The sequence below is a fragment of the Chiloscyllium plagiosum genome, chromosome 11, assembly GCF_004010195.1.
Source record: "Chiloscyllium plagiosum isolate BGI_BamShark_2017 chromosome 11, ASM401019v2, whole genome shotgun sequence".
Taxonomy (NCBI): Eukaryota; Metazoa; Chordata; class Chondrichthyes; order Orectolobiformes; family Hemiscylliidae; genus Chiloscyllium; species Chiloscyllium plagiosum.
The window spans coordinates 75691365-75792954 of record NC_057720.1 but is presented as its reverse complement, the minus strand read 5'-3'; the positions used below and the strand labels follow the sequence as shown (position 1 = coordinate 75792954).

Sequence of the window (101590 nt, the reverse complement as noted above, 5' to 3'; positions counted from 1 at the left end):
CTGTAATGCTGTCCCTTATCAAAAATGCCACTCCCCCTCCTCTCTTGCCTCCCTTTCTATCCTTTCTGTAGCATTTGTATCCTGGAACATTAAGCTGCCAGTCCTGCCCATCCCTGAGCCATGTTTCTGTAATTGCTATGATATCCCAGTCCCATGTTCCTAACCATACCCTGAGTTCATCTGCCTTCCCTGTTAGGCCCCTTGCATTGAAGTAAATGCAGTTTAATTTACTAGTCCTACCTTGTCCCTACCTGCCGTGACTGTTTGACTCACTTCTGTTCTCGACTGTACCAGTCTCAGATTGATCTCTTTCCTCACTATCTCCCTGGGTCCCATAACCCCACCCTACTAGTTTAAATCCTCCCAAGCAGTTCTAGCAAATCTCCCTGCCAGTATATTAGTCCACTTCCAATTTAGGTGCAATCCTTCTTGTACAGGTCACTTCTACCCCAAAAGAGATTCCAATGATCCAAAAATGTGAATCCTTCTCCCATACACCAGCTCCTCAGCCATGCATTCATCTGCTCTATCCTCCTATTCCTGCCGTCACTAGTTCATAGCACTGGGAGTAATCCAGTTATTACTACTCTCAAAGACCTCTTTTTTAAATTCCTGCCTAACTCCCTGTAATCTCCCTTCAGAATCTCAACTTTTCCCCTTCCTATGTCGTTCGTTCCAATGTGGACAATGACCTCTTGCTGACCCCTCCCCCCTTGAGAACATTTGCACCCTCTCTGAGACATCCTTGATCCTGGCACCAGGGAAGCAACACATCATTCTGACTTTTCACTGCTGGCCACAGAAATGTCTGTCTGTACCTCAGACTAGAGAATCCCCTAACACAATCGATTTCTTGGAACCCGACGTACCCCTTGTTGCATTAGAGCTGGTCTCAATACCAGAGAGTTCCTCTACAAAACACTGTCCATGTTAAAATAATAGTTATGGCTTATATTTTAAGTTTAATCTTCAAAAACATAGAATCAAGAAAGAACCCACTCTAGTCACTACTGCAGACCTTCTGTAGGCCACACTTAAAACAACAATTCATTTATTTGATTCTGTGCTGTGAACTTCTCTCAACAGCTCCTGCAAGATCAGTTGTGAATATCACTGTTTGTTAATTTTCCCAGACGCACTCCAAAGCCCAGCGATACATGAATTCAAACAACAAAGGCAGTAACTGTGCAGGTACACTGTGGTGTCAGTTTCTTTTTCTTTTTCGTTCTCTCTCTCTCTCACTCCTGCACTGACCTCACCATGTGCTTCCTTTGTCTGTTCTTCTCCCTTTTAAAACTGCTGTTGTTTTGTCTTTTTTTTCCAAAGCTCCAAAACAATGCAACAGCATATAAAACAGTAATTACTGGTCCTGGAATTCGAGGAAATGACCTCCAGCACCTAAAATACTTCAGAAAAGGAGCAGCTGTTATAGCCAGAAATTTTTCTCGTCTTAGATTACCCAGAATCCCATCTTTGGTTATAACCTTAAAAAAAAACAGGGTATTTTACAAGTTCATTGTAATGGTAGACAACTATCTTTCTTAAACAGATTAAGCAATACTTTGATACTGAAATAATGATAACTTTTATGCAGCTTTTGTCATACAAAAGCACACTAAGCCATTCAATGGATCTCACATACCAGCTCCCTGTTTCCTTAGAGTGAGTGGAGTGGAATGGTTAGCTCAGGTTGCTAGATTGTGATTTAGAATGGCACGAACACATGAGTTCATTTCCCTTACTACCTGTGGTGTTTATGAGACCTGTTTCCTTGATTTTCCCCATGCTTTATGCAAATAGTGCCTCTCAAGCTAGATAACCACTTGTCTCTATGATCCCTTGTGGATATGGTTAATTACAAACAAATGAACTGAAACCATGCTATGCTGTGCAATTAACTAATTGGTTTAGAGGTTTTTGAACTTGTTAAAGTTCCAGATAAAGAAATTTTGCATACATTTTGCACAAGTGTACTTTTAATAATTTTGAATGATGTAATTTCAATCCTCAGACATGCCAATTTAGGAATAAATATAAACCCTGATTTTTCCTTCATGATGTTCAGCTTGTGTCATTCTCGATGGCTCCATAGAAAATCTATATAAGACTGAGGAGTTTATTTATATTCAAGATTGAACTGGCCCCTTTTCATAGGCACAGCTCAACCACAGATTCAGAGAGTGGATAGTACTAAATTTTATGTTAAAACTTGGTCTGCTACTGACACCTCAAAGGCTTGGTATAAAGGATATTTTTGTAAGAAAGTGTTAAATCTGGCCTCAAGAGAATAATACCAGGCATTTCCAATGTCCTATTCCAGCACTAGAGTTAATGGGACTTCCCTTTTGTCCTTGTTGGTGACAAATTTGTGTAGCATGGAACAGATATTCGGAGGCATGGCCAGACTACATTATAAAATGTCTCTCCGTGGGTTTTTTAATTATTCTGGTAGTTATATGGGCTTCACTGGATTTTTATTCATCTGGTGTTGGTAGCTGCCATCCTTGAAAACAAGCATCTCAGAAAGAAAATTGAGTAAAACTTGTGAATGACACATACTGCTCCAATTCATCTTTTACACATCAAAATGGAGAGCCAGTCCAACCTGTACAGTCATTTTCAACAGTTACCCTTTTTTCCTCTTACTGGTTTTTCTTTAATGTAAGTTGGCTTGTCTGCTGACAGAATTGAACATGTTATGGTATATGAATGCCATAAATTTCCATGCAAGTGTTCAGTTGGCCACATGAGAGCTATCAATAAATCTTAGGGTTTTGTGGTACAAACCAACAAAGTAAAAAATTTCAGTAGTTTCTAATTTGGCTACAGGGCTTCATGGGGAGACATGTAAAGATGTCTGTCCTGGTAATCATCACATCTGTGACCTGTTGTGAATTGCCGGATAATGCAGTTATTCTGATATTTTCAGTCAAAAGCCTGACTTAATCACTGCTGTCCTGGAGAGGAGGTGGTTCCAACCACATTTCTCCTATAACCTACCTGGGGCTGCTTGAATGTGAGTTACGAGTTATGTAATTATGAGTTCCCCTGGTGCAAACACATCTGCTTCATATTTGTCCTTTCATCCATTCTCCCAAAAAATTCAAACAAAAGGAGAGCATGTGTATATAGTAACAATTAAATGTACAGTTCACTTTCCAAAACTAAAACATTATTCACAGTTACTGCCAATTTTTATGGGTGAATTGTGCACAGTGCATTCTTGGGTAATCCCTTGAGAAACTATTTGCATTATATTAACACAAAATTCAGCACTGGTATATTCTGAGCATGAGTACATTAAAGCATCTTAAAAGTCAGCCAGGTTGTTGTCCTGCAGGATAATAATCATCAACATTAATACATTGCTTAACAATGTACATTGCCCACATACCTGTTTTGTGTCGATGAGTTCAAAGCTGCCAATCAGAAAATGATTCAATCGTACCTTTACATTTCATTATTGTCAAATATATTCATGCATAATCAAAAAAGCTGTAGCAAGTGCTCAGGCCAATTTCCAGAACGATTACTGCCTATATATGGAATGAGATTTGAACTTGAAATTAATTTGTGTACGTCAAACCATTTTCAGGATTTATATCACAACTGATTTGCAGATATTTCATATACATTTTAACTTTTCTTATACTTATGCCTTATGTAAATTTGTGATACTTGATAGCATTTGCGTAATTTTGAATAGGTGACGTGATAGAGAAGTTAATAATGTTCAAAAGATTTGAAAACGTAGAGAGAAGTCATTTCCTCTGTGTGCTAGAATTACGTATGGGGGGAGATTATCCTAAAACCGGAGCTAGACTATAAAGAAGGGAGATTAGGAAACCCTGTGCTGAATTTTATCTAAAAACTAGCAAACTCTCAGTTTTGGGGTGTTACATGGAAGATTTCTTTCCGTGAGTTCGAGCATAATTCACTGCTCAATTCATTTTGTACATACCACGCCTGTATGGTACCCCGCTCACACCATTGTGTGTTCACCAGCAGCGGAAGTACTGGCTTTTTTTTAAAGCCCAGTTTTGCACCAAGCTAAATGCTCTTCAAAGAAGACATACAGAGAGGGAAACAGAAAAGCTTCTGAAGGTAAATGGGCGACACATCATTGCAAATATATGCTCACATTTGTTAAATGCGTTGCTATTTTACATCACCACTACTTTGATCGGCTGTTATTGTAACTGCAGCTACAAGAATCAAATCATACGGGCGACCCATCCTAATGTCAAGCCGACTGTGTTTGAAACCTGTCTGGGGGAGTGCAACTCGTTCATTAACACCCAGTGTAGCTTAACATGTCATTTTTCAATGTGGGAGCATCACAGACTGGAAACAGCCGTTAATATTAATTTGTATTAAGCAGCAGCAACAGTGAAGAAATGAGAAGCAAAGAGAAGTTGCATTTGCTCCTTTGAACCGACATGAGCTGCTGGCCTTTTGAGCAACATCAAAGCTACAGTCCGTGAGTGATCACAGTATCCAACTCAATTCTATTGGAAGCAGATGTCAATTAAGTCTTGTCTGGCTTGTTGTGGCTGATGCTACACTGTTCTATCATGCTGAAGGGATGTCGCTCCAGTCAGTCCTCTGACGTTCCTCCTCAGAACACTGCTGCTGCTCTCCCACAATGTCCTCAGTAACCATCACAACCCTCTTTGTCCGTTCCGGTTGTGCAGAGCACAGCATGCTAGGATTATGGGTGACACTCTGTCTGCACTGTACAGAAAACCCCCTACACCCTCATATTGATCCAAGTATCAGAATCTCATTTTCTGAAGGCCTGCTGTCGACTTCACGGTGCAAGAATGGGCTGCATTGTATCTACGTTTGGCCTCATTCAGCGGGTTGATTAATGGAGTCACCAGCCCTGGTTGCAGCCTTGTCTCCCAGTAATCATTCTTATAAGGCATGAGGCCCTTGAAATACAGCAGGAGCAGGAGAGTTCTCAAGGATATGGTATCTTCTAGGGTATCTGGCAAAGTCCTCACAGATGAGGTACTGATTCTCAGAGACAACTTATTGATGGAATAAAACCTTTTCCTGTTGATGAACTTGGCTATGTTAAGATATGATACCCTCAATGCAAAACATGAACAGTCTATTGTATCCTGCACCTGGGGGAGGACGCCAAAATGCTGAAGCTGACTGCCAGGGCTGCAGTACTGACTCCATCATGGGGAAATGCAGAGGTGTGATCTGACCCAAATGGCGTTGATGACAGCTTTGATATACTTGTGTATTGAGGATTGTGGAACACCCAGTTGCATTAAAATTTACCGCAGCTGTCAGCATAATGATCACTGTGATAGGATAGCCACCCAATTCCTCAGGTCACAAATCTTGCTCTAGCAGTTGACACAGTTCTGTTGTAGTGTTCCAGGACATCCTCAGTTTGCGGCAGCAATACACCTCACTCATTTGGAGGGAATGGCTTTGAGGACAACAGACTCTGGGCCTCCTGTAGCTCCTCCTCACCCTAACAGGATCTTCTGTTGTGACCTCCCAACATGGAGACTGTTTGGCAGCTGCTGGGGCTTGCTGGGTTTGTTGATACATTTGTTCCTCCTCAATTTCACTACGTCTTGTTTGGATAGTGGCCATAGTGATGATAACCCCTTGCTGTGCTTGGATCCATTGGTCCCATTTCCAATGAACCAAGTAGGGAATGCCTGAAACAAAGCATGGAGGTTGAGGGGTGACCTTACAGACGTTTATGAAATCATGAGGGCAAAGATAGGATGAATAGCAAGAGTCTTTTGCTAGGGAGGGGAGTTCAAAATTAGGAGGCATGTTTTAAGGTGAGAGGAGAAAGTTTTAAAAAGGACATGAGGGATAACTTGTTTACACAGAGAGTGCCTCTTGTATGGAATGAACTGCCAGAGGAAGAGGTGAATGCAGGTAGAATGACAACATTTAAAAGACATTTGGCTAAGTATATGAATAGGAAAACCTTGGAATGATAGTAGCCAAACCCAGGCAAGTGGGTCTATTTTAGTTTGTGGACTAGTTGGGCCAAAGGTCTGTTTCCATGCTGTATAACTCTATGACTCTATGACATCACAAATCCTCCTCTGTTGTAGTGTCCTAGGACACCCTCAGTCTGTGAGATCAACGCACCTCACTCATTTGGACAAAATGGCATTGAGGACAATAGACTTTGGGCCTCCTGTAGCTCCTCCTTACCCTAACCCTAATGTGACTCACAATGAGAGTTTACCATCATCCTCCATACAGTGGGACATAGAGGACAATGGAATTTTTGTACATGGTAAACATTATAATGTATCCAACATGAGCAATGTTGTGCAAATATAGTAGGAGATTGTAAGTCCACAAATCCTCACAAAAATTGCAAACCACTAGGATTACCCCTCACTCCATTCTCTCACAGCTCCCAAGAAAGACAGCATTTTATATATGGACATGCTCTCAAACACTTACAGTTCAAACTGAATGGACATCAGCTGTGGGCTTTTCTGCAGCCTTTGGGCTTGGATTTGTGAATTGGGGCTAACGGATGAAACTTTAAGGTCACACCTGATTACTTCTGCTTCACAGAGATGCCTATCTTCAATCTACAATGGCCAATATCACTTATGACCAAGATTTGTACTTAACATAGTCAGTCACTGTATGCAGTTCACATGCAGATATCTGTGATTACATGCATCTTAAAGATGGACTATTTAAGTTCTTGATTAAAGCAGTTGCCCATGAAGGACTACATATTGCTCAGAAATAAAGTCTGCTCCTTCAGATACAAAAGAGTACTTACTCTGCACACTCAGGGTGTAGTGATAGCATTTTTCATTTCCATTGTGTATTTTCAATTCAGATCACAATGAAAATTAACTGTTTTGTGGAACACCCATGTATGTCTGCAAAAATGACTCTGAGCTTCCAATTTCCTGCCACTTCAGCACACCACTGAGTTCTTTTTTTTAGATTACATTACAGTGTGGAAACAGGCCCTTCGGCCCAACAAATCCACACTGACCCGCCGAAGCGCAACTCACCCATACCCCTACATTTACCCCTTACCTAACACTACGGGCAATTTAGCATGGTCAATTCACCTGACCTGCACATCTTTGGACTGTGAGAGGAAACCGGAGCACCCGGAGGAAACCCACGCGGACACAGGGAGAACGTGCAAACTCCACACAGTCAGTCGTCTGAGGCGGGAATTGAACCCGGGTCTCAGGCGCTGTGAGGCAGCAGTGCTAACCACTGTGCTACTGTGCCAACATTTCTATTTCATGCCTCCTGCAATGCTCCAGCAAAGCTCAGTGCAAGTTGGAAGAACAGTATCTCATTTTCCACTTGTGGACCCTGTAGCCTTCAAGATTCAACATCCAGGTCAATAATTTTAAGACTGAACACTTTCCTCTATGTTCCTTACCCACTTCACACTAAGGCCCTGTCCTGACATGGGCTACTTTCAGCACACCCAACATATTTTCACCTACCTGTGGTCCCCATTATCGGCTTTTCTCCATCCCTGACATGCCATTATCCATCTCTTTGTCTTTCCCTCTTTTTGGCCCCATCTCCACCTATCCTCTCACTCCATCACCCACGGTCTTCAGCAACTATACCATCCTTTCCTGGCTATTAACAGTTTTGATGGACCCAAACCACTGACTGTGCTTCCTCTCTTCGATACTACCAGACCTGCTGAGGTTCTCCAGTAATTTCTGTTTATGTTTCCTTCATTTATGTCTTTATCTCCCAACATTACTGCCCTGGCCCTACAGCTTAGTCATACCAAGCATCGTGCTACACCACATCCTACCCCCATTAAAGCCAAGGTAATTGTGACTTTCACTAACCCACTGCTGCCTCCCAACTCTTCAGTAACACAAGCATTCCAATGTTCTACTGTCTCAAACCCTTATATGTTAAAGTGCCCTCTTCACAATTATTGTCCCCTCTGCATCCTAGCATGCTGCCTCCAAACCTCATAATCAATTCCAACTTGACCCCAAAGCAATGGTCCCAAATAACCACTTCTAACTTTCAAAGAACTGACCTATGTGGCTTCTCTGGCTGATTTGGAAGGACAGTTGTGACTTATCAGTGACCAGAACCCTGACTGATGTCTGTGCAGCTCCCTGACTGACTTATCATTAATCACTGGACTAGTTGTACTGGCCCTACATCAATAACTGTGACCCACTCATTGGACTGATACAGAACTCCTGATCCTGAATGTCATAAGTGGCCATCTGACCGTGTTCAAACCTCTCACCTAAGAAGCCAATGCCCTTGACTGACTGAAATGTTGGGGAAGGTTGTCCAACATAGAGGCTCAGACAAGCAAATGGGAGCTGGACCACATTCCCCTCCTTCCCCATGTGGGGAGACTAGAAAACCGCACATAAATGAGGTGAGAATAGGGTAATTGGAGACATAATAATGAGATAATACATGCAAATAGGCCCTACTGTTGCACATTAGTGAGATTCTCAACTTATCTTTCAAACCTCAGTTGAAAAATTGGCCTTGTTTTCTCATAATGTCAAGAATCTTATTTTCCAATCTCACCATATTTTTCCAACCATTGCCTACATCGCTCGAGGTGGCTGTGACGATTCGACCCATTTTTCACACTACAAGTTGTAGAAATCAAAGGCTGCGGATCTGATATCACTTGGCGCTTGCAAGGTAAGCTGGATAGGTTTTTGTTAGACAATGATACCAGGGACAATTGATCTAAAGTGGAAATTGGAGATGAGATATATATCAACTATGATCAAACCGAATCACGGAGGCGGTTCCTCGTTGTGCTTTATACTGGGTACACTGTTAGCTCAGATGCGTTGTATTGATTGTCATATTTTGACAACTAACTGCCTCAGAGAAAATGCACAGCCATTTGTGTTTTTCACTGGCGTTTCTTATCAATATTATCTATTTCAGAAATGTATCTGGTTTACCAAAACCTCAATCAGCTCAATAAAGACAAACATCAGCATTTTGGCATTCATCTCAGCCAGCAGCTGTGGAGAGTAATAAAAATAAAACAAGCTTAATGTTGTGCTTGTGGAAACATCTTCAGTCAATGAAGCATTGTTATTACAAACTGCATTGTTGCTTTATCTGTGCTTCAAGGAATAGTTGACAAATACCTGCGTGATGTAATATCAAAAGGTATAAACAGGAACTGTAATACACAGAATGATTAACAATGTTGGCAGTTAAGTGACTTAATTTGATTCTATTCCTTCCAACTATCTGTACATGTTTTGTCTATCCGTTTTGCCTCCATGTCAAAATGAAACTGACCCACCCAGGTCTACATGATTAAAATTTGTGGATGACTGCAATGTCAGTTCCCACTCTGCATCAGATTTGCAAACTGCTCTCAATCTCTTCAATTCTGCACATAGCAGTCTTGACCGGTCCTTTAATATTGCCAAAATGAAACTCATATTTTAATTCACATCTGGTCAGCCAAGCATATCACCTCACCTCTATGTTGAAGGTGACACTCTGGAATATGTTGAGCATGGCTCCATATCGTAATAAGCTTATTTGTCAAAAAGCCAGTATTAGTGAGGATATCCAACATGGATCGGCTGCACAAGCAAAGTCTTCTAAAAACTCTGACACTAAGTGTTTGACAGTAAAACTCTGCAATTTAACAGAAGTCCTGGTATACAGAATGCCTATCATCATGACATTCTTGTACTGCAGACCTGGACTGTGTCCAGCAGCACAATAAAACACTACAGCAATTCCATCAGCAATACCTTGATGACATTCTTTGATTCCAAAGGAAGATCCATTGAACGAATGCTAGTGTCCTTATTGAAGACAGTTGCAGAAACATTTAGGTAAAACTCTCACAAAATAATTTTTTAGTTGATTGGAGACTTTGGATGGATGTCTGAAAACTATCCCCCACCAGGTCCTGTTTTCTCATCTCTCAAATAGGAAGGACAAAAAAAACTTCAAAGAAATTCTGACGCTTTCCTTGAACTATAGCACTATTGATATTAATGATTGTAAAGAGCTTGCTTCCAGTTGTTCCATTTATCCAACAAGCTGCATCACACTCTGAGTCACAGAATTATACAACATAGAAACAAGCCCACTATACCTATGTGAACCAACAAACAACAAACTATCCTCATTCCATTAGCCACACTTGGTTCATAGTCTCCTATGCCCTCGCATTTTAAATGCTTGTCCAGATGCTTCTTAAATGTTACAAAAGTACCTGTCTCCACTACCCTCTCAAGGACCACATTCCACATTTCTGTCATCGTCTGGGTGAAAAATATTTTCTTTGGATCCTCTGTAAACTACTTACTCCCACTTTAAATCTATGCTGTCTAGTCTTAGACATGTCTGCCATGGAGAAAAAATTCTCATGATCTATCCTATATATACTTTTCATAATTGTTTTTACCTCAATTAGATCATCCCTAAGCCTCTTTTGCTCCAAGGAAAACAAACACAGCCTATTCAGTCTTCCCTCACAACTGAGATTTTTCATCCCAGGCAATATCTTGGTGAATCTCCTCTGTACCCTCTCCAATCCAATCACGTCCTTCGGATAGTGCTCACAGAATTCCATCTGTGGCCTAACGAACGTTTAATAAAATTAGAATGAGACTTCCTTGTTCCTATGTTCTATGCCTTGGCTAGAGTCTTCTTCAACACTCTAGCTACCTGTGCTAACACCATCAGATATTCATGAACTTGTACACCAAGGTCTCTTTGTTCCTCAGAACTCCCAAGGGACTTACCATTCATTCTGTAACTCCTTCCTTTCTGAGATAGAGACATAGCAAAGAAGCGAAGGAATGGAAGCAAATCCTACCACCCCATGGGACATCTTGCTCCATGTGCTGAAAGATCTGTAGATTAGATGAAGATACACAGCAGAAACTCACGACTCTGAATAGATATCATCTTTGTACTGAGACACATTGAAGATGATGACAATAACTTATCTCAGGTCCCTCTCAGAATCCCAGGACTTGATCATCTTCAACATAATGATAGTCTCCACTGAAATATTGTGGTGAAATGTTAGTCAAATCTGAAAATAAAATATATGAACATTCAAATAGGGGCTTGAGATGAACATGTTTTATTTAAGTTGGAGGGGAGGCCTGATTCATTTATCCTCCTGGTGTATTACTTCTGAGTACAGTGTAATGTTATCAAAGGCAAGAGTAGCAAATGTTCTTGATTGTGATGTGCCTGAAGATGGAGATGAATCAAAGTTACAATTTAATGGTTTTCTGACACCAAGTATAACCTTATTACTGATGCATTTGATCCAGTAGTTGCATATCACCACCACAAGACAATAAGATGCAGAAGAAGCCTATCCAGTCCATCTCGTCTTCCATTCAATGAGCTCATGTCTCACTAATGTCTTTCAGGAAATAAAATCTGCCATCCTCACCTGGTCTGAACTACATGTGACTTCAGACCCACAGCAATGTGGTTAACTCTCAACTGGTCTCAGAAATGGCCTAGTAAGCCACTCAGTTGTATCAATTGCTACAAAGTCTCAACAAAGTGATGAATTCAGACACACCACCTGGCATTGATCTGGGCACAGGAAAACAACGGTAGAAATAGCCCTGTCGAACCTGCAAAGTCCTCCTTACTAGCATCTGGGGGCTAGTGCCAAAATTGGGAGAGCTGTTTCACAGACTAGGCAAGCAACAGCCTGACATTGTCTTTAAGTAATGATTCTGTGAGTATGACTACGTCCCAGATATCACCATCATCATCACCATCCCTGAATATGTCCTGTCCCATCGGCAGGACAGACCCAGCAGAGGTGGTGACACAGTGGTGTATATAGTCAGGAAGGAGTTACCCTGGAGTCATCAACATTGACTCCAGTCCCCATGAAGTCTCATGGCTTCAGATTAAACATGGGCAAGGAAACCTGCTGATTGGCACTTACTGTTCTCCCTTGGCCAATGAATCAGTACTCCTCTATATTGAACAACACTTAGAGGAAGCATTGAGGCTAATAAGGGAGGAAAATGTGCTTTGGGTGGAGGATTGCAATATCCATCACCAAGAGTGGCTTGGTGGCAGCATTAAAGGACAAAACTGCTAGACAGAGTCTGCGGCAGGTGGTGAGGGAACCAACAATGGGAAAAATATACTTGAGCTCATCCTTACCAATCTGCTAATTGCAGATGCATCTATCCATGACAGAATCATTAAGATTGACAACTGCATGGTTATTGTGGAGACTAAGTCCTGACTTCACAATTAGAATATCCTCCATCGTGTTGTTTGGCAGTACCACCATGCGAGACTTCAAACATATCTAACAACCCCAAACTGGGTATCCATGAGGCACTGTGGACCAGCAGCAGCAGCAGAATTGTACTCTAGCACAATCTGTAACCTCATGGCCCAATATATCCTCCATTCAACCATTACCATCAAGCCAGGTGATCAATCCTGGTTCAATAAAGAGTGCAGGAGGCCATGCCAGGAGCAGAACCAGGCATGCTTGTTGTCAATAATATGTCAACTTGGTGAAGCTACCAAACAACATAAGCAGTAAGTGATAGACCGAGTGAAGTGATGGATCAGATTTATTTATTTATAAAATCCCTACAGTGTGGAAGCAGAACTTTTGGCCCAACAAGTCCACATCAACCCCCTGAACAGCATCCCACCCAAACACATCCCCATACCCTATCCCTATAACCCTGCATTTCCCATGACCTTTGGACCTAATCTGGTCATCCCTGAACACTATGGGTAATTCAGCATGGACAATCCACCTAACTTGCACATCTTTGGACCGTGCGAGGAAACCAGAGACCCGGTGGAAACTCACATAGACACAGGGAGAATGTACAAGATCCACACAGACAGTCGCCCGAGGGTGGAATCGAACCCAGGTTCCTGGCATTGGGAGGCAGCAATGCTAATCGCTGAACCACTGTGCCACCTTATTATTTATACATTCACAAGAATTGGGTGTTGTTAACCCATTGCTGTATGGCATATATACGCCTGTCCAAGTCAGGATTGCAGTTTCCCTTCCCTAAAGGACATTAGTGAACCAAATGTTTTTTTTCAGTGAAACAGCTATGATTTCATGGTCATCGTTACACTTTTAATTGCAGATTTTTCTACTGAATTCAAATTTGACCATCAGATATGAAGGGATTTGAACCAGGGTTCCCAGAACGTTATCTGGGTCTCTGGATTAACAGTCAACTGATAATGCCACTAGGCCATTACCCTCCTATCTAAGCTCTGCCGATCTGCACATTCAGTCATGAATGGTGATGGACAGTTAAGCAACTCACTGGAGAAGGTGGTTCCTCAATAATGCAGAGCCCAGCACATCAGTACAAAAGATAAGGCTGAAGCATTCACTGCAATCTTCAATCAGAAGTGTCAAGTGTCTGATCCTTCTCAGCCTTCTCCAGCGATCCCCAGCATCACAGATACCAGTCTTTAGCCAATTAGACTCACTTCACATGATATCAAGGAATGGTTGAAGGCACCTGATACTGCAAAGCCTATGGGCCTGACAACATTCCAGCAGTAGTACTGAAGACCTGTGCTCCAGAATTTGCTGCTCCTTAGCCAAGTTGTTGTCGTGCAGTTACAACACTGGAATCTACCCGACAATGTGGAAGGTTGCCCAGATATATAGCAGGACAAATTCAACCCAGCTAATTACTGCCCCATCAGACTACTCTCAATCAACAGTAAAGTGATGGAAGGAGTCATCAACAGTGCTATTAAGCAGCACTTGCTCAGAAATAACTTGCTCAGTGACACCCAGTTTGGATTTCGCCAAGGCCATTCAGTTCCTGACCTCATTACAGCCTTGGTTCAAACATGGACAAAAGAGCTGAATTCCAGAGGTGAGGTAAGAGTGACAACCTGTGACACCTAGGCCACATTTGACTGAGTGTGGCATCAAGGAGCCCTAGAAAAACTGGAAACAATGGGTATCAAGGAGCAAACTCTCCATTGGTTAGAGCCATACCTGGCACAAAGGAAGATGGTTGTGAAGTTCCAACAACACTCAAAAAGCTTCACACCATCCAGGACAAAGCAGCCCACTTGATTGGTACCATATCTACAAACCTCCACTCTTTCAACATTGATGCTCAGTAGCAACAGTGTATTTGATCTAGAAGATAGACTGCAAAACTTCACCAAAGCTACTTAGATGGCACCTTCCAAACACAAGACCACATCCACCCAGAAGGACAGGGGTAACAGATACCTGGGAACACCACCACCTGCAAATTCCCCTCCAAGCCACTCACTATCCTGACTTGGAAATGTATTGCAGCTGTCACTAGGTCAAAATCCTGAAATTCTCCCCCTCAGGACATTGTGGGTCAACCCACAGCAGAAGGCCTGGCAATGGTTCAAGAAGGCAGTTTACCACCACCTTCTCAATTGCAACTAGGGACAGGCAATAAATACTGGCCAGATAGCAAGACCCATGAGTGAAATAAATGTTTAAAAATATGGTTGATCTGATAATCCTCAATTCTAATTCCAGCCATATTCCCGTAACCTTTGATTTCCTTACTGATTAAAAATCTGTCTCACTCAGCTTTGAAAATACTTAAATGACCCAACCTCACCAATAAAGGAAACCACAGATTGCCTACCATCTGACAGAAAAAAATCTTTCCCATTTCTGTCTTAAATGGGTGCTCCCTTACTCTGAGATTATGCCCCCTGGTTTTCGACTGCCCCACAAAGAAAAACATGTATAATCCATACACAAAGGACTGAGAAACCTAGTAGTGCACCAAGTGAACCAGCTCACCTATATTTCCTGTTTGCATACCACCTCTTTAGTTAGGTGATGGCATCATGGTCATATTACTGGGCATGCTCAACACATCCCAGAGTTTCACTTTCAACATATAAGGGTGGTGGAATGCTTGGCTGACAAGGGATGAATTGAAATATGAGGCAACATTTAAGGACAGGCCAAAACTGTTGTGTGCAGACTTGAAGAGATCAAGAGTGGCTTGCAAATCTTGTGCAAAATGTGAAACAACACTGCAGTTACCTACAAATTTTAATCATTTAAATCCAAATTGAATAATTTAATTTTGAAACAGAGCAACTGAGATTAAACAGTTTTCCATCCAGACCACATTTAATCACCATTAGTCAGATAATGAATTGTTTGAGGGGTATCACACAACATTTTTGACCCTGGTCTGCATTTCAAAGGCATCTGTTTCAAATCTCTCACTCAAAGCAGTTGCAGTCATTATCATCCTAAAGCAATTGCAAGATTGTACTGACATTTTTTGGGTCTACAATCACAATCCTCAGAGCTTCATGATTTGGTGAGTCAGATGTTTTTGTCAGGACAAGCCATTTACACAAATAGGGTACACTAAAAGTTAACGGCTAGCCCCAGTCAGACCATTGCTGAATGTGAATCACACAAATCCATGAATGGCAATGGCTTCTAATTTCAGTCTTGAAAAGCAATAAGTCCTGGAAGGGCATGGTGTCTCAAACAGATGAGACTGTTATGCAGAAGCAATGTGAGTGGCATTTTCCACTATCCGAATTCTGCCATCAAACCAAAAGGTGCTTTGCCCAATCAAAGTCCACTTCCCTGGTCTGACTTGAAACAAAGCTTCACAGTTAACTCTCCCCTCGAGGTTTCTCTATGGCAAATCTCTATGAAACAGAATTCACATGTCAACCAAAGAGCATCCTCTTCACATGCCATATAAATTGCTATTCCTTTCAGATTAGACATTCTTGCAATTCTGTTCTGATGAGTGTAACATGAAAAACTTCAACAGAATGTCTCATTTTTTCACCAATACTCTAAAATTCTTTATTAATTAACTATAAAAGTGAAATGTTCAAAGCATTTTATCTCGTTGATTATTGTCTGTGAGAATATTTCAATTCAATCAGCTGTTTACTCTGCTTAAGAACATTATTGTTGCTCCACACTTGGAGATCCTTTGGTTCAACACAGATTTGAACTGATGTTAGGAAGGGGTATATCTAAGCAACAGAGAATCCTAGATATTTTAGGCAGCTTTTCAAGGTCAGCAGCAAATATCATTAAGGTGGTAAAAACAATGACTGCAGATGCTGGAAACCAGATTCTGGATTAGTGGTGCTGGAAGAGCACAGCAGTTCAGGCAGCATCCAAGGAGCTTCGAAGCTCGTTGGATGCTGCCTGAACTGCTGTGCTCTTCCAGCACCACTAATCCAGAAGCAAATATCATTATGTTTACTACTAAGCAATCATGCAAGGTAAGTTGTCATTTCAAAAATGCTTGCAAAGGTGCCTGATATATGGTTCCTGAGTATTGTGCCTCAGAACAAAACAGAACACTGTTAACAATCACACAACACCAGTTTATATTCTAACAGGTTTTAGCGAGTTTTGAGAAAATTTGTAGCTTCTTAGGGTTCTTAGCAGAGCCAGTAATGCAAAGACTCGAACAAACAGCTCTCTCAACCATCCAACACAAACTTTGGGTCCGCTACTTTTGTCATCACTAAACAAAACAAATTAGAAGAAATCTTCAAGACCATGTACTGGCGTAAAATTCACTGAAAGAGGAGGAAAATAACAACAAACCACTATAGATGTCACAGTAGAGCAAGCAGTCAATGGGGAACTTCAAACCAGTGTCGAAAGGAAAACAACACATATGAACCAAATACTGAACTACAGAAGCAATCATCCCAACACCCACCAATGAAGCTGCATTAGAACATTATTTCAATGAACGACCACACACAGTAGCGCAGAGAAACTACGAACAGCAGAGGAAAATCACCTCTACAGCATATTCAAAACGAATGGATACCAATGAACACAGTCTGCCGATTTCTCAGCAACAAACCCAAACAAGCAGACAAAACACATCCAGAAACCCTAGCCACTCTCCCCTACATCAAAGACATCTAGGAAATGACTGCCAGACTACTCAGACCGCTTGGCATCATGGTAGCCCACAAACTAAAATAGCACTAAAACAGCAACTTGAAAGACCCTATACAGACAATGAGCAAAACTAATGTCATTTACAAAAACCTTGCAAGAAATGTAGCAAGCACTACATTGGACAAACAGGCAGAAAACTAGCTACCAGGATACATTAACATCAACTAGCCACAAAAAGACATGACCCACTCTGACTAGTATCCTCACATACAGATGAGGAAGGACATCACTTTGACTGGGACAACACATTCATCCTAGGATAGGCCAAACACAGACACGCATGAGAATTCTTATAAGCATGGAATTCCAACTAGGATTCTATCAACAAATTTGGAGTCGAGAGTGCTGGAAAAGCCCGCCCGATGAAGGGCTCCAGCCTGAAACGTCGATTCTCCTGCTCCTTGGATGCTGCCTGACCTGCTGTGCTTTTCCAGCAACATACTCTCGACTCTGATCTCCAGCATTTGTAGACCTCACTTTCTCCACATCGGTTTGGACCCTATTTACCACCTTCTGAGAAAAAGAACAGGAAATGACATCACCAAAGCAAATGACATCTCCACAGGAACTGACATCACCAAGGTAAATGACATCACCAGCCCAAGGAAACCTAAACACATAAATAGAAAGTGGGTCACTAACACCAGTGCTTCACCGGAGGCTCACTGATGATGTTACCAAGTATGATGACAAAACATCTGAAAATGAACCTTCCAGCTCAATGAGCAAACTTACATTCAACAGGTTTATTTGGAAGCACTAGCTTTTGGAATGTTGCGCCTTCATCAGGAGCAGCGCTCTAAAAGCTAGTACTTCCAAATAAACCTGTTGGATTATAACCTGATGTTGTGTGATTTTTTACTTTGCCCACTCCAGTCCAACACTGGCACCTCCACCTCATCAGTAGACATTATCTCTTGCCTTAGTCAATTAAAAGGCTGCCTGAGTTAATTTGCACTTTGTAAAAGCAGTCAAGAGATAGCTCAAATGCCTTTGGAAAATGTGCGCACAATGCACATTGTCAAGATGAGAGAAATATTCCATGGTCATAATTAGGTCATACATTCTTCTGAAACAGGAAACATCAAAGAATAGAACCATGCATGGCAATCAGTCAACCCAAGTTTCTAACTTGTGCTGATTGTAATAAAATATTGTTTTAATTGAAACACATTAATTTTGAAAAGAAAGCTCTACCGTTGCCCATTATTTTAAAATTTATATTCTAGGATGAATGGGGAAAGGAAACTTACGGGGAAGGATAGAAAAATGACAGGAGCCTATTCAGCTCCTACACTTGGACATCCTGATATTATCTTATATTCACCAGCCTAGAAAATCAGCATCAATTGACCAGCCTCAGAAATGCTGATCGTGGCAACAAGTTTGTGAACTGTTCAAATTCAGTTTTGAGTGTGAAAACAAAGAAAGATATTGAAAGCACAGTGGGAGATGGGTTGGCAATTAGGAACAGCCAGGAGTACCCTCTGCAAGTCTAGAAAAAAAATATAAACTGTGGAGATTGCAGAAAGCAAGAGAGAGTTGGCTGAGTTTAATGTTCCTCAGTGGCAGCAATTGTGGATTCTATAGAAAACGGCAGGTACAGGGATAGGAACCACTAAGACATTGGGTCTTGCTTTAGCAGCTTGATGCTGCTTCACTTCCCCAACATAAAGGACTAAAGATCATTAAGAGCCACTCCACAATACCTTCTAACCAATTCAAAGACACGAGCTACCACTGAAGCACAGAATGAAAGAAACTGCTTATGTTTTCAACTCATAATACATTTACATGCACCACCTTTTTGGCTCAGTTCAACACAGAAGAGCTGGACAAAGCACTTACACCAACCATGTCTGGGAAGGCCACAGAATTTACAGCGTTTGCCAGAATTCCACCACAGCAAGTGTCCAAATGGGCAGACATGATTTGTCAAATGTGGCTTCAACACCTTTAATAATCTCTCGATAATCCCAGAAGTCGTCCGTCACCCCAAAATTACTGCAACTCTGAGCAACCAAATCCAGCCCACAACCCAAATGCCATCCCCATTACCCTTCCAGCCATGGTCTACAAGATAGCCAAATGGTTCCTGCTGAATCTGATAAAATAAGTTGTAAAAGCAACCCATCCCAAACTGGAGATGGACTTCACAGAAGGTAACTGTTCTGACCAGATGCTGATCATTAACAAGTTGGACAAATTGAGTGAATGGGCAAATGCATGGCAGATGATTTGGAATGTGGATAAATGTAAGGCTATCGACTTAGGTAGCAAAAACAGGAAGGCAGATTATTATCTGAATGGTGCTAGAGTGGGAAAGGAGGAGGTGCAATGAGACCTGTGTGTCCTTGTACACCAGAACATGAGCATTCAGCTGCAGTGAGTGGTGAAGAAGGCAAATTGTACATTGGCCTTTGTAGCAAGATGAGTTGAGTACAGAAGTAAGGATGCCTTGCTGGAACTGTACAGAACCTTACTTCAAAGACCACACCTGGAGTACTCTGTGCAGTTTTTGTCTCCTTATCTGAGAAAGGATGCTCTGGCCTCTGGAGGGAATACAACAAAGATTTATCTGGCTGATTCCTGGTAGGGCAGGACTGAGGTATGAAGAGAAATGTAATTGGTTAGAATTGAATTCACTGGTGTTTAGAAGAATGAGGGAGTATCTCATAGTTACCTACAGAATTCTAAGAGGATTGGACAGGGTAAACACTGTAACAATGTTTCTGATAACCGCACAGGTCTAAACTTAGGGATCACAGTCTAAGGATACATTCCTAGATGAGGAGAAATTTCTTCACCCAGAGAGCGGTGAGCTTGTGGAATTCACTGCCATAGAAAGTGCTTGTGGCCAAAACATTTAATGGTTCCAAGAAAGGGTTGATATAGTTATAGAGTCATAAAGATGTATAGCATGGAAACAGATGCTTCGGTCCAACCCGTTCATGCCGACCAGATAGCCCAACCCAATCTAGTCCCACCTGCCAGCACCCGGCCCATATCCCTCCAAACCCTTCCTATTCATATACCCATCCAAATGCCTCTTAAATGTCGCTATTGTACCAGCCTCCATCACTTCCTCTGGCAGCACATTCCATACGCTCTCTGTGTGAAAACGTTGCCCCTTAGGTCTTTCAAGTTTCACAACATCTTTCCAATAGGAAGGAGACCAGAATTGCATGCAATATTCCAAAAGTGGCCTAACCAATGACCTGTACAGCCGCAACATGACCTCCCAATTGCTGTACTCAATACTCTGACCAATAAAGGAAAGCATACCACACGCCTGCTTCACTATCCTATCTACGTGTGATTTCACTTTCAAAGAGCTATGAACCTGCACTCCAAGGTCTCTTTGTTCAGGAACACTCCCTAGGACCTTACCATTGCATATGTAAGTCCTACTAAGATTTGCTTTCCCAAAATGCAGCACCTCGCATTTATCTGAATTAAACTCCATTTGCCACTTCTCAGCCCATTGGCCCATCTGGTCAAGATCCTGTTATAATCTGAGGCAACCCTCTTTGCTGTCTACTACACCTCCAATTTTGGTGTCATCTGCAAACTTACTAATTGTACTTCTTATGCTGGTATCCAAATCATTTATGTAAATGACAAAAAGTAGAGGACCCAGCACCGATCCTTGTGGCACTCCACTGGTCACAGGCCTCCAGTCTGAAAAACAACCCTCCACCACCACCCTCTGTCTTCTACCTTTGAGCCAGTTCTGTATCCAAATGCTAGTTTTCCCTGTATTCCATGAGATCTAACCTTGCTAATCAGTCTCCCATGAGTAACCTTGTCGAACATCTTACTGAAGTCCATATCGATCACATTTACCGTTCTGCCCTCATCAATCCTCTTTGTTACTTCTTCAAAAAACTCAATCAAGTTTGTGAAACATAGTTTCCCAAGCACAAAACCATGTTGACTATCCCTAATCAGTCCTTGCCTTTCCAAATACATGTACATCCTGTCCCTCAGGATTCCCTCCAACAACTTGGCCACCACTGATGTCAGGCTTACTGGTCTTGTCTTTACCACCCTTCTTAAACAGTGGCACTACGTTAGCCAATCTCCAGTCTTCCGGCATCTCACTTGTGACTATCGATAATACAAATATCTCCTGATGTCAGGCTTACTGGTCTATAGTTCCCTGGCTTGTCCTTACCACCGTTCTTAAACAGTGGCACCACGTTAGCCAATCTCCAGTCTTCTGGCATCTCACTTGTGACTATCGATAATACAAATATCTCAGCAAGAGGCCCAGCAATCACTTCTCTAGCTTCCCACAGAGTTGTTTGGTACACCTGATCAGGTCCTGGGGATTTATTCACCTTTTTACGTCTTAAGACATCCAGCATTTCCTCCTCTGTTTCTTAGAGCTAAGGGAATCAAAGGGCATGGGGAGAAAGTAGAAACAAAGTACTAAGTTGGATGATCAGCCATGATCATATTGAATGGCAGAGCAGGCCCAAAGGGGCTGAATGGCCTCCATCTGCTGCTATTTTCAATGTTTCTATACAACATCATAGAGGCAGGGTTCCATGACTGAGTGAAATCTGCAACTGCCTTCATCACTTGACATCACTTGACATTATTAATAACTGTAAATTCTATGCTTATCAATGACTAGGTAAAGCAAATACAAATGCTCAATAATTGTCTACCTTTTTCAAGATGTGAATGGATGGCCTTTCCTGCAACAGTTCCTGAAAGGTTGTCCATGCTGAAAACGCAGCACTGCTGATGAAGCACCAACTTTAGAGAAAACAAAAGGGACAATTCTTCAAATAATGAAACAGACATGCAGGAAGAGCAACCTGCATTAACTGAGAGGGCAAAGTTAGCGTATACACAGGAACACTAAGTTGCCAACTAGGTCACACATCATCTTGATTTGAAATAATATCACCATTCCTTCACTACTGATGTGTCAAAGTCCAGGATCTCCTTTCAGTACAGCATTCCGGGTGCGTTTAAGCCAAGTGGGTTTCAGCAGTTAGCGAAGCTTAAAATCACCTTCACAAAGGTGGTTATCGATGGGCAGCAACTGCTGCACTTGCCAGTGATACTGACATCTCAAGACTGAATCAAAAAAATAAAAACTCACCAGTGGCCTGAGTGTAATGGAATGTTACTTCCAGATCTAGTGCCTCTGCTCCTCGAGGGAAGACAGTTAGGTCTGAACCACAACATTGCAAGGGAAGAATTCAATGGGCTGGATTATACTAATTTTTTGTAGAGTGCGTTTTTTGTATGAGAATCCTGGTAAGCAGTCCACTCTGGTTCATATCAACTTTTCTCCCACTATTTTCTGCTCTTTATCTTTATTATTTCGGCAACTGGCCGGTTTGCCACCCATCGTGGAATTGCATCGCAGGAAAAGCAGAACTGCTCACAGAGGCAACATTGGATGCCGCTGGTGCCAGGTTTAAGGCCTGGCTGCACATCACCGCAATCCAGGAGCTAGCCTTCCCATTCTGGCACTGATTGTTGTTACTGAGGACATGGCTCAGAAAGGGGAGCAGGGTCCCTGCTTTACCAACAGGGACCTGGAGGTGCTGGTGCACGGTGTGGTGGACAGGAGTGTGGTTCTTCTTCCAACTGACCAGCAAAAGAGGACACTCCATCCAATTTCAGCCAGCCTGCATTGAGATAGCATCCTGGGAGATACACAGCACCCAGCAGTACTGCTGCTGAACTCTGCACAGCCAAGTGCCACAAATTTCTCTCTTTACCGGATACGCATAGGGCCGCATCCGCTGGAACTATACTCTGCCACTGCACATGCTTCTCAGCAAGGTTCTTGGACTACAACTCTCACTACTGCATGCAACATGTCCACTCAACGGCTCTCATCCTCTCAAACTAAACTTCCTCCCCAGCCACTGCACTTCCTACTCATTCACTCAGAGGACTTAGTTACATATCTAGCTCATGCATCACCGTGAACTGCACTCCCATTCACTGTAACCACATGTAGTCTCTTCCTTTCTCTCACTGCAAGCAAAATTGCACCCCCTTAAACCTGATCCCCTGGACTGATATTTCCATGGCTTCCTGGACTGATTGTACCTGACATGCAGGACAAACTGTGCCTAACCTTCTGGACTGGAATCAGACAAGACTGACTGTGGAGGCACCCCCCTGACTGACCATTGTAGCACTCGATCCCATGAGGGACTGGTTCCCTTTGACTTTCAGATGGGACTGTTTCATTGAAGCACATGCAGTGTGTTTGCCAGGTACAGTGCAAGCACATGCTGTGACATTGGCGTAATACCATGCTGTACAGTCTCATGTTCACCCCCTCGACTGTTCATTGTGCCAAATCACAACAAGTCACTGCCTCTTACTGTGTGGTAAAAAGCAAGCAAACCTCAAAGGCTGGCATCCTTCAAGTAAGCATTACATGACTGAGCGCCGAGAAAATTAACTAAGAACTGTAGATGCTTCCTGTATAAATACATGCGATGTCTGTGTGTGACCCTGCGTGCAAAAGACACTTGGCAGAAGCATGCAAATTCTGCATATCATGAACTTCAGCATGGTATGGTGTAGGAGTTGGCCTGAGAGCATTTCTAATTATTTGGTGAGGCTAGTGGTGTGCTGATGCCAGGTCAGTTCAGTACCAGGGCGCCAGGTTGGTAAGATGCCAGCTAAGGGATAGAGTGCTTCGAGCTGGTGGAGTGGGTTGGTGTTATGTCATGTCTGGCAAATGGGGTGGGTGCTGTTGGGTCCAGTGGCAAGGCTGGTGGTGAGTGGGGGGAGTCTGGTTGTGGGGATGGTGTATTCAGGTATAGTGATAGAGAATGGGGGACAGTTTGTCAGGAAGGGGCAGTGTCGTGTCAGGCAGCAGGGAGGCTGTTATTTTTGGAATTGTCACTTAGGGTGATCCCAGGCTAATGGGGCAGTGTGGATGGGTGGGTGGTAAATGCCACCTCTAATGGTGAGGGAGGGAGATGGTTGTCAGGATCAGGGAGGTAGGGAGGAGGCTTTGATGGGCAAGAGGGTTTGTTGAGGCTGATGAGGAAAGGGAGGGGTTACTGGATTTGGCAAGAAGTGGGGTGGAATTGAGGGCAGGGTGGGGAAGTGCTTTGGATCCAACGAGGATGAGGCATGTGGAATTGGGTCTGGTGGGGAGAGGGGGGAGACCAACCAGTGAGGGAAGGGGTGATTGTTATTTGTTGTTTGTGAGTGTAAAGGGCTGGAGGAGGTTTAGCTGGGGGTAGGAGCTAGGAATTGAGGATCAACTAAGTATTTGCCCTGGAGCTTGTCCATATTTTTAAATGTCAAACTTTTGCTTAGAAGCTATTAGTTGAACTGTTGTGGTGTCATCTGAATGTTCTGCTTTTTTGAAGGGTTCTAAATGCAGGGGAATTTCCATCGGAATCTTTAATTTCCCAGGCAATTCCCATGGAGTCCACTCATTTAGGACTTCACATGGTCCCATTGCACAACTCTAGTTTGTGCTGTTCCAGCTACTTAGTAAACTCTCCTAGAACTACTCAAGAATAGAGGACTGCCTACTTTGAGGAAACTGGTGTCACCCCATATCCTAAATGGAGAAATGTAGACATTCTATTCCCTTCTTGGTAACCAACACTGTTAAAAGTCAAAACTAATAGGGACTGATAGTTTAATTAGAGAAGAGCATTAAATCTTCATAGCTCTCACAGCAAGTCCCATTGGGATTGCAAATGTTGTGACACATAGCACAGTAAACACTGCCAAGAAATTACTACACTTAGAACAGGCAGACGTATATCACATACTGTATATAAACTTTCCTTAGCACTCTCCTTACATTGAGTCTTTCTGCAATCAAGTGAATTGGACACCATTTCCATTTTTGTTTCGTTAACCAGAAGTTGATTCAAATCAATGGAAATTTAATCGAGTTGAATTTTACCAAAAATCATTTCGAGGTTAATTTTGGGGAGTTTCATAAAGGGTTTCTCTTCATTGGCTCTAGTGAGTTATCTCGTGCCATTTTACACTGTGCACCATTTTATGTAGGAAGTCACCTTTATTGTGCCACACTTGAGCACACCAGCAGTGGGAGTACCCAGCACTGCTGGGATCTGCTTAGGTTTCCATTGGTGGTGCCATATTTAGCTGTATTTCAGCTGTACATTATGTCAATCCCTGGAAACCAGGAACTGTCATTCACAGTTGGAACATGAGAAAATTTGCCCTGGAGGTTGCTGACACAGGCAAGTTGGCATCCTGATTTCCTAATACCAGGAAGAGCGCCTCATCTTCTACCTGGGAACCCTCCAACCACAAGGGATGAACTCAGATTTCTCCACTTGACCTCTCTCCACCTATCGCATTTCCAACGCCCCTCTCCCAAGACCCTCCTCCCTACCTTTTATCAGCCTGCTGGACACACTTTCCTCATTCCTGAAGAAGGGCTTATGCCCGAAACGTCGATTCTCCTATTCCTTGGATGCTGCCTGACTTGCTGTGCTTTTCCAGCAACACATTTTCAGCTCATCCTGATTTGCTGGCTTGGTGATTTTAGTGAAGGGGATGTAGACTGGCAGAGTAGACCATGGCACCAGACTCTGCCAGCCTATACCATGGTTGGCACATGGGCCAGTGTGGTGTCCATTGTCTAAAGGAACAAGCAGCAGTACAGGAAGAAGGTTGATGACCTTATGCATTCTTCCAGGCTAAGTGACACCTTCTTCCCTCTGCTATTTCACACTCACTCCATTTCTGCTACTGCACTCACCTGCCACCAAAGCTCACGGTCTACCACCCCGGCTATTGTTTGCAAGATCTTCACTCAATTGTGGTGACCTCACTCCAGTTACCCAGTCCAGAGACAGGGTGGGGCCATTTGGCATCCAGCTGGAAAAGGGATTGCACACAAAACTCTATTAAGATTTAATATACCTTACTGGTAATAATAAACACTACTTTAAATAAAAAGTAGTATTGTTATTAATACATGAAATATTTATATTTTTCTTTTCGAAAAATCTGCTGATTATTCGTACTCAATCCTTAACCAGCCAAAAATCCTTAGGGATTGAGTCTAAATGCCAAATCACATTGAGAAACTCATTGTTTGTTTAGTAAATGCAGCACTAGCAAGGGAAGCGAAGCTATCCAGTGACAGTTTATGTAGACTTTACGAATAATGATATTCTTTCTACAGGCACAAGCTAGAAGGCAACACCTAAATTTGATTAATTGACTTTGAAATTGCAGAAACATACATGAGCTGTCATAGGAATCCCAATTTCGTAATTCCCATCAAAATAAAATGCTTTTCGTGGAGTTCGGCAGTAAAGAAGAAAACAAAAAAAAGCGACTTAATTATGGAATACTGTGTGTAATGCTGGTCTCCCTCCTAACGGAAGGATGTTGTGAAATTTGAAAGGGTTCAGGAAAGGTTTACCAGGGTGTTGCCAGGCTTAGAGGGTTTGATTTAGAGGGAGTGACTGAATAGGCTGGCGCTGTTTTCCCTGGAGTGTCAGAGGAAGCAGGGTGTCCTTATGGAGATTAATAAATCATGAGGGACATGGATAAGGTAAATAGACAAGATCTCTATCCTGGGATAGGGGAGTCCAAAACTAGAGGGCACAAATTTTGGATGAGGGGGAAAGATTTAAAAGGGACCGAAGGGGTAACTCTTGCATGTAGAGGGTAGTGCGTGTATGGAATGACCTGCCAGGGGAAGTGGTGGAGGCTGGTGCAATTGCAACATTTAAAAGGCATCTGGGTGGGGGATATGAACAGGAAGGATTTTGAGGGATAGGGGCCAAGTGCAGGCAAATGGGACTAGATTAATTCAGGATATTGGTTGGCATGGACGAGTTAGACCGAAGGGTCTGTACATCTCTATGACTCAATGACGGTAAGTATCTCTCAGGACAGTCCAGATGATCCCTCCACTCCCACCCTGCCTGCAAACCCAACCATGTGGGCGTTGAAGCTGAGGAGGGTGAAGTTGCACTGGGCAAGACAGATTTAAAGTGCCTAGGCCCTCTAGCCACAATTGATCCCCAGGGCTGTCCACACAATATGCCAATGCAAACACGCTCGATTGTAGGGCAGGCTTGCTCCATCTCATCTGGGATTGTATCTAGATGCAGTAGGAGGGTGAGGAGGAAGCTTGCCCTCTGAGGACACACAGATGACAATGCATTGTAAAGACATTCTTACATTTGGACATACATCTTCACTTTTCAATATCAGTTTTGTGAGCAACTATCATTGTAGCTACAGTACAAGAATAAAAGGAAAGAGCACAATTATCATTAGTGCAACACAATGTTCTCATCCTGTCTAAGAGGTAGCTACTCTTTCCATACAATGCACATTTGGGATTGAAAGAGGGAGCATCGGATGCTTGTGAAGGCATCCACCAGTTTTTAACCATAACTTTCATTCATTACAGGAAAAGCATAAAACAATCAAACAATGAAATTGCACTTGCAGGTGGGATTGCATACCGTAATAATGGCCTCAGCAATATCAAAATGCTAACCTTACAAACACTTGAAGATGACTTCCTGTGATTCAGTTCCATTGAACGAGGCTCACGAAGAAGTTCTGCCTCTGTTGCCTTCGCCAGCTAATGCTGAAAAGACTGTTCCTTCTGAAGAAAGTCCTCATGTTCTTACTTGGTATGATGCTGCAGCTCTCAAAGATCCTCATTAACTATCACGTAGCCTCAGTGCATCGTCCAGTTGTCTGGAGTGGAGATTCCAAAGCTCATTCAATGTCTTCTCTCTAAACGATACTATAATGGATATGACCTGCATGGGAAAGTGATGTGGAGGAAACATCTTATAGCACTTATTGGCCTGAGTGGAAGAAGATGTTGTGTTGCAGATCCTCTGCGAACATGGCATCGTGATCTGACTGCCCCTCTAAATATAGTATAAGCTCCATTGTCCCTCCCTCATCTGCACAGCACTGCATGGAAGACAAATGACTGGAGCTCTTCTGCACCTTCGCTGCATCATGAAGACTTTAATAGCTGGAAATTCCACAATTAGAAGGCTGCTTCACAACTGATGTGGGTCCTAGCTACCAGCTCATGTGTTTCTCATCCAGTAATGTGGAGCGTACCCTGAAACGTTGGGGTGCTCACAAGGTGGAGTCTTGGAGGAGCAGGAGGTGATTTTCAGCTACCCTCCCTGACTCTTTTGGCAATTGTCACCACCTATATCTCTCCACCATATTAAAGGACAACAAACTACTTATAAAGGAGGCCAGGTTCGGTCCTGATGTGATGTAAATCCCTGCAAGTAGGACCATTGCCTCTCACTAGCAAGATTCTCATCCCACTGTTCAAACGCTGAGTGTAAAATCAGATGATGTTTTCTCGACTCCAAGAATCTAATTTCCCAAATCTTGCCATGTTTTCCCAAGGGATGCATCAATATCCGTGTTGTTCAGGGGCTGGGAGAATTCCAGACCTCATCTTCCACTTTCTCCTTTCTGTACTATAGCTATGTTATGTGAGTCCGTTGTGCAGTATTGTAGAGAAGTTATTACTTTGAACAGGTAAGCATTATCCTAAAGATAGCACAAAGAGGATTTTTGTATGGTCACATTAATCTAAATATCACCAATACTGCAAAACAACTTTCATTGACATAGCATTGTTAACATTGTAATTGTACTGAGGTGCTTCACCGGAGCATTGTAAATCAAAATTTGGTACCTAACAACAGGAGGAAATATTAAGACAAGTAACCATATGTTTGGCCAAACAGGCAGTTTTAGGGAGAGTCTTATAGAAAGGAGAATCGACGTTTCGGGCATAAGCCCTTCGTCAGGAATGAGGAAGGTGTGCCAAGCAGGCTAAGATAAAAGGTAGGGAGGAGGGACTTGGTGGAGGGGAGTTGGGAATGCGATACGTGGAAGGAGGTTAAGGTGAGGGTGATAGGCCAGAGTGGGGGTGGGGGCGGAGAGGTCGGGAAGAAGATTGCAGGTCAAGAAGGCGGTGCCGAGTCCGAGGGTTGGGGCTGAGATAAGGTGGGGAGAGGGGAAATGAGGAAGCTGGAGAAATCTGCATCATCCCTTGAGGTTTGAGGGTTCCTGGGCGGAAGATGAGGCGCTCTTCCTCCAGGCATCATGTTTCCATGGTCTGGTGATGGAGGAGGCCAAGGAGCTGCATGCCCTTGGCAGAGTGGGAGGGGGAGTTAAAGTGTTCAGCCACAGGGTGGTTGGGTTGGTTGGTTGTGGGTGTCCCAGAGGTGTTCTCTGAAATATTCCGCAAGTAGGCGGCCTGTCTCCCCAATGTAGAGGAGCAACCCTATGCAGACACAGGGAAAATGTGCAAACACAACAAACACAATTATCCAAGGGTTGAATAGAACTCAAGTCCCTGGTGCTGTGAGACAGTAATGCTAATCACTGAGCCACCATGCCACCCTTGTGAGGTGATGTCAAAAGATTTATGGCAAAGAAGTTTCAGTGCTCAGGTCCAAGGTAGTTAAAGTCAATATTGCAGTGAGGAAAATCATATGTGGTACTATTAAACTCAAGATCCTTGCTACGGTTTTTGAGATTTTCCAAATGATCTTTCTTTGTCCCCCAACTGGTTTTACATTTTCCAAGTAGTATTGTTTATGATTAATCTAATGAGATGGGAAGGCATCAGAATAAACAGAATAAGACAATGCATTTGGTTCCATCAATGAACTGTTTTTAAAATAATAAGTCTCAATGGTGCTAGAATTTAATGCCTGCACTTTAGACAAGTTTGGTGGCAGGAAGGAATCAAGCTGGAGGGTGGTACGTGAGTACCTTACCACTTTCCAGCTTCTGCCAAAGTTCAGTCAGACCATTCCCATTCTTCCACTAACTGATGCCCTTAGGTAAGGAGCTAATGCTTGTTATATATTACAAAACCTCACCATTGTAAGCATGGGATATATTATGCCCGTGTCCAGCAGAAGTACCTGAAATTGGCATTAGTCTGAGTTCCTAATACCAAGGGAAGGATGTCCATACAAAGTCTTCGGCAGAAGGAAGGCTCGTTCTTGATGACAGTAATAACAATATTATGTACATCTTAATAGCTAGTGACATTTCATCTGAATTATGTGATTGTTTCTTATGAGACATCAGGCTGGACACATTACTGTTAATTGCATGGATTCAGCACATTAAGTAACCTGAACTGACTGCTAACAAACATTGGTTACCTGCTTGCAAAAATAGTCCTTTGTACCTTAAATAGCAGAGCTTACCTTATGATGCCAGCCAACCCCACTGGCACCATCTGCCCCATACAACAATGTTCACTTAAGGGCCTCACCCTAATGTTAATCCAGAAGTGGGCAGTCCTGTACCAGGCATGGGGCCTGTATAGAAAGCACTGGCAGTTTGCTTTCGGGCTTCTGGTGAGGGAGCTGGGTTCTTCAGTGTCAGGGACCCAAAGCCTGATTGAAGAATTGGAAAGGAGGCGATCTTACAGAGAGCCAACCTTGCTACCAACACCCTCATGCTCAGCTTCCATGACCCTTTCTTGGGGCCTTCTTTCTACTATCACTCAGTTGTTGACGTTGGTTCCAACGCTGATTTTAGGCCTCATCCATATAATGCCAATAAACCTCTTTGACACTGATGAACATTGAGATCTGCAAGCTTCTGATTGGCCAGCAACTGTAAGTGGATGGGACTTCCACTTCCAGGGACCTTGATCAGGCATGACTTGATAGGGCATCCCTGAAAAAGAAGATACGTCTCTTAATAGCTCTTCATCAAGTGGCTGAGATCCTGGTTACTTCCACTGTATGGCTGTGGATGTCGCTTAATATGTAATCAGTATTACTTCCATTGTCTCAGCCTAGTAAGAACTATATTTATCAAGCATCATATAGACTGATGTAGATGCTTAAGTGAGGCAACTGTTGGTTGGAAGATAGGATGGAATTTACATTGTAGATCACTAATATGATCATGTTGATGATGAACAGCCAACAGATTAACCACTTGCAAACCAAATATGCACAATATAGATTCATCATAGAAATCATAAGATCACAAGACCATGTGATACAGGAACAGAAGTAGACCATTAAGCCCATTGAGTCTGCTCCACCATTCAATGAGTTCATGGCTGATTTGACAATGCTAAAGGCTGCCTTTATGCCTTTACCCTACTAATTTTGAGTCCCTTATTAATAAAAAATATCTGTCTATCTCAACCTCGAAGATTCTCAATGTTCCAGTTTTGATAGCCCTGTGAAGTTAAGAATTTCACAGATTCACCACTCTATGAGCGAAAAAAAATCTTCCTAATCTCTGTTTTAAATTCCTTTCTCTGAGATTATGTCCTAGACTCTTCCATAAGTGGAAGCAATGTCTTTGCATTTGAGGCTGTCAATCCCCTGAAGAATTTTATATGTTTCAATAAAGATCATTCTCATTGTCCTAAACTCCAATGAGTACAAGCCCAATCTATTCAACCCTACCTCATTAAGATAATCCCTCCATACCCGAATCAACTTAATACACCTTGTCTGGACTGCCTCCAATGTCAATATATCTTTCCTTACATTAGGGAAGTAAAACAGTACACTGTGTTTCAGCTGTGGTCTCTTCAGTGCTTTTATAGCTTTCACAGGGTATCACTATTTTTATGCTCTTTTATATTTCCTTTTGAAATAAAAGCCAACGTTCCATTTGCCCTCTCTATTCTCTGATGGACTTGTGTGCTAGCCTTTTGTGACTTCTACAAAAGGACTCCTAAATCCCTCTATTCTGTAACAACTGATCAATTTCAAAAGACTTATCAGTCTTTAGCCCCAGCTGTTTACCTAGTAGTTTTTCTCTATCGGTTGTTATTATGCTTATTTTCTCCCCACCATTAGCTCTTGATAATTGTGTACTTTTGTAATGCTATTAACGTCCTCTACCTTCAACGTTGGTGCAAAGTATTTGCTCAAGTCCCGTGCCATCTATTTGCTCTGATGTGGAGGTGCCAGTGTTGGACTGGGGTGGACAAAGTTAAAAATCACACAACACTAGGTTATAGTCCAACAGGTTTATTTGGAAGCAGTAGCTTGCAGAGCACTGCTCCTTCATCAGGTAGCTATGGAAGAGGATCATATGATACAGAATTTAGAGTAAAACATCACAGTGTTCTGCAACTGAAATGATATATTGAACAAACCTAGATTGCTGTTAAGTCTTTCATCTTTTAAATGGGTTGCAGATTTTGGTTCATTAATATGTAAATCTCAGAACTTCTTGTAAGTTACGTTCTCGAGATAACTTAATGTTTTATAAAAAAAGGTGACATCTCAGCACAGACAATGCATTAAAGGTGCGAGCTTAGAATCTGTCTGTATACCGATCTTGAGTCAGACCGGTTCTATTTCCAAAGTAATAGTTTATAAAATGTTATATGGATTGATTGCCTGCATTGACTACCTGCAGGTTGTGTGCATTTTGAGCAAAAATAGAATGTATCTGCAAATACAATTCTGCAAATGCAAATTCACCCCGTAGACGTGTGTGTGTGTGCACGCGCGCATGTAAGGGAGAGAGAGTGTGAGTATATGCATGTGAGTGTAGGTGCTCATGAGAGAGCGCGTGTTTGTGTGTGCTTGGTAGAGTGTGTGCATGAGTGTGATGGAATATAAGCCTGTAAGAGGGTGTGTGTGTTGGTGTGAGTGTAGGGGGTGTATGCATGTGTGCCTGAGAGAGAATCTGTGTATGGGAGAGCGTCTGCATGAGTGTGTGAGTATGTAAGTGTGTGTGCTTGTATGTGTGTGTGAGAGTGTATAGCATAGTGGGTCACCTGTAGTGTGACATGAACCCAAGGTCCCGGTTGAGGCCATCCCCATGAGAACCGAACTTGGCTATCAGCCTCTGCTCGACCACTCAATACCTGTTGCATATCCCAAAGTCCACCTTGGAGGATGGTCACCTGAAGGTCTAAGGCCGAATGTCTCTGACCACTGAAGTGTTCCCCAACTGGGAGAGAACACTCCTGGCTGACAATTGTTGCACAAAGGTGTCCAATCATCCGTTGTAGTGTCTGCTTGGTCCCGCCAACGTACCATGCCTCGGCATTGTTGCCTGCAGCGTATGAGATAGACAATGTTTATGAGTCACATGAGTACCTGCCGTGTACATGGTGGGTGGTGTCCCCACCTGTAATGGTGGTATCCATGTCGCCACTCTGACATGTCTTGCAGTAGTTGATGTGACAGGATTGTACGGTGTTGTGGTTGTTGTCATCCTGAAGGCTGGACAATTTTCTGCAAACAATGGCCTGTTTAAGGCTTTGTAGTTGTTTAAAGGCAAGAAATGGAGGTGTAGGGAAGGTCTCGGCGAGATGCTCATCCTCATCGATAATGTGTTGCAGGCTGCGAAGAACACTGTGTAGTTTCTCTGCTCCTGAGAAGTATTGACAAAGAAGGGTACAATATGAGTTGCATCCCATGTCTGTCTCCTGAGGTGGTTATTGTAGTTGTTTAAAGGCAAGAAATGGAGGTGTAGGGAAGGTCTCGGCGAGATGCTCATCCTCATCGATAATGTGTTGCAGGCTGCGAAGAACGCTGTGTAGTTTCTCTGCTCCTGAGAAGTATTGACAAAGAAGGGTACCATCCCAGTTGCATCCCATGTCTGTCTCCTGAGGTGGTTATTACCATTTCTCGCTGTGGCACGTCGAAATTGGCGATCAATGAGTTGAGCATCGTACCCTGTCATTATGAAGGTGTCCTTCAACACCTTCAGGTGTCCGTCACGATTCTCCTCATCTGAACAGATCATGTGTATGCGTAGGGCTTCTCCACAGGGGATGGCTGTTTTAATACGTTAAGGGTGAAAGCTAGAGAAGTGAAGAAGTGCAATGTTATCCATGGGTTGGCGGTACAGTGAAGTACTGAGGTAACCGTCCTTGATGGACATGTTGTGTGTCCAAGAATGAGACAGATACTAAAGAGTAGCCCATGGTAAGTCTGATGGTTGGATGAAACTTGTTGATATCATTGTGCCATTGTTTCAGTGTCTCCTCACCATGGGTCCAGAGGAAGAAAATGTCATCCATATATCTGGTGTATAGTGCTGGTTGGAAGTCCTGTGCAGCAAAGAAGTCTTGTTCAAACTTGTGCATGAAACTGTTGGCATATTGGGGTGCAAGTCTGGTCCCCAAGGCTTTGCTTATCATTATTATTTCCCCAGTTTCCTTTTCTAAGGGACATATGCTCACTATTGCCCTTCTCTTCCTTTTTACATAGTTAAAGAAGCTCTTACTATCTATTTTTATGATAGTTGCTAGTTTGACCTGATAGGATGTTTTCTCCACCTTTGTTTTTTTGGGCATACCAAAGCATCTTGCTGCCCATAACTGCTATCCATCTCCTGGGATTTTCTAAGGTATTTAAGAAATCACTCACATCTCAAAGCTCATTTCAATTATAATATGAATCACTGGGGCTTTATATCCAGATAGATATGCTGATTAGCTTTCCTTGAGACCTCAACTCTCTATCTTAGGTATACATAGGCAGTTTAAAGCACAACTATTTACAACCTAGCACTCTTAACATTTTTCTGGGACTTTCAAAACTCACCACATATCTACTATTAGCAACAGCCTACTGTCATTGTCTCCAAGTGTAAACAATTTCTTCCCAGTGAAATAATTTGAAACCCCTTTAATCTTTAACAACCAAACCTCCTGATCTTGCTGCTGTGCAGACTTCAGAACAGGTCAATTGATCCCAATCACTTTACCTTAAATTCAACACACAGTCTCAAAACATTATAATCTTGTAAATCTCATAACTGTAACAATATACCACACATCAATTTCCAATCAATCAGCTTTTCTGGATATGGTGTATTTACTTCTCTGTCATGTCCTTGTCTGCTTCTATTTAGTAAGTATCTAAGGACATTTCCTTTGATAGTGAGTTCCATAAATTAACAACTCTTTGAATTTTAAAAAATCGCTTTGTTTTCAAATGTTCACTTTAAAAACAGATGAGGATAATGGCTAGGGAATCAATATCAGAATGACCACTAGGCTGAGAAGGAGAATCATAGACCTGATCGAGGGAAATTGGTGGATAACAGCAAATATTTATAAGAGGAACCTAAGAGAAACACTCCTGTATCTCCCGGCTTACGTGCAGTGCTATAGAAACTACTTACATGCTGAAATAGGAACAGAAAATGGTAGATCTGTTGCACAACTCAGGCAGCATCTTTAGAGAGGACAACAGAATTAACCTTTCAAGTTTTCATCTTTCATCAGAATTTTGATTATTTTAAGCCAAGAATTAAAACTCTAATAACAAAGTTACTGTTAAAGAAATGTCTTTGTAATAAATGTAGAATATACATTTCAAGAGTTACATATTCACCTTGGCGATGATACATATCTATTCTACATGCTTTGTCTAACAAAATCAACCACACCACGCAGTTAATATGGTGACTCATGAGAAACTACTTTAGCACTCATGAAGTTCGACCTCCCTGCATTTCCAATGAAAAATGAACAGCACAGTCTCCATCCAAAGAGATAAAACAAAATTAGGCTGTAGTCCGCATCTATATTAAATTGTAAGCTGTGCTCAGATGGTTAATTGATGCACTGTTACTTTAAAGAATGCACAGTCATCTTGGAAAGAACTTCTTGTTTCTAGGATTGTTTTCTACTTGGAAAAACAGGATGTTCTTGCAGGGCGTCACAGCATTTAAACTTTCGGAATCTCATCTCCAGTACAATTACATTTTTAATCCAGATGATAACTGTGGGGGGGAGGGGTCCAGCAATTTCTATGGTAGACAGATGGACGCCCAAGTAGGAGGTCATGAGGTTCAAGACCAAGTCCCGCCTTACATTGTCTGCTCTTAATCACTTGGAGAAGCAAAGCTCTTTTCAACTTCTATCATGAACTTTCTTGTTACATAAGAGAGTTACAGAAAAGAATTGTTTCATCTCCAGCCTGAAGCTAATTGTGACTTTTTTACAGTCCTTCACATCTAGTCAAATCTGTTCTGCCAGCCAACCAACCCAAATGGGAATTGAATTCATGACATAACTTTATTTAAAGTATTCAAATATGACCACTCCACATAATTGCAATGATATCCTTGTGGAATTAAAATAAGACTCTTTAAATAATTATGCCCCAGTTTTAGCACACACAGTTTAAACAGAAACATTGGGCTGATGTTTCCCAGCTGCTAAATGGGAAAAATGAGATTTCAACACTGAGCAAAAGGAAGTCAACTGTGTAAACAAGGTTTGAATTGCGAGACAAGGCACTTATTGACATACATTTATACCATTTTTTTCCTACTTCACTAATGTAGAGTTTCCTATTGTTCCACATAACACTGAGAAGTCCGATGTGGACAATTCTCTACATAAAACTCAGAGCAGGTAGCTGGTGGTTCCAGGTTGGCAATGACCTGCTCACTGATGCTCAGTTTGGGTTCCACCAGGGCCACTCAGCTCCTGGCATCATCTCAACCTTGTTTTAAACATGGACAGAAGAGTGAATTCCAGAATTGAGGTGAGGTGTGAGTGACTGTCCTTGACATCAAGGCCGCATTTAACCAAATTTGGTAATAGGAGCCTGAGCAAAACCAGAGTTAACGGCCATCAGAGAAAAACACTCTCCTCTGATTGGAGTGGCAAATAGCACAAAGGGAGGATGGGTGGAAGGGATCAATAATCTCAGGCTGAGGATATATTTGCAGGAGTCCCTCGGGTGAATGTCCTCAGACCAGTCATTTTCAGCTGTTTCATCAATGACCTCCCATCGATCATAAGGTCAGAAGTGGGGGTGTTCACCGATAAGTGCAAAACGTTCAGCACCATTCATGATCCCCTCAGATACTGAAGCAGTCCACGTTCAAATACAGCAAGACCTGAACAATATCCAGATTTATGCTAACACATGGTAAGTAACATTCAAATCATACAAATGCCAGGCAATGACCATCTCATCAAAAGATAATCTAAGAATTGCCCCTTGACCATTCAATGGCACCACCATCACTGAATTCTTCACAAGAATCTGAATTAGACTAGCCATATAAATATTGTGACCACAAGAGTAGATCAAAGGCTAGGAATCCTGGCATATCTGACTCACCTCCTGACTCCCCAAAGCCTGTCCATCATCTACAAATCAGGAATATGATGGAATACTCCTCACTTGCTTAATGAGTGCATCTCCAACAACATCCAAAACATCATTCAGAACAAAACTGTCCACTTTATTGGTGCCGCATCTACAATCACTAATTTCCCTCTGCACTAATACTCAGTAGTGGCTGTGTACTATCTACAAAACATGCTGCAGAAATTCACCAAGGCTCCTTTGACAGCAACTTGCAAACCTCTGATCACTTCAGTCTACAATGAGGTGGGCAGCAGACACATGGGAACACCACAATTTCCAATTTCTCCAAATGACTCACCATCCTGACTTTAAAAATATCACAATATCACCATCATTGTCGCTGGGTCAAAATCCTGGATCTTCCTTCTCAATGGCATTGTAGGCCAGGACTGCAGAACTGGACTATAGCAGTTCCAGAAATCAACTCATTTCCACCATCTCAAGGGCAATAAATGTTGGCCCAGCTGGAAAAGATGTTGTTCCTCCAGCTTATGTTGAGTTTTATTGGAACACTGTAGCAAGTATGAGAGCAAGATGGTTTGTTGAACTGGCAAGCAACTGAGATGATGAGGTCATTCCTACAGACAGAATGGAGGCTTTCCACAAAGTAGTCTCCCAGTCTGTGCTTGTCCTTCCCTATGTAAAGGAGAACAAATTGTGAGCAGGGGACAATGCAGTAAACTATATTGAAAGAAGTGCAAGTGAAATGCTGCTTCATCTGGTAAGTGTATTTGGGACCTTGAGAATTGTGGAGATGAACAGGCAAGTGTTACACCTTGTGCGATTGAATGGGAATGTACCATGGGAAGAGAGGAAGTGTTAGAAGTGGTGGAGGAGTGGACCGGTACCACAGAGGGAATGGTCCCAGTAGAACGTTGACAAGGGAAGATGTGTTTAGTGTTGGCATCCTGCAGGAGGTATTAGAAATGGCAAAGGATGCTCCTTCAAATGTAGATACTGTTAGAGAGGAAAATTAGGACAAAAGCAAAGCCCATTGCTATTCTGGGAAGGACGGGAAGGAGTGAAGAGTGAAATGTAGTGCTGATAAAGGGACATACTGTTGTAGTCTGGTGTGGCAATCTCTATCTTGTAGAATCTGAGCTCCAACTCTCAGTCTTCCTCCATCTCCTGGAGTTAAGGAACAGAGTGGCGTGGAAACCAAAAACAATGACTTCAGTCTTCCCAATATTTAGGTGGAGGAAATCTCAACTCATGTGAAACTGGATGTCAGATAACTAGTCTGACAATTTAGAGAGAGTAGATAAGCTAAAGGAAAGAGAGAGATTTACCTCAGCAGGATGTTGATAGACACCTGAATCTATAAATGAAAGGCAATATTTCAGAACAAAAGAAATCACATTATCATCACTTGTTAAGAGACTGATTGTGTGAATGGGAAGATGAGCTTGATTCTACATTTCTCCTATTTTTAATGAATTACCTTTTGGTCCAATTAAGTGGGAGAAGGCCAAGTTGGAGCACATCTGTTCAGAAATTTAAAAGGTGAAACACTGTTACAAAAACACATTTAGTAAAAAGGAATAACAGCAAATTTTACAACATTGTTCAGTATACATTCCAAAACATTGTTCAGCATACATTCCAAAACATTTTCCACTGGAAAATAAAGTTTTGAAATGAAGTTTGTAAAGTAACCATTTTACACTCTAGTGTACATCTCTGCAATATTCAAATACATCTCTGCAGCACAGAGATGAGAATCTCAGTATCATGAGCCCCAACTCTACCCTGTCAAAATCTATAATGAAAGGAACTACAAACATTCCAGCATCCATTCTACTCAACCACTGTAAAAACTGGGGGAAAAACTCTTTTTTTTGTTGTTTTTGCTGTACTCTGCTAAGCAGCAGATGTTACTGATAACTGTTCTGATGAAGGGCTGCACTTACAAAATTAGGTTCTCCCTTCTGTGCTGAATGCTGAACAACTTACTTCTGGCCCACAGCTAGTTAACAACCTGCTCTGAGGATATTGTTGTCTGGGAAAATTCACAAATAATTTTCAAGTTACAACTTCCTTTGCCATCAACGCATTTTGTCTACCACATACAAGTTGTCTGGTTTCAGCATGCCTTCTTTGTCTTTGGAAATTCTTTCAGCAGTTTGCTTTCATTAGCATGGAAAAACTCATTGTTTAGTGCTTTTTTAAATTCAAAGTATGCAGATCATTAAGTACAGTAGATTTATGCTGAAGATCTGTTTAGACAAAGCAAAATGAACATGTTACAAGAATTAAGTCAGCTTAAGACTTCACTCTATGAAATGTTACAGACATCTGCGAATAGTTTTTCTACAGGGAAGATATGTTTTTTTTTTATGGAGCACTGATTGACCTTTCTATGCACACTGCTGGAGGCTGTAGTCTGCAGATCCCTCCTTAGAGTGAGGCACTCATGCGATCCCTGGACTATAATCACTTTTGAAAGATTTAATTGGCTGACCAGCCAGCGTCACTCAAGGGAGGAAAGTCTGTATATAATCTACATGGCACAGCAGCAAGCAGCAGAAGAAGCTCAAGTTCAGAGCAATTTTATCTTGCTGAGAGACACCAAAGCAAAGGAGCTGCCAAAATGTGCAAAGGATTGGCTGCATTACCAGCAACATGCCTCGAAAGGTGAGCAAATTAACTACAACACTGGCTTAAGTTATTGACCAAGAATTTAATTTATTTATATCCATGTTCTAGTACTTCATTTTTGAATTGTTGTGAATGGTATGCTTTAATTTTTCATAAATTAGCTAGAATCTGGGACTTATACAAAACAATATCCAGAACTTAACTCTTTTTGTAAGTTTATCATTATTGTATTTAAATATCTGTAACTATGGCAAGTCATATATTGCATCAAATGGCTTGTTGTCTTTCAGATTTTAGCACTTTTATTGCCTTGCATTTTAAATACAACAGTCTCAGACTTAGACAACAATTTATTGTGTGTAAAATCAAGCAATTTGTTGCATTGGGTCTGATTGCTTATCTGGAGCCCAGTACAAAGTAAGTTGATCCACTGGGGAAAAGCATGCATTAAATTTAGGTGATGGGGAGTAAAGATCAACAAATTGGATCCAGCCAAGTAAAGTGTATAATTAATCATCACTTACAAAATGCAACTCCCACCTGAGATTAGTATAATTCTGTTTCTTTTGTCAAAACTGTTATGGAACATATCTTGAAATTAGGTATATGTACATCTTAACAGAGGCACAAGGATCCATTGATGACCAGTAAATATTAATTGAGCAGAACTTGTTCTGAAAAGGAGTTATGTGCTTTTCAATCTAAGATCAAATCTGATGAATGAGAATCTGTAGCTTGTGCTTTCTACATTTTCTGTGCAATTGCCTGTTTGATCCATCTTCTATGGAAAAACTATATCTTCAGCTACTTCATAAAATGTTTATTTGATTACAGTCCAATGTTTTCTTCTCCCTACTTCACTTCAACTTCTAATATAATTACATTTACACCACTGTAATAGTCTATGCCACCACATTTGGAAGAAATAGTATCTGAGTCATAGTCAGCCAGCATGGAAACAGACCCTTGAACCAACTAGTCCACTCTGACCATGTTCCTAAACTAAACTAGTCCCACCTGCCTGCATTTGGCCCATTTCCCTCCAAACCTTTCTGATTCATGTACTTATCCAAATGTCTTTTAAATTTGTATTTGTAGATTCATCCACTACTACTTCTAGTAGTTCATTCCACTCACTTTGTGTGAAGTGATTACTCCTCATGTCCTTTTTAAAAACACTCTCCTCTCACCTTAAAAATATGCCCCCTACATTTGAACTCCCCCACCATAGAGAAAAAATCTTTTACTATTCACTTTTTTTTATACTTCTCATGATTTTAGAAATCTCTAAGGTCATCCCTCCTCCTACCCTCCAGTGAAAGAAAGTCTCAGTCTATCCAGCTTATTTTTTTTATATAACTCAAACCCCCACTCCCAGCAACATCCTGGAAAACCTTTTCTGAACCCTCTCCATTTTAGTAATATCCTTCTTATACCTCATATCGTCATCACCTATCAGGTGGGATTGTAATTCAGGACAAAAGGTCAATCAATTAGACAAATATGTTCAGAAAACTAGGAGAAAAGTTAATGTAAATGATATGATATCAGATTATCACTCGCATGAAAATTCAGGAGCAATGTATTATTGGGAACTGAACTGATATTTCAGCCAATCTCACCAAGTTTTAATTAACCCTCTCAGCTATCTGTTAATTCAATTAAGTGTCGATGGTACTCAGGTGACAGGTACTAAATATAACACAAGTTCTAATTCAGATGTGTGTGATGTGCTGTTTAAACATCCAAGGATTTTTGGGCTCTTGTGGTGTAGTGGTAGTGTCCCTACCTCTGACCCAGGAGACCACAGTTTAAGCTCTACTGACTTCAGAGGTATATAATAACATCCTGGATAGGTGGTTTTTAAAAAAAACTGAGTTGGGCTCTTCACTTCATTGACTTAAACACTGCTGATTTTGAGGGAGATTTTAAAATAAAACAGCAGTCATGTTGCACTGCTCCTGGTGCTGATTAGGTGAACATTTAACTTGTAACACTGATTAGGTGGTTAAGGAAAAAAAAAATCCAGACTTGTGTGATAGGTGGTTTTTAAAAAAAACTGAGTTGGGCTCTTCACTTCATTGACTTAAACACTGCTGATTTTGAGGGAGATTTTAAAATAAAACAGCAGTCAGGTTGCACTGCTCCTGGTGCTGATTAGGTGAACATTTAACTTGTAACACTGATTTGGTGGTTAAGGAAAAAAAAAATCCAGACTTGTGTCAGAGCATCTCTAAAAAGAATACCAAAGTTTAATGTACCTATTTCTGAACCAGGATGTCTGGGCTCCAGTCCCAACTGATCACTAAGCAGCCTGAAAGAGGATTTTTAATACACAGCATGTGTCGCAGAAAATAAAAGCTTTGACTTTAAACAAAGTCAAAATGCTAGGGTAGAGAGCTTTCGAACCTGAGAGCAATCAATAAATTAGTGAAAAACTGAATTAAGTCAAACTACTTAATGTGGATAAGTCACCCAGTCTGATTGAGATGCAGAGCAGGAAAATCGACTTTTTGGGCAAAAGCCCTACTTCCTGATCAAAGATTTTTGCCTGAAATGTCGAGTGTCCTGCTTCCCGAAGCTGCCTGACCTGCTGTGCCTTTCCAACACCACACTTATGACTCTAATCTCTAGCATCTGCAGTACTCACTTTCGCCTGATTGAGATGCACTCTAATCTGCTGAGGGATATGAGCAGAAATTGCAGATGTGCTAACTATAATCTTCCAATCCAGTCATTTTAATGTAGATAATAGGAAAGCTTTTAAAAAAACCATGATCTGGAACAAAATGAACACGTATTGTCCATCAGGGATTTGTTAAGGGCAAATAATATTTGACACATTTAGAACACACCTCAGGCCACCCCAGCTGCTGCACTATCCTAATAATTTTTGTCAATCGCTCATTAGAACGGCTCATCACTACTTCCTGCAGTATTGCATCATAATGTACAGTTTGTTTGAATTGTGCAAGATGTTTGTCTTTCAGATTCCACTGTTCTGCTGGGTTGATGACTTCTAGAGTATGGTGCTCATGTTAATTTGGAAAGTTTCACAATTTATATTTGAATCCTCAACTCTTTTCATAACGATATGCTGCTCTGGACAGCATGTTACCAATGAACATCTATTTCCTTTACTTAGTCTGATCTTGAGATGATATCTCTGCAAAGTAACATTCTTTGCAGATGCTTTAAACCAAATAAAAGTAAGTTGAGGAAGATACATTGAAGTAGCTTATGGTAGGACACTACTGTAACTTTCTCTCCCAAAAAGGTATTGATGAAAATGCTCACAATAAGAGGCAATACCAGGCACACTTTTATGTAGCCTTGTTCAGTTTGTACTAAATATCCTGGATACAAATGTAACTGCTCGATCCTTGCTGCAAAGTACTTTCTCAGTGACATTCCCATGCAAGGTGATTTTCACCCTAATATCTCAGTACCTCTGCATTGTTATTGTTGCTAACTGTTTGATTCTGGGGAAAAGCTGCTTCTTAGTCATGTCCCGATAACACACTACATCATTTGCAAGAGCTTGCTTGGAGGCTCACATTCCAATGATAAATCAACCAAGAACTTTGCGAAATATTTCACACATTGTGAAATATTGTGACACAATTTGTTATATCCATTGATCAATGCACCTCTGCTACAGCTCTCTCCTTGTCAGGATCTGGGTAGAGTCTCTTGTCAGTATACAGCCTGTGATAGCTTGGTTCTCGTTTGATCTAGCGTTGTAAGAAAATTGTGTAATAGCCGTGCCATTTAAAATAATGGGACCAGAATCCCATTATAGCCAATACAGGTAAGGAAAGTTCAGTCTACAAATAGTGTAAATCCTTCAATCATGTTAAAGTCAATTTGTGTTGAAGAAAGACATGATATAACAGAACTGACTGTATTTGACTTCAGAATTCTTCAATTGTATCTTTTTTTTTGTTCAGTTTCATCTGGTGAGCTCTCTCCAGCAGTCAAACAAAATTCTGATTGTAATCTGCAATGGTTTCTTTCATTTTTGTCTCCAAGACCATAGACTAGCAGATCATCTACAGTAGCTTCCAATCAGGGAAGGTAAATAACGATCTCTGTAGTGGTTGTAATGAATCAGCCAGGTGGTTGTCATAGAGTATGAATTCCCTGATTTTGGAGCTGTTAATCTGGTCCAGTCAGGAAGTCCTGGCTCGCAGATACAAATAGAAGTGTTGCTGTCTTGTCATATGTGAAACTGGGATTTGAGGTTTGTCCTCGTCTCTCTGTAAACTGGTTGAATGGTAGGGTTTGGGGCCTGGCTTTGCTGCTCCTCTCTCTTGTAAAATTGATTGTATACAACTGTAAATGTTAACTGTTTTCCTTTTTATTTTGTAAACTTTTGTAATTTTTAAAATAAAATTTAAAAAAAAAACAAGCAGTGTTGGAGGATTTTTAACTAGGTTAAGATGAGTGGCAGTGGTATGCAACTTTTGTTTAACATTTAATGAGATGCTGAGTGACTGTTTTGTATATGAGATTAATGATGTAACCATGCAAAAGTGCCTCATGCTGAAGCCCAACTGGACTTCAAATAGGCACTATAAATGACTTTATTAGAAAATGCAGCAATAGAGCATATGTGTTGCAGGGTATGCTGATGGAAGTGGACACCCCCGCCAGTCTGACCGAGCTTGGGGAACATCACTTGATTGAAGGCAATTGCACTGCCTCACTCCAGGACATATCCTGAATAGAGGGACTCGAGGTCAGTCCATAATAAAATCTCAAAACCAAAGCAAGGTTCAACCAAACGGTTAAAATTTCATCTGGATCTGGGCCAGCAAGCCACTGTAGTTACTGCCAGCATGTGGACCCAAGACAGCAAAAGAATCCCACTAGACCGAGACTAAGAGCACTCATAGTCCAGTAGCTGGGAGAGTGCACACCCTGGAAAGTCCACAACTTCAAATTCAGAACAATTAAATTTCTTAGCAAGGTCCAAGTCAGAACCAGACAAAATAAGTGTCTGGTTAAATGGTCACCTGGTTCTAATGGAGGTCGATAGCAGCAAGGCCATTTTAGTGATCGCAGAACCAGTCTTTAACAAAATCTGCTCTAGACCACCAACCCTTACACTCTAGTGAGACCTCAGCTAGACTAGGAACATATACTGAGGAATTGTTACAGACTAAGGGTACAACTCCAGTTCAGGTCTTTATGAGAAGCAACAGTTTGTTATCACTGATATTCGTAAAAGGCTTGGGGCCCAAGCCAGAGGGGGTGAAATTGGTTGAAAAAGATTCACTTTGATTGGCTCGTCATTTTTCAATTCAAAAATGGCTGGCTGAGTGAAGTCCTAATTAAAGATCTGGAAGTACTTCAGAAAGCTCTAGGGACAATCAAAGGATCCAAGGCCAACTTGCATACTGACCAGGAAGGAATTCCATAAAGAAGGCCTGCCGTGTGCCATTTGCCTTACAGGCAAAGATCAGAAGGCTGGAAAGAGGAGTCATCAAACCATTTTGTGGAATGGCAGCACCAGTTGTACTGGTTGTAAAGCCCGATGGGTCGACTAATTTTTCCTAGGGATTTTAAACAAATGGTGAATGGCTTTTCACAGCTGGATAGGTACTCAGTGCAATGGATAGAGGATTTATACGGAGAGCTGGCAGAGGGACTGTCATCACAAATCCAGACATGAGCCATGCATATTTCCAATTGCAGTTAGATGCAGATTCAGAATGCTATAATTAATAACCATAAGGTTTTGTACCAATATACAAGACAGCCATTTGGGGTATCATCAGCTTGTGCAATCTTTCAGCAGATGATGATGAAGAACATTTTACAAGGTCTACCCTGGTTTACCATGTATCTCGATGTTGTATTAACAGGGAAGACCAATAAGGAGCACTTGGAGAACTCGGACATGGTCTTTAGATGTCCCTCCCTGGTGGGTATACACCTTTAGAAGAAAGAACCTGTGTATTCCAGGCACCCAAAGTAACCTACTTGGACTACACAGTCAACAAGACTAAGTTGATCACCCTCACTTTATCTTCCAATGGGTGTAAAAGTGCCCCAGCTCCCATGTCTGTACCAGAGCTTAGGTCTTTCCTTGGGCTGATGCTCTATTATGGAAAGTTCACATATAATCTGGTCTCCACTCTGGCACCTCTGCATCAACTCCTTTTTTTTTAAAGAAAAAGTCAGCCTTTGAAATAGTTGTGTAGCCAAGCGTAAATGTGCGCAGATAGAGAAGGAAGGTTTGGCAGTTATATTTGGAGTTGGTGTATTCCACCAATACCTCTTAGTCATAAATTTGTAATAACAATGGGCCACAAACCCCTGCTAGGTCTACTTAAAGAAGACAAAGCAGCACCATCCATAACTTCAGGCTGAATTCAGCGGTGAGCTCTAATAATAACTGTGTATAATTTCAAGTTGGAACACCAGCCGGAAGGCCAAGTAGTAAAAGCGGATGCAATTTTCTGGACACCCTTCCAGTCACTGCTGACAATATGAGACTTTGGATGCGGAAAGATCCAGTCCTGGCAAAACTGAAACAGCTGGTAGTGATGGGGCAAACCAAAAAGCTATTTCAACCAGAATTGAAACCTTTTTGGACTCTGAGAGACCAGATCATTGTAGAGAATGGCATATTATCATGGGGAACAAGAGTGATTGTCCTGAACAAAGTTCACTCCAGAGTCATCCAGGGGTTTCCAAAATGAAAATGTAGGAGTGAGGTTATGTCTGATGGCCAGAATTGGTTGCAGACATAGTTACATTTATGGGAATGTGGTTTCAGTTACATGTTGACTGTGCAGATCCTTTCATGGATTTAATGTTCTTAGTGATTGTGGATGCCCACTCAAAATGGCTGGACATGCTTCCAGTTAGTTCGTCAAACATGAGAACAACAAAAGAAATACTGTGCACATCTTTTGCAATACACGGACTCCCGGAAGTGTTAGCCATAGATAACGGGCCATTGTTTGCCAGCAAGAAATTTTGAGTATTTCCAAAAGTTGAATGGCAGTCATCATTTTAAGGACCGTTCCAGACCACCATCCATCATCCAATGGTTTGGCAGAAAGAGCAGTCCAAACTTTGAAGGCAGGCTTAAAGCAACAGCCTACAGCTTCACTAGATACCAACTGTCCCAGTTCCTATTTGATTACATGACCCCCCCTCATGCAACTACAGGAATAACTCCAGCAGAGATACTAATGGGGAGAAGACCCCACAGCTGGTTAAATCTGATCTTGCCGGACCTTTCACCCTCCCTTCTACAGGTATCAAGATTGCCAATGCCAGATAGAAGACTCTGCTAAGCGAGAGAAGCCACTTGCTTCAGGAAACAATGTTTTTTGTGTAGGAACCACAGGAATGGCCCTGCCATGGATAAGAGGCAAGATCGATTTATGAGGTATAAATTCTTTGAAGAGGTAGCAAGTAAGTTAGAGCAGGGAAACCCAGTGGATGTTATCTACCTAGACTTCCAAAATGGCTTTGATAAGGTGCCTCCTGGGAGGCTGCTGAATAAGGTGAGGGCCCATTATGTTTGAGGTGAGCTACTGGCAGGGATTGAGGATTGGCTGTCTGACAGAATGCAGAGAGTTGGGATAAAAAGTTCTTTTTTGGAATGGCAGCTAGTGATAAGTGGTGTCCCACAGAGTTCAGTGTTGGGGCTGCAGCTGTTCACTTTATATATTAATGATCTGGATGAAGGGACTTGGGGGCATTCTGGCGAAGTTCACCGATGATAAAATGTTAGGCGGACAGGCAGGTCGTTCTGAGGTGGTGGGGAGGCTGCAGAAAGACTTAGACAGTTTAGGAGAGTGGTCCAAGAAATGGCTGATGAATTTCAACATGAACAAATGTGAGGCCTTGCACTTAGGAAAAAAGAATACAGGGATGGACTATTTTATAAACAGTGAGAAAATTCCTAAAGCCAAAGTACAAAGGGATCTGAAAGTGCTAGTCCAGAATTCTCTAAAGGTTAACTTTTGCAGGTTGAGTCTGTGGTTAAGAAAGCAAATGTAATGTTGTCATTTGTCTCGGAGTGTTGGAATGTACAAGCAACAATATGCTACTGAGACTTTATAAAGCTCTGGTTAGGCCCCACTGTGTCCAGTTTTGGGCCCCACACCTCAGGAAGGACATACTGGCACTGGAGCGTGTCCAGCGGAGATTCACACGGATGATCCCTGGAATGGTAGGCTTAACATACGATGAACAGCTCAAGATCCTGGGATTGTATTCATTAGAGTTTAGAAGGTTGAGGGGAGATCTAATAGAAAATTACAAGATAATGCATGGCTTAGAAGGAGTGGATGCTGAGAGTTTGTTTCTGTCAGGCGGAGATACTAGGGCCCATAGGCACAGCCTTAGAATTAGACGGAGTCAATTTAAAATGGAGATGAGGAGACATTTCTTTAGCCAGAGAATGGTGGGCCTGTAGAATTCATTGCCACGGAGTGCAATGGAGGTTGGAACGTTAAATGTCTTCAAGGCAGAGATAGATAATTCCTTGCGAGATCAAGAATTTAAGAAATACAGGGAGAGTGTGGGTAAGTGGCATTATTGAATGGCGGAGTGGACTTGATGGGCCAAATGGCCTTACTTCCACTTCTATGTCTTATGGTCTTATGTCTTAAGTCAGGTCAGGTGATGTATGAAGTTTTTTTGGTTGGTTCGATGGTTCTGAACAAGCATACAGACCATATGAAAGCTGCAAACTCACAAACAGGTGCGGGAATAAAATGTGCCTGGCTCCTTAACAGCCTTTCTGACTGTGTTCTGGAGACCATGGATTTTCCCTTTCTGTCAAACGTTGAAGATAGCTCAATCTGAGATGGACACAATGGATGTTGCCACCTCAACACCTTTGCTGCCTGAAGAAGAGAAACTCCTGGCACAAGAGGCGAGCTACTGTGCATTTCACTTGGCCTGTATCAGAGGCAGAGTTGGAAGAACCTGACGCAGTGCTAAGATGCCGCAGGTGGAGCTTAATTTTTAAAAAAATTAGTCTGTCCTCAGACTCAGGGCCTAGGATGTACTGTTGTAATAGGGCCAGCCAGGTGCACCTCATAGAACATGAGTTCCCTGGTTTGGACCAGATTAACAGCCCCAGTTAGGGAGCTCTGGCTGACAGATATACATAGGAGTGTCAGAGTTTCTGTTCACCCCTGAGAGCTGGTTCTGAGGGAGTAGGATCAGTGTGAAGGACCCTCCACATGTAAATAAAGGATAACTTGGTGATGGGTTACTGGCCTCTGGAGTTATTTCAAACTCATGCTGTCTACATGAATACTCATACCAATCACATGCCAAACAGATATGTGCAACCATCTGTTTCTCACAGATGGCATCCAGAATGGATTAGAAAGCTGTTACTTTCATCCAGCTTCAACTGCCAGTAAGTGTCAGGTTTAGTAGAGATCTTTGCCTGCCTTGGGAAATTGTGGCAAAATGTCTTCAAATGATTGAAGAAATCTCACTATCCCATGTCAAAGATTTCTTGATATTCGTCAACCTCTTTAACTTTTCAGTAAACAAAAAAAAAACTGGAAATTAAAAGCAAAAACAGAAATTGCTGGAAAATTCAGCAGATCTGGCAGCATCTGTGATGAACATAAGAGCATAATATAAGAACTCTGAGCAGGCCATCTGGCCCTTCGAGCCTGCACCACCATTCAATAAGATCATGGCTCTTCTATTCATGGCCTCAGCTCCACTTACTCACTCTCTCAGTAACTCTTAATTCTTTGTTCAAAATATTATCTATCTTAGCTTTAAAAATGTTTACTGAAGTAGCGTCAACTACTTCCCTGGGCAAGGAATTCCATTGATTTAACAATGCTCTGGGTGAAGAAGTTCCTTCTCAATTCAGCCCTAACTCTGCTCCCTCTAACCTTGAGGCTATACCCTCTTGTCTAGTTCCACCTGCCAGTGGAAACCTCCTCTCTACTTCTATCGTATCTATTCCCTTCATAATTTTATATGTTTCTATAAAATCCCCCCTCATTCCTCTAAATTCCAATGAATATAATCCACATCTACTCAGCCTCTCCTCATAAGCCAACCCCCTCAACTCCAGAATCAAAGTAGTGAACCAGTACATCCTTAAGTAAGGAGATCAAAACCTCATGCAGTACTCCAGATGTGGCCTCACCAGCACCCTGTACATCTGCAACATTAACTCCCTGCTTTTAAACTCAATCCCTTTAGCAATGAAGGACAAAATTCCATTTGCCTTCCTAATTACTTGTTGTATCTGCAGACCAACCCTCTGTGATACATGCACAAGGGCACCCAGGTCCCTCTGCATAACAGCATTCAGCAAATTTTACCATTCAAGTAATAATCCTTTTTACTGTTACTTCTACCAAAATGGATGACTTCACATTTATTAACATTTGTATTCCATCTAGGCGAAAGTGAGTACTGCAGATCAGAGTCAAAATTATAGTGGTTTTGGAAAAGCACAGCAGGTCAGGCAGCATCCGAGGTGCAGGAAAATCAACATTTCGGGCGAAAGCCCTTTATCGGGAATTCCATCTGCCAGACCTTTGCCCACTCACTTAAAGCATCTATGTTCTTCTGAAAGTTTCCCAGTTCTCTGCACATTTTGCTCTGCCACTCATCTTAGTGTCATCTGCAAACTGCCAATTCACATGTGGTGCCCAACTCCAAATCATCTATAGAAATTATAAATAATTGCGGTCCCAACATGGACCCCTGAGGCACACCACTAATTATTGATTGCCAGCTGAATAGCACATATTTATCCCCACTCTTTGCTTCCTGTTAGTCAACCAATCCTCTATCTATGCTAATACCTTACCTGTAACACCATGCATTTTATCTTGTGCAGCATCCTCTTGTGTGGCACCTTGTCAAAAGCCTTTTGGAAATCCAGGTACACCACATCCACTGGGTCCCTGTTGTCCACCTTGCTTGTAATGCCTTATTAGAATTCCAAAAGATTATTAAGCATGACCTGCCCTTCATGAGCCCATCCTATCTAGGAGAGAAAGCAAAGTTAATGTTTTTGGTCCAGTGACTCTTCCTCAGAATTCTGATGGGTCATTGGACCTGAAATGTTAACTCCAATTTGTTCATTGCTATCATTTGGCTAATCCAAACTTTGGGAGCTGTCACTTTATTGCATATTCCCTTATTTAAGGCTGGATTAGAACGTAAACTGGAGGAGTTGGATTTTTTTCTCCTTTTTATAGTAGAGAAAGTTAAGAGGGGATTTGATCAAAATTAAGAAATAATAACATAATGCTAATAATTCAAAACTACTTCCAATGATTGAGGGGTTGATAAAGTGAGGCAGAAAAATAGAGACCAATGACCGGAGACTTGCTGAGGCAAAGAGTTAGGTTTAACGTTAAGATTTGGGATGCTCTGTCTGTAAGGTCAATACAGACTCAATGGCAATAATGTATTTTGAATCCTTGAAAAAGAAGTGTAGTGATATGGAGAATGTCCAGAGACAGGGCCGGACTTGATTGACCGACTGGGAGAGAAAATGATATAGTGGTGGTGTCTTTAAGCCAGTAACGCAGAACCCACACCAATGTTCTGGGGACATGTATTGGAATTCCATGGTGAAATTTCAATTCAATAAAAGTCTGGAATGAAAAGCTATCCAAATGGAGTCCATGTAACTGTTGTCAATTGTCATAAAAAGCCATTTGGTTCACAGATGACCTTTTAGGGAAAGAAATTTTCCATCTTTATCTGGTATGCTCCACATGTAACCCAAGACCCACAGCAATCTGTTTGACTTTAACTGCCCTTCGGGGCCTGATCCTAAAATACTGATATTTCCCACAATTTTTGATTGCTACAATCTGCACACTGCCTTCTCTAATTATAGCACAGACTGAACTGGCTTTTGTTTATACCATTGGCAGGCTTTAACAAATACATAATTGACGCTGTCATTACAATATCTATATAGAAACAAGTCAAACTACAGCTAACGTGCTGTCCAGTTTGGAGAATTTAATTTATAGTAGTTATTATATTTCCTAAGTATCACTGAGACCTTTTCTCTTTCTGCCCACCTTGATAGTACATTGATTTACATTAATTGTTCTAGTGAAATTCAGCATAAAATAAGGGGTGGCACAGTGGTTAGTACTGCTGCCTCACAGTGCCAGGGACCTGGGTTTGATTCCAGCCCCAGATGATTATCTGTGTGAAGTTTGCACATTCTCCCCATGCTTGAGGGGGGTTCTGCTGGGTGCTCAGGTTCCCTCCCACAGATGTGCAGGTTTAGTGGATTGGCCATGCTAAACTGCCCATAGAGTCCAGGGATGTGTAACTTTGGTGGATTAGCCATGATAAATGTGGGTTATGGGGATAGAGTGAGGCAAAGGGTCTGAGTCGATACACTTTGGAGGGTTAGTGCAGACTTGATGAGCTGAATAACCTCTTCCCACACTATAGGGATTCTACGATTCTGAATGATCAGTACAATCACATTTCTTCAAATGCCCAAAGGGACGAAAGACTTAAATATAACTGAGTTAAGAAGTCTGTTAGTTGAAACATCTTTTTTGACTTAATATTAAATATTTTTTTTACAAGACTGCAACTTTGTTACTTTTTGAAGACATTTTGTAACTAAAAGGACAACAGAAAATATCAGCAATCAAATTCATTTCTGTTAATGTTGTTGGAAACCAAAGAACCCCTGTCTTTTTTTTTAAAAGTGACTAAGATAAGGAAAGATTGTTCTGAAATCCCCTGGCACTCTTGATAGCAGATCAAAAACCTGCCCTAGAAAATTGAGCACGTAATGGGAAATAATAACTTAAACAAAACTATCAAATAAACAGTGATTTTATCATCTCACAAATGGTTCCAGCATTTAAATGTCAAGGAGGGACATCTCTCATTGTATTAGACAGCAGTTTATTTTCCAGTTAAGTAATTTGTACATTGACATTCCAGGCTAAGATGATCGATTTACTATGACAGGTTTATCTTTAATAATGCTGATATTTTGTGGACCGAGGAAAGGACAAAAGTTAAAACTTTCTACAAGTTACTAATATATTTCCACTTATTGTCCACAACGTGACATTGCCAAGGTTACAATTCTTTTTTAAAAAGTCATTTATTAAGGAAAATACACTTTTTTCTGTAGTTAGAATATACACAATCATGGTATATTTTTCTGCAAAATAAAGCTACTGATAGAAGTCCCTTATAAAGTGCTATAAACTTCGATCACTTTTGTCAAGTGAATTTTCAGAAATGTAGCAGTCTAAATGCATTAATTATAAAAATATAATCTGTCAACATGCAATTCTTCAGAAACCAATGGTTCTGATAGTCCCTAAACAAATTCCAGTTCCTGATTTGCTAAGTGATGGCATGAGATCATTTTGTTTATGTTGACATTTGTCCTATAGGTGTGTGAGTACTTGAAATTGCAAGTGGTGCAACTTGGCATTACAATTGCCCCAAAGGATTGTAGCAAAAGTATTTGCTTTCCTAATTGCTTGTCATTCCTGCTTGTTAACCTTTTGTGATTTGTGGACCAAGACCATCAGATTCCTTTGAATCCTAAAGTTCCTAGTTCCTTTGTTTTAATGTGTATCATGCTTTTCTATTTTCCCTACAAAAACATGGATAGTTTCAAACTTTTCCACATTATGCTATCACGGACAATATATGTATTTCATTGTTGTCCATAAGCAGTTTACTTATGTGTGAGATCTGTGGAATTTCTGATTCTTGGAGTGATATTTCCTACATTTAAAAAAATTTCAGCAACAGAATTGGCCAAGTTTTTAAAAAAATTATCTATTATCACATACATGTCCCAGAGATTATTTAACCTGACTCTCCATGTACCGGTTCATGTATACTCAGGAAATACTGAAGAAACATTGCAAGTTATAAATACTTCAGTCTCTTCCACAGCGAGCCCTGTAATTTCTTAGCTGAATTGATGTTTTAACTGAAATGAAGGAGTGATAGAAGTAAATCTTTTTCTATAACTGAGGTTTCTTGTAGTTATGTTGCCATGATTGAAGAATCAGCAGATGAACTTGCAGTTAGAATAGATTTGAGGGATATTCCTTCTCCCTGTTTCAAAGTATAACTATTTTACCTCAGCTTCATTGTTTGTAGAATCCATACAGTGTGGAAGCAAGCCATTCAGCCCATCAAGTCCACAACGACCCTCCGAAGAGCATCCTACCCCCACCTACCCCATCCCTGTAACCTTTCATTTCCCATTCAGCTAACCTGCACACCTTGGACACAATGGGCAGTTTCGCATTCCCAATCCACCTCACCTGCACATTTTTGGACTGCGGAAGGAAACACATACAGACACAGATGGAGTGTGCAAACTCCACACAGTCTCCTGAGGTTGGAATTGAGCCCTGGTCCCTGACACTGAGCCACCATGCCGGCCACAGTCTTTGGACTGGTTCTCAGGTGATCATCAGATTGTATCACTTGTGGTATCACTGTCTGTGATTGAACAGCATCTTCTGCTACTTTTTTAAAAGCAGGCAAAACTGTGGCTGTTTTTTACCATGTAACGTAACATATTATAAGCCCAAAGGCTTCCTGTCAAAATAGTACTGGGTTGGCCTATGCGTCCTTTAGTCAACTATCCATACTATTTTTGAGATGGTTGCAGTTTTCTGAATTGAATTCCTAATCAATTCAAATGACCATTGAATGCCTTTCTTGAAAAGACATTGAGTTTCAATGGGTCTGGAGAATGGGCTTATATGTGATACCCTTGTTTCATTTAAGTTCACCCATTACAGAGGGTAGTAGTTGATGGCAAAGGTTCATCTTGGAGTGCCGTCACTAGCGGTGTTCCGTAGGGAGAGTTTGCACATTCTCCCTGTGTCTGCATGGGTTTCCTCCCACAGTCCAAAGGTCAGGTGAATGGCCATGCTAAATTGCCCATAGTGATAGATGCATTCGTAGGGAGTAGGGGAATGGGTCTGGGTGGGTTGGAAAATTTGGTGTGGACTTGTTGGGCTGAAGGGCCTGTTTCCACACTGTAGGGAATCTAATCTAATCACACTGGCTTAAAATATCTACATTTTGGTCTGGAAGCCATAAACTTTCCAAGTTGTCAAGACTCCATAAACTAACAGATTTTCTCCTTCAAGTTCAAACCTGACTGAGAATAAACATTGATATCTTGTGATTTACAGGCTTGGAATGATGCTGCCGAAACACCCTGGCTGTGGAGGTGAGATGAGTCCATTGCTAACACATGCATGCTGTATTGTGCCCAATAAAAAAAAAATTGCATTTATGTAAAACCTTTCATGATCCCAGGAAATTCCAAAGCAATAGTGAATAAGGTGAAGTCATGGTAGTGTGGGAAATATGGTGAAACAAACCAGAACTCGCTGTGTTTACTCAGCGAGTCGTGAGTTCGTGGAATGCCCTGCCAGTAGCAGTGGTGGACTCTCCCTCATTATGGGCCTTTAAGCGGGCATTGGATAGGCATATGGAGGATAGTGGGCTAGTGTAGGTTAGGTGGGCTTGGATCGGCGCAACATCGAGGGCCAAAGGGCCTGTACTGCGCTGTATTCTTCTATGTTCTATAACAGAAGGACTTGTGAACATCCCAAAAATAGATTTTATTCATAACAATTGTTAAAAATTGGGAGATTTCAGAAAGTCTGATTGCATCAGTGCACAGCTTGGAGGTTTGCTGTGGGAAGAATTTTTTTTTTCTCTAGTTTTTAAAATGATCTTGTCTTCAATTGCCCAGTGCTAGATTGTGCTCACTATTTCAGCTTGACCACTTTGTCCATTCCATGCCTTTTTAATGCTGCTAGTTCTCCAAGGATCTGTCTGGCTACCTCAGCAAAGTTGTGCCAGGTCCTGCCATGCCTGCACTTCACTTCTTTCACTGGCATCGGGAAGGTGGGCTTCTCCCACCCACTGGATACACTTAGTGCCACTGAGTGGGCAGAGGGATTGGCTCCTACCCAATTAGGGCATTGGTATTTTAAAAGCGGTTTTGTGTGAGCAATGCAGTTGAGGCAGGGGTCCAATATCCTGAATTCATCTGAGTATTGGGAAGACATTGAAAATCCAGCCCCATGGCAACATTTAAAAGTATAGCAGGTCGAAGGAAGCAGCAGGGAAGGCACATGGGGATTGATTTGACATGACCTGGAACGATGTGTATTCCGTGGATGGTGGCAGGTCACAAAACAGGTCTGGTGGTTGGCCCAACCTCTCCACAACCATCCATGGTCTGCTCCCCATTATACACTGGATGGGAAGTAAAGGAGTGTGTGCCAAAATCAGCAATAAATAAATTTGTTTGCAAGCCTATTGACTACACTAATCCATTTGGCAGCAACTCCCAAAAGTAGGACCTCCTCCTAATGAGGGAGAGACATTTCACACTCTCTCAATTTCATTAGCCCACTCACAATATGCCATAACTGGGGGTGGGGAGAGGATGTGGATGTAACAGTTTGTAGGGTGTATCAACTTTGCACTCACCCCATAAAATACAGCCTGTGAGGACTACGAAAGTGAGCAAGATAAAGACTGCTATTAAGAGAATCTCTTGAGGGCAGGATGGCTCCAGCACAAGCAAGTTGGGCCAAGCAGCAAGCTTCCAGTTGTAATTTTCATGCCATTAACTTCATGGAGGAATATTTGCAGACAACATTTTTCACAACCAGTTGACAAAATATCGTGAGGTGAGCATAAAGCGTCCTGTCAAGCTTGTCATGCATTTGTCAGGATCCAGCTGTGCATACATATTGCTGCTACATTTTGCATGCCTTTATTTTCCATGCTCTGGAGAATCACTCACACGGTCAATATTTCAAACTTGTATATTATACAGGATGCTCAGACAGTGTGCTTTCTCAGTTCTGCATTCGTCTGTAGGAAATAGGCAAATGCCCCTCAGGACACACATCTTTTCCAGCATAGTGGAAACTTTGCCAAAACCAACAAATAGCAGGCATCAAGAATATTACTGACTTTGGGAAACTGTATCATATTTTACTCCAATTCCCATGACAATCAAGAGGTAATTTTGCTTATTCAGCCTGTCAAACAGGGCCCCATGCACAGTTGTATCTTTCTGTTAAGCATTTGGGGAGGTTGCACAGCCATAGATATAGAGGCTGACAGCACAGACACTTAAAGTAGCCTAAAGTTTCCCTGTAACATACACTGTTTAATGGTTACACGTAAATAAAAATGAGCGGCAATTTAAAATCCGTTTGGAATGCAGGTAAATCACAAGTGCAAACACGAAGTCTATTTTGCTGGTGTGGCCTGTCGGCAGAATATTACAAACATATGCTTTAGGAGCAGAAATGGGCCATTTGGCCCTTCAAGTCTGCTCCACCATTCAATAAGGTCATGGTTTATCTGTTTGTGTTGCAAATTCCATGTTCAAATCCACCTTTGATTCCCTTTCCGAACATGAATCTATCTAACTCTGCTTTAAAAATATTCAATGACCTTGCATCTATTGCCCTTTCAGGCAGACAATGTAATGTATTCCTGTCTGAAATATGTATTAGATTCTCCAAGTTTTTCTTGTACCCAACCCCATGTGTTGACAAGAGGTATATAGAGGCATATATGAGAGCAGTACCATTGTTGTTTGCACCAAGAACAATATGGACATTTTTATCACGACCAACAGCAGTTCAAGGTGATAAATCATGCTTTTGTACTTTTTTTCTTTCTATTCTAGAGATCAATCGTAAAATGCTCATTATTTTTCCGAATGCATTACAAAGAAGCTAATCCTTTAACTCTGGTAGTAAAGACCACATTACATTGTATACAATAATCTAGCACGGGCTTAAAATGCCTCCGTACTTGGATGATGTATGCTCAGTTAATGTTAAAATCCTTCCTGAATTAACATCAAGACATTGACTTGAGACTCAGGAGCAGAGGGTACCATTATTTAATGGCCCAATTCAATTGGCTAACAATAAGTGTTTGCACTTCAGCAGTTCCGAGCTGGTTGTAGAAAGCTGAAATTCAAAAAAACAAGAGCATGCTGAAAATCATGCAATGGATCAGGCAACATCTGAGGAACAAGGAATAGGGATGTAATACAAGATCATTGACTTGAAACATTAACTCTGTTTCCTTTTCTATAGCTGCTGCCTGACCTGCTCAGTTTTTCCAGTGTTTTTGATTTTATTGCAGATTTCCAGCAACTTCTGTCAACTGCTTTTGTTCAGAACCTGTTTAACAGTGGCTGATAAACAGCAAAGATCTAAATAGGTTGTTCACCACAGGCTGTTAAAAAGCTGTGGTGCAGGATAATACAGTATAACTGGAGCATTCATCATTTGCTGATCACCAAGCTGTTACAGAGGTTGTTACTCCTTCAAGTCTTGATAACATTCATTTTATTTGTTTATCCTTTCCTGGAAGCCATCATCTTTGCTTCAATAGCATCTCACATATAGCACAGACTCAAGAAATTTAGCCCGACAACTTCATTGCAATTTTCATGCTCCTTTATGAACCTCATCCCACTCTTCATCTGAACCAACCAACATACCCTTGTATTTGTTTATCTTGCCCATATTTATCTAGTTTCCTCTTAAAAGGTTTGGATCATATATGTTACATCTGGAGTTTAAGGGAAATTTCCCATCAGTTCCATTGTAGTTTATTTGCCTAGAGCAGTCATCAGTAACAATGACATTGAATGAATTCCAGAACCATTGCATGAAATGATCCTCACGTGTATGTATCACGAATCTGTCTGCCAAGGAAAATATTATCCTCAGTCAGAAAGATATGACTCCAAGTAGATAAAACATGCTCTCAGTATTATTGCCACTCTTCAGTACAATACCATCAATAGTTTGGTATTGTTTTCCTTCTGGCTTGTAAAAAGAACATACATATGTATATTTAATATCTGGTTTCAACGAACTGCGTCATCTCGGGTATATGATAAAAATCTCCTTTCTTGTGAACTTGGCCACTGTCCCCTTCTCCATAAAGATTTTCACTAGATTTCAGTCCAATTGACGACTTACAACCTAAATACAAGGAGGTGAGGGAGGCAATTTTGTTACATAGCTGAAGTTTCATTCTCATGTTCTATTTGAGTTTCTTATCTTAATTGGTAGAAAGCCATGTTTGTCAATGTTATCTATATTGATTTCAAGGCAATGATGTAACTCAATAGTCAAAGAGCTGACATACATCTTTTGACATATTATGACCACCAGACTCATTTTAAAAAGAGCATATGGAGAAACAAGCCATTTGACCCAAACGGTCTCTGTCAGTAAAGCTGTTAGAACATAGAACATAAAGTACAGCTCAGAACAGGCCCTTAGGCCCACGATGTTGTGCCGAGACTTAATCCTAATGTAAAATATAATGACTTAACCTACACACCCCTCAACTCGCTGCTATCCATGTGCATGTCCATGCATTCACAACTCTCTGCATAAAGAACCTACCTCTGATGTCTCTTCTATACCTTTCTCCTAATATTTTAAAACTATGACCCTCGTACCAGTCAATCCTGCCCTGGGGAAGAGTCTCTGGCTATTGACTCAATCCATTCCTCTCATTATCTTGTACACCTCAACCAGGTATCCTCTCTTCCTCCTTCTCTCCAAAGAGAAAAGTCTGAGCTTATTCAACCTTTCTTCATAAGGCAAGCCCTCCAGTCCAGGCAGCATCCTAATAAACCTTCTTTGCACCCTCTCCAAAGCCTCTATCTTTCCTATAGTAGGGCGACCAGAACTGGACACAATATTCCAAGTGTGGTCTTACCAGGGACTTGTAGAGCTGCAACAAAACCTCACAGCTCTTAAACTCCATCCCCCTGTTGATGATAGCCAAAACACCAAATGCTTTCTTAACAACCCTATCCACTTTGATGGCAACTTTGAGGGATCTATGTACTTGCACACCCAGATCCCTCTATTCCTCGACACTGCCAAGAATCCTGTCTTTAATCCTATATTCAACATTTGAGTTCGACCTTCCAAAATGCATCACTTCATATTTATCCAGGTTGAACTCCATTTGCCATTTCTCAGCCCAGCTCTGAATCCTGTCAATGTCACACTGCAGCCTGCAATAGCCCTTGATACTATCAAAGTACCTCCAACCTTTGTGTCATCTGCAAATTTACTAACCCACCCCTCAACCTCCTCATCCAAGTCTTTTTATAAAAATTAAAAAGAGCAAAGGCCCAAGAACACACTCATCACTGACCTCCAAGCAGAATACTTTCCATCTACAACCACTCTCTGCCTTCTGTCAGCTAGCTAATTCTGAATCCAGGTAGCCAAATCTCCCTGTATCCCATTCTTCCTGACTTTATGAATGAGCCTACCATGGGGAACTTTCTCAAATGCCTTGCTGAAGTCCATATACACCACATCCACTGCTCGACCTTCGTCGACCTGTCTTGTCACCTCCTCAAAGAACTCAATAAGGTTTGTGAGGCATGACCTGCCCCTCATAAAGCCATGCTGACTACCTTTAATCACACTTTGCTTTTCCAAATAGTCATAAATCCTATCCCTCAGAATTCTTTCCAAAACCTTGCTGACCACAGACGTAAGACTGACTGGTCTGTAATTGCCAGAGATTCCCCTATTGCCCTTTTTGAAAAGAGGAACAACATTGTCTCCTTCCAATCCTCTGGTATGACTCCTGTAGCGAGTGAGGAGGCAAAGATCCTTGCCAGCGGCTTAGCAACCTCCTTTCTCGCTTCCAGGAACAGCCTAGGATAAATCTGGTCTGGCCCTAGGGACTTATCAATCTTAATGTTTTCCAAAATTTCCAGCACATCAACTTCATCAATCTTGATCTGGTCAAGACTGTATCCCAGTTCCTCAAAGATTTCATTCACAACAAGGTTCCTTTCCTTAGTGAAAACCAAAGCAAAAAACTCATTTAGGGCTTCCCCTATCTGCTCAGACTCCACGCACAAGTTCCATCTGCTATCCCTGATCGGCCCTACCTTCTCCCTGATCATTCTCTTATTCCTCACCTGTGAGTAAAATGCCTTTGGGTTCTCCATAATCCTTCTTGACAAGCCATTTTCATGCCTCCTCCTGGCTCTCCTCAGTCCATTTCTGAGCTCCTTTCGAGCAAGCCTGTAATATTCTTAAGCTGTGCTAGATCCTAGCTTCCTCCACCTTATGTAAGCTGCCTGCTTCCTTTTGATGAGAAGCTCCTCTGTTCTTGTCATCCAAGGTTCCTTAATCTTACCCCTTCTTACTTGTCTCAGAGGAACAAATTCATGCATCACTTGCAACAACTGCTCCTTAAATAGCCGCCACATGTCTGCTGTGCCCTTTCCGTGGAACAATTGCTCCCAATCTGTACTTCCCAATTTCTGGTGATAGCGTCATAATTTCCTTTTCCCCAGTTTAAATATCTTCCCTCAGTAACAGCTGCTTTCCCTCTCCAAGGCTATGGTAAATGTGAGGCTGTTGTGATCACTGTCACCAAAGTGTTCTCCCACCGCAAGATCTGACACCTGTCTGGCTCATTGCCAAGCACCAAATCCAAAATGGCCTCTCCTCTCGTCGGCCTGTTGATATACTGAGTAAGGAAATCATCCTGAACACCTGAAAAAAACGGCTCCATCCAGTCCATCTGCACTTGGGAGGTTCCAGTCGATATTGGGAAAGTTGAAATCACCCGTAACAACAACCCTGTTTACATCTGCACTTTTTTCCAGAATCTGCCCGCCTAGGAGTTCTTCAATCTCTCTACTGCTATTAAGTGGTCTATAGAAAACCCCCCAATGTAGTGGCTGTTCCCTTCTGTTCCTAACTTCCACCCATACTGACTCAGTAGACAAACCTTCCTCAACAACCTTCGTTTCTGTAGCTGTGATGCACTCTCTGATTAGCAATGCTACACCCCCTCCTTTTTTTCCACCCTGGCTATTCTTTTTAAATGTTCTAAACCCTGGAACATCAATCAACCATTCCTGCCCTTGTGAAACTCGCGTCTCCGTTATGGCCACAACACCGTAGCCCCAAGTACTGATCCATGCTCTAAGTTCATCACTCTTGTTTCTGAGCAGCAGCTTTCTCCAGTCCTACTTCCCTTACCATTATAGATTCTTCTTATTCAAAGGAGTATGTGGACATTGTGGCTCCTTACCAACATGCATTGCATCACCATTCTCTATATTCAAATACATTTCCATTCTACAAGTTTACTTTTCTTCTTGTACTTCTTCCTCAGTGTCAACTACATCCACCTACCTTAGTGTCCTCCACAAATATAAACATTGTACTTTTGATTGCTTATGTTCAAAACAATATAAATTACAAAGAACAGTAGCCCAACAATGTTCCTTGTGGAACTCCCACGTTCCATCTTTTGTAGTGAGTAAGTGACTTTTAACTCTTTCAATGCTTTTTGTTTTTGTTTTATAGCCAGATTTTAAGCTTGAGATTATAAATAAGGCTTTGTAGTAAACAAAAGTAGACATCTAAATTGATTTGAGATTATTCAATTTGTCGAAAGAATGATTTTTACATGGGAGTTGAAGAGCCAGATAAACATCAACATCGTCTCAGTTTAGACATGACAGTAAACAGCTGTCCAAATTTCAATCCGCCAACTGTTTGATTATAATATTTGGAAATCTAATCTTTCATGAAGTAAACAACCAACAACATTAATTTTTGTGCTTTATCTTACAGGGCCAAAGAAATAAAATCAAAGTTAGGCATATTGCTGCAGAAGCCGGAGATGATCTCTGAGTACATCATCCCGTACTCAGATAAAGCTGAGAAATCAGCCAAGCCCCACAGGTAATAGATGATAATCAAGCTCATTTATTATAATCAGCAAGTAGACACTCTTCTATCCATTAAATATGGGTGTATAATTGTTATTGTTTGATAAATCCACATTTTTCATCTTGTATTAAATCTCTTCAAACGTTGTTGAAACAATTGCTCATTGTATTCATTTTTTGCCAAAACAAAACCATTTGCTAAAAAGTGAATTTGATAACTTTTCCACAGGAAACTGAAAGGCTTGAGCCTCTTGTTGATTTTAGACTATTCTGTTCTGAACAGGTCTAATAAGCAGTTGACTTATTACACTTATTATTGTGAGCAAACAATGTCAAAATTTCAAAGCCTAATTATTCTGAGACTGCTATCAACAAGTTTCATGGTTAGAAGAGATTTGACTATTTCCTTAACACCACTGATAATGTTAACACTGTGTTGATGATAATGCAGTGTACTGGTTGAAAAGTTTAAGTACATAGAAAAATTATTGCTATTACAAAATGCAGAAGGGTTAGTCTTGAACTGATGATTATGCAAAATAGTATAAAACTCAGTTGAAACATTTTCTAGAAGTTACACTTAAACTCTAGTGATCTACCAAACTATTGGTATTTGGAGAGAGCTAAACTCTGTGTCGAAGTCATGAACAATTTTATTAACTGTCACAGGGTGTGTACAAATATCAATGTTTAAGCATCAAACTTAGACTTATCCGATTCCACCATGACAAACTGAAGCAATCAATGAGTTCCCTCTCACACTACTGTGAAACTACGGCTGGTAGGTGGCATTAAGGTAACAGGAGCAATGAAAAAACAGACAGACAGGGTAACTTGTTTTAAAAAGCTCAGTGTTATTGTTCCTACTCAGGCCATTTAAGGATTTAAACAAGATGTTTAATTCTTTCCAAAAAACTACCAAGGTATTTGAATGCAATTTTAACAAATTAGCTATTGTGGTGGACAGCATGCATAAAGTTCAGGAGTACCTCTCCCTGTCTATTTTGCAAAATATTGTTTCTGATTTTGGGTCCATTCAGGCCCTGACTCTTGCACCATTGGAAACTTTGGGGCATCTTTCATCTTTAAGGTACATTTTGAGTCAGTGAGACGATGAGTTGTCAACCTATTTGATGGTGAAAGGAGACACAAACCATTTTATTGCTTGGCTTTCACTTGTTCGGACTAGGCAAACTGTCAGCATTAAACATACTGCTAATAGGCAGCCGACCACTTGGGGTTGGATTGAAATCCAACAATCGTCACATACCAGCAGTGCAAAGGGAATGACACAACAGCTCTCGGTAGCAAAGTTATAAAGTAACAGAAGGCATCGGGGTTCATATTGCCTGATTCTCCAAAACAAGGAAAACATAATTGCAAGATCTGCTTCCAGATCACCATTTCAACCCTGCTAAAAATGCCCATCTCACCATCATCCATGAGCAGGATGAGGAATATGATAGGTTCAAACAAAAAATAGTGCTGGGGTTCTGATGTTACTTAACCATTACTTGGAAGCATTTTAAGACCCTGTTTATTTTTGAGATTAGCTATGTAAACTGAAGGTCAACTGAAAACCAGAATTATGGACCTCCAACAGCAAGGCCTTTATTCTAACTCCAATTTAGTTCCCAGGTTTCACACAAAGACAGGATTATTGAGATACATACATGCACTTAAGAGTTATATAGCATGGAAACAGACCCTTCGGCCCAACACGTCTGCGCTAACCAGGTTTACTAAACAGAACTAGTCCCATTTGCCTGCATTTGGCCCCCATATCCCTCTAAACCTTTCCTATCCATGTACCTGTCCAAATGTCTTTTAAATGTTGTGATTGAATCCACCTTTCTCAATTCCTCGGGCAGCTCATTCTATATACATCCCACCTGGCTGAAAAAATTGCTGATCAGGCGCCTTTTAAATTTTAAATAAAAACTGAAAGAACCATGGATGCTGGAAATCAGAAACAAAAACAGAAATTGCTGGAAAAGCTCAGCAGGTCTTGCAGCGCCTGTGGAGAGAAATCAAAGTTAATGTTTTAGGTCCAGTGACCCTTCCTCAGAATTGTCTACAAATGTGGTACAGAGCAAGCCCCTAATGGTTCGGAGGAAGGGTCACTGGACCTAAAACATTGACTTTTGATTTTTCTTCACAGATGCTGTTAGACCTACTGAGCTTTTCCATAATTTCTGTTTTTGCCTTTTAAATCTTTCCCCTCTCACCTTTAAATCTATGCCGTCTAGGTTTGGACTTCCTAACCCAGCCAAAAAGGCTGTTCAGCTTTTCTATGCCTCTCATGATTTTATAAATCTCAATGAAGTCATCCCTCAATGTCCTATGCTTCAGGGAAAAGATATTCCAACCTTGCCAGCCTCTCCTAATAGAAGATCCCTCCAAGTGCATGAGATTCCACCACGCAGCTCACTCATAAATTTTTTTATATAAGTGGATGAAGATCAGAGTGCAAGGAATACACCATTATTTACAAAAAGAATGTTGAATTTGAGATTTGGGACATTGGCTGCTTTGAACTGGATTATATCTGATTTTGCTAATAGACACAGTCTTGAAGTCAACAATCATTTCTTTAGCATTCCATCTTAGACTGTCGCCAGAAACTAATTATGGTTAAAAAAATGCTGAAAATTGGAAGTGTAACTGCAGGCCTATCTAGATACATTCCAGGAAATGTTATCCTATAAATATTTCAGTTGCTTTGTACATCTATTTAGAATTTAGGTGGATTTAACCCCCAAGTAGTCTGTTTAATTTGCCCATTCTTGACTGAATTTTATTAACCATGCCAATTTGGATCATTCAGAATGACAGTAAATAATAAGAACATAAGTACATAAGGAATAAGAGCAGGAGTTGGCCATTTGGCCCAGCAAGCCTGCTGCACCATTCAATAAGGTCATGGCTGATCTTCTCGTGGACTCAGCTCCACTTACCAATCTGCACGCCATAACCCTTAATTCGTTTACTGTTCAAAAATCTATCCATCTTTGTCTTAATGTTACTGTTTAGAACAGTTTTTTTGGTTTCCAAGAACTTTAATTTCCTCCTGAATAACATCCAGAATGGAGCATGTTTTCCGGATGATTAGGTTATCAGAAATCTGAAATGAGATGTTTTGGACTTTGCCAAGAATCATGCAAATTCAACTTCAAGCTTCATCTTAATATCGGAACATAATCTGTCCTTGCCATGTGTGATTTCTTCATTGGCCAAACAAAAACTAATGCTGGCATGGCAATAATTAGCTACTTTAATGTTAAGGAACTCTGGAACATTCCATTAAAGAATAACAGAAACCGTTCAAAGCAGTGTTGTTGCATATGACATGTTAAATCCATTAGCGGTCATCTAGTGTTTAGTGAATAATCTGCCAGGAGTATGCAATCCAGAAACTGCAGGTCTTCTGGAATGTTCCTACAGACTAGAGTCTTAAGAAAGCAGCTTTTGTCAGTCAAACCAAAGCGAGCCACAGGGAAGTTCTCCAGCTTTCTTCTATTCCACTAGGAAAACTCTCTCAACACCTGGCCACACCATTGTAGCCGTAAAAAAATCAGGAAGTCAACTTTTGATGAAATATTTATTGAGCATGTTATGTGATCTCTCTTTTAAACAATCATGTGGAAATTCATGCCCAATAACACAACATTGAGACAAGCTGATTAGCTTCACCACTGTAACATTTCACAATCACAGCCAATAGGTTACTTGTGAAGAAAACTTGCCAGCAAACATGGCACAGAGCCATGGCACAATGGCAATAAAATAGACAGCTGTATAATCTATAAACAGAAAATGCTGGAAATGCTCAGGTATCATTGATGGAGCAAGAAAAAATTGAACAGGCAGAACTTAATTCACCCCAAAAGGCAGCTTCGAAGGTAGTGGTCCATTTGATCTAAGTAGGGAGGTGTGGTGGAGATCTCACAGCCATCCAGCTTCACTGCAATTAATTCTGGGCAGAAAAACTTTTGGGCACTTTCCTGCCTGGAGGCCCATTGCTGGCCTCCTCTTGCTGGGCTAGGAGAAGGTCACATTCTCCATGGAGGCCACCTGGTGGTGGTGGTGGTAGCCCTGGTTGAAATGCGTTCTGTGCCCAATTAAGAAACCACACCCCTAGAAGAGGGGGAAGGAGTGTAGTGCAGAGAGGTTTATGAAGGAAGTCAGTTGTCTGCTTTGTTTTAGATCTTCCTCCCCAACTCAGTCAGCATGTCGATCCCTGGAAACTCCATCCCATTCCACCTAGCTCTCTCCAGAGGGATCCAAGACTAATTCTCTGTCCAGATCCCAGTAGAGTGTTGGCAGTGGCCACTTCTTTCAGTGGCGATACTGACACTGCAGTAATGCTGGCAGCTCTCCGAAGCCTTATATCTGGATATTCAGAGGTCAGGTCAGTGTAGGCAGCACAAGATTTTATTGTGGATTATGAGCCCCTTGCTGACCACGTTTAATTCCACCCACGTTTCCGGTCGATGACCATCCATCAGAACTCAGGAAAGTTGGAGACTTGAACAAGTGCAATGATAGGGAAAGATGGGAGAGGAGGGAAGAGATATTTGGTTCCTTGGTTTTAGTTGAGGATTTCGTGGTAAAGGCTCTTGCCCTTCCTCAAATATAACTTGCACCTGTGATTGGTGATCCCCTGTTGCGTCTATACTTCCTCTGTACAACATAAGTGTCACTCAAGTCTGAGAATGGGGTTTGAACCCAGGAATTTCTGGCTTAGAAGAGAGAGTGTAATCCAGTGAGCAAACCTGACACATATAAATAAAACGATTGCGATGCAGCGAAACAGATTCTAATGTCTTCAGTTGCTTGGCACAAACACTGTTGCCTGAAGGGAACACTTTGTGTTTTAACAGATTACAGCAAATAAAACCACATTGCTTTCACAACAATCCCCTGAAGCAACTTGCATAAGTGAATTACTGCTGAGCTGCATCTCCTGTTTTTTTCTAAATGGTTAGGCATTGCTGTGATGGATTATTCCATATACAAAATAATGGAAAAACAAATGACAATGATTTAACATGATCTGTTGATGTTAGATGGAGGTCACATTGAGATAAAGCTGCAAATTACAGAGAATACCACAGATCTATCTCCTAGATCATTACAAAGAGCTTACATATATATAACTAGAAGGCACAAGCAAGCATCATGGTTGTTAGAATGCTACAAATACAATCAACAAGAAGAGTAATAGTGAATTTGAGTAAGAACCCAACAATTGTTTTTTCTATCTGCTCCTTTGCATGGAATGAAATTTGTCTTGCCTTCAAACGAATAAGTTCATTTCTTTTATTCCACTAATAAAACACAAATAAGTTATTGATTCTGAAGGAGTTAATGTTCATGTTACATTGAGCTTCAGCCAAACTGTTGGCATCACACAGTCTTTGGTGAGGACAGTTGAGTTCTGTACAAATACCTGAAGAAAGCAGATATATTCTGTGGGTTTCTGAAAGTCTTTAGTATTTATACCTCACTTGAAAAGCAAACTGTGCCTATTGCTGTGCTGTTGTATAAGGCAAGTAACTCTTCTTTTAGGATTGTTCATTCAACATGGTTCAATCGAAAATCTTTTACTGCCTCACAAAATGTGGTTTAAACTATATTGGGATGGTAGTGTCAACAGCATCAGCCCCAGTTTGTGAAATGGATTTACCCTGATTAGGAACTACTTTCTAACTCCTCAGACACAAAGCTGCAGTTTTCCATACTCATAGAATCGACAGAAAGGTAGAAACAATGAAATTGGCATTAATTTAAATAATCCTTGTTAAAGTTATAAAAAGTGATTACAATCTTTTAGCATTTATGAATATCTAATGACATGTAGTAAAATAGTTAAGGATCTTTCCAAAGAACCACAGTTCTGTATCTGCACCTTTTTTAATGAACTTGTTTCTCTGTTGCTTGAACATGGAAGCAGGCTGCATTGTTGCTGTATACAGCATTATGCATGATGTACCTTTTATTAGCAAGAACAATCCATGCCATTACAGTAATTAGCAATTATCATGGAACAAACAAGCTGGAATACCTAAAAGTAAGAAACGGGAATCAAGCAGCAAATTGGAGTTAGTTAAAGCAAAGAAAAAGATCATTTTATTTTTAAGAAAAAAGGGTGAGCGAGAGACCTTATCAATGGAAGATGCAAGTATTTGGGCCAATTGGACTTAGAACATAATTTCTTGTAAAACCCTTCTAAAATGCAATTATGTCACTTGTGCTTTGGCTGTCTTTTTTTTTTGAAGATTTGTTGCATACCTAGGTTTTTTGAGTTATGTGGTGCAACTGATTCAAGTCCATTAGAGGTGTTCTGTTTTTAATATCTGTTTTCTTCCTTCCCACTGGTAATCTCCATCTCTCCCCATTAATTGGTTGTAAAGACTTTCAGACAGATAAAGCCAGCTTGGAGGAGCCAGCAACAAGTATAATTAATTAATACCAACTTACATGTAGTGGAAAACATATTATGACAATATTACAAATACATTGCAATTCTGAGCAAAATTGCAGTGTTGGTTGCTGGTAACAGCTGTTTACATTTTAGAAAGCCACAGAAGACAAAGTTGATTTCTTTCAGTTAACAAGTACTTCATAACTGTAGTTTGCTTTTCTCATTTCCAGATTTTGTACAATCCTTAACCAGATTGTTCTAATTACTAAATATTTGTTGAACGGAAAGACCAATGAACGTGAACCTTTGCCCAATTTATTTCCAAAATGACAACTGCAAATTTGCTACAATGTAAATAAACATACTTCTGCTTATTCCCATCTAAGGGAACAACTTACCCATGTCCAGAGGTATACCAATGTTCTAAGGTAACCCTGAACTGAATGCATTTTTTTTTGGCAATCCATTTCTGAAAGCATCTTTCGCTTCCAGACTGCCAAAGGAATGTCACAGATTTCAGAGGGAAATACGCAATTACATTTTTGGTATTATGAAGAACTCCCATTCCTAATTCTGTTGGTGCTTTGGTTGATTTAATGTTGTTGCATATACTGAGTAACAGTGGAAAGTGATATTTTGCGTACTATACAGGTAGATTATTCCATTAAAAAGTTATCTAGTAGCAGAACATTGTACAGAATACAACTGCAGAGAAGGTACACACGAGAGAGAGAGAGCGAACGATTAGAATTAACATTTGAGGTCCTTTCAAAAGTCTGATAATAGTGGAGAAGAAGCTGTTCTTGAAACTGTGTAAAGGTATGTTCAAACTTTTATATCTTCTCCCTGATGGAAGAGGGTGAAAGAGAGTAAAACCACATTGGGAGGGGTCTTTGATTATATTTGCTGCTTTCCTAAGGCAACAAGAATTGTAGATGGAGTCAGTGGATGGAAGGTTGGTTTGTGTGCTGGACTGGGTTGTATTCACAACTCTCTGTAGTTTCTTATGGTCTTGGGAAGGGTAGTTGCCATACCACACTGATAGAATGCTTTCTGTGGTACAACTATAAAAATTGGTAGGAGTCCTTGTGGACATGTCGAATTTCCTTAGCCTCCTGATGAAGTAGAGGCATTGTTGTGCTTTCTTGACCATCACATCGATGTGGGTGGATCAGGACAGATTTTTGATGAACATCACTCCCAGGAACTTGACACTCTCGACCATCACCATCTCAGTTACCATTGATGCATCAGATGAGCATCTATTTCAGGGTAGCATGGAGTCTATTAGCTCAGAGATCATTGAATCTGGGCAAATGAGAAAGATAAGAAAAACAAAGCTGGAGAATGAAGGGCAAAAACAGATAGTTAAGTGGGATATAGAAAAGAATGCAACACAAAAAAACACTGTAGTAATGATGCCAGGGAGAGACAAAATAGCATATTAAACAAAAGGTACATGAAGAAATAGAAAATAAAATAGAATAATGAGAAAGAAGTTCAAAAAATAGAATGAGAACTTGGGTTTTTTTTGTCTTTTCTTAGTGTGGTTATCTGGTGTCATAATAAATGTGTTCTTATAAGCTGTTCTTTCAGTTGTTCTTATATTCAAGTTTCTGATCACACAAGTACAACTTTAGAGTTAGCTACAGAATAAAATAAAATAAAATTTGGATAGCTTTGGAGCCAAAGCAAGTTAAGCACTTTATGCTTTTGTGGTCAAAGTTAAGGAGAAAGCAGGGTGTATTTTCGTTGCCTTATCACATTCAGGGTCGGTAACAACTGAAATTTTATGGAGGAATTTCTCCTCATCCATCGACAGTTACATTTGGAACCAGATTCCAGGGAAAGAAACACATTCCTCAAACTCATTTTGATACTCACTCTCCCATTATGAAATATATGCTTCTTTTTCAAAGAAATTTCACATGTAAAGGATCAGCCACTTTTTTTATGAGGAATTCTAAACTTTCATCTACATCTAGTAACATATTGACCCTGAATTTTTCCAGTTTTTAAAATACTAATTTCTGGTTTATTTTTCATATGGGATAAATGATAATTATAGAGGCTTCAGCCCAAACAAATGAGACAAAACATTTCAAGTGAATATTTAAATCTCCGTCATGGTTATAGTTTGTATCATCAGCAAGCATTTTGTTGATCACATCTGCACACATGACACATCACTGAATCTGACATCAGCAGAGTTTTTTTCTGGAATTAAACACTCACATTATCTTCATGTGATTGAGCCTTCTCATAACAGGTCAAAATAAGTTCACTAAATGGATTTTGTTGATCACTGGGTAGATAACGGGCCAGAAATTGCTGCCAAAATAATGGTGAGGTTAATAGTGCTTCACAGCAAGTTCTGAAGAGGGGCTGATGTGTAATTAACATTATGAAAGTAACATTGTGCAGTCTGATGCGACATCAAAATATAATGAAATGTATGGGAGATACAAACTAAACTTACCACATGGCTTGTTCATTTTCAGTTAAGTACTGTTTTAATCTTGTGACGTATTAATAACCATGAGAAAGTGAGGACTGCAGATGTTGGGGATCAGAGCTTAATGTGTTGCTTTTCTGTTAAATAAGTAAAATAAAACTAAGGTAAGTGTAGAATCATGTTCTTTTAGATTTTAATCATTGAAAATGTTTTAAAAAAAACATTTTTATACTGTCTTTTTCCTTGCTTGTCTTAATCTAATCTGTTTTTCCTCTCTTTATTCCATTTTCTGTACTTGGATTCGATATTGACTTCAACACTCTGATTTACGTTTCCTCCTTTGTCCTTGTGCTGATTACTTCGCAGTCCTACAATCTCATTATTTAAAGAGCTCCACAGTGGGTTGTCTGGATCACTCAAGTTCCAGATTTCCTGTAAAGGGAGTGCACTATTTCCCTGTCCCACTTCCAATAACTTGTGGCACCGAATATTGTCAAGATTAGAGACAAGGGCAAGCCTACGTGTGCGCTGTTCATTGGTCTGGAACAGTAAATTTTGGACTGTTGAGAATTGCTTGTCTAATGGATAGTCCTGATTAATGATCCAAAAATCAATGTTGCGTGAGACTGATTCTTTGAGGGGAAAAAATATGAATTGTGCACTGTGGGCCTTTGGAAATCACTCTGTGGGTGATCATGAAGTGAGTGTTTCTCTCCGCAATAACTAGGCAGCAACTTCCTGCTAAATTAACCTGAATGCCACTTAATCTGATACTAAGGCGAGACAGTATTTCATGTAAAATTGATTCTGGATAAAACACAGTTTCAATCAAAACACAACAGCAGTTGAGAGGAAAAGATTATCTCAAGCCTCCTTGTATTTGGAATACTGACCTGCCCTTAATAATGAATAATTCAATCCTGCTCGACACATAAAAAGGCACTTTGTAATCCTGATTTAGTATTGACTGCTATCTGCTGACAGATTTCATGTAAATAAAGATAATTCATTTCTGACTGTTTGCATTTCTTCTGTGTTAAATGTGTGCAAAACGCCAAATACAACATGTCATCTTTGAAAGTAATTTCCATAAGAATGAAAAATTGGAAGTTACATTGCATTATGTCTACAAAATCCTACAGATCTCCAATAAGTGACCTTCTAGTCTCTTTTTGATGAAGCTACGGGAGGCACATTAGCCAGTAATTCCTCTTCAAATCATACATTAGACCTTTTTAGATTCATTTGACTAATGCTCCAGTTTCATGTCTGATCTAAACCACTGTTTCAACAATGTAGCTAGAGATTTTACATTCAAGTTCTGGCACTGGATTTAAACCCACAACTTTCTCAGCGAAAGGCAAAAAGTGGGTTAAATTAATCACTAGGATGTGAAGACTATTCCTTTAATCTCAGTGGCAGTAATATCGATGACATGATAAGATGCAGGAAATAGAAAATCTTGGGAACAAACTATAAAAATTGTGAATGCATTCCCAGTGGGTCCCAGATCATTACTGAGAGAAAGCTGTTTGCTTTCTGGTTTACATACGGTTGGAGCAAGTGAAATAGGATCCCTACAGTGTGGAAACGCCTTTCGGCCCAACAAGTCCACACCAACCCTCCGAAGAGTAACCCACCCAGACCCATTCCCTTACCCTATTACTCTACCTTTACCTCTAACTAATGTACCTAACCTACACATCCCTGAACACTATGGGCAATTTAGCATGGCCAATCCACCTATCCTGTAGATCTTTAGATTGTTGGTGGAAACCAGAGCACCCGGAGGAAACCCATGCAGACACAGGAAGAATGTGCAAACTCCACACAGACAGTTACCCGAGCCTGGAGTCGAACCTGGGTCCCTGTGCTGTGAGGCAGTAGTGCTAACCACTATACCGCCCATTTTGTATGTTTTGTAACTGGTAGTATTCCTGTTTGCCTAAGTGTGGAAAGATTCAGAGCATATGAATAAAATAAATAACAACAATGCAGAGAAAAACGCTGGTGATTTCATTGGCAGTCCTTGTATTAAGGATATTCCCATTTATCTGCTGGAGCAAGCCATGTGTTAATAATCACCACAACTTTTACAGGTGTGTGGCACAATATCTAGATGGGGGAAAGGACTATCTTGAACAAATAAATTCATCTACCTGACAAAATGTACTGTAGAGGTCAAATTCTTGTAAGCAAGAAATGGCTGTCTTTTCAGTTCCACCTAAATTATGAATTTAATAATTAAGCAAACTGCCCTGCAAGAATTTAACAATAGCTTACTTTTACCTCCTGGCGGAAGAATTTCAAGTCCATAAACGTTGGCTATGAATTTCACAATTAGAAAGCTGGAACTTTTGGTAAGATTAAACAGTATGATCAGAATCTGATAGGAAAGAGCATTATACAGAATAACCTTGCTTATCCAAACATCAATTATCTGAATTTCGGATTATCCGAACATGATCTCATAAATGCTTTCTTTGTTTACAATCAGATCAGTTATCCAAATGATCAGTTATCTAAACAAAATAGTCCTTGCCCGTCTCATTTGGAGAAATGAGGTTGTTATGTAATGTCACAAAATATTTGCCTTGTTCAATACTGCTGTGTGGAACACTCGCAAACCCAATATTTTTGATGGTTATGGTTTATGGTTTGACGATCTCTATCTCAGGCTTGCTGCAGTGCTCCAGCAAAGTGAAACTCCACCTGGACAAATAGCACATCATTTTCCTCTTGGAGACCCTGCAGCCTTCTGGACTCAATATCAAGTCCAATAACTTTAGTGCTTAAACCCTCCCATGTCCTTCTCCCCCCCCCCCCCCAATCCCCACACACCAGACCTTGTTATCACATAGTTTGCTATTACACACAATACACCGTTGACACTAATAATTCACCCTCTTGTGCCAGATTGTTATCTACTCCAACTCTTCTCTCTCTTTTGGGCTTTATTCTCACCTATTGTTTCCTCTTTACCCGTTTGCCCCTATCTTCTGTACATAAAATGACATTTTCCTGGCTACCATCAGCTCTAAGGGAGAGCTACTTGATCCAAAATATTACATCTGCTTTCTCTCTACAGATGCTACCAGACCTGCTAGAGCTTTTCCAGCAATTTCTGCTTTTGTTTCTGATTTACAGCATTCCCAGTTCTTTCAGTTATTTTTGATGGTAAAACTGATGCTAAAGATGTTGTAATGAAGGCAGTGAAACTAATTTTGAAGCTTGCTGCGTATGAAATTCCTGGTGGGTAGGACTGCTCAATTAAACTAAACCAAGACATACCAAGTATATTTTAACTGCACAGAGAAGCCAAAAAAAAACTTCATTAATATCTGTGGCAATGCACAAAACCCAAATAAGGTGAGCCAAAATGCCTCTTTAGTATTTAGCTTAGCAACCATTTTGATGTATGCCTCTGTGAATCACTCCAGGAGAATGTTGCTAGAGCTGTATAGATACAAGCTGCTGTTTTGAGGGAGACACTCTCCATTGTTCTGGGAAGTATAATATCAAGATATGAAAATAAAATTCATCACCTGCTGGTATTCATAATATCCAATAAACCACAACAGCTATTTCGCAAATTTATCTCTACACTTATTCAGTCATACTGTTTATCTAATGACTGCCATTTGAAAGTGGGTTGAACATGTGAGTCTTTACTTTCTTAAAATAATACATTGTTTTGTTTTGTAGGCCTTCCCCACTAGAGGCACTGAAGTGGCGTGAATCTCTGGAGAAGCTTCTGATGAACAACTGTAAGAAATCCTTATTGATAATCCGTTTTAAAAATCTCAAAAAATGTGGTCACTTTATGTTTCTTTCAGAACATAGATTTTTTGGTGTAGCATAATAACAACATCTTGTCTTCATTTAGCACTTTTATGATAGCGAAATGACCCAGTAGCAGAATTACATTCCACCACAATCTGTAATTTCGTGGTCTGGTTATATATCTTTCACCCCACCATGACCCTCAAGCCAAGCAGCAACCCTGGTTCAATGAGGGTGGCAGCAGACTATGTCAGACGTAACATCAGGCATATCTAAATATAAGGCGCTAATCTGGTGAAGCTACAGCTCTGGGTTGCGTGTACGTTCAAAGGGAAGCCTCACTCTGTAGACAGTGATAAATGATCTGATAACAAACAGATCAGATCAAAGCTTTGCACTGTCACATCCAGTTGTGAAAGACGACAGACGATTGTACAACCCACAGGAGGAGGGGGATGGATTTGGATATGTTCATCTTCAATGATTGCAGAACTCAGCCTATCAGTGAAAAAGACAAGGTTATCACATTCAGCCTGAAGTGCCCATTGGATGAGCTGGCTTGACTCACTACTAAAGGTTCCACCAGAGCTGAATCCACTCTTCAGCTGATTTAATTCACTCTACATGGTATCAAGAAGTGGCTGTAGACACTATGAGCCTGCTAATAACCGGATTGCAGTGCCGATGGCCTAGGCTCCTGAACTGGGCAATCCCCTAATCAAGCTGTTCCAGTATAGCTACAACAATGACATCAACCCAGAGTGGAAAATTGCCCAGCTGAATCCTGTCTGCAAACAGTAGGATAAATTCAATTTGACCAATTACTGTACCACCGATCTGTTCTCAATCATCAGCAGATTCATGGTGCAATAATTGGACAGTTGAATAGGAATACTTACTTAGGGACGGCACGCTAGCTCAGTGGTTAGCACTGCTGCCTCACAGCCCCAGAGATCCAGGTTCAATTCCAGCCTCGGGCGACTGTCTGTGTGGAGTTTACACATTCCCCTCGTGTCTGCGTGGGTTTCCACCGGGTGCTCCGGTTTCCTCCCACAGTCCAAAGATATGCAGGTCAGGTGAATTGGCCACGCTAAATTGCCCATAGTGTCAGGGATGAATATAGGGTAGGGGAATGGGTCTGGGTGGGTTACTCCTCGGCGGGTCAGTGTGGACCAAAGAGGCCTGTTTCCATACTGCAGGTAATCTAATCTGAACCACTCATGAATGCTCAGATTTGAGTACTCCACAAGAACCATTCAGTTCTACATGTTATTATAGCCTTAGTCCAAATATAGGCATGAGAGCTGAAATCCCAAGGTGAGATGAGAGTAACTAACATCAAGGCAACATTTGACTAAGTGTGACGTCAAGGTGCACCCACACCTCCATCCAAGGCCCCAAAGGATCTTTTCACATCTGGCAGAGATTTTCTTGCACCTCCAAATGCCTCATCTACTGTGTCCATTGCTCTCGATGTGATCTCCTCTACATTGGGGAGACAGGACACCAACTTGTGAAATGTTTCAAAGAACATCTTTGGGGTACTAAACAACCCCACCGCCCTGTGGCTGATCACTTCAACTCCCCCTCCCACTCTGCCAAGGACAGGCAAGTCACGGGCCTCCTCCACTGCCAAATCCTAGCCAAATGGCAACTGGAGAAAGAACACCTCATCCTCCATCTTGAGACCCTCCAACCACACCGAATCAATGTTGATTTCACCAGTTTCCTCATCTCCCTTCCCCCACCTTATCCCAGATCCAACCTGCCAATTCAACACCACCTGTCCTACCTGTGCATCTTCCTTCCCACGTATCCACTCCACCTTCCACTCCAACCTATCACCATCACACCTTAAAGGACGCTGTTTTGATCTTTCTCCCCCACAGTTCCAAAACAATGCAACAGCATATAAAACAGTAATTACTGCTCCTGGAATTTGAGGAAATCACCTCTCCAATAGCCAAGATACCTCAAAAAGCAGTGCTTACAGCCACAATTTTACTGCCAAATTTTAATGTGATAGGTTGATTTGTACATTTGGTTGCTGCATCTCCCTTCAAAACAGTGACTGCACTTGCAAAAAATAAACCATTGTTTGTGAAGTGTTTAGAATCATCTGTGAATGGAATGTGATGCGACAGAAGTACTATCGTTTTCTTACTGTTACATTGAAATTTTTTTCTTCTTTTGAATGTATACAGAAAATGACAAAAAAAAGTTGAAAGAGCCAGTTTCAAGATAGAAACAGTCTGATGTAATTGAACAGCTGAAGATTTTCGGAGGATGCGACTGTATGATTGTACCTGGCTTCTGTTCCTATTCTTACCTTCTTATCTACTAAATGTTCCTCATAACTTTACCCTTTATCAATAAAACAATTAGCCATCTTCAAACTTGTTAAATCTTCTGTTTCCTCATTTTGCCAAAGCAAATAAGCTCAATTTTTCTAATATTTCCTTCCAGCCAGATTTTCTTTCCTTCCCAGAAGTGAACATCGATTGGGTCAAATTAATGTCTGACCTAATTAATTCATTGAAAAAATCCCGCTAATAATGAAATCCGATACTTATTTACTACTTTTCTTAAGTAAATTAATTTATCTTCTGTAATTCGCAGGTTATTTTCTTGATCAGTATGTTGTACTGTGATTCCATTTTACATGTATTCCATTTCCTTGGTTCCAAACAATTTATTTCACAATGACCAGATTAAATTGTGCAAATCGTTCTTTTACAGGAAAGTACCAAAGAGAAAGGAAAGATTGGATTTAATTCCTCTTACACAGAACCATAAAAACAAGACAGTTGGGGCTGTTCAACCTATCTAGTCCATGCTGACCCAAAGACACCCAGATGCCCTTCCTAATTTCATCTTTCAGCACACAGCCCATAGACATGCTTGAATCTTTCTCTAATATTCAGGCTGCCTTCTTACTTGATGGCATCTGCAAAGATTTTACTCATACAACTTCAATATAGGAGACTAGGACCCGTGGCACAGCCTTAGAATTAGAGGGGGTAAATTCAGAATAGAAATGCGGAGACATTTCTTCAGCCAGAGAGTGGTGGGCCTGTGGAATTCATTGCTGCAGAGTGCAGTGAAAGCCAGGACGCTAAATGCTTCAAGGCAGAAGATTGATAAATTCTTGATGTCACAAGGAATTAAGGGCTACGGGGAGAATGCGGGTAAGTGGAGTTGAAATGCCCATCAGCCATGATTGAATGGCGGAGTGGACTCGATGGACCGAATGGCCTTACTTCCGCTCCTATGCCTTATGGTCTTATGGTCTTATTGTTCAATATCACTGGCAACTCCTCAGATAATGAAGCAGTTCAAGACCCAGAGTTGAGTTTGAGGAGCTAATTGGCACATAATATTCATGCCAGGCAAGCATCTGCCAGGCAAGCATATGTCTAACTTCCTTCCCATGACATTCGACAACTACCATCAAATGCCCCATTAAAAACATTTTAGCCATTGACCAGAAAATTAAGCAGACCAGCTGTACAGTTACTATGGCTACGAGAGCAAATCAGAAGCTGGAAATTCTGCTGAACCTAACTATGTGCCTGACTCCCCAAATTCATTCTACCATTTAAAAGGAACATGTAAATCTTCTGTATTTGGTAGTACAATTTTAATATGTGGATGATAATAAATTGGGGAGGCATAATTCATGTTTTGGAAACCATTTTCATAAATTAAGGTACTAATAATCTTTGTGGGATGAGAGTGTAAATAATAAAGGCGTTTTATTATAAACAAGTGTCGTGGTGCATTTTGATAGGAAGATTAAGGAGCTTACATATCCCTTGTAAAATAAGTTTCCAAATGGGACAAAGGAGCAAATGGAATTTGAGGGTATGTATTTACAATTCACAAAAATTATTAGCTCCCCAAAATGCAAAGGACTCAGGTTCACGCTTATAGGGATAAAGTTTAAATGTTATGGGAAATATATAAAGAACCTTAGTTAGATCACATGGCATACTGTACACAGTGTTTCTCTTCTTGTTACAAAATATAGCGACATTGCAGAAGAAGTAAAAATAATTTACATAAATTGTACCACAACTGAGGATTTATAATTAGCAGGAAAGATGAGCAGGATAATTTCTCTAGAAAATGGAAGACTGGGGGAATGACCTGATGGAGCTCCATATAATTATATGGAGGGTTGATGGATGTTGCAAAGATGTTTCCACTTGTGAATTGTTTAAAACCAGCGGCTACAAATATAAAATAGCCACTAATAAGTTGGTACGGAAGAAAGGGGAAAGTGCATTTGCTCAGTTAGAATGTGGAACGTCCTACCACTGTTGACATGCATAGTATAAATATATTTGGGAAGATAGGCAAATACAGATCAGAAAAAGGAATAGAATGGTATACTGAGAGGGGTTCATAAATAAGGTACTCCAAGGCTCGTGTAGGTTGTTGAAATAAAACCATTGAGCCAGATCGTCTATTTCTGTGCTGTAAATTCTATGTAAATGTACATAATTTTTAGAAAAGCTTAACAAAGTAATATTCAGTATTTCTAGCAATGAAAAACAAATCACACTACTGTTGTTTTAAGTAGTGGTTTGAGTGCACCGGGTGATGACAATCTGAAGTGAGCAATTAGGTCAGAAAGGGTAAGTTTTGGGAAGAGCACGCAGATCTTCCTTGAGACAAGCTCACCCTGGCCAATTGCAAGCCCCTTCTGAAATACCCTCCTCTTGGAAGCAGACAGATGGAGATCATTCCTGAGGTTCTCTTCAACAGCATCCTGTCACTGACATTTTACTCCTATCTGCCAAGCAGTAGCTCCTTCCCATTGCCTTCAGTGAGGCGCAGTGGCAGGCACATTGCAGTGCCGAGAGGGTTATACTATTTCTTCAGCTACGGCACCCAGACCATTAAACCTCATAAAAAATTGCCTGCCATCCAGGTTTATGGAATTTCTCCTCCTAATTTTACATTGATAACATTCTGGCGCTCAAAAGATCACTGAAACCAGACATGTCAAAACATTGGCATTTGTTGAAATGACATTTTATGATGTGTCTTATAAAAACTTTTGAACGCAAACAACAGATTTTAATCTGTGGTTATCTGAACTGCAGAGTTGAACACAAATGTTGCTCACATCAGGGGATGCTGGTTGGTCATCTCTTGTGTTGTTTGCCCTTTGCTGACATCTGGACAACGTTTTTCACCGCAATGGTCCATATCAAAACAGTTACCAAACTTTCTCATATATGGTATCAACCACATATGGCCAAGAATGTCAAACACCGTAGCCAGATTTAATCGACAGTAGAATGAAAGTGTTTGTGATTAAATCATGAAATTTTCTCATTTAATCTATTCCAGCTGATGGCTGTGGTGAACATGATAAACTTAGAAAGATATTTTCCACTGATTTGTTTCCAGATGGGCAGGCTGCCTTCAAATCTTTCCTCCAGTCAGAACATAGCGAGGAGAACATTGAGTTCTGGATGGCCTGTGAGGACTACAAAGCAACCAAATCACCCATTAAGCTGGCTTCCAAGGCAAAGAAGATCTATGAGGATTTCATTGAAAAAGAGGCTCCAAAAGAGGTTGGTCAATCCACAGAGGAGAAGGTGCAAATGTGCCTTTGTTTGACATGGAAATATAGCAGTCGAGAGTGTCGTGCTGGAACAGCCCAGCAGGTCAGGCAGCATCTGAGGAGCATGAAAATCGACGTTTCAGACAAAAGCCCTTCATCAGGAATGAGGCTGGGAGCCTCGGGGGTGGAGAGATAAATGGGAGGGGGTTAGGGCTGGGGGAAAGATAGCTGTGAGTGCAATAGGTGGATGGAGGTAGGGGGAAGGTAACCGGTCAGAGGGGACGGTGGAGCAGAAGGTGGGAAGGAAGGTGTGGACAGATGGGATGGGCCGGATCATGAGGACGTTACTGAGCTGGATGGTTGGAACTACTCTCTTTCTAACTGAACATGGGGAATCTATTATTATTTCCCTTCACACAGTTATTGCTGGCTTTCACTTCATCAAGGAAGTCATTTTAGTGAAGAATACAATTTAATCAGCATTTAATAGCTTTGTGCTTCAGATTTGAAATCAGAACGCTCATGTCATTTTTCTATGCATTGCAGTGATTGATCTGGTTCATTATAAAACTATCAAAAAACAAATCAGTTGGTTCTAACATGAAAAGCAGTAACAGAGACTAGATATTATTAAAGCATTATTTCCATCCGTAGTGTTCCAAGACCAGAAAGTTTTATTTGCCTTGGGAAACAATAAGGCCTTTCTGCAAGAGGTAATGTTAAAATTATATCATAACCCCAGAGAAGATTAGTCAATGGTGATCAGACACCATGCACATCATAACACCTGGAATGTATTGGGACTCCACATTGATAGAGTTATGAAACATAGTGGCAGTGTAAGGGACAGTTGCTGACATATTGTAAGTTTGAGGTCAGTTATTATGAAGATCTCCATTGTAAACTCTGCTCACAAAATAATTCTCTACTTACAAATAAGAATGCAGGACATGCTTTCATAACATGATTAATTCATACTTTATAGGAAAACTAGACAAAATATAATCCTTATTCCACTTGAGAAAGCCTTTATAAACATCCATAAACGTTCTTATCATGAAATAAATAATCCTCATGATAATGTTGATAGTGTGCATGAAGTGCATTTCTAGGTTTGCTTATAGTGCTATGTCTTCAGAAATACTCTGAATGCAAAGATCACATGAAACGTTCAATTTTTAACCATGCTGAATTTCCAAATGTACTTGATTTTAAAGCAAGTGTTCCATAGAGTAATGGTCCTGAATGTTAAAGTTGCACTGCCCAAGTAAAATTTAGGAGCAGGAGTAGTCTTTCAACTCTTTTAGCCTGCTCCATCAGTCTCTAAAGTCATGGCTGATCAGTAACTCTGACCAATCTAATTATGTTGCATGCAGTCTTTGGATGAAGACAGGGATTCTATGCTCGCCTTTGCAGGAAGCAGATGTATTCTGTACCATTCCCAAAAGTCCTTCGTAATTCTGTACCATTCCCGAAAGTGCCTGACTAGTAATGTAAACTGTACTGATTGATATCATTTAGCAATCCATCTTGTTAATTAGCCATGTACCTTTTCTATTTAGACTCACTCACTAGTGGTCTGACTTGACCACTGATTTTTAGATAGCAGCTTGACACAATATAGACAAAGGAGGAATCGTGGGAGTAAACTTTCACAAATAATTTTTTATAGTCTGTGCCACATACTAGCAGAGGTGGCAGATATCATCAGGTGGTCGGGCAGCATCCGAGGAGCAGGAGAATTGATGTTTCAGGCAAAAGCACTGCATCAAACAAAATAATACCACAACAAAAAAATCTGACTTTAACCCAAAGATTCTTAATGAACATTCCTGTTCCAAAAATGATGCTTCACATCTAACAAGTACACATCTTGAGTTTTCACCTCCTGTTCTGCAGATCAATGTTGATCACTACACCAAGGAGATGACCGTGAAGAGCCTTGTTGATCCTTCACCTTCAACCTTTGAACTGGCTCAGAAGAGAGTGCTGAATTTGATGGAGAAGGATTCATTCAGCAGGTTTCTGAAATCTGAACTGTATCTGGAGCTGATAAAGTAACAATGTAGCTGGGCTGTGCAAAGGGAGGGTGGAATAAAATCATTGATATCTCTACATAGTCGCTAACCGAATATTCTCTCACTGCTGTTAGCTAAAACAAAATATTCCAAGTGTTATTTCTTTAAAGCTTTGGGCACCATGCTGACATCAATTAAATCTAACACTTGTCTTTGCATAGCCCTGAAATAAACAGGTACCATCTATGGGAAAGTGTACCTTTTAATGTTGTGCTTGTCTTTCATGTGTGCTTTTTTTTTCTTTATTTTTCCAAAGATTATATCCAATGATAAATGACCATGTGGCTTCAAATAAATTTTTGGGCAATTCAAATCATTCCTTTAGTATTGCTGTCACCATCAGGACAAGAATTGGGAAAAAAAACACCTGTAGATAAAAGACAGAAAGTAAAGAGATCCTAGACCTTCCTCTAAGCAAGCACCTTTCATCATTCCTATATTGAGAAAACAGAATCTCTGTAACAGTTTAGAGAACAAATGTTAAGGAAGGTTTTTAATTGGGGTTATCAAAGTTTGTATACTTACTATTGAAGCCCACTACGAATATATCACACTTCACTAAGGGTACGCTTTTAATCTACAGTAAATATTTTGAGAGTTTACTTTAACCTACAGAAGCATGCCAATGGGCAGAGTATGCAATGCATAAATCAGCAGATGCAGCCCATACATTTTCATAGCTTTACGTAGATACGGGTCTTTATAAACCATTCATTCAGGCAGTTTATGTTGCTCATACAGATCATCAACTTTATTGTGGTGAGGTGTGGTTATTCCAACTAAATTGTAGACTGCACTGTACACTCGGATGAAGACTGGCACAAGTTCATACCATCATTCATCTAATCGCACTAAAGCATTTAGGTATAAAAAACAAATCTCCCTTTTTCACCTGAAAAGTAACTTCCAATGACTAGCACATTGTTCAGTGAGAGTGTGCAAATTAATTCCTCAATAATTAATGATATTTCAGTGGCAACACAGCATTGTATCACAAATATTTCACTGACAGAAGCAGGCTGAGCATAGGCACTTTACTGTCGTGGATTTTTAACCATATCATGTCAGGTAGATTTAGTTCAAACATACGTGAAAGCAAGGAAGATGAACCTTGAGACACATTTTGGACAATATGTCTAAATGATAACTATTATAATCAGTTAACTCAACATAAATACAAGGCCTTTTTAACACTTTACACTCAAATTAAGTAACTTAGTAAACCAGAAAGTGCCTGAATTCATGATTTTTCCACTGCTGTAAAAGATCCAAACAGTTCATGCTGAGATATATCCAATTATAATCTTGACTAACAAATCCAGGTTAGACATAATGCAATAGATCCACACGGTTTTGTGCCAAAGTTTCCAAATATCATTTAAAGTTATACAAGAGTGTTGTTTTTGTCATTTACTGGTGTCAGCAGACAATAAACATGAAACAGGATAGCCTCAACATCATCTCAGAGACTTGTGACACTTATTCTTCTCTTTTCTACCTGGAAATATTGGTATTTCTCCATCAGATGATGGGCATCTGCTAGCGATGCCAAGATTAAACCAACTCTGTCACAGAATGGCTGGAATGTGTTGGATGACTTGAAGGAAAACAAAAGAGGATGGAGGTGAAACAGCCATAGAGAGTAGCACTTACCAACTTGATACGTATTGTATTTTGCTGGAATAAGTGAAGCGTTTTAAGAAAGGAAATGTCTGAAGGAAGTCAAACAATCTGATAGAAATGCTGCTTAGCCCACATAGCAGCACTTATCAAGAACTGTCTGATTGAACGATTTCAATTTGTGCATCAATCATTTGTCTAAGTCGATTGAACTTAAGAGGGACTGTACTGTCATGATAAGGAGTATTATGCTTAGATGAGCTTCAATATAGAACTATGAATTTCTTAACAATGACTTAAATTTCCTTTGTTGCAAGTTAATATAGGCTTATACACTGTACTAATGAGGTTCTATACTGTCCTCGTGTAATCCTGATAATAAAAACATATGATATAGTGTCACAGAAAAGATAAACCATAAACACATACTTAAAACATAAACGAAATACTAGAAAAATTGTTTGCTCAAACAATTGAAATGGAATGATTTGTCTGAATTGTCTACCTTGCCCATCTCATAAACTATGTCTCTAATATTAGTCAAAACATTTAAAGTAAATGCTTAAGAATTGTTCCTGTACTGCCAATTGTATAACCAGTGCATGCACATTATTAAATATATTCCATGTAATGCATGAGTGTTAATAGTCTTAGTTGAGCGTGCATAGTCTTATCTTGAAAGACAATTTCATACCAAGAGTCTCAGTAAATGCTTCATGACTTCTATTGTTATCATAAGAAATCAGTGAGAAGCCTAGGTGAGGGCTAAAGCCCACAGTGCAGGACACTACCAAGGTTAAACAGAGAGGATCCAATGGAGAAACAGTGACTAAGTAATGCCAAGTTAAAGGTTTGCCATTAATACAAAATACTGTCATTCCTGCCTGAGGAAAACAATTCCATTTCTGATTAAACTGTATTAATAACTCCCTTTCTTGGTCAAAAGATCGTGCCAAGCTCTATCTAATGCAACTGTAAGACAGCTTTATTCCCTCCATTTGTCTTGCCATGGCGAAATAAGAATAAGTTGACTCAATATGGATGCCACCTTGTCACAAATAACTTTAACTGATAATTATACAGATGGATTATTTAGCTTGACACTTAAAGGTGAGGATCCATTTGTTCTGGGCTGGATCAGTAAAACCAGAAAGTTATGCCTTTCAAAATTAGTGCATTCACTTTTAACGTTTTAACTAACAGAATTTTTTTCTGAAGGCAAAATCATAAAATAATCATATTTGGAGGTTGTAGTACCAAATGGAAAAAGTCAAGTTGTTACCAAAGTGCTATTTCAATTCAACACCTAAATGAAGCAGATACTGAAATTCAAAGTGTTGTTCATTATTGAAAGTGAACATTTTCATTATTATTCTGCTTTGTGCATAACAAATATTCTTTCCAATGGTTTGAACTCTTCATGATCTGACAGCTGCTATCGATGATATAATGCCATGACTGGCTTGCTCAAGGGGAAGAGGTTGGAGCTTGTCCAAATGTGATTAAGACCAAACTGATACTATCATTGCCGCTTTTCCTCCTTATAATGCTTTTCTTCCCTAAAAATGGAGGAATCGTTGATCTGAGTAACCAACTGAACAAAAATAGCATCAACATCTTCATTTATAGAGAGCCAAAATTTTATTCATAACATGATGAGAAATGCAGCCCTCTACTGCATACATGTTACTCAGGGCATTATATCATCTTAGCAATGATTTTAAATGGTGATTTTAAACCCAGCAACTGCAATAATGCAAACAATGCTTTATTTCAATCTTAATCCAACTCAGAAGCAAGCATTTAACCATTAACTATCAAAACCATCGTGTTGATTTTATAAAGTGTGCCATTGGGAGTGAAACATCTGAAGTAATATGGGTGTTGCGTTTTTTCCCTCTTTTGTTATCAGAACATTAATGTACTGGTAAAGCTAAAAAAAAATGACTGCAGTGGCCTTTTCGTGCATACTGTCTTATCCTGGAAGAGTTAGGAACCGAATGAAGTAAACATGTATCACTCTATCAAAGTTCGCCTATTTCTTTTCTGCATAACTTGATGGATGTTCTCATAAACAGCTCCAGATGGGTTCAGTCACTAAATGAGTCCATATTCTTGTGTGGTTTTCTCATGCTTACAATATTTACAACAGAAGCTCATGGAGAGGCAATATTTTGATTGGATAGGTGGACATTGGTGGGTTGTAAAGGGAGGGAACTCAGCCATGATTCCGACCGCTGATCACAATCCACTGTCCTATGCTGGAAGGTTTATGAGTGGATGGGCACCAGGATGTTGTGATGGTAACACTGCTTGGAGAGTTAAAACAAGAAGCAAGATTTCTTGAGTAAGACAGTGGACAGCTGTCAGTACCCCAACAAAACAGTGGTGCATTTTAAAATTCAGGAGGGAGGAAAAATGAAGAGTGAGTTTCTTGAGGGAACTAAAAATCATGGAGCCCAGTTTTGCCTCAGTGGCCAATGGTTGCCAGGTGAGTTTGAAATTATGCCGCATAATCCAGCAATGAAATCTGTCTGTTGTAACCCCTTCACTTAAGTCTTCCCAACTGTTCAGGTGACAAGCAGCTGAATACTTGATGGGGGCCACACAGCATCCGTCAATTGCTGCAGATTCGAGCGTGTCAGCCTGAACACAGTCCACAAGTGAGGAATATATCCAAGAGGACACCTTGGACAGGGTTCACAAAGGAGAGAAACAACATAGCCTTGTAAACTCCTTGAATCTCTCTTTGAGGCCAATAATGCAACCACCTTTACCTGTTAGGAAAGGCTGAGGGGTTTCCTGGGAAGACCTTTGAGTCAAAATTGCATTTAGCTCCAAATGATGTCACCAGAAATCCAGCATCCTTGTGGAAAAGTAGGCCACTGACTAGTCAGGTTTCAATCTTTGCTATCTGCTCCGTAGTTGTGATCAAAATTGGCAACTGTTCACCCTGGCAATCTCCTGAGCAAGTTAATTAAACCTGAGCAATTCTAGTTGCCGCCCTATCTGTTTTATACAGAGGGTAGGGTGTAACGTTAGCTTTCCCCACTCCCTACATTACATAAATATCACTTTGTATTATTTTCTACACACTTCAAATAATTTGGTGGGTTAATAAACAACACACTGATGACACATTGAGAAGTAACAGATATTCGGGCTTTATATGATGTTGTCGGTTCTGTCAATATTTTCAACACACAAATCATCAATTGCACTCATTCACTGAGGAGCCATATCTGAAAGGTTGACAAATCGACCCCACTGCCTCTATCAAGTCTGGCATACCCAAAAGTTAAACAAGTTTACAAACAACCATTATTTTTAGAAATAAAGCTTAAGTTATGATGTAATCTCAAAGGACAAGATTGGCTTTCTTTGTATTTGAAAGGAAAATAAAGAATTGAAGTCACACAGCAGGAAATATATTTCTTCCAATGTCAAGTGTAACGTATAAAGCTTTCTTCTAGATTTATTCTGACCCACAATCTTCTATTTCCAGGCACTTCACCCCTTGGGACAAAGAACAAAGACAGAAATTGAATCCATTATGAATCAGTGGTATTCAGTAAAGAATTAAAGGAACATTGTAAAATCAAAAGCATTTATGTAACCCTTTGAAACCTTGCTTTTTGTTTGGAAGCCATTGCATAGAAATCTACCTCAAGTGGTCTAAAACTGGGCAACACTTGGAGACTGAAGGACAAGAACAAGGGGTAAAGCAGCCAATGATTTTGTGTTTAAGAACCTGATCACTCAAACATGCCTTAAAACCTTTACAGAACAATTGCAAGTAATTCATTGAATCAGCGTTTACTTTCTATAGGGGCAATTTAGCAGGCAAGTCCTATTCCCTGCCCTTTCCCAGTAGGCCTGTAACTTTTCTCTGCTTCTGAAAATGAACAAGAGTTGCTTTGGAAGCAAGGTTTGAAACTGTCTCTATTATACACCAGAGTGGTGCATTGCAAATCCCAACCACTTAACGGTATAAAAAGTTGTCTTCTGCCTGTTTCTTTTCAAAGTCTCTCACTATTGTCCCCACAATTTTCCAAGTTTAGTGTTGCCTGCAAGTTTTGAAACTGTGCCCTTTATGTCCAGTTCGAGGTCAATAAAACAAATCCAGAAAAACAATGGCCTGAACACCAATCCTTGGAAAATATAATTACTCAGTTTCCTCCAGTTCAAAAAACATGTCTTTCATTCCTGCCATTCAGTCAACGCTATTTCAATGTTGCACTGATCCTTTTATTCCATGAGCTTTAGCTTTGCTGACACACTGATTATGTGACGTTTTGTTAACTGCCTTTTGAAATTCCATGGACACTGCATCATAAGACCATAAGGCATTGGAGCGGAAGTAAGGCCATTCGGCCCATCGAGTCCACTCCGCCATTCAATCATGGCTGATGGGCATTTCAACTCCACTTTCCCGCATTCTCCTCGTAGCCCTTAATTCCTTGTGACATCAAGAATTTATCAATTTCTGCCTTGAAGACATTTAACGTCCCAGCCTCCACTGCACTCTGTGGCAATGAATTCCACAGGCCCACCCCTTCCTGAGGTGTGGGGACCAAAACTGGACACAGTACTCCAAATGGGGCCTAACCAGAGCTTTATAAAGTCTCAGTAGCACATCGATGCTTTTATATTCCAACCCTCTTGAGATAAATAACAACATTGCATTCGCTTTCCTAATCACAGACTCAACCTGCATGTTTACCTTTAGAGAATCCTCAAGTAACACTCCCAGATCCCTTTGTACTTTGGCTTTACGAATTTTCTCACCACATGATCCTCATCAACCTTCCCTGTTACCTCATCAAAAAACTCAAATCCTAAGTGTATTGTTGGCAAACACATCTCCACCTAGAGAAAGAAAAGAAAAAATCAAGACAGCCATCACTGGAGGGTTCTGTGCACTCCTGGCAACCAGTCAAGTATGGACTAGGTACCCAGCAACAACCCAGGGCTATGTTTGGCTCGTAGTTTGTAGATGACGCCAAAATTGGAAGTGTAGTGGACAGCGAAATAGGATACCTCAGATAGGCCGATGGGCTGAGGAGAGGCAGATGGAGTTTAATTTAGACAGGTGCGAGGTGCTACATTTTGGTGAGGCAAATTTGAGCAGGACTCACCCATTTAATGGTAAGGTCCTGGAGTAGTGTTGCTGACAAAAAGAAACCTGGAGGTCCAGGTTCATAGTTCCCTGAAAGTGGAGTCGCAGGTAGATAGGATAGAGAAGAAAGTATTTAGTATGCTTGCTTTTATTGGTCAGTGCATTATTGGAGGTAATATTGGAGCTGTACAGGATATTGGTTCAGCCACTTTTGGAATACTGCTTGCAAATATAGTCTCCCTGCGAAAGGAAGGATGTTGTGAAGGGTTCAGAAATGATTTACAAGGAAGTTGCTAGGGTTGGAGGGTTTAAGCAATAAGGAGAGGCTGAATAGGCTAGGGCTGTTTTCCCTGGAGAGTTGGCAGCTGCAGGATGATCTTATAGAGGTTTACAAAATCATGAGGGGTATGGATAGGGTAGATAGACAAGATCTTTTCCCAGGGAAGGGGAATCCAAATTTAGAGAGCATAGGTTTAGGGTGAGGGGAAAAGATTTAGATTAGATTACTTACAGTGTGGAAACAGGCCCTTCGGCCCAACAGGTCTACACCGACCCTCTGACGAGTAACCCACCCAGACCCATTTACCCCTTCACCTAACACTATGGGCAATTTAGCATGGCCAATTCACCTAACCTGCACATTTTTGGACTGTGGGAGGAAACTGGAGCACCCAGAGGAAACCCGCACAGACACGAGGAGAATGTGCAAACTCCACACAGACAGTTGCCTGAGGCAGAAATTGAACCCGGGTCTCTGGTGCTGTGAGGCAGCAGTGCTAACCACTGTGCCGCCCATAAAAGAACCTAAGGGGTAACTCTTGTATGCAGAGGGTGGTGTGAGTATGGAATGTGCAGCCAGAGGAAGTGGTAGAGGCTGGTACAATTACAGCATTTAAAAGGCATCTGGATGGGTATATGGACAGGAAATGTTTAGAGAGGTAATTTCTACTGGTGGAAATCATGGCTTCATTAATGACCTCCCCTCCGTCAGATGGTCTAAAGTGGGGATGCTTACCAAAGAATGTACAGTGTTCAGTACCACTCACGACTGCATAGATATTGAAGACATCTCCGCCCACGCACAGATCAACCAAGCAAATAGCCTGACATAGTCATGTGCACAGGGAGAAAGTGAGGATTGCAGGTGCTGAAGATCAGAGTTGAGAGTGTGGTGCTGAAAAGCACAGCAGGTCAGGCAGCATCCGAGGAACAGGAGAATCAACATCAGGAATTCCTGATGAAGGGCTTATGCCCAAAACATCAATTTTCCTGCTCCGCGGATGCTGCCTGACCTGCTGTGCTTTTCCAGCACCACACGTTTGACCATAGTTGAAGGGAGTTTCTCAAAATGCAAAAAAGTGTCCAGTGATGTTCCACAGGGATCAGTGCTGGGGCCACTGTTGTTTGTGATATACATAAATGATCTGGAAGAGGACGCTGTTGGTATTATCAGCAAGTTTGCAGATGACACAAATATTGGTGGAGTAGCAGAAAGCATAGGGGACTGTCAAAGAATACAGGAGGATATAGATTGACTGGAGAGTTGGGCAGAGAAGTGGCAAATGGAGTTCAATCCAGGCAAATGTGAGGTGCTGCATTTTGGGAAGTCTAATTCTAGAGCGAATTATACAGTAAACAGAAGATCCTTGGGAAAAGTTGATGAGCAGAGAGATCTGGGAGTTCAGGTCCAGTGTACTATGAAGGTTGCCGCACAGGTGGATAGAGTGGTCAAGAAGGCATATGGTATGCTTGTCTTCATCGGACGGGGTATTAAGTATAAGAGCTGGCAGGTCATGATAAAATTGTACAAGACATTGGTTCGGTCGCATTTCGAATACTGTGTACAGTTCTAGTCGCCACATTACCAAAAGGATGTGGATGCTTTAGAAAGGGTGCAGAGAAGGTTTACAAGGATGTTGTCTGGTATGGAAGGTGCTAGCTACGAAGAGAGGCCGTGTGGGTTAGGATTGTTTTCATTAGAAAAAAGGAGATTGAGGGGGAACCTGATTGAGTTCTACAAAACCATGACGAGTATAGACAGGGTAGATAGAGGTGAAGGATTCAATAACGAGAGGTCATGCTTTCAGGGTGAGAGGTGAAAAGTTTAAGGGGAATATATGCGGCAAGTACTTTACACAGAGGGTGGTAGTTGCCTGGAACACGTTACCAATAGAGGTAATAGAGGCGGCACAGTAGGTTCATTCAAGATGCATCTAGACAGAGGCAAGTGTATGTGGGGAACAGAGGGATACAGATGCTTCGGAATTGGGCAACATGTTTAGACAGTGGATTTCAATCGGCTCAGGCTTGGAGGGCCGAAGGGCCTGTTTCTGGGCTGTAAATTTTCTTTGTTCTTTGTCCATAGTCATACTCACAGAATAATACTTCACAGACAATGGCATAAATAGCACCATCACCATCTCTGTATATGTGCTGTCCCACTGGCAGACCAGACCCAGCAGAGGTGGCGACACGGAGGTAAAGAAGCGGGACACGGTTGCCGTGGGAGTCCAGATCCCATGAAATTTCATAGCATCAGGTTTAACATGAACAAAAATTCATCATGCTGATTGCTACCTACCAACCTCCTTGGCTGATGAATTGGAGCAAGCACACAAGGTAACAAGTGTACATAATGTCTGGGTATAGATTGAATATAAGCAACACAAAGCTGGGCATCCATGAGGTGTTTCTGGGCCATCAGTAGCAAAAGAGTTGAATTCAATTGTAGCCTACAACCTCATACCATATCTCCTACTCTACCATTATTATCAAGCTGAATGCCAAACCTGGTTCAATGAAGACATGCCAGGAGTAATTCCAGACATACCGAACAGTTTCAAACCGGAGTAGCTACAACACAGGACTACTTGCGTGCCAAACAGTAAAAGCAGCATACAGTAAGCAGAGCTAAAAGACTCCACAACCAATGGATCTAAGCTCAGCATTACTGCCACATTGATTTATGCAAGATGGTGCACTATCAAAGGATGAACTGAAGATGGACGGTCCACAAAGACTCACATTCTCAATGATGGGGCGTCCAGTACCTCAGCATCCATTGTCAGCTAGAAGTGCTGAATGGATGATACATCTTGACCCCTCCTGAAGCCCCCTGCATCACAGATGACAATCTTCAACCAATTCAATTCACTCCATGTTATATCAAAAACCACCTAAAGACATTGGATACTGCAAAGGCAACGCACCCTGGCAACATTCCATTAATGCTTTGTCCAGTATGTCCTGGTCATGTTCCACCCATCACACTACTCTTGATCAGCAACTACGCAATGGAAGGGGTCATTGGCAGTGCTATCAAGTGACACTTGCAAAGTAATGACCTATACCATAGAAATACAAGAGCAATAAGAGCTGGTGAAAGGCAATCCATTATATCTCCCCAAAGCCTCCCCATGATGTGTGAGAGGAGTGGCATGCAATTCTCTCCACCAGCTTCCAAAAAAACTCATGGAGTTAACCACCTTCCATATCAAAGCAACCTGCCTGAATGACATTTCATCCACCACCCTCAACATTCACTCTCTCCACACTGATGCACAGTGATAATGTTGTCTATCTTCCAAATAATGCACTGCAACAACTCACCAAGGTCCTTCAACTGCACCTTCTGGACTATAACCTCTCCTACCTAGAAGGACACGGGCAGCAGATGCATGGAAATGGCACCACTAGCAAAACACCATCCAAGCCACACACCATTCTGATTTCAAATTACGTCATTACTCCTTCATTGTCATAAAATCCAGGCCCACTCTTCCTAAAAGTTGTATGGTCCAAGGACTGTGACAGGTCAAAAGGACAGTTCAATACCACTTCCAGATCAATTATGGATGTGCAGAAAATACAGGCCTGCCAGTAATTTCCGCATTCCAAGAATGACTAATAAAAAAGATCCTTAAAGCTATCAGCGTTTATCTGTTGTAAAATCATTCCATATTGGTGGAAAATGAGACAAACAATGTTGAGTTGCTACAGATTTTAAAATATCTTTAAAGTAATAAGAATAGATAACCAACCCAAGACAAAATGAAAGGAAAAATGATATTTCTTATTTAGATTTGTTGACAGAAAGGGGCCAAACAGAACACAAGAATGGACATCTTGGAGAAAACTGTTATTAAAATATAGAACTGTTTCAAATCAAAATACTAAGCAGAGGTAGCAAATACACTATTATGGTTAATAGGTTCTACAACAGATAACTTTAGAAAATCATGAACATTTAAAAGAAGACAGGTACTTTTGACAATGTTATAGCAGATTACTTTAACCTGGGAACAAATAAAATACTTCAACAGGTAAGAATAAAATGAAATGTACAGCATTCAGGGAAATCCATTGATGATTAATAATTTTCTCAGAGTAGCAGAGAATGTGACTGTGAAGTTTTGAAATAAGAATTCATAAGAGACAAAATTGTTGATGGTATAATGACAAGCTCTTTGCAGATTTACTTTCTAAAGGAAGCTTTGATTTTGGAGAAAGCAATACAAATTATAATCAAAACAGAAATCTGTAAGACTCATAGCCAAATCCTGAGCAGTGAAGAGCAACCTAGCCACAGCAGACCAGCCGACACTGTGTAGGCTCATGTGACAAGCCAACATAAAGATTAAGCAAAACTGCAGATGCTAAGACAATGTCAGCATTGTGAAACAAAAAAAGCCTTAGAGTTACAAACAATAACCAGCTTGATCAAACAAATGTTAAATGTTTAAAAGTGTATGTCACTTCTAGAGACTGGGTTTGTAGAAAAAGGGAAAAAAATATACAAATAAGACATGCCAGAGCTCAGGGAAGCAAGATAGGGCATTGCGGTGGTAGTCAAGGTGAGGAAGATAGCCTTTGGAGGTCTAGGTGGTAGTTGGTGATGGATAGAGGCCTGGGAGATAGTCTGGAAGATAGTTAGGGGTCAGGGACGACGATTGAGGATATGCTAGATGTTTAACACATGAGCCAAGGGAGTACCGTGGGAAGGAACGTGTACTATACCATGTAGACAGTGTAGACAGAGAAGTCATTCCCTTTGGCAAAGATGCTGAGAAACAGAAGGAACAGATTTAAAGTAGTTGGCAAAAAAAAAACAAAGGCTACAAGGGAAATTATTTGTTTTAATGTAGCAAGTAACTAGAATCTTGAATCCGCTGCATGAAAGTGGAGTGAGCACAGATTTACATGTCGTTTCCAAAAATGAATTAGATTAACACCTGAGGATTGCAAGGCTATTGTGAAAAGGTGAGAGTATGGGACAGGCTGAATTGCTGTCCCTAACAACCAGCATGGCTTCGTTGGGATGGCAGGATGGGGAATGACTGCCTTTTGTGCAACACCTATCATATAATTTAATGAAACCAAGTTCTGCTGCATTGGTCAACAGCACAAACAACTGATATTAAACAGAATGAAGAATTTTTAAATTTAATCATTGAGAAACACCCCCTGTATGTTAGATGCTATGACACACTTTCTGGGGCAGTTGGAACTTGAACCTAGTTTTGGACTAGAGGAAGGGACACTGCCACTGCACCATTACTGCCCCACTTCCCTTGATGTTTATTGTTTTTTTCTCTATTCAGAATTCTCGCACACAACGGCACAGTTGTTCTTTTTTCCCATCACCAAACCACCCGTGGTATTGCTGTACATAAATTCTCACTTGTAACACTCATGCCAGCTGTAGGGTAAGTAATCACTGCTCTCATTTTTAAAGATGTTAATAAACACAGAATATAACTCTCTCTCTCAAGATGTCTGGCACGTGGCTATCTTGCCTGTGGTAAAAGTAATAGCGATGACATAAAAGCAAACGTAAAATGACCAATTCTACACCCCGACTGATAGTCAGTTCTATTGAAGTCAATATAATCTGCTGCTGTACAGTCCACTTAGCTGTCCATGTCCTTTACCACCTTCGGTTTTGGAAATATCAGCTTTTGTGGATTTTATACCTTCCGTTCTACAGTATAATTCTTGTAGAATCCCTACAGTGTGGAAGCAAGCCATTTAACCCATCAAGTCCACACCAACCCTCCAAAGGATATCCTATTCAGACCCAAACGCCTACCTCTGCATTTCCCATGGAGAACTCTACCTGCCTCCACCTCCCTGGACAATTTCCCATGGCTAATCCACCTAACCTGCACACCTTTGGACTGTGTGAAGATGCCCACACAGACACAGGGAGAATGTTCAAACACCACACAGTCACCCAAAGGTGGAACTGAACCTGGGTCCCTGGTGCTGGAAGGTAGGTGTGCTAACCACTGAGCCACTGGAGTCTGTATTATTTGTTTTCACCATTTCTATCAATTTGTACCATCTCAATTTTCAATGCACTAATGAAAACAACTATAGTTAAGCTCTTTCATGAAGTTTAAGCCTTTGTGTTATTCTTCATGCTGGGTCTAGGCTCCCTCCAAACCATCAGTACCTCATTGTCAAGTTCTTAGTCATCAATGTGTCATTTTTTGACTCAAACTGATAAAACATGACATCACAAATGGAAATTTGTGTTTTCAGAAAGTGAACAGCTGGCTAATTCTGAAGAAAAAAAACACAAACGGAATGAAAGACAATTCCTTTATTGATTTATTCCTCCTGGTTTACTGTGAGAGCATCATGAGCTGCCGCATGATGTGTGTGTGCAAAATAGACGTAGGTGTGACATTTAGGATATTTATTGCAGTCGTAAACTAAACCGATTTAATCATTGTGAAAAAGTCACTGCAATTCTCTGAGAGTGCTGAAATGGTTTATTGATGCAGTTGAGAGAGGAAGACATGTGCCAAAACTCATGGAAATAAATGACTAAAGCACAGTGTTAAATCTCTGCAGTCAGATACTGGTTTGATTCTTCTTTCTCAGATGTGCAGAAAGGGAGTATTTTAACACTACCAGAAGCGCAGAGAACGGGAAATCATAAGATGATATTGAAACCTTGATTAGTAATGTTTTGAGGAGACATTGCAGTATTAACTCCTGAAGCTGTGGAGTTAAATGTAGCTTGGATTGACTATCATGTAAAATGTTATAATTAGTGCACCCACTGGTCTGCATATGCTCATTGACTTTTCTCTTTTTTGCTGTCTTCAGGTTCTGGAGTGTTTATTATGATTTACCATCTACCCTTGACTAGATAAAAGCCCTGTGGGACTAAACACTGATGAGAACTGCTTCAACAAAATAATCCCACAATTTATCGCTCTCAGCCCAAACTGGACATTCAGAGCATGACCATTTGGAAAAGCCAAAGAAAGCTGGAGGCTCTGAACCCTTTATGTACTAGGTTCTCTAGCTTAGTTTCCAAATCTCTTCAATGTAATAATTGTTTTGCCTTTCTAAACTTCCCACTCTGAACAAAAACAGCAGCGCAATATCTGAGAAAATCTATTTCCAACATCCCACACTGGTGGATGAATAATCCTTATTGAATCCCATAAACTTTGAAATGATTTAATAACCACGAAAGCCCTTACAATTTCAAGCAAAGTGAAAGGGCCTGAGCTTTGGTATTCTTTTCCCATTCCCTTTTCCAGCAATTTTTACTGGAGCGGAAATCAGAGTGTGGTTAACCAATTCATATGTTGCACTTCACCCTAAATTGGCTCCACAGTGGGATGGTCAGTTCAAACTCCCATGCACTTTTGTGTGGTCAGTCCCACTCTGTCAGTAGGTTTGTCTGCCAGCCTCTCAGATGAGCTGTGAACCATAGGGCAAGCTTAGTCCAGAGCTGTCAACTCGACAACGAAAAGCATTCAATTTCCAGTTGAATTATATTGGCTCTCATGATCTCACAAAAAGCTGTCAATCAAGCACATTCGTTCATATGCCCAATGTCAGAAGCTTTTACCCACTTCAGTCCTCGTACTCCTATGTAAATAACCACGGATGAAGTGGAGAAGATTGCTATGCACGAATTCAGGGTCATGCTTTCCACATTACAACTGTTGCCACGCAGATGCAGTTTAATGTGGATAATTGTGTGGTTATCCACTTTGGTGGCAAGAAAAGGAAGGCAGATTACTACCGAAATGGAGTCTAGTTAGGTAAAGGGCAGTACAACGAGATCTAGGTGTTCTTGTACATCAGTCAATGAAAGCAAGCATGCAGATATAGCAGGCTGTGAAGAAAGCTAATAGCACGCTGGCCTTCATAACAAGAGGAATTGAGTATAGAAGCAAAGAGGTCCTTCTGCAGCTGTACAGGGCCCTGGTGAGACAGCACCTGGAATATTGTGCGCAGTTTTGGTCTCCAAATTTGAGGAAGGCCATTCTGGCTGTTGAGGGAGTACAGCGTAGGTTCACGAGGTCAATTCCCGGAATGGCGGGACTATCTTACGCTGAAAGCTGAGGAGAAACTTTTTCACTCAGAGAGTGGTGGGTGTGTGGAATGCTCTGCCCCAGAAGGCTGTGGAGGCCCAGTCTCTGGATACTTTCAAGAAAGAGTTGGATAGAGCTCTTAAGGATAGTGGAATCAAGGGTTATGGAGATAAGGCAGGAACATGATACTGATTGAGGATGATCAGCCATGATCATAATGAATGGTGGTGCTGGCTCGAAGGGCAGAATGGCCTACTCCTGCACCTATTGTCTATTCATTGGCTGTAAAGTACCTTGGGACATGTCATAGTTGCAAAAGATGTTATATAAATGCAAGCGTTTCCGAAAAAAGGTTGTCAGAAACAGAAGAGCACACAAGATCAGTAATTTTTCCCCACCCATCACTTCTCAACTGTAATCCTATGCCTTGTTTTTGAAGCAAGTGATGAAGATGAAAGGGTGAACCCACAGGGAGCTACCAAAACAACTGAAATACGGGATGACGGGGAGTACATCTGGAACATCAGTCAGGCAAACACAGCTGCCTCGCTGCTGTAGTAGCAGCTTACAGTGGCCAACAGAACCTGATCCCACGACATAATGTGCAAATAGCCCTGGGAAATTCTTGACTCCTTTTTTCAACGGAGAAGTGTTGATAAAGTTTTTTTGGGCAATCAACATGACACTATCTATTGAGAAATCATTCTGCCTGAAAAAGAGTCATTGTTGTCGCAATGGGACACAAATGAATTGGATGAATAAAGTTTCTTTTCCATGTTGTTAGCAATATGCATATATTATGCGCACCGATGCATTTGCCAAAGAGAAAGAAAGAAGGCATTCCACCATGTCATTAGTTGAGTGCTGGTAGTAGCAGAAAGGATAATTCTAAAGGATCAATGTTTCTTATCAACTGTAAGGCTGGATGATGGAGGTGATTAGTTAGTTTTGGATGAAGAAAGTATCCTTCACAATGTATCGCAGTATTTTACAAGTTCGAAGGTAGTTTTGAATCATAGTCACTGTTAAAATGTAGAAAATGCAGCAGGAGAAGCTGATACATATTTCAAGAGGCCCCTAAAATGATCTCACTCCCGAGCTGGTTTCCCTGTTTTGAAAACTGGTGAGGCAATAGTTTCACAGAGGCTGGCAGTCAAGTCTATGGTACCATTGATGGCTCAGCTGCACAGCGGGGGAGCAAGAAATTGGGAAAATCAATAATGGTAAGCGATTTGATCATTTTGAGAACAGACAGGCACTTATGTGGCATTGGACATGAATCTAAGATGGCATCTTGACTTTTTTTTTGATTAGATTAGATTACTTACAGTGTGGAAACAGGCCCTTCGGCCCAACAAGTCCACACCGACCCGCCGAAGCGCAACCCACCCATACCCCTACATTTACCCCTTTAACCTAACACTATGGGCAATTTAGCATGGCCAATTCACCTGACCCGCACATCTTTGGACTGTGGGAGGAAACCGGAGCACCCGGAGGAAACCCACGCAGACACGGGGAGAATGTGCAAACTCCACACAGTCAGTCACCTGAGTCGGGAATTGAACCCGGGTCTCTGGCGCTGTGAGGCAGCAGTGCTAACCACTGTGCCACCGTGCCGCCCCTTCCTGGTGTCAGAAAGGTGATTTAAAGAGTGAAAAATCAGTGGTCTCAGGATAGTTCCAGTCCCATATGATGGTGTGCATAGAAACTGGAGAACTGAGCGTTGAACACATAGCTGGAGAATTGGTGTAGGATGGGAAAGGATCAGATTTCTGGGACTTTGGGGCTGGTTCTGAATAGTTGAGAACTGTATAAGATGCATAAATGCATCTTAGGAGGCCTTGGATGAATATGCTTGCAGGAGGGTTTGCTACAGTTTTTAAATAGACTGGCAAGAGGATGGGAACCTGAGAAGGAGTTCAAATCGGAATGAAGCAAAAGTGGTGACAGAAGTTAGAGAAGTAAAGAGCAAAATTAGAATTCACAAAATGCTAGCACGCACATACAACAATCAGTGAGGAAAGTGATTGGTATGTTGGCCTTTCAGTACAGAAGTAAAAGCAATACCAGTATACTAGATGTAGTTTTGATCTCCTTGCTATGAAAGGATATACTTACCATATAGGGAGTGTAACAGAGCTACCAGTCTGATTCCTGGAAGAATGTGGTTGTCTTGTGAGGAGAGACTGATCTGACCTGGCCTGTATTCCCTCAGGAATGTAAATAGGATGCTCCCACTAGCTGGTGAGTCTGGAACCTGGTGACATTTCTCAAAATAAGAGATAGGCCTGAGATAGAAATGAATTTCTTGACTTGGCGTGTGGTGAATCTTTAGAATTCTCTATGCTGGAGCATTGTAGAAGCTAAAACGCTGAGTATGTTCAAGACAGAATTTGATTAAATCCTGGAAATTGTTGACATCAAGGAATATGGAGATTGTGCAGGAAAATGTCTTTGATGGAGACAGAGTAGATTCCCTACAATGCGGAAACAGGCCTTTCAGCTCAACCAGTCCATACTGACCCTACGAAGAGTAACCCACTCAGACCCATTTCCCCCTGACTAGTGCACCAAGCACTATGGGCAATTTAGCATGGCCAATTCACCTAACCTGCACAATTTGTCATGAGCCATCTGAATGATGGAGGAGTGCCAGATGAATTGAATGACCCACTCTTGTTTGTACGTTTTTATTTCACTTAGATTTCATTGGCTCATGTGAAAGGATTTTTAAAAAATGGTTTCAATTAGTGCGTGATTCTCTGGCTTAGCAATGAAGTCCTATCCACATTCTTATCGTCTGAAGAGACTTAGACGTCATCTTGCATGCAGGCCCGAGGGTGAAGATGTATTCACACAGTACTAAATCCACTTCAAGTTGAACTCTGATTACACTGTTCAAAATCTATGCCAGCAAAGAAACCATCTTCATCTGCTAATGAATCATTATACCTGTTTTATGACCATCTTTATCCTGTGGTAGATGACAGGATTGCGTAGGTACTATTAAAGACACTTTGGTGAGTTGCTGCAGTTCATCAAAGAGATGGTACACACAGCAGCTATTAGCGACCAGACACGGAAGGAGTCACGCTCACGTGTGAAGTCTCTATCAAGTGGGTTGAGCTTTTTCAATGCTGTTGGAGCTGCACTCATTCAGATAGGTGGACCCTGACGTGCCTTGTAAGTGGCAGAAAATGTTTGGGGAGACAGAAGCTGAATCGCTAGCCCTCTGCTCACATTAATTGGCAACTTCTCCAGAGGCAGCAGTAGAGGGCCTGATGTAAAATGTGGACTCAGTTTCCCCAGCAGATGAGCAGATTCCCCAGCAGATGAGCAGATTCCCCAGCTGATGAGCAGTTTCCCCAGCGGATGAGCAGATTCCCCAGCAGATGAGCAGATTCCCCAGCAGATGAGCAGATTCCCCAGCAGATGTCTGCCACAAGCCTGGAGAGAGATTTAAAAACTGAGCAATGCAGAAAATGTTTACGAGAAGTGACTGTTGCTGGAAATGGATGGTTGACTGGGACACTGTGTTCAGACATCCAGTCCCTGTACACCTCCATCCCCCATCACGAAGGACTCAAAGCCCTCCGCTTCTTTCTTTCCCGCTGTACCGACCAGTACCCTTCCACAGACACCCTCCTTCGAC

At 41.0% G+C, this 101590-nt stretch overlaps 1 protein-coding gene across 1 annotated transcript; it reads left to right on the top strand.

Annotated features, from left to right (window-relative positions):
- The first annotated feature begins 39648 nt into the window (after window positions 1–39648).
- On the top strand, window positions 39649–86498 carry LOC122554580 (regulator of G-protein signaling 5-like). Its single transcript, XM_043699841.1, has 5 exons — window positions 39649–39771; window positions 62436–62546; window positions 75121–75182; window positions 80620–80786; window positions 82676–86498. Exons 1-5 carry the CDS (start codon window positions 39728–39730, stop codon window positions 82835–82837), a joined length of 546 nt encoding a protein of 181 aa, XP_043555776.1. The 5' UTR covers window positions 39649–39727; the 3' UTR covers window positions 82838–86498.
- Window positions 86499–101590: the final 15092 nt, after the last annotated feature.

What these genes read in the sequence shown, in the direction of transcription:
- LOC122554580 (XM_043699841.1), top strand. Translation starts at nt 39,728, where the DNA reads ATGTGCAAAGGATTGGCTGCATTACCAGCAACATGCCTCGAAAG. An exon ending in GAAGCTTCTGATGAACAACT is followed by an intron (nt 75,183 to 80,619) that starts GTAAGAAATCCT and finishes ATTTGTTTCCAG; the next exon opens with ATGGGCAGGCTGCCTTCAAA. An exon ending in AAAAAGAGGCTCCAAAAGAG is followed by an intron (nt 80,787 to 82,675) that starts GTTGGTCAATCC and finishes CCTGTTCTGCAG; the next exon opens with ATCAATGTTGATCACTACAC.